Source organism: Artemia sp. Qi Xiang Cuo, chromosome 16, assembly GCF_049724085.1.
Source record: "Artemia sp. Qi Xiang Cuo chromosome 16, ASM4972408v1, whole genome shotgun sequence".
Taxonomy (NCBI): Eukaryota; Metazoa; Arthropoda; class Branchiopoda; order Anostraca; family Artemiidae; genus Artemia; species Artemia sp. Qi Xiang Cuo.
In genome coordinates, this window is record NC_142809.1 from 45587885 (window position 1) to 45714814 (window position 126930).

The 126930-nt window shown below is 34.3% G+C and overlaps 3 protein-coding genes across 4 annotated transcripts in view; 1 reads left to right on the forward strand and 2 right to left on the reverse strand.

Annotated features, from left to right (window-relative positions):
• Nucleotides 1–15963, reverse strand: part of LOC148942952 (uncharacterized) — a 64982-nt gene extending 49019 nt beyond the window's left edge. The window contains exon 1 of one of the 2 annotated variants that reach the window (XM_089102009.1): nt 15903–15963. The gene's annotated coding sequence lies outside the window, so the exon portion shown is untranslated. Of the gene's footprint in view, nt 1–2550; nt 2607–15902 lie in introns of those variants that run through there. The other variant, XM_089102010.1, reaches the window with a different exon arrangement.
• A 14198-nt stretch (nt 15964–30161) lies between these two features.
• Nucleotides 30162–89671, forward strand: LOC148942953 (uncharacterized). The gene is made up of 11 exons (XM_089102243.1): nt 30162–30275; nt 40402–40468; nt 49489–49697; nt 56364–56681; nt 65856–66023; nt 73584–73787; nt 76879–76999; nt 78891–78992; nt 82371–82477; nt 85540–85792; nt 89381–89671. Exons 1-11 carry the CDS (start codon nt 30234–30236, stop codon nt 89605–89607), a joined length of 1818 nt encoding a protein of 605 aa, XP_088958369.1. The 5' UTR covers nt 30162–30233; the 3' UTR covers nt 89608–89671.
• A 2521-nt stretch (nt 89672–92192) lies between these two features.
• Nucleotides 92193–112021, reverse strand: LOC148942954 (small ribosomal subunit protein mS37). The gene is made up of 3 exons (XM_089102501.1): nt 111997–112021; nt 107965–108083; nt 92193–92404 (listed from the first exon to the last, which is right to left on the reverse strand). Exons 1-3 carry the CDS (start codon nt 112004–112006, stop codon nt 92288–92290), a joined length of 246 nt encoding a protein of 81 aa, XP_088958627.1. The 5' UTR covers nt 112007–112021; the 3' UTR covers nt 92193–92287.
• Nucleotides 112022–126930: the final 14909 nt, after the last annotated feature.

Consider the following 126930-nt stretch of genomic DNA (forward strand, 5'->3'; position numbering starts at 1 on the left):
TTACATCGTCTTATATGGCAGCAGCTAATGGAAAAGTTGAACACAAACATAGGGAATTAGTTTACATGCTGGGGATACATGCAAGAGAGGAAAATGAAAATTGGGATGAAAATTTACCATTTGTAGTCTTTGCAGTAAATACGGCTTTTTCACGTTCATTAAAAGAAACGCCATTTTTTACAACATCTAAGAGATCCCAGAATTTGTTTAGATGAAATACAAAATGATAGAATATATTACAACCTAGACCAATATAAGCAAGAAATTGTGATGCGAATGAAAAAAGCTATGGAACAAGTTAAAGACAATTTGGAAGATACGAAAACAGAACAAAAAGAAAAATATGACAGTACAAGCAAAAATAAGACAAATTATTGTTTAAGAGACTTGGTTTATGCATACAAAACTAACCTGGAAGGGACAAAAAAGTTAAAACCGAAATGGGATGGGCCCTACAGGATTGTAAAAATTCTACCAAATAACTTAACATATGTTCTAAAGCATCAGTATAAGGAAAAGGAAGAAGTGATACACCATAATAGATTGAAAAAGGGATATTTTTCAAAACCTTGGAGATCAGAGCCTATTCCTTCAGAAGAAGAAACAGAGGAAACAATTTCACCAGCATATATCAGAAGACCATATGAATTTTATGACCTTTTTAACGACCACAAAGGTTGGGAGGAGTGGAAGGAGTATTTAGCCCTATCTTGGCTACAAACTCTCCACAACAAACAAGAGAAAAAGGGAAATATTTGATGCTCATCGGATACTAGCGATGGTTTAAAACGTAATGGTTTTAAACGTGATAAAACAAAGGTGAAATCCAAAGAAGAAGAAAAATTGGAAGGAACCAATGAATTATCTGATTTTCATACATTAGACTCACCTACAGTCTTAACACAAAAATGGCTTTTGGAACAAACGCCATCTACCAGACGTGAGCAAACAGAATGTGACACCGATAATTCTTCTACAGAACCAGATATAACTAAACCTGGGCCATCGTTAAGAAAACCCTCTTTAAGAGAGAAATTATGGAGAAAAGTAAAGAAACCAGAAGGACAGCCACAAGTTCCTTCGTCAGCAGCACAAGTAGCTAAATCACTTATGAAAAAGGCCAAACATCATGAGAAACAAAGATTAAAGATATTTGACGAAGCAATAAAACCGCGCTCGAATTCAGAACCTTGTGAACCACTCTATAGAGACCACGGAAAAAATTGCAAATAATATAAGGAAGACAAACAAAAATTTTGAATCCAAAATTCAGACAAGGAGACAGAGAAAGGGAGGACTAGCGTGGCCCCCAGCCGATTAATATTTGAATAAAATAATTATAACGGGGAAAAAATAAAAATAAAACGAGTAACGAGCCTCTAAAGAAATATCTATATTTTAATAATGTCAAAATTTCCTTCATAATATATCAAATAAATACGGTCTGATAGTAGAAATCAAATAGAATGAAGTCAATAGTCCCTTATATCCCAATTAGTCGACAAATAGATCGTGCCATTAAAAGCCAACAGAAACCTTATCACGGAAACAATTACACAGGGCATTAATAAGTGACTCGTAACTTTTAATGGGTGTAGTGAAACTAATAGAATTATACATATTTAGAATCAGCATTAAAAGGAGAATCTTTTGATATGTATATTGAAAATAAAATTTTTGGGGTGCTTGAAAAAAAACTCGTTTGTTTTTGACGGGAATTAAAAAAAAAGAAAAAAAATATTAATAAGAAAAACAGCAAGAGTTTACATTAAGAGCCGGCTATGTGTACAAGCTAGCTGTAATCTTATTATAATTAGTTATAGTCTAATATAATAATTTTTTCTAAAAAGAAAAAAAAGAAAAACAATAATTAAGCGCTATAAAGATTTAAGCCAAACTTAGAATAAGCTTAGAAAGCAAAAAAAGTGCGAGGTAAAAGAAACGAAAAGCAATATAAAAATAAATTATTTTTATAACGACAAAATGCATTATAAAAAAATCAAAAATAAACCTCATCGTCACAAGCAAACCACAGTAGTCCAAGGTAATAATCTCAACTCTAGCGATGTATTGGATCTGAGAAAACAAATTGGCACAGAAGATCTTTAATTTAAACAAGTGGCTTTCATCTGTGCCAACCCAAACACCCAATTCTCAATCTGATGAACCGTAACCCAAACTAAACCTATCCGCTATTCCTTTGAAAATAGAACATAATATTACACATCGAAAAAAACTTACAGTAGTGAACAGAAAATTCATTCATACAACTTTCCCAGATTCAAGCTTATCAATAAACCACAGATAATGAAAATTACATTCAAAGCTATGTAGCCTTGCAAAGGGAATTGTTGTCTCTCATTGGCAAAAAAAATAAGATCGTAATTAAAACTAAAATAAAATCTGTAACCAGTATGTCGTAAAAATTGCATTTGAGAACTTTCCCAGCATTCTTTAAATAAAAATCAGAAATTATATATATAAAAAAAACAAGTTTTTTAACTGAAAGTAAGGAGCAACATCAAAACGTAAAACGAAAGAAAACATTACGTATATGATTGGGTTCATCCCCTAGTCAATACCTGGCTCTTTAAGCCAAAGATTATTTAATACTTTCATAAGAGCTATTTATTCTAATTAACGGCATTTGTGATTTGTGCAAAACTTAACTAAAAGTGTTCTAAAAACTGATTAGAGGCTAATCACAGTTATCAGTTAAAGTGTATAAATCTGTTTGTTGGAGTTGATTTGTAAATATTTTAATTGCAGTTAAGACTTACCAGATAAAAGTCGACGGACTTATTTAACGTTGTACAAAGAACAAATATTGCAGTGATTAAATAAATTATTAGGGTACATAATTATTATTTGTTTTTAACATTTAAGTTATGTATCAACACAAATATATATATATATATATATATATATATATATATATATATATATATATATATATATATATATATATATATATATATATATATATATATATATATATATATATATATATATATATAATAATATATATATATATATATATATATATATATATATATATATATATATATATATATATATATATATATATATATATATATATATATATATATATATATATATATATATATATATATATATATATATATATATATATATATATATATATATATATATATATATATATATATATATATATATATATATATATATATATATATATATATATATATATATATCCTAAACTATCCATGTAAGTATAGTGAATTAATATGTTGAGTATTTTTGTGTTTTTTTATTTTGCTTTTTGTAGCATTCAAGAAGTATTCTACATTAATCCTTTATAAGCAATTAACAAAACACTAATTTGAAATAATTCCAATGCTAGTCTATACCGTGTTTTTTTTTTTTTTAAACGCTTTAAGTTTTAACCATTAGTTAAATATCCTATCTAGTTTTGCGAATTAAAAAAATACTTGTGTAAGTTATTACACAATGCTTGTATATATATACACTATATTTTTATTTTCTTTAAGTTCTAACTTATGATTTAATGTTATATATAAAAGTTTGACTTCGAGTCAATGTATATATATTTTTATTGTGAAACAATCTGTTCAGTGTTTAATAATTATATATTAAAAGTAAAAAGAGGAGAAAGTAATTAAAAGTAATTAGCTTTCGTAAAAAAAAGGATGCAGTGATATATACAAATTTTGAGTGTTTCTTTTTTACTATATATAGGTAACAAATTATGCTTTATGGGTATTCTAATGTGAATATTTATTTTAAATACAGCCTTAGCTTTTTTTGGAAATCAAATTTTTTGTAAATCATTTTTTGACGCATTTTTGGAAAGTAACAAATTTTGAAGACAGTTCATATGTATCCTGATACTAACATCTCATATCATCAGAAACCAAACCATACCTGATCAACTGATACTTTGGAAACTGTATGCAGTATTACAGACTTTATTACAAGTTCATCAGAAAGTGAGATAAAATCAGAACTTAATTTAGGCCTAGAGAATGTGCTACATAGCCTCAAGGCTTTTAGTATTGAAATATGTGAAAATGCTTTGTGCTGGAAAAATATATGTGAAAATTTAAAAACCAAAATTGTTATTTGTAGTTTATCCAAAGCATTTCTAAACCTGAAAAATAAACGGTATATCAACCATATCACACAGACAAATTAAATTGTAATGGGAATTAAATTTAAACTCAAATAATTTATAAACATTTTGAATATAACTTTAAATCTAATTTAAGCAGAACCACTAATATAATGCTTAAGCCGCTTGGGGTCAAGCTAAAACAGAAGATGCATATGAAAAGGGTAAAAAGAGTATTTTTCAGTCCTAGAAACAGAGAAAAAGAAACAAGGATGAATTTCAAATCGAAATCCTTCGACAAAAAAGAACATGGCCTATACTGGACCAGAAACATGACCCTAAGGAAAACCATTGAGGGTATATACACATAATAACCCAAAGATGGCAGCATAATAGCTGTAACCAAAATTAAGTTGTTTTTAACAGTAAAGTATTGAGAGTTGTGGGCAACTCTACTTTAAATCGGGAGTATTGGGGTGAAGCCTTCTGATTTATTCAATTTGGAATTTTGTAAAAATATATTAAGACACAAATACAAAGTTTAGAAATACCACTTTTATTAAGATAAGGAACATATCCTGCCAAGTTTCTGCTTAAAGGGAAATTGAGAAATCACAACTTCCTAGCTATTGCGTCGGATGGTTTAAGGAAGAAGTGGTTGATAAAAATGTATAAAAGATACATTTTTTGGGAAGGGGAGACTGATACTAACTTTATGCCGGACTGACCTCTGGTCCGTTGTTTTAGAAATACCTTGGAATTTTGTCGGATCATTGTAAGTGTCTAAGTATCCTATTATATATTATTGTAGTTTTCCGAGACTTGTGGTCTACTTGGGACAGCCAGTCCAGTAGAAAATATATATCTGGTATTATTATATGTTAATTGAATAAAAGTATTGTGTTTTAGCCAACCTCTCTACAATTTACCTTTAGCCCCTCGAACATACCCAGCTGGTACGCCTCATTAGTCCGGTCATAGCCTAAGGAACGCTACCAAAGTTTAATTACCTTAGAGCCATAGTTTTATCTCCCCTATAAAGGGAAAATAAAGGCAATCTACAACCATACCACTTAAATACCATAAAAACAACGTTACCACACAATACCACTATCATTGTTAATAGCAGTCCATCGAGCGCAAAGACAGGTCATTGGCTGTGCATCTTTCAAACAATGAAGACAATTGAATTTTTTTATCCTCTTGGCCTACCCTATACATTCTACACTCCACACATCAACAACTATATTGAAAGCAGTGGGAAAACTATTATTCAAAACCGGAAGAGAGTGCAGGATCTAACGAACTAAAAGTTGCGTTTTTCATGCGCTACTATATTTTGTTTTTAGATGTCGTGGTTATACTTACAAGCAGTTTCTCGACATTTACGTAGACGATCCCCGTCTGAACGACTTTATGGTGGAAAATATGCTCTCAGACCTGTGTAATATTGATTTTAGTGCCCTACAAGTAAAGTGTTTTAAAAATGTATGTAAATTTGCTTATTAATAAAAATGTATAAACACAACAATGTCTTTATTCTCCCCTTTAGGTTTCTTCTTCTTCTTTTTCTGGTCTGTAGAGGCAAGTGCCAAGAACAACTAATGCTGGTAGATCATTTGAATCATTTGAATGCTGGTTTTTCACTGTATATTGATCTTGATTGGCTGCAAAGTCAGGGTCACATTTTCTACAGTACAATGTAACTTCACTCTTATCATGTCTCTTTGTATAGTCAAGGATATTATTTGCATTCATATTGTGAAATTAACGTATTTCAATCTGTCTATTTAAAGCAATATCACATACAGTGTTTTCAAGTGGTAAATCACATTCAGTAACTGCCAAATAAAAATCACTAGGTTTATAGTCATAATAGGCAGTGTCGTCACAACGATGACATACAAACCAAATTGTCTTGTTACCCCAACAGTTGAATCGTAGTCCTGATGTTTCCTCCTAAAATAATTTAAAACTATGACGATACCAATCTCGTAGAAATAAACTAAAATCTCGTTTAGGGTTCTTTCCAATCATACCAGGATAAGTATTCTCTCACTGATGAAATTTGCCATAGTGACAATTGGAGCATAGTTGCCCTCTAGGGTGAGAGTCACAAATCTCTTCAAGACATGAATTAGAGCCTTTAATTTGTACTGCATATCCTCTATGTAATTTACACGGATTGCATAATTTACGAATGGTATCAAGTTTACCATTTCAGGTCAACTAGAGGAGGTATGAAACTAAATTAAACACTACTATTTGAGTCCAGATTTTTAAAAGGGTGTATTTTATTAAAAACTGCTGAAAATTTTTCTCCAGCATACAATTAGCAGGCCAAACTATTAAGTCTTAAAAAAAGAAAAGATTTGAAGTATTATTTTCTTTTTCCCTGAAAAGACTATGTTAATATAAAACGAACAGAAATTAACTTAAAAAACTTTTTCCACAAAATAAGTTTTTTAAAGAAAAGTAAAGTACTCCATCAAACAAAAATGAGCAAAAATAAAATCCAATAATCTACCAAGCATGAAACTACCACAAATCAGCATCGATAAATAAATGAAACCCAAAATGAACAGAAATCAGAGGCAACGCTATAGCGATACCTATAGTAAACGCCATATGGCTCCAATGTTTTATTATTATTTTATTTTCCCAGAGGCACTTCATATGGAAGGGGTCGTCGTATAAACTTCAAAAGGGGCTCATTCAAATGGAAATCGAGAATTCTAGTGCCCTTTCTAAGGGTCAAAAGTGATTTGAGGGCAACTAGCCCCCCCCCCGGTCCATCATTCCCCCAAACATATCCAATCAAAATTTTGAGATAGCCATTTTGTTCAGCGTAGTTGATTTCCAGATAGAAAATATATTTTTGAGGAGGACACTCCCCCTAAAACCTCAGGGCAATGGTTTTAAGTTATGCCCTGGGGGCTTATTAGGAGTTTAGAGAAGCCGTTGTCGTAAAAACTTCAAAAAAGGCTCATTTGATTGGAAATTCAAAGGGCTAGTGCCCTTTGTAATAGCCGAACGTGATTGGAGGGCAACTAGCCCCCTTAACGCCCATCATTTCCCCAAACACATCCAATCAAAATTTTGAGATAGCCATTTTGTTCAGCATAGTTGATTGAACCCTTAGGGCAAGGGTTTTAAGTTACTCCCTGGGGGCATATAAGGTTTTTATAGAAGGCGTTGCCGTAGAAACTTCAAAGGGGGTTCATTGGATTGGAAATCGAGAAATCTAGTGCCCTTTTTAAGGGTCAAAAGTGATTGGAGGGCAACTAGCCCCCCCCGCCCCCGCCCATCATTCCCCCCAACACATCCAATCAACATTTTGAGATAGCAATTTTGTCCAGCGTAGTTGATTTCCAGATAGAAAATATATTTTTGAGGAGGACACTCCCCCACAACCTTCAGGGAAATGGCTTAAGTTATGCCCTGGGGCATTTATAAGGTTTTTATAGAAGGCGTTGTCATAGAAACTTCAAAACAGGCTCATTCGATTGAAAATTCAAAGGGCTAGTGCCCTTTTTAATAGTCGAAAGTGATTGGAGGGCAACTAGCCCCCCCCCCAACGGCCATCATTTCCCAACCACATCCAATCAAAATTTTGAGATAGCCATTTTTTTCAGCGTAGTTGATTGAACCCTTAGGGCAAGGGTTTTAAGTTATGCCCTGGGGGCATATAATGTTTTATAGAAGGCATTGCCGTAGAAACTTCAAAGGGGGTTCATTGGATTGAAAATCGAGAGTTCTAGCGCCCTTTTTAAGGGTCAAAGATGATTGGAGGGCAACTAGCCCCCCTCCCACGCCCATCATTTCCCAAATCACCTCCAATCCACATTTTGAGATAGCAATTTTGTTCAGCGTAGTTGATTTCCAGATAGGAAATATATTTTTGAGGAGGAAACTCCACCACAACCCTCAGGGCAAGGGTTTTAAGTTATGCCCTGGGGCATTTATAAGGTTTTTATAGAAGGCGTTGTCACAGAAACTTCAAAACAGGCTCATTCGATTGGAAATGCAAAGGGCTATTGCCCTTTTTAATAGTCGAAAGTGATTGGAGGGCAACTAGCCCCCCCCCCCACGCCCATCATTTCCCCAAACACGTCCAATCAAAATTTTGAGATAGCCATTTTGTTCAGTGTAGTTGATTTCAAAATAGAAAATATATTTTTGAGGAGGACACTCCCCCACAACCCTCAGGGCAAGGGTTTTAAGTTATGCCCTGTTGGGGCTTATAAGGTTTTTATAGTAGGCATTGTCGTAGAAACTTCAAAAAAGGCTCATTCAATTGGAAATTCAAAGGACTAGTGCACTTTTTAATAGTCGAAAGTGATTTAAGGGCAACTAACCCCCCTCTTACGCCCACCTTTTCCCCAAACATATCCAATCAAAATTTCGAGACAGCCATTTTATTAAACGTAGTTTTAAGTTCAGGACATTAGGTCTTTGAGGATGACAACTCCCCCACAGCCGTCAAGGCAAGGGTTGTAACTTATGCCCTGGGGGAATATAAGATTTTGTATAGACAATGTGGTCATAAAAACTTCATTAAGGGCTCATTCGATCGGAAATTTAAACGACTAGTTCCCTTTTTAATAGTCAAAAGTGATTTTAATGCAACTGACATCTCTTCCACGCCCACAATTTCCCCAAACACATCCAATCAAAATCTTGATATAGCCATTTTGTTCAACGTACTTAAAAGTTCTGGAAATGATATGTTTTAGCAGGACACTCCCCCCACAGTCTTCAGCGGTAAGGGTTATAAGTTATGCCATGGCGGCATATATGGTTCTTATGGAAGGAATGCTTGTATAAACTTCAGAGAGGGCTCATTTGATTGGAAATTGAAAGTTCTAGTTTGCTTTTTAAGCATCAAAAGATATTGGAGGGTAATCAGCTTCCCCTCCCCAAACCCTTTTTCCCAAATGCATCCAATAAAAATTTTAAGATAGCTATTTTGTTAAAAATAATTCAAAAACATGTGACAAAATCTCGGTGTCGACAAAAACCCCCAGGGCCAGTGGGCAGGCGTTGTAAGTTATACCCTGGGGGCATATATGGGTCTTATGGAAGGGATACTCGTATTAACTTCAAAGAGGGATCATTTGATTGGTAATTGAAGGTTCTAGTTCACTTTTTAAGAGTCGAAAGAGATTGGAGGGCCCCTAGCACCCCCCCTCCTCCACGTCCTTTATTCCTCAAACCCATCCGATAAGAACTTTGAGATAGCTTTTTTTTAAATAGTTCAATGACCATATAACGAAAACTCAGGGGTCAACACAGCCCCCCGGGGCCTGGGGGCAGGTGTTGTAAGTTATGCCCTGGGGGAATATATAGTTCTTATTGTAGGGATGCTCGTAAAAAATTCAGAGATGGCTCATTTGATTGGAAATTGTAAGTTCTAGTTAAGTTTTTTAGAGTCAAAAGAGATTGGAGGGCAACTAGCCCCCTCCCCCCACGCCCCTTTTTCCCCAAATGCATCCAATAAAAATTTTGAGAGAGCCACTAAATCAAAAATTTCTCAAAAGTCAGATAACAAAAACTCAGATGTTGTCACAACTCCCCAGGGCCCGGGGGCAGGCGTTGTAAGTTATGCCCTGGGGCATATATTGTTCGTATGAAAGGGATGCTTATATAAACTTCAGAGAGGGCTCATTTATTGGATATTGAAAGTTCGAGCTCACTTTTTAATAATCAAAAGGGATCCGAGCGCAGCTAGCCCCCTCCCCCCATGCCTTCTTTTTCAAAACCCATCTGATGAAAATTTTGAGATAGACATCTTGTTAAAAATAGTTCAAAGGTGAGACAAGAAGAAATCCGGTGTCAATAGAACCCCCCAGGGTACAGAGGAATGCGTTCTAAGTTATGCCCTAAGGGCATGTGTATGAAAGAGACGCTCGTAAAAACTTCATAGAGGGCTCATTTGATTGGAAACTGAAAGTTCTAGTTCACTTTTTAAGAGTAAAGAGAGTTAAACTAGCCCCCCCCCCCCCCACGCTCTTTTTTCCCCAAACACGTCCGCTACCATTTTTGAGATACCCAGTGTTTTGGAAATTGTTCAAAAATTAGATAACAAAAACGCCCCCCAGAGCCCAGAAGTAGGCGTTGTAAGTGTGGTCCTGGGGGCGTACATGGTTCTTATGAAAGGGATGCTCGTACCCCCCAGAGCATAGGCTGAATTTTAGGGGGGGGGGGGGGGCTTACCTGGTCTAATCGGCATTTCGTTTTGAGTTTATAGGTATATCAAACTGACAATCCACAGTCATTTGTTGTTGTTTTTTTCAGTAGAGCCTAAGTTATGTCCTGGTCTTGAGAAAGCATGGGGATTGTCACCACTAGTAATTTTAATTTTTGCTTGTTTTGAGTTTGACTTGGCTATTTATTATAATTTCTGTTTGTTTTGAGTTTCATTTAATTGTTGATAGTGATTTGTGGTAGTTTTATGCTTGGAAGATTATTTGACTTTATTTCTGCCCATTTTTTGCTTAACAGAGCTCTACTTTTCTTTGAAAACTTATTCTGTGGAAAAAGTTTTTTTATAATTAATGCAAATATATGACACCGTCATTCCGCCAGGGGTGGCTGGCGCCCCCCCCCCCACCCCTTATGGGCGCCCATGCTCCAGAGCCCAGGGGGCAAGGGTTGTAAGTTATAAGTCTTATAAGTTATAAGTCTTATAAGTGTTACTTAAATCTAAGACGTGAAAAGATGTTGAAATATTCATTTTATAAACCAATAAAAATCTTTGGTAATAAAAACAAGCAGAAATTAATTCAAAAAACTTTCCATGAAAAGAAGTATTTCAGAGAGAAGTTAATTAAAAATTCTTTTTCCAACAAAGAAGTTTGTCAAAGAAAAATGAAGAGCCTAATTAAGCTTCAGACCAGCAGAAATAAGTTCCTATGATAATACAATTCAACAATTCAACAGGTAGGGTAACTAATAATTATGATCATACATTTTAACTCTTAAGTAGAAGATGTGAAAAACTGTAAAAATATTAATTTTGTAAACCAATAAAAGCTTCAGTAATAAAAACAAACGGAAATTAATTAAAAAAAACTTTGCATAAAAAGAAGTTTTTCAAAGAAAAGTAAAGAGCCATATAAAATTCAAGACCAGCAGACATTAATTCCCATTATAGTTCAAACTTAAAACGCCCAGAAATTACAAATAAAGAATAAATGAAACCCAAACAAACAGAATTAAAATTAACAATCATAGCAAACATAATAAGCTAATAACATGTGCAAATATAGATGAATAAGTAAATAGCTTCCATGTTTTATTATTTATTGATTTTCCCCCAGAGGCACTGCATATGGAACGGGTGGTCGTTCAAACTTCGGAGGGGGCTCACTCAATTGGAAATCAGAACTTATAGTACCCTTCTTAAGAGTAGAAAGTGATTGTAGGAAAACCAGCCCCCCCCCCTCAAGCTCTTTTTCCCCAAATGTATCCAATCAAAGTTTTGAAATACAGTAGCCATTTAGTTCAAAAATAGACCAAAAATCAATAGCTCAGGGGTTGACAAATACCCCACAGCCCCAGGACAAGGGCTGTAACTTATACAAGTGGTCCATTGTCAACATATAAAGATTTTGTGAAAGGGGTGGTTTTATTGACTTTGGAGGGGGCTCATTCAATGAAAATTACTACTAAATTACTATTAAAGACTAAATGAAACCCAAAACCAGCAGAAAATAAAGAATCACAGCAAAGAAACAAACAACAACAACTTACATAAATGAATAAATAAATTTTAAAATGAATAAAACTTTTGAATATGCAAATTAAGTTAATAACAAACAAAAGTCACAACAATGAAGAGTTTGGCTACTTTTCAGTTCCCTAACTGTAAGTCTAAAGCCTACTGCATCATTGGCACTTTACTGAAAACTATATGTGTATTGAATGGTCTTGGAAAGAACTAATAAAATTAAACCAAATATTTGATATTTATAATAATATTAATTGCTGGAAGCTCATCAGTTCAAGATTTTATTTATCTATGATTTTCATTTTTATTTTCAATGTTGTAAGAAGTATGAAAGAAAATATTTGTAATATAATATGTTTTCAGCAAACTGACAATGATGCAGTAGGCTTTACACTTTTACAGTTAGGGAAGGGGACAGTAGCCAAACTCTTGTTTGTAGTGAAACTACACGTGTCTAATACAGTCTTGGAAAGAACAAATAAAATTAAAGTGAATATTTGATATATGATAATATTAATTGCTGAAAGGTTTGTTTTCAGCAAACTGGCAATGATGCAGTAGGCTTTACACTTTTACAGTTAGGGAAGGGGGCAGTAGCCAAACTCTTGTCTGTAGTGAAACTACATGTGTCTAATACAGGCTTGGAAAGAACAAATAAAATTAAAGTGAATATTTGATATATAATAGTATTAATTGCTGAAAGCTCATCAGTTACAGATTTATTTTACTGTATTATTTTTAATGTTGTAAGAAGTACGAAAGAAAATATTTATACTATAGTTTGTTTTAACATATGATTATCCAATTTTGTCCCTATACTTAAGGCATTTTTTTCAGTTTTTTTCTTCCATTATCTGAATAGTATTTTATGCATTTACACATTTAAAACAGTTGAAGAGAAATGAAGAAATAAAGTAAAAAGAATAGGCATGTCAAACCAAGCAGGATCTGCAAACAGGTATTCCCCAAGTATTTCAACACATGTGCAATTGGGTTCTGACTTACATTAAAAACTGGTAACTTTTTTGTTCTGTCAAATTTGTGGGTGAAAACGCTCCAATTTAAGAAAATTGGAGTTTTGTACCCTTTTCTGGTAGAACTTCAAACTACAAATCAAATAGTTAGATTTGTAGATATTTTTTCTACAGACTGAAACCCTTTTCAAACCAAGTCAAGGAGGCACACTTGTGCCTCTATAAAGAGGCGACCCACCACAATGTTAAGCGATTTCAGGTCCTAGAGGTCGCAGAGAGACGGCAGTAATCGCATTTTGTAGCCCAAGCTCAAACTAAGACACGTGCAAAATTTAATCCTCCTCTGACTTTATCTTCCTGTGGTAAACTGGGCCGGACTTTTGGTCCCTACCACCACAGCCCCCCGTGAACGTTGTCCGATTGGGATGAAATTTATAAGTTAATCTTTCCTCTGGCCCGGGAGCTTATCCTCGAAATTTCAGCTCAATCCGATTACTCCTTCCCTGTTTTCAAAAAACCAAATATAGCCACTTAAAATTCATTTCTTTTTTTTTTTTCTTAGCCACGCCTACAGGCCACAGTTGGCCCCGGATCCGATTGAATGAGGACTCTTTCGAAGCAGAATTCGACCTGTTAGGGCCTTTTGATATTTTAATACCGAAAAAATTATCCCCCGAATTTACATTTACAAAAAACCTCCTTTTCCTATATTAGCCCATGTTAATTTTTCCGACCACAACCCCCCTTTAACGTTGTCTGATCGGGCTGAAATTTGAAGCATAATCTTTCCTGGGGCCTGGGAGCTTATCCTCGAAATTTCAGCTCAATCTGATCACTCCTTCCCTGTTTTCCAAAAACCAAATATCAAGTTTTTTGGGAATTTGCTTGCGTCGAAAATAGCTTCCATATACAAAAAACAATTACTTTTCTGTCTGTATAGTCTAGCGGTTAAACTCCAGACTTTCAGGCGGAAAACCCGGGTTCGATTCACCATCAGAGCAATTTTTTTAATACTGAATTCAAACTTTAAAAAGAAACCCAGTTTCTTTTTTAAATTATTTGAAAAAAATTAGATTTTCTAAAGAGTTAAAGAGGCTGAGTTACAAGAAGCAATAATAAGTAATAAACTGTACAAAAACGTGCAGAAATTATTTGAAAAAAACTATGTTTTCTAAAGAGTTAAAGAGGCTGAGTTACAAGGTCGAACCTTAAAACGTACAGGGATTAGGAGGCACAGTTGGGGGGCTGCCGCCCCAAACCCCCGCTTTCGCAGCCTTTAAATAAAAAAAGTTTTTTAAACTGAAAGTAAGGAGCGACATTAAATCTTAAAACAAACAGAAATTATTCCGTATATGAAAGAGGCTGTGCCCTCCTCAACGCCTCGCTCTTTATGCTAAAGTTTGACTTTCTCACAACTCTTTTTTTAAACAATAAAAACTTTAGCGTAAAGAGTTAGGCGTTGAGGAGGGCACAGCCTCTTTCATATACGGAATAATTTCTGTTCGTTTTAAGATTTAATGTCGCTCCTTACTTTCAGTTTAAAAAACTTTTTTTTTATTTAAAGGCTGCGAAAGCGGGGGTTTGGGGCGGCAGCCCCCAACTGTGCCTCCTAATCCCTGTACGTTTTAAGGTTCGACCTTGTAACTCAGCCTCTTTAACTCTTCAGAAAACATAGTTTTTTTCAAATAATCTTTAAATTAAGCCTTCTGGAGTTGAAAAAGTGTTTTTTCTTTTTTTTTACAAAAACTGTTGAATCATCAGTATATAAAAATTTGGGGGGGGGCCCCCCCCAAATTTTTTGGGATTTGTTAAAATTTTTGCGTAAGGAAAAAATTTTGGCAGAAATATAGAAAAATTGGCCAGAATTTAGCAAAATTTTTTATTTCTACAGAAAATTCAGCATAAATCAGGTAGCAATTTGGAAAAATTTACAAATATTGCCCCTCAAATAAAACAAGCCTCAGGATACACCTGGAAACAGATACCCAGATAAAATGGTTTATGAACAAAATAATAAGAATTACAAGTTACAATTATGCACCCAGACTTTTTGGTTACATTGCCATGCACAAGGTAAAAATTTAAAATTGCTACTCTTGATAAGGAGACAAGTTAAGAAAACAATTCTTGCTTTAAAATATGTATAATGATCCTAGTTAACATCTTATCCAAGGGGAGAACTTTTATCCTCAAATATTTCCTTCTTTTTCCAACTTAAAAGAAAAAATTATGATTTTTGCAAGCTCCCAATGCAATGTGTAAATCTTTTGAATTGTTGCTATAAATTTGCTTTCATAGATGACGTTGAATCCCATTATTAAGTTCTGTTTTTTTTAAACAAGATTTTAAAATACACTTCTAAGACATTGAAGAATATCTTAAAGCCTATATACTTACAGAATATATATCCCCACTCCCCTAGTGGGGAAATATACAAATAAAATTAAAATATTATTCTAAATATAATCTTAATTTGCATAAAAGATGAATTTTTACCCTAACCTCATGATGTGAAAATATATACCCTGATTTGGGTATTTTTAGGGGTTAAGATAAAATTTATTTGGTTAAATTGGCTCACATAATGCACCAATAACCACTAAAATTCTTTGTTCAGTTCAATAAAGACCACAAGAATAGCCTACTGACATGTCATCTAGCCTGCAGAGATTTTGAACTTGGTTGGTAAATGCAGCAGTTTTACCAACTCCAGCCATGAAATTATGGATGGTGCAACAATTCTCCATTAGGTTAAATAAACAGCATTAAAATAGTGACATGATATGTTGGTTAATCTAAATCTTGGTTGGTAAATGCAGCAGTTTTACCAACTTATTCAGTGGTTTTTTATATATTGTATTTGAAACAGACATTATACTAATTATTGACAAAAAGACTAGCCAGTTGGTAAAATGTCTAGCCCCCCCCCCCAAACATTTTGGATAGCAATGACATTGGGCTTGTTGTAGATGGACAAAGGCAGGACCTGGCCTTATTTAGGGAGTGAATTTACTCCCAAAAGTTTATTATACAGCTTATTATAGTAAACAGGAAAGAAAAACACAAAGTAGAATTTACTTACATTTCAAAGACAATCACAGAACCTTGCTTTCCTAATTTAAAATCTGTGGGTTAGCAATGCGTTTTAATTGTAAGTTTGTGTTGGGAGACGTTTCTTTGTTAAAATCAAACATTAATGAGCCAATTACATCTCAATGACAATCTCAGGATTACTATGATAGAATTTTAGAATATTTATTTAGAATCTTTGAAGACTTTTCTCTGCGATCCTTCCATGATGTCAAGTAATTTAGTTAAGTTTGTAAACCGTATCATTGAGTTTGCAAATCGTCTTTCATTTTTTTTATGACAGTTTAGTTTTTAATGCCAAAAGCTTTCTGAAAAACAAGTAAGACCTGGACAGGTTAAAACTTTTAACGTGAGGCAGATTTAAGAGAATTAAATAATGCAACATAACTATATAACAGAAAAAGGACTTTTTTACTAATCTGTTTCAGTTGTTCTTTCACTGTTAACCTTCTGGAGTATGGTTTCAGCTTCAGTATGAGTAAACATGAGTGCGGAATGACGCTTTCGGGGGATTCATCAGTCTCGACTGAATGAAAACTTGTTTTGTTGAAAACTGTATATATTTTTATAGCAGTGTATTTTTCTTCAAATATAAACGAAAAACAATGAACAAAATCGTTATAATAACCAAAATGACTTAAAACAACTAAAAAAAATGAACCAAATTTTAATATTTAATGTTGCAAGTATAAAAATTACGATTAAAAAATATCTCGTTTTCAGTAAAGTGCAAATGACATAATGGAGGTTATAGCTTTTTGGATTGGGTTGAGGGCAGTAGCCAAATTCCTGTTTGTAGTAATTTCTGTTAATTTTAAGCTTGAATTGAGGATTCCTTTTTTCGTTTTAAAATTTAATTAGTCATTTGTATCAGTACCTATTACATTTATGTTTGAAGGTATTGTTCATTTTAAATTCTGGTCGTTTTGGGTTTAACTAATCTTTGACAATTTATTATCGCTCTTTAAGATTTGAATTATTATAGGGCTTCATTTTGATCGTCTTGAGTTTCGATATGGCGCTTTACTTTGCTTTGAAAAACGTCTTTTGTGGAAAGTCTTTTTTAATTACCATCTGTTTAGTCTTTCTGGTTTTGGCATAAGAATTAAGCTATTATAGAATAGTTTTGTTTATACAAGCAACCATAGTTTAGAATAAAAATTCCAACTAAATGGCGCTAGTACTCACAACGAAAACAAGAAAAATGAAAAAACAATACACTATAACTTGTTAAACACTGACATCTAAAAAAGAACGAACGAACTGGAAAAACGGCTGGTTTTAGGAGTAGGTAAGTCCAATCTCACTTTGTTAACTGACCTTGTGTTTCTTTTATTTCACATAACTGGTGGTAGAATCTCTTTATGTTTTTTACTGATACGAAGAAATTGGCCAAATTTGCAGATCAAACCCCAACGACGTTCGCGAAGGAACTGTAGCTGTAGGACAGAAAATACCGATTCATAACTTACAGATGCATCCGAAAGAATAACATTAAATGCTCTTTTTGTAGTAACTTAAGTTAATTGTGTAGATAACTTGTTTTGTTGACTTGAGGGCTTTATACACGGCTAGCATACTTGAGAATCTGTGGGATGTATGTATGATAAGCCGTTCTTAAGTTGGGACACAGAAAAACCGAAACTACGTAGTAAGATAAGGGTACGCATCGTACCACATGCCTTTTTAGTGATTGTATGAACATGACTACTAAACTAGCACTCAACGCTAAATATGGCACCGAAAATTACAGCCGAAGATACAATAAAATACGGCGGAGGAGGATTGACAAAGTCCATCTTAACTGGAGAAACGGTTTGTTCTAGGAGTAGGTAATTCCAATCTCACTTTGTTAACTGACCTTGTGTTTCTTTTATTTCACATAACTGGTGGTAGAATCTCTTTATGTTTTTCACTGCTACGAAAAAATTGGCCGAATTTGCAGATCAAACCCCAACGATGTTCGCGAAAAACGGTAGTTGTAGGACAGAAAATACCGATTCATAACTTACAGATGCGTTTGAAAGAATAACTTTAAAGGCTCTTTTTTGTAGTAACTTAAGTTAATTGCGTAGATAACTTGTTTTTTTGACTTGAGGGCTTCATACAAGGCAAGCATACTTAAGAATCTGTGGGGTGTATGTATGTTAAGCCGTTCTTAATTTGGGACACAGAAAAACCGAAACGACGTAGTAAGATAAGGGTACGCATCGCACCACATGCCTTTTTAGTGATTGTAAGAACATGACTACTAAACTAGCACTCAATACTAAATGTGACACCGAAAATTACAGCCGATGATACAGTAAGATACGGCGGAGGAGGATTGACAAAGTCCCTCTTAAGAGGATTAAAGCGAAGGATTTGGTTTTTCTTTCGTTGATTTGAAGGTTGTTGATAGTACATTAGTCTTTAAAGTTGCTCATTATTGCATTACTGAATTGGGGAACTGCCTTGGGGTTTTCAATGAAATATTTCAGAAGAACTGACAAGTCGTCTACATACTTAAAACCTGTCCTTAAACTCAGAAAGAACAAAGTTTATAACTGCTAAAAAGAACAACACTGCAATTTTCGTCCCTTGTGGAGCACTAAACGTGTTCTTAGCCCATTCGGAGTGGGTGTCTCCAGGGAGAAACCTGTAGACGCATTAAAAAAGGTCTTGCAAAAAAACGATCACTAAAAGGAAAATATGCTTCCGTGCACCCACTGGGGGTAAATTTGTCCTAACTATGAAATGGCAAATAAGGTCAAAAGCTTTTTGGTAATCCACTAGGAAAAGATCGACAATCGCACTTCCTCGGCCAAGCCACTCGACAATAAGGTGATACATTTCTACTAAGTAAACAGTTGTGCTGCTTCCTTTCAATCATCTGTACTGATATGGGTCAAGAGAAAGAGAAGCCTGTGATTTCAGCTCCCGGTATATAAACGTTTCTGCACCTTAGACAGGTTTGGGGTTATTGAGATAGGTCGGATTTAGTTGCAAGATTTGGGAACCTTCACTTTGAGTATGACGCAAACGTACGCTCTCTTCCAAGCACTAGGGAACACTTGCTCTTGGAAACACTGGATATTAATTGAGGAGAGTGACTTGGCAAGAAAATAGCGAATTCATGTAACAACTTTAAAGGAAGATTGCCAGGGTAGGACGCACAGTTCCTATTCAGCTTCTGAAGTTCTTTATAAACCGCAAAATTGGAAATTTTTCCTGTATTATCAATCTCTGCTTCAGTAATGAGAGGCTCGATTTCTGAACTGGTGATTGACGGAAAGGTTGTACAGATGCCAACAAAACGAGTTCACTTTCGTAGCCGATAACAAGCAACTATCCTCTTTCAATACCCTTAAGTCACTGGTTGTCGTTTTATCAGCATTTTTTTTATTGATGAATGCCATTTGTGTGAATCTAAGGGCATAATTTTGTCCTTTACATATTGTCTCTTCGCTCGCGTGTTCAGTTTGAGAAAATGGTTCCGTAACTTGGCTGAAACAACTGAATCGCCAATGCTTTGAAGGTGGCAGCGAGTCTCAATTAGGTCCTTGAGGTCGCTTGTGATCCATGGTTTTTCAGTATGTGTAACGGTAAGGACTTTAGTCGGGGAACAAGCATGGAACCTCTCCTGAAATAGGCTATTTAGCTTACTGACTTTGACGTTCATGTCCGGCTCGGAGCAAATGTCATCAAATTCGTAGTTGCCGATCCAGTGACCAAACGTAGAAATAGAATCCCTTATTTGTGGTCATATAGTAGCTTTGACTTGTTTTATTTTGAACATTGCCGAATTTGCTTCCCAGAAATTTATGAAATGATCGGATTTCTGGTGGGGTCCTAGGGACCACGGTACATCATAGAAATCTTTAAGGTTGGTTAAGATCAAGTCAAATATGCTGCCACTCTGATAGGTCGGTATTGCGACAACTTGCCGCAAATCCAAGAAACCAGAAACTCACTGTTTGTTTGTTTGGTTAAAGTCACCAGCAATTACAAAGGCAGGAGAGGCATAGTTTCGGCTTATTTTGTCTACGAAAAACCATATGTGCTCAATAAGTTATTTCCTGTTTCTGGCACTCTCAGGGTAACAGACCGAGGCGACTATCAAACACAGAATCTTCTTGATAAATGTGTTGGTTCTTTCATCCACAATATCTCACGGTCGGAGTCAATAATTAGATCGCTTAACAGCTTTGACGGTAAATCGTCCCGAAAGTAAAATCTTGCACCGCCTCCACGACAATTCAGGCCACGGTCGCGACGAGTATTAAAGTAGCCAGCGTAGCCTTTAATGTTTGCTGACTCAGAATTAATGTCCCAGTATCCACTGATTATTGCGATTGAGGCGTCGTTTGAACTAAGATTTTAATTCAACCGCAATTTAAAGATAATATACTCGTAAGTAGCCATCTGGGAGAATATTAAAAAGATTACATATGAACAAAAATGAAATTAGAGAACAAATATATAAAAGAGGGATCACTCAGCTCTCTTCATTTCTGGTTCTATAAAGTAATGTATTTGTGACTCCGGCGTGAGAGTTTGCTAAGCAAATGGTGAAAAAGATGTTGTTGTGTCAATTTGAATGCACACAATGTCTTTTGATTGAGTTCAACATCCCTCTCAAAATGCCCTAGATCTTTAAATTTAATGCCATACCCATTCTTGATATATTTCATATAAGTCCTTTTGAAAACTTGTACGCAAATAGTGGTTTTAGATTTATTTCAATGTCCCCGTTAGTATTTACTAAAACTTTTAACCTCATACAGAGGCCTTTTTTAGGATGTTGATGACACCATTTTGACAGTCTGGATGCACATTGTATCTTTTGATTTAGTTTAGCTTTCCAGTCAATGATCTTTGAAATTTTAAACTAATGCCAACAGTTGTTCCTGAGACATTGCAGATACAGCCTTTTGACAGCTGTATGGCATTAAATGTCTTTTGATTAAGTACAGCATCACCATCAAATATTATTGTAAGTTTTGCCTCAATACCCTTAAATGATCCTAAGGTATTTCAAACATGCCATGTTGACAACCTGGATGCAAGTAGTGTCTTTTGATTTTGTTCAACATCCCTGATCAATATTTCATGAAAGTTTCAACTTAATAATTTTAGCCTTTTTGAGATGTTACAGATACGACCAATGACAACCGGGAGGCCTATACTGGCTTTAAATTTAACACCCCCCAGAATATTCTCTGAAAGTCTCAAATTAATAACCCTTAACTATTCTTTGAATATTGAAGATTTGCTATTTCCAGAACGAGGAAGTATGTAGTGTCCCTTGCTGTATTTTAACACCCCCCTTAACCGTCACTGAAAATTCCAACTTAATACACATAGACATTTTTGCGAGATTAATATAGATATGCTCAGGAAACCCCTTTTGCAACATGAAAGCACTCAATGTGTTTTGTTTTAGTGCTATACTCCCCTTAATATTCCCTGAAAGTTTTAACTGAGCACCCTTACCAGTTCCTGAGATTTTACACATACACCCTTTTAAGCAACTGGATGCACATAGAGTCTTTTGATTCAGTTCAACATTCCCTAGCATTCTCTTCATCTAGTATTCTACCTGTTAACACCTCGTAACAAACAGGAGCACATTTGTTTGTTAACCTCTTCGTTTATACTCTGGTTCAAAGATTCTGGGACAAAGTATATCTGGGACAAAGATTAATCTGTCATGAATTCAGGATAGGAGCGTTTCCTAATTCAGTCAAATGTGGAGGGTGCAGTTCTTTTTTTCATACAGGAGCTGAAAGAGTGCTTTCGAATTGATGCTACTAACTGGAATGAAAGTTGCTTGTTTCCCGACTGTTCCTCTAAGGATACTTTTAGTATGCAGGTAAAGCCTTTTAAGCTACCTTTTATACCTTCACCTTGCACCCCCACTCTACAAATTAAAGAGTTAAGATGCTCAGTATCCTCAAGGAGATTAATGACGAATATCCACTGACCCTCCTCTCCCAGAGGATGATTCAACTTCTTGTCAGAGTAGGGGCAGGGCTTCAATTTTCGAAGACCACCTCCCCAGTCCCAGCAACACCAGTGTCAGCTTTAACCCCACTTCACGAGAAGTGTCAGCTCAAACGAAATTTCGCCCAATTTTCACTACATAGAATGCAGTATTTTAAAACTGAGATTTTTCCAAAAGGGCTAGCTCCCCTCGTTGAGAATTCTGCATGTCATACCGAGTTACCCATGATGAAATCTGAAATCCTGAAACCTGAGACAGTTTTTTGGCTTTTTGAATTGAAACAAAAGCTAGATGAATTCTTGTCCCATAAATCCGGAATTATTTCTAATAAACTGCCCACAATACTGAATCTTGACATTCTTAACCATTTTAACACCCTAAACGTGTCTGATAATCCCTATGACATTCCTCCTCCCTTCTAACTCAGCAAGAAGGATTCAATGCATCGTGATGTCACTTCAGCAGAAGTTAATAATTTATTGGTAATTAATTCTACCAAGTAAATGACCGTGTCCAGTTCTCCCAAGAGGATCAACAAAATTACATCAGTGTAATGTCAGCTTAGTGACAAGTTTACCGATCAGTTCTGTCAAAATCTTAGGGATGTTGAAATATCGATTATTTATAAATCAAAAGGACTCGCAACAAAAACAATGCTACGAATAACTAGAAGTTGTTTTAAAAAATTCTTAAGTGGTAATTGTAGATCTGTTCGTTGTAGTTTGTTACATTTATGCAAATTTTACCTATCAGGAAAATGTAGTAGGCTCGAGTGCAATTTTAAAATGTAAATATTTGTACCTTTTTTTTTAATTGTTGTTGTTTTGGTTGTGCTAACACTCATGATAAGGAGCCTCCTTCTTTTTATCTTAAAACCTGACCTTTTTTAGGGATACACACAAAGCATCTGCGACCCCCTCTTCCTATTTGTTTTGTCCCATTCAACCTCCAGCCCATTCTCCATCCCACCCAATATTAAGCAGGGTGCCCCAGGAATCTGCCCAACCAAGCATCCCTCCGTCCCAGGAATTCACTTATGTCCAGTCAACACACCCTCCCTGATCACTAATCCACTCAGATCCTCCCCAAACCCCCTTTACTCATATTCTTCCCAATACACGCTCTTGGAGGGCTGGTTGACCTCCAATCATTTTTCAATATTCTCCTGAGTCTGTCCTTAAAGTTTCAAAAACGGCCACTTCTGTTCCTGAGATATTCCAGATACGCTTTCTTAATAATCTGGCCGTACGTAGTTTTGTTGATTTAGTTCTAAACCCCCTAAATACTCCCTGAAGTTTCACCTTAATACACTTAGCGTTTTCAAACTCAACCAGGATCAAAAATTCTTCATTTCCCAATAATAGATCCTAAATGTAAACAGTGGGTAACTTGCATGATCTACATTTCTTGCGTCAAGGGTTGTGGGGGGTCATGGCATCGCTGAAACCATAGTTACTTTTAGAATTTTTTACCATTTTGAAACAATGGCTATCTTTAAAGTTTTAACCAGTATTTAAGGGGCTCGCCCGTTGAACTTCCAAAATTTGTAAAAGTAAAAATTTAAATAACTTTTTACAAAAGGGTTTAAAAGTCTCTTAATACTTTCATCAACCAAAGTACCAATTGCGTCAGTAGATAACGAACTGTTTTACCTGATCCTCAAATAATTTGGCAATATCTTTAGCAAAACATTGAACTACTTTAGCTATCGACAGTATTTCTTTGATTCTCTAAATTATTTGTTTTTTACGAGGTTATGAAACACATGTTAGGTACAATTTATTACTGTTTTTTTTTTAATCATAGTCTTTATAGTTTTCCGTTGGTACTAATGCTAAGAGCTGTTATCATAGACAGCGCAATAGCGCTGCCTATTTAGACCAGGGCACTTCATATCGAAGGAATTATCTTAGAAATATCGAAAAGGGCTTATTCGATTGGAAATTGGAAGGACTTGTGCCCTTTTTAATCGCCGAAAGTGATTGTAAGGCAACTAACACACCTTCCAAGCCCACCATTTCCCCAAACACATCAAGTTAAAATTTTGAGATAGCCATTTTGTTCAACGTCGTTTAAAGATCTGGAAATTATGTCTTTCAGGAGGACACTCCCCCCACAGCCCTCAGGGCAAGGGTTATAATATATACCCTGGGGGCATATAAGGTTTTTATAGATAGCATTTGGAATTTGGAAAATAGGAAAATAGATCTGGAAAATAGGTCTTTGAGGATGACGACCCACCCAAAAAAAACCCTCAGGGTAAGGGTTTTAAGTTATGCCCTGGGGGTGTATAAGGTGTTTATAGAAACTGTTGTCGTAGTAGCTTTAAAAAGGGTTCATCCGATTGGAAATTGAAAGGGCTAGAGCCCTTTTTAATAGTTAAAAGTGATTGGAGGGCAAATAAACTCACTCTCAAGCCCACCATTTCTTCAAACACATCTAATCAAATTTTTGGCATAGCCATTTTTTTCAACGTAGTTGAAACTTCTGGAAGTTATTTCTTTGAGGAAGGGTCGTAAGCTATGCCCTGGGGTATATTTGGTTTTTATAGAAAGTGTTGTCGTAGAAACTTCAAAAAGGGCTCATTCGATTGGAAATTTAAAGGGCTAGTGCACTTTTTTATAGTATAAAATGATTGGAGGGCAATTAATCCCCTCATCACACCCACCATTCCCCAAACACATCCAATGAAAATTTTGATATAGCCATTTTGTTAAACGTTGTTGAAAGTTCTTGAAATTATGTCTTTGAGGATGATTATCCCCCAGAGCTCTTAGGGTAAGGGTTGAAAGTTATGCCCTGGGGGCATATATGGTTTTTATAGAAAGTGTTGTCGTAAAAACTTCAAAAAAGGCTCATTCGATTAGAAATTGAAAGGTCTAGTGTACTTTTTAATAGTAGAAAGTGATTGGAGGGCAACTAAACCCTCTCATGCCCACCATTTCCCCAAACACATCCAATCAAAATTTTGAGATAGCCATTTTTTTCAACGTAGTTTATAGTTTGGAAAATAGGTCTTTGTGGATGAAACCCCCTCCCCCCTCCCCAAACCCTCAGGGAAAGGGTTTTAAGGTATGCCCTGGGGGGTTATAAGGTGTTTATAGAAAGTGTTGTCGTAGAAACTTCAAAAAGGCTCATCTTATCGGAAATTGAAAGGACTAGTCTCCTTTTTAATAGTCAAAAGTGATTGGAGGGCAACTTACCTCCCTCACACGCTCACCATTTTCCCAAACAGATCCAATCAAAATTTTGGGATAGCCATTTTGTTCAACGTAGTTGAAAGTTCTGGGAATTATGTCTTTGAGGATGGTTATCCCCCAGAGCTCTTAGGGTAAGGGTTGAAAGTTATACCCTGGGGACATGTATGGTTTTTATAGAAAGGGTTGTCGTAAAAACTTCAAAAAAGGCTCATTCGATTGGAAATTGAAAGGGCTATTGTACTTTTTAATAGTAGAAAGTGATTGGAGGGCAACTAACCCCTCTCATGCCCACCATTTCCCCAAACACATCCAATCAAAATTTTGAGATAGCCATTTTTTTCAACGTAGTTTATAGTTTGGAAAATAGGTCTTTGTGGATGACACCCCCCCCCCCCAAAACCCTCAGGGAAAGGGTTTTAAGTTATGCCCTGGGGGTTTATAAGGTGTTTATAGAAATTGTTGTCGTAGAAACTTCAAAAAGGCTCATCCGATTGGAAATCTAAAGGACTAGTGTCCTTTTTAATAGTTAAAAGTGATGGGAGGGCAACTAACCTCCCTCTCACGCTCACCATTTCCCCAAAAACATCCAATCAAAATTTTGGGATAGCCATTTTGTTCAACGTAGTTGAAACTTCTGGAAATTATGTCTTTCAGGATGGCAACCCCCCCCACACCCCCCAGTTCAAGGGTTGTAAGTTATTCCCTGGGGCCATATAAGGTTTCTATAGATAGTGTTGTCGTAAAAACATCAAAAAGGGCTCACTCAATTGGAAATTGAAAGGGCTAGCGCCCTTTTTAAAAGTCGAAAGTGATTAGAGGGCAACTAGCCCCCTCGCACGCCCACCATTGTCCCAAAAACATCCAATCAAAATTTTGAGATAACCATTTTTTCAACATAGTTGAAAGTTCTGGAAATTATGTCTTTGAGGATGACAACCCCCCCCCCTCCCTCAGGGCACGGGTTTAAGTTATGGCCTGGGGGCATCTAAGGTTCTTATAGAAAGTGTTGTCGTAGAAACTTCAAAAAGGGTTTATTCGATTGGAAATTGAAAAGGCTAGTCCACTTTTTAATAGTAGAAAGTGATTGGAGGACAACTAATCCCCTCTCACACCCACCATGTCCCCAAACACATCCAATCAAAATTTTTGAATTTTGAAACCAATTTGTTGAAGATAGTTGAAGAGTCTGGAAATCATGTCTTTGAGTATGACAACCCCCCCCCCCCAGAGCCCTCAAGGCTAAGGTTGTAAGTTATACTCTTGGGGCATATAAGGTTTTTATAGAAAGCGTTGTCGTAAAAACTTCAAAAAGGACTCATTCGATTGAGAATTGAGAGGGCTATTGCCCTTTTTAATAGTCGAAAATAATCGGAGGGAGAATACTCCCCCCCCCCGCTCCCCGCGCATGCCCATCAACATTTCCGATCAACATTTTGTTATCGCCATTCTGTTCAACGTAGTTGCAAGATCTGGAAATTATGTCTTTGAGGACGACAACCCTCCCTCCATTTCCCTCAGGACAAGGGTCGTAAGTTATGCCCTTCGGGCATATAAGGCTTTTCTAGAAAGTTTTGTAGTAGAAGCTTCAAAAAGAGCTCATTCGATTGGAAATTAAGAGGATTAATGCCTTTCTTATTAGTCGAAAGTGAACAGAGGGCAAATGCTCCCCCCCACGCCCATCATTTCCCCAAGCACTTCCAATAAAAATTTTGAAATACCATTTTGTTCAATGAATTTGAAAGGTCTGTAAATTGTGTCTGAGTACAATAAATCCCCCCAGCCCTCAGGGCAAGGGTGGTAAGTTATACCCTGGGGGCATATTAGGCTTTCATATAAAGTGTGGTCATATAAACTTCTGAGAGGGATTATTGTATTTGTAGTCAGAAACCCTATTGTTCTTTTTAATAATCAAAGTGATAGGTGGGCAGCTACATACCCCCTCCCCCTCCCCACACACTCATACACACACATCGTATTTTCCCGAAATGCATCAAATAGAAATTCTGAGATAGCCATTCTATTGAAAATAGTCTAAATATCATATAACAAGGCTTTTTGATTGAAACAAACCCCAGAGGTTAGGGGCAAGGGTTGTAAGTTATGCTCAGAGGGTAGTTGTTTGTATGGAAGGGATGGTTGTTTAACTTTAGGAGAAGTTCAGACTTTTTCCCTGAAATAAAAAAAAAACTTTATAGAAATAATTAAAACTTTAATAGAAATTAATTAAAAAAACTTTTTCCACAATATAAGTTTTTTTTAAAAGTAAAGAATTCCATTAAACCAAAAATGAATAAAAAAAGAATCAAATAATCTAACAAGCATACACTTACCACAAATCAGTATCAATAAATTAATGAAAACCAAAACAAACAGAAATCAGAGGCAACACTATAGCGTTGCCTATAGTAAAGGCCATAAGGCTCCAATGTCTTATTTTTTTTCCCCCAGAGGCACTTCATTTGGAAAAGGTCGTCGTAGAAACTTCAAAGGGGGCTCATTCGATTGAAAATTGAGAGTTCTAGTGCCCTTTTTAAGGGTCAAAAGTGATTGTAAGGCAACTAACACCCCTTCCAGGCCCACCTGTTCCCCAAACACATTCAATCAAAATTTTGAGATAGCCACTTTGCTCAGCGTAGTTGATTCCCAGATAGAAATTATGTTTTGAGGAGGACACTCCCCCACAGCCCTCAGGGCAAGGGTTGTAAGTTATGACCTGAGGGCATACAAGGTTTTTATAGAAAGCTTTGTCGTAGGAACTTCAAAAAGGACTCATTCGATTGGAAATTCAAAGGGCTAGTGCCCTTTTTAATAGTCAAAAGTGATTGGAGGGCAACTAACCCCCCTCTCACGCCCACCTTTTCCCCAAACACATCCAATCAAAATTTTGAGATAGCCATATGTTCAACGTAGTTGAAAATTCAGGGAATTAGTTCTTTTATGATGACAATCTCCCCCCACACCCACATCCCTCAGGACAAGGGTTGTAAGTTATGCCCTTGGGGCGTTGTCGTAGAAACTTCAAAAAGGGCTCATTCGATTGGAAATTTAAATGGCTAGTGACTTTTTTAATAGTCTAAAGTGATTGGAAGGCAACTAACACCCCTTCCACGCCCACCATTTCCCCGAACACATCCAATCAAAATTTTGAGACAGCCATTTTATTCAACGTTGTTGAAAGTTCTCGAAAATATATCTCTGAGCAGGACACTTCAGGGCAAGGGATATAAGTTATACCCTGGGGCATAGCCTATATGGTTCTTAAGGAAGGAATACTCTTATAAACTTCTGAGAGCTCATTTGATTGGAAATTGAAAGTTCTAGTTCACTTTTTAATTTCAAAAGATATCGGAGGGTAACCAGCCCCCCCCACGCTCTTTTTTCACCAAATGCATCCAAAAAATTTTTGAGATAGCTATTTTGTTAAAAATAGTTCAATAGGCGTTGTAAGTGTTGTCCTGGGGGCGTATATGGTTCTTATGAAAAGGATGCTCGAATAAACTTCAGAGAGGGCTAATTTAATTCGAAATTGAAAGTTCTAGTTAATTTTATAAGAGTGAAAAGAGATCTGAGGGCAGATAGCCCCCTCCCCCCACACACCCTTTTTTCCCCAACCCTATCCGATAAAATTTTTAAAATAGTCATTTCATTATAAATAATTCAAAGATCAGATTAGAAAAACTCCTGTGTTGATGCAACTCCACAGGGCCCGGAGTCAAGCGTTCTAAGTAATACTGTGGGGGCAGATATAGTTCTTATAAAAGGGTTGTTCGTATAAACTTTGGAAAGGGTTCATTTGAATGGAAATTGAAAGTTCTCGTTCATTTTTATAGAGTCAAAAGAGATCGGAGGGCAACTAGCCCCCTTCCCTTCACACCCTAAATGCATCAGATAAAAATTTTGAGATAGAAATTTTGTTAAAAATAGTTCAAAGTTCAGATATCAAAAACTCCGGTGATGACGCAGGCTCCAAGTTCCCGGGGATAGGCGTTTTAAATCATGCCCTCGGGGCATATATGGCTGTTATGGAAGGGATGTTCGTATAAACTTCATAGAGGGCTCATTAGATTGAAAATTGAAAGTTGTAATTCTCTTTTATGAGTAAAAAGTGATCGGAGGGAAGCTAGCCTCCCCCATACTCCATTTATTTTTTCCCAAAGGCAATATAGAAGGGGTCGTCCTATAAACTTCAAATTAGGTTTATTCGATTGGAAATGAAGAGTTCTAACGCCCTTTTTAAGAGTCGTAGGTGATCGGAGGGCAATGACGCAGTAGGTTTTAGACTTTTACAGTTTGAGAATGAGGTGATACCCAAACTTTAGTTTGTAGTGATTTTTGTTCCTTTCAAGCTTGATTTGCATATTCAATTTAAGTTTCACTCGTTTTAAGATTTATTTATCAATTTACATTAATATCTATTGTATGTTGGTTTGCATTGATTGTTTATTTAATTTCTGTTCGTCTTAAATTTCATTTATAATTCAATAGTACAATATTCTTTTTAGTTTTTAGCTTGATTTTCATATTCAATCTAAGCATTACTCGCTTTAAGACCTATTTATTCATTTATGTTAGTACCTGTTGTATGTTTTTTTGCTATGATTGTTTATTTAATTTCTGTTCGTTTTGGGTTTCATTTATTCTTTAACAGTAATTTCTGGTCGTTTCGAGTTTGAATTTTAACAGGTATTTGTATCTGCTGAGCTTAAGTTTATAATTGTCTTTACTTTTCTTTAAACAAATTATTTTTAGGAAAGCATTGTTTAATTAATTAAATTAAATAGCTGAGTCAAATTTAAAACGAGCAGTAATGAATATGAGTAGGGTTCTAAAACCCTTTGCTTTCTAAAAGCCAGAGTATAATTTTTGCTTTACTTGAAAAAATTCTTTTAAATGTTTTCATTTTTATAACTTTAAGAAATAAGAAAATAATTAAGATTTTAAGGAGTAAATATCAGCACATGTATATTGAACCGACAATGCACATTTTTTTTCAGTAAATTCATTTGAATTTTTTCTACTGACAACTTCTGACGGTTAAGAAGGAGTACTGTTCAAACACTCGAGAGTGAAAACACTGTTAAGATTGTGAGAAGAAATAAACGAAAATATTCTGACTGATTCCTGGCTACTGCTACTTATGGAATGCAATATATCATTTGAAGAGTTCCAGAGGCTTCAAGTTTGTTTATTTGACTTTCATCAACGACTGTTAAAATTCTAAATTTAAACAAAGAGAAGGAAACATGCTAAAAAAACAATTTATAATTCATAATAGGCTAGGGTAAAAGACCATAATAGCCTATGCAGAATAATTGCAGGTAATAGGCCTATATTTTGCATGCAGCCCTGCTGTAATTTACCCCCAAACCCTCTAATATGCAAATATATAGGCCAGCCCAAATTCTGTATTTCCAACACATTCTGCCACCTAGGCTATTAATTGTTTTTCAGTTCTGGTTTTACCTTAATTTGCACTTTAGAGCAACTTAATATTCATTTTGATCTGTGGATTGATCCATACTTGATGATGTGAATGATTGAACATCAACTGCATCCCACTGGTACTTCCACACCATTTGACATCTAATAATTTACTGAAAACTCCACCATTGGGTATTGAGAATATTGTGTTTGAGAGACTATTCTAGTGGTTTATGCTACTACATAACAGGAGAAAAACTGTTATTGATGTCCAGTTTTGAAAGATGATTGGAACTGCTTCTTGGAATGTCCTCTCCTGTCAGTAGCCTACCAATATTTTGGGAAGGGTTCTTTATTAATAGCTTAGAAACAAATTTGGGCTATATATTTGCACATTAGGGGGGTTGGGGGTAAAGCATAGCATTTATAATTACGTAACTTAACCTAACCTAGGTACCTATTAATAAATAAATTAGGAGAAGGGTTCTTGTGAGGTAAGCTTATAGCCTATGTCATAAGTATATCAGCTCTCTGTTATTAGTAAACCAGTACCAGTGTAGGTTATTTCAGCTTCTTCAAATGTTTATCATAAAGCCTGTCTCTCATCTTTGTTAGGCTATTGCCTTTGTGGCACTCCTGGTAAATATTTACCAAATCATATTATTGAGTAACAACTAAACTGAATATACCATTTGATGCCTTTTTTATGCTGATTATGAATATGATAATCATTTCTATTGGAAATGAATTTTAGCCTCCCCCCTAACCTAACCCCCACCCCCAAATGTGCAAATATATATCCTGAATTGATGTATATATGGGGGGGGGCTAAAATTCATTTACAATAGAAATGATTATTATATTTGTAATCAGCATAAAAAAAGGCATCAAATGGTATATTCACTTTATTTGTAGGGTAAAAAACCAGTAGGCTATCCAATTGAGCAAAATTATGTAAAACTAAAACCTCATATTTTGTTACCACAGAGGATTTGAGAAGGATTGGGTATATTAATGAATAGCTAAAAGTCTAAGCTATGCATCAATATGATTATTATTCAGATTATTTAAGATCAACCATTTGAAAATATTGGTTTATTGACTTACCTGCAGGGACCTCTTTTTGGAAATACCAATTATCTCATTTTGATTTATATATCCTTTTAGTGTTTCAGTTTTATTCATATATGAACAGAAAGCTGATTTTCTTCTGATTCTAGAAATATAACTTTTATTGCTTGATATTTATTCTATAAATCACAAATATTTAAATATAATTTTTCTTTTCAATTGCTTTTCAAAACAGAGACCACATTTTCAATTTATTACCTTAAATTACCTTAAATCGCATCTTCTAGCGACTAAGGTTGCAGGAACCTGTAGATGTTGCCAGGTAATATTGACAGGAGTTCGTTGCACAATTCATTAGTGGATCATCACATCCTACACGTATACAGGACAGTTGAATATCACACACTAATAGACCCTAGTGGTGACAAATCATTGGTGAAAATTTGACCAAGAAGGCGGGGTTCTTGTTACTGCCCTCACATTGCTTCATGTTGTAGTAAAAAGGGGTGGTCCAAAAACCCATTGCTATTTTTCTGGAATGCCAAAGAAAAGTGGTCTTTCCCAAAAAGAGGTCTTTTACCCTAAGTCAATAATATGATTTGGTAAATATTTACTGCTCTCCTTTACACCCCTTCCAGGAGCTGTTTGTCACCCCTATATCCTGGTGATGCTATCCACATTCCAAAATTAAGCACTGGCCTGTCATAGACAAGGGCACTAGCAGAAAATTTTCCAGGGGAAGGGGACAAATGCCAAAATATCAGTGGTGGTTAGGTCACAGAGATTTCAGGAAATTTTTTTGTTGGAATAAGTTTATTTTTAAATACTTCTCGGATACAACTTTCAAATAAAAAGAGCAGTTAAATTAAATGCAAAATGAAACAAAATACTGTAAATTTTAAATGACAAGGATTCCTGGCAAAGGGATCAATTTATTTAATTAATAATATACTTAATTAGGTAAAATTCTACTTTAGCTACTTTTGGCTATGTTGGAAAGGGTCCTAGGTTATGAAGGATGGGTCTACAGGCTAAAGTATGTCCAAGCAGGGGTGTGCTCCCCCCACCCCAACGTTTTTGGCATTCAGTAAAATTTTTACTAAAGGCATAAATTTTTCAAAATTGGCTGAAATTTAGCAAGATTCTTGATTTCTGCAGAAAATTTGGCATAAATCAGAAAAAAGTTTATGCCAATTTACAAAAATCACTTTTGTATGGGTAGCACTAGTAGCATTGCTGTGGGGGGGGGGATTTGCCCCCCCCCTCATAATTTGGGGAAAAAACTATAATTTATTAAGTAGCCTTAAAACTATAATTCATTAAGTAGCCTTAAAACTGTTGCTTGTTTTAAGTGTAAAATTTGCTCTTTACTTTGAGCAGATTTTTTTTTTTAAATTCATCCATGCTTGTTCTTAACATAAGGAAAACAAGAAAAATAGTGGTCCATTGCATTTCATAATATGTTCCACATTAATGTTTATCCAAATATACTGCCTGTGAAACATTATCATCAAGTAAAAATGTGAACCTAGTTAATTGCAAAATTGAAAAATGTTCTGTTTCCTGTTTCGCCACATTTGCTCAGGTCAATTTTTCCCCCGATATTTAAGGTGCTTTTACTTCCTAAAATATATCAGTTCAAGATTAAATTCTCTTGTTTTATAACTTTCAAAATTTGAAATGAATACCCCTTCTACATCTGCAAATAGGACAAGGTACCACACATTCAATTGCGCTCCAAATTATCTGCCTCCAGCATCAATTAAGCTGTGATAGACTGGCTCATAAAATTATATAAAGCAATTGTCAAACCCCATCTTGATTTTGGCATGTGCCTTGCAGGTCCTTCTTATTGGCAAGATGTAAGGCTCATTGAAAATGTTCAGAGGCAAGCAACAAAGTGCATGAAAAGCCTAAAATCAACTTCATATGAGGACCACCTCAAGCAACTTAAGCTATCTTCCCTCATCTACAGATGCATGTGTAGCAATATGATGCTAACTTACAAACTTTGAGAAGAAAACTCTACCATCTTTAGCAGCAGTCATAGCACAAGCCATCATTACACAAGAGGACACTCCAAGAAGCTGCCAAAGTTAAGCTCCAAATCAAGAACCCGTCAAATGTACTTCTCAAGAAGAGCCATAAACCACTGGAATCAATTGAAGGACTCAACTGTCAGGGCTCCCTCAATCTAGTCATTCAAATGCCACCTTGACAAGGAGTAGGAGAAGAGGCAGTGGAGGTTCAATTGGGAGTCATTGACTCAAGAGCACTACAGGTCCAGAGGACCTTAAAGCTCTCAAATGGATTAAGGTGATTGAAGAATAGGAAGGTAGATGTACAGTGAATATAATCTCCTGAATGAAAATAAAAAAGAAATAAGACTTCAGGCTTTTTGTATTGATATTTGTACTATAACTAGATAGGTCAAATTGGTTGTAGTTTGGTCATGGAATTTGGTAGAGGGTGCTCCAGGAATCAAATAATTGTTTTAATTTTTATTTCCAGTATTTAACTGAAAATCCAATATAGCTCCAAATTCTTTTATTTGTAATTGAAATGCCTAATAAGCAGTGATAAGTCCTATTTTGTATGTTTCAGATTCATGTAGTAACCCATAAATATAGAACTGCCTCTATGTATAATACCATGCTGACTTTTAACCAGCTCCGAAAAACATAAATGTGCTAAAAATTATGATTAAAATTAGTTGCATTTTGCACAATGCCAGTGTTACTTGTGGGACATTTATCTCTGCATTAGCATACTGTACAAAATGTATGCTGACAAGAGAATAAAGTGACTTTAAACAAACTATGTTTATTTTTCTCACAATTTAGAAGTGTGTGTGCACATACAAACAGTACCAACCCATTTTTTTTTCTATTGTTATCAGTTTTGTCATGCTGCACTAGAAGACCAAGCTATGCTTATGATAGGAATTATAAACATAAATATGATAATCAGTGTAACTCCCCTCTGGAAATGCATGCCCCTTTTACCCTGATTTACACAAGAAAAAAACTTTTGTGTAATTTTTATAAAATTAGTTTTTTTTAAACAACAATACAAAAGGGAAGGTAATTTTCAAACTCTAGGAGCAGGGCTGTATCCAGGATTTTTTTTTTCAGGGGGTGGGAGTACAAAAAAAAACTAAAAAAACACGTAATAAATTTGTTTATATCCATTTTTGTTACATTTTTATCAATCAGACAAACATTTTTGGGGGAGGGGGTTCAAACCTCCTACCCCTCCCCCTGGATACGGACTTGTCTAAGAGTCAATTTCCCATTCCAATTGGCCTCCCTGGCAATTTCTAATTAATTTAAGGTTTCTGTTGCAATAATGCCAAGAATTTATTCAGATTTTCTGGATATTCTTTGTCAAATAATGCCCAATGGATAAGTTAATAATTCTAACTTTATTTTTAAATACTTTTGAATTTGAAATGGGGTCACTATTTAAATGCAGGGAATAAGTCAAAACATAATGTTACACAATCTGTGGTTATACTTTGACTTATCCAGTATCTTCACTTAGACAGTGCAATTGTGCTGCCTGTGATTTTGTTAAAACTTGGTTCAATTATGAGATTGAGCATCCTGTTCCAGGCATGATAGTTCAGGGAAGTGAAAGGGGGGTATATACTGCAGCATCTGTATGCCTCCTTTTGTATGGTGTGTTTGGGGAGGAGTTGGTCCCTCTTCCCCTGTTGATGAGTTGAATAAAGTTAGTAATTTTATTTTGAATTTTTATTTATTTTTTTGGTGGGTTAAGGAGTCTGTAAAGGTGAGTTACCTTTTGTTTTGTATTTTATTGTAAGGGTAGTTTGAAATAGAAAATTAAAGATTTTGGTTTAAATCTCTATAAGTGGAATATTAGTAGAGGTGCAATTAATTTAAATCTATGTGTTAAATGTTTTTTGTTCCCAACTCTGTCAGGAATTTAATATGTTGTGTAAATATGGTATTAATAATAATACCTTGAACCTTGATTAGTGGTGAATCTGGCTGAAAAAAAGCATCTGATATACAACATCACTTTTGCCCAACCATGAGCTTGTTTATGCTATAATACTGCTGTTTGCAGCAGCTCATTGCTGACAATTTTAGTAAAAGCCAAGCCCCAGCACTTATATTTATGATTGCTTAATGTGTTTATTGTTTATAATTTATTGCCTAATCATTTTAGATTAAGCAAGAAGCCTGTTTGTTCAATAGTTACTTTTCTTCCCTAGCACTTGAATAGCACCTACTTCGATAGCACACCCTCAGACAGATTAGACAGATTTTCAATAGCTCACATAAAAGATATTGCTCATATCTATGTCCTTCCTATAAATTCCACCATCAACAAGTTCCAAATGGCACTTTTGGTGCCTTGTCTCAAGTGGAAAAGATGGGGCTAGTGGGATACCAGAACTTTTTAGGGTGTTGTTTAATGACTCATTTGCAAGTTATTGCTCATATCTACCTGATTTTTATCAATTATACCATCCATAAGTGTGATATTGCACTAAAAACAACACTTTGGTTTCACTTCTTAAGTAGAAAAGCTTAGAAGTATAAAAAAAATATCATCATTGTAATATTTATGGCCCAAAAGCGTTAACTGAAGGTTTGCAAGAACACCTCCCATATGTTCCACCTCCAAGCCCCCTTAATAAGCTACACAATTAAGGTACAAACACCACCATATCAAATCAGATTATTAGAGGTGTGGTTCTGTTAGTACAGCGTTGTACTTCAAATTAGAGTGTCTTACATTCAATTCCTGCTTGTTTTTTTTCAATCACAGTTTTGTCCCCTTCTTTGTGATCATTTTCAGATAATTTCACTGTTTTTGTAAATGTGATGCACTCATTTTTTAAAGCATGCTCCAGACAGGTATTTTGTCAATCATTTTAATTCAAAAGAGAATAGGGGCCTTTCAGTTCATCGTTTGCAATGCTATTCTTAGTAGATCACTAGATTCATACCCCCAACAAATGGCATAATTTTGTCAAAATCCTGTGGGAGGGGGGGAGTGGTTAAAGTTGAAGCCAATTTTCCCAATCCAAGTAAAAATGACAGAGAAAATAAAAAAACAAGCCATATAGTAATAAAAAAGGTAAAGATGTACAAAAGAAAACTGACCTGTTTCAGTATATACTTGAACTATGCAGGCTTATTTTTGTTTTGACAAAATTTTTGGAGAAACCAAATTTCAGCTGGGGGGGGGGGCAAACTGGGGTCTTGAGGAAACGTGAGGTCTGGGAGGGGCAGTTGCCCCCTCTAACCCATAGCAAATTACACTTCTGATCCTAACCCCTTGCTACTTAGTGGTTGAAGTGTAGGCATGTGGTTCTGGAACCACTCAAACTTATGTATTAAAAAAAAATCTTATTGTTATATTTACTTATTCAAATTATTTACTTGACAATTCCGCTGTAATATTCTCTCCATATGTAAGATTGTGCATCCAAAGAGGAAGAAAGGCAAATTAAAACAGTTATGTTGGAGTATTCATGTAATTTTTCCCAAAATTTTGAAACAAAAACAAATTTAGTTTATAATTCCATTTATTGTACCTAGAAGTAATGAGTGGATTTTCTATGTAGGTCAAATAACCTCCCTAAGCCTAAAGGCACATTTCTGTTGAGCTAGCAAAATTTTCCACAAGCATGTTGATATGCAAACCTTTCCACTTAGTTAACCTTTTGTTTTGAAGCTACTTGCCTGGAGCTACTTTATTAAGTGCCACTTAATTTGATTTTTCAAAACAAAGAATTAAATATCTATTTCTTCCTTTTTTACAAAAAAAAATAATGCTATGTTCTGATTTTTTTTTTCTATTCTAAACTTATTTTTTCCTTTGTTCAGCTCCTTAATAAAGGGTTGAGGTGTGTTATCTCCCCTAGATTGGAGGTGATTAGAAATTATATTAAAAAATAAGTTTTGAATTGAAACTAAGGAGCAACATAAAAATAATAAGTTTAAGTCATTAAACAGCACACAAAATAATGGATTGATCTATCAGGTAGCATCTTGGTCTCACCTAGTATTGCTCAAAATGGAGAACATATCAACCATAATATGAACTCTGGAAATCCAGTTTTTTTTTTCTATAAAATGGAGAATTTCAAGTTATGATACAAATTCTAAAGTATGTCTGTAGTCTTAAAACTAATAAGAATCCTTCACTTTGAACTTGTCTACAAAATAATCATAAAGTGTGCTTTTCAGATCCAAAACGACAGTCAATCATTGAATTGAGCTCATTGTGCAGAAGTGATGCATAAAAAAAAAAAAAAAAAAAAAAAAAAAAAAAAAAATAAAGCCCCAATCTAAAAATGCTTTACTTTTATAATGTTAAAACTGTCCTTCAATGGTTTACTTTTAACATATCAAAACTCTTATATTGTTTTTTGTTTTCAGTAAAGCACTAGTTATCTGTAATCCTATAAACATAAGGAAATATCACCAGTGGATTTATTTGCACTAGTTTTATTTGATATATGTTAGATAGGCTATGAAGTGATAATTTTTGTTTGTTTTAAGTTTCAACTTTGCTCTTTACTTCTCTTGGAAAAGACTTTGTTTCTTTAAAATTAATATTTTGAAGCATTAATTGTTTTCCTAATATGTTTCCTTCTCTAAAGGTTCTTCTTTAGGCATAAGCCAAGGCTTTTCACTATTGTGTAAAATATAGTGCATTCAAGCAAGCCAAGATAACGTATCTGACAAGCCCAATTGGCTAAGCTAAGCAGTTCATGACGTGTAGATCATGTTAGAGGTTAGGAGGATAGGTACCATTCCAGTAGCCTGTATTTCTGTGCACTTCCATCAAAGGGAAACACTTCCACTGTTGCCACTTATTTTATATTTTCAAAATATTTTCTCTAGCCTTCATCTTACCCTGCTAAGGTAACTCAACCCCCACAAACACAAAAAAAGAAGAAATAATAATAGTAAAAATACAAAAATAGATACTTTAGGATATCTATGCCATATATTCTACATATATTTTGGTATATAAGCAGAATATTCCAAAATCTCTTGTTTTCTTCATTCTTGTTATTTGTCATACTTTCTTTTTGGCTGCTCAATTTTATGTGAAGAGAGAATTTTCCCAGGGTAGCCTAACTGTCTACAGGGGGAGGGGGAGGAATATATTTGGACCTCTGTACCTACAAACAGCTGAATTTAAATTTTTGGTGCCCTAGGCCAAAGCGTTTTTGCTGCTCTAGTTCTGCAAGATTTTCAGGGATGTCCCCAAAAATTCAGAGATAGTGGAAGCACTGAACAGAATGCAACTGACTAACCAAAAGTAATGAAAGAGAGGAGTGATACAGAACTCTCAGCTGCCATTCTTGAGAGACATCTGACAGCTTATGAGTGGCCACAGATTTCCTGTGTTGTTTTAAAATCACTTTTCTGTCAACAGGCAGCACAGCAGCAAAGTGCACCAGGCACTTGGACAATAAATCACATCAGTTCAGTTTTTGTTAAGAAAAAAATCGCTCTTGTGTTTTTTTTTGGCACCCCTAGGCCTGGTTCTATGCATAAATTTTGGCGTGACTACAATAAGAAAAGCCTAACTTCATAAATTCAGAAAATGGCCTCATACCTCTTAACCAATTTGTAATATGAAAATCTTACGTTTTTTAGTTTTCCCTACATAATATAGATAATAAATTACTTGGCCTATGCAATTTGCTTTCTTTAACTACTATTAAGGCTGTTGGTTTAAAATTGTTTAGGGGGAGGCTGAATCAGTTGCTATTTCATGCCCAGAAAGCTCTTGTCAACCATAATCTGCTATTTTGATAATAAATTTGTGTCTTTCTCTTTTATTTTGGAAGTTTAAAGCTACTCTGCTACTGTAAAACTTGGAATAAAATCAAACAATGGAAAAAAATAAAGACAAATTAGGTGGCCAAATCAACAAAGTAAATTTGAAAATAGGGATAGTGCCTAGGGAAATAAATGGCAACAACTAGGAATCAAAGAGGCAATTCAGATGGCATAAACCAAATGATGGCAAAAGATGGCAAAGATGGCATAACCAAACGACTAACTTGTAGCTTTCAGATTAGAAACTTTTCTTTATTTTGTCCCTTTTTTGATGCTGTCCCTGGTTGGAAGAATTTAAGGTTAAAAGTGCCAGAAACAGACTTAGGGGAACTCATGTGATTTCTAATTTGCAAAACATTTACTTCACCTAACCCTATTGAGCCAAAATTAAGCATTGGTCCTTAAATGTAAAACAGTAAACCCAGGAATAGCTTTGTCAAAACTTGTTAATGGATGAAATCCATTATCATCCATGGCACCTTCTTAGACAGCAATTTTTCAAGTAATATGTATGTGTATTTTACTGCTACTCAGTGTTATATTTGTAATATTCATTATTCATTTGATTAACTTCATGTTTCCTATTTTGTACTATGGTATGTCTTTGTTTACTGTTTGTATTGTTTGATGGTTTAGGAGTAAATTAATTACCATTATCTATCTCTAATCAGTATTCAAAAATAAGAATTTGCTTCAGATGAGTAAGCTCCTTTAAGCTTACAATACAAGGAGGCCTATAAACCTAACTAAATTTATGCTTGTTAATTATTTTTGTATTTATTGATTTGTAATGATGTATATGCTTAAGGCTGCAGCAGGGATTCTTAAATTTTCTTAGAGCATCATACTTAAGGTTGGGCATGAATGGCTTTTTCAAAGTATAGCTGTTGTCAGTAAATTGTGTGCTTGTATTTTGAACATTTGTATGATAAATTTTTGTTTCTGGCATTTCTTAGAACATAAATATACTTTCAGGAAGACCTCCTTAGATTAAGAGGTGATAATTATTCACTCCAAGAGGAAAATAGGAAAATATTAAATGGTAAGCTATTTTCTTATTATGAAATAATTAATTAATTAGAAAATTCCTAATTAAAAATTAGAAAAAGGGGTTGTGGAGATAAAAAACAGACATGTTTACATCACTTTTATACCTACACAGAGGTAAACTTTTGGGAGGGCTGATGTTTGATTTTTTTTGAAGATATAAAAACAAACATCATTTTCCGAAATCTAAGAGGGAGGGGAGAGGCAATTTGTCTTTTTTCTTAATTTTGTTTTTCTAAAGAAAATACAGGAAAGGTACTCAAAATCTAGGGGGGTAGCAACCCCCTCCCTGGTACGCCCTACACCACCATCCCAATTGGTGCCAGTGGAAATGAGCTTTCAAATTCCTCAAGAGGACTGCCTGTTAAGGAAAATTTTAAGAACATGGGTATATAGATGCAATCTTTGTTATTGTAAGCTGCTATCTTTGAAGTTTTGCTAAGTTATTTCTTTGTCATCTTTAAAAGTTTTGCCAATCTTCCCCTTTTTTGCGAAGTTCTTTTTGTGCACCATGTTATGATAAAAATTGTAAGTTTTGCAGCTGCTATGGGGCTGTTTAAGATCATATATGTAGTTGAGCTGACCCTTTTGCTTACTTGCTTACTGGATTTATTGGGATTTGTCCATTGGTATGGTGTTAAGACAGCTCTTGAATTAGCCCAATATTATTGTGATTTCTCTTCCAGATCTTTTATTGGAGGCTTTCCTCAAGGGCTGTGGGATGTCCTGCCATCCCCAGAAGCATATTTATTGAATCTTTCTAATACATACATACATGCATGTATTTAATCTTTCTAATATGCTGAATCACTTGAAAAGAGCACTGGACCTTTTAATTGCTGTTTGAATGAGCCTTCTCCTGCTAACAAAAACAAAGAACATGCAGATGAAAGTGAATTTTGTTGCATATATATATATATATATATATATATATATATATATATATATATATATATATATATATATATATATATATATATATATATATATATATATATATATATATATATATATATATATATATATATATATATATATATATATATATATATATATATATATATATATATATATATATATATATATAAATTATGTCAAGTTGGATCACCTTGTCCTAATTTTCTCCTTAGTGCAACATCCTTCCTCCTTGATAGTATTTTTCAAGCTAACAAAATTCACTCTCATCTGCTTGCTTTTTGTTTTGATTTCAGATCCTACAGGTTTTTCATTATAGTTTTATTGAAAATTGCTCAGTGCATACATAGTTGTTTTGATCTGACTTTTGGAAAGCCAGAAGGGTGCTTTATTTAGTTTCATTTTTATTGTACAAATGAGATCAGGATGAATAGAATCATTCATAGATACTCTCAAGTCTGATCAAAATTTTGAAAGTGGTTTTGTTCAAAATATTCAAAAGCTCTAGTAACTACACCTGTAGGACCACAATGCCGCACCCCCACAGCTCCCTGGGCAACGATTACAAATTATGCAATTTGCCCTTTCTCACATGCAGGATTTATCATTAGGAAAAGAGGGAATGTTTGATTGTGGGTGAGCTTAGGGTAAAAGGTGAAAGGCATGTTAAACTAAATCAAAAGATACTATGTGTGTCCAGTTTATCAAAAAGTCATATCTGCAATATCTCAATAGTGGCTGAGGGTATTAAGTTTAAACTTTCAGGGTATGTTTAGAGAGATGTTGAAAAGTGATTGTAGAGCAACCAGTTATATCCATTCCCTTTGTAACTGCCCTCTCCCCAAAACTATTTGATTAAGACTTTGGAATAGCTATCTTGTTCAGTACAGGCGAAGTCAAATAACTATGCATCTCCCAAACAAATTATAACTGCCAAAAAACATAATACTATACACTTTTATTTATATTTGTAATTTTGAAAAATAAAAAAACAAAAATGAAAAAAAAAATCTTGATTTATTGAGTTTCCAGGGGTACATATCATTATATATTAAATGGTCAGCCCATTTTCATTAGTACTGTCTGGTTACCTTGATTTTTATTGTGATTTCTTTATTGTTCATTGATGTTTTGAAAAACAAAGCACTGAAACACAAATGACACAATAGGCTTTAGAACTTTAAGGGGTTTGAGAATGAAGAAGAAGACATTAAATAAACTCCTGCTTGAAGTAATTTTTGTGCATTTTAAGCTTGACTTGAACATTCGATTTTTGTTTGTTTTAAGTTTGACTTCGATTTTCAATTTAATTTTCACTTGTTTTCAGATTATTTTATTCATCTATATCACTATCTGTTGTCTTTATGTTTGATATGATCATGTAGTTTAATTTCTGTTTATTTTGGGTTTCATTTATTCTTTAATTATAATTTCTGATCCTTTTCAGTATGAATCACTTTTTTCTTTACTTTCCTTTAAAAAACTTCTTTTTTGGAATTATTTTTTCTTTTTAATTAACCAAGAAAAGGTGTTTTTCGAAATCTTGGGGAGAGACAATCACCCTCCTTTCAATCGGTGCTCTTTGGCTGAAGCCATTCTCTAGACACACTTGAATGCACATGTATCTCAATTCATCTTTTTATTTAAACAATCTTTTCATGTTCTACTTCATTATAACTGTTTGTCTGTTTAAATAAATCCATGGTCAAGTCGTTTATAAAACAAGGGTTCTGTCTTGTTGCCTTAAAAAAATGCATGATTGATTAAATGAAAGCATGAGCCTTGTCACTCATGAAAAAGAGTTCTATTTGTTGTTAAAGCATCACAAATCAATAAACCCCCAAAAAGTCAAGCAGTTCTAATGAAAGTCACACCATCATATTCAGCATATCAGAGAACCGTACTAAAGAGGTTTCAAGCTCCTAACTACAAAATCGCGTAATTTTGTATTTTTAGCCTGAAGGAAGAGCATGCATGCATGCTTATTTTTTGTTATTGTTTCGTTTTCCTATTATTATTACCAGAAGAGCAGGAAGACATTTATTTGAACAGAAATTAAGAGTTCTAGCATCCTTTTTAAGTGACCAAAAAGATTGGAGGGCGATTATCTCCCCTCTCATCCCCTTTTCCCCCAAAGACATCAAAATTCTGAGACAGTCATTGATTAAGTGTATTTGAAAGGTTCAATAAATATGCTTCTGGGTATGGCATGACTTCCCATAGCCCCTGGGGAAAGTGCTGTTAGTTATGCAATTTGCCTATTGTTTAGATATAGCAGTTGTTTTTGGGAAATATATGGATATTTTTGGAGAGGGGGATTGTCCATGGGGAGAATTTTCAGTGGAGATTAACTATTCCTGGGAGTATTTTTTAGGGGTAATTTTACATGGGGGTGGATTTCCTGGTATGATTTGAAAAATGGTCAGAAAATAAATAAAAATAACATGTTCTTTCAACTGAAAGTAAGGAGCAACACATTAACACTTAAGAACAGCTCCTGAAACACAAGGGCCATTAAATTCAAATGAGAAGGAGTTTGAAAGAACTTCAAGATTTTAGTATACAGAGCAAAGAATAAGGAAGGGATAGCTCCCTCATATACAAAGTAGTTTCTTTTTGTTGTAAGTTTTAATGTTGCTCCTTAATTTCAGTTGTAAAAAAATAAATTTTGTTATTTAATAATATACTGAAGGTGCATACCCCCCCCCCCGCGAAATATTTGTCCGACTTGTATAAACATAAAAAAACGAATACAATTTATAAACAAATGTTTGATGCGTTTTTACAGATTTTTTTGTACCACCCCCCCCCCCCTCCCCCAACAAAAATCCTGGATACGTTCTTGACTATCAGAGTTCATGGTGCTAAGACCTCTTTTTGGATTTAACCGATCGCTAATAATTGGTAAAGGATTATAGTCGCTTCTTGACCTTCAGCCAATATTTTGAAAATCATTAATTCAGTGAACAAAGGATTATAATTTGAATAAGTATTGCAACTTGAGTGAAAATTCCCTTGGGACTGTGGATTTTCTTATTGATATTTTCATAGCAGTGACCTATATGATATAGGTCAAGATCAAGAGTGATAATATTGGAGAAAAGCCATCAAGCTAAGCAGTACGAATATAGATTAGACATACGATACGAAATAAGCTAAAATTCAAAACTAGTATTCGGAACAGAAAAGGCAGTTACGCTGCGATAAAGGTGACAAGAGAGAAGTAAGCAGAAGAGGGGTGAGAGAGTTGTCTGCAAGAGCCGTGGTACCCACTGGGCTTGCCCCTTAAATTACGGGGACAAGGTAGACAGCCTCCAACGCTTCCCTTACTTCTCTCCTAAGTGAATTTCTGCTATTAACATTTTTGGCTCCGCTCACGGACTGATCTTGGACTCTGTGTGATTACGTTCTCTACGAAATATGCCGCCGGATGATACTGGTGCAAAAGAGAACTGATACGGAATGCCGTGTTGAATTTCGCAGTAAGGGCGTATAAAGCGGGAAATCAGAGTGCGGGTATAATGAGCAAAGCTGCAGAGTTCTTCGAGTTGGATGATATACGGAATGCAAAGAAATTACTGTGGTCTGGGGCAGGCCAGTCAACTAGGCCAACTAATCGTGACAAACGTACTGACCACATATTCGATATCATAAAAGCACTGAAATACTGCGATGACAACAAAGTCAATTTGCCGTGTTTTGTTATCTATGAGCCTGACAAGGTTTCTATGATTGCCGGAGAAATCTCAGCGACACTAACCAGGTAAGTGAATGAGCTTAGTGCTATGTTTTACAGTTTTGTGAGATCCGCGAGTCAGTCCCAACCGGCAGCCTCCTCTGTTCCACTGCAAACTGCGACAGTGTCGACTTATGCAGTCGTGCTAAAGAATCCCCCCAAAGGACTGGACGATCCCGTTTCACGAAAGGATTATCTCGATAAAGTATGTGGAAGCAACTGTGGAAATATTGTGGAACTGAAATTTCGCAAAACCGACTGGAAAGTTGTTCTAAACCATCAAGAGGCTGCGAAATCAGTTGCACAGGCTATTGCTAAGTCCAACTCAAGTATTAAAGCAAAAGTGTCCATTCCTGCGTTCTTTGGCATAATCAGGCACGTACCCACCAGCGTTAGTGAGGAGGATATTTGTGGTCTTTTGAATAATTGTGCTGAGGCCTCTCAGATCGGCAAAACGAGATCGTTCAGACTGAAATTTGTGACCAAGCAGCATCTAGCCTCCGCGATGAAATCTCCGCTTATTATAGGCTACGAACGAATTCCAGTCAAGGACTTTCATTTTTTCCCGAAGCGTTGCTATAAGTGTCAGGCCTATGGGCATATTGCAAAGGACTTCTCTAATAAAGCAAGATGCTCAAACTGCGGAGGAGGCCACACTAATTCTAAAGATACCCCGTGCCACAACCAGATGAAGTGCGTCCTCTGTGGCTCCGATAAGCACCCCTGCTACAGTTTCAGTTGTCCAGAAGCCAAAAAGGCCCTATCTAAGCGATGACTAGCTCCAGCACTCTGAGAATAGTGACGTGGAACATAAATGGCGGAGTACTATGTAAATTGCCACTTTTAAGAAAACCTTGCTAACAAATTTGACATTGTGTGCGTGCAGGAATATTTCCTGTCGGCTGAGGGACTCCAGCTCTTACATCTAAACGAAAGCGTAAATGTGTTTGGCATTCCTTCTAGGAGATCGGGAAGAGGTTATCCCTCTGGTAGTGCTGCTATTATTGTCCGTGCCTCGCTTCGTGCCTTAACTTTTAAAGAAGAGGACTTTTATACTGCAGAGAAAATTGAAAATAATGTTGTGCTCTCAGTCTCTAAGCCAACAAACTACAGGAATATCCGACCTGACAAAAGGTTTAATATTGCTTGCGGAAAAGTCGCCGCTGTTGCTACATTATGCGCGGCGGAAAAACTTTCATGTATTATTGCCGGAGATATGAACTCTAACCTCTCTGATGCTAATGATCAGAGAGGTCAAACCTGCACGATACCTGCCCAAGTCGGCGGGTACTGAGAAACAAAGTAGACTTCACGTATGTACATATTTCCGGTTCCACATCCTCGCTCGATTTTCTGCTCTGCTCTCCCGACTTGAGGACTCACGGTGAGTTTGAGGTTGATATCGGCTTCTGTGTTTCTGATCACCTTCCAGTGGCTAATACCTTCATTATTAATGACCTCCTGAATAATTCCCCAAATGATGCTCCAAAGGAGAAAAAGTGGTTCCAGAAGACTGAATGGCAAAAAGCTAATTTAGCCATGTTCAGGTCTGTGTGTGACGGAATCCTGGAAAAGATTAAAGTCCCTTTCCAGCTACTACTCCAAAGCTCGCCGATTGCATGTGATGAGAAACAAATACTTCTAAATATCTACTGTAGTGAAATAACTCACACCTTGCATTGTGCAGAAAAAACTGTGGTTCCTATTCGCAAAGTGAGAATTGGGTCAGAAGTTCCAGGATGGTCGGAAAACCCAGCTTTGGTTAATGCGTGTCAACAAGCTAAAATGTGGTATAGTGTGTGGATTGATTCGGGCCGTCCTAAAAAAGGCGTTGTAAACAGTGTTCGATTGTATACAAAGCGGCGGTTTTTCAAATGTCTCGCCTTGGATCGCTGTTGTGTGATTGATGAAAACAGTGAGTCGCTAAGAGTAGATCCAAATAAAATTTGGAAATTCATCAAGAAGAATCCATCTGCAAAGGTGCCCAGTAACGAATCCGACACTAGTGAAAATGAAAGGAATAGTTATTTCACGAGTGAGTTGGCTGCACCTGATCCTGAATTGGAGTGCAAGTTTGAGAGAGATCTTGATCTCTGTTTAGAATCTTTGGAACCAGACCTCGGCCACGTAGTGAGTGTGTCGAATGTTCGTTCGGCTATCCGTAAACTAAAATAGAAGTACTCTAAAGGAGTAGATAATATCTGTGGTATGCATCTGATTCTCGGTAGTGAACTGTTAACAGTACATCTAGCACGTATGTTCCAAATGATTTTTAGTTGCGGTCTAGTGCCAGATATTTTTTGTGCTGGTGAAATCACCCCTGTCATCAAGAAAGGTAAAGACCCATCTGAATGTTGTTCTTATCCCCCGATAATCGTTGCTTCCGTGTTTTGTAAATTGATGGAGTTATTGTTGATTGAGGAGATAAAGTATGTTTGTAGTACGCCAGATTTGCAGTTCGGTTTCCAGAGAAATATTAGCCGCGAGCACGTGAAAAGACTGTTATCTAATGTTTTGTTGGACGCAGGTGTTAAAGGAGAAACGGTGGTACTTGCAGGCCACGACGTCCGCGGGGCTTTTGATTCGGGTATCCATGCACAACTGCTTGTCTCTGCGTTTAAGAGAGGACTTGACAGATCTATAATTGCTACTTATAGGATTATGTATTTTAAGTTGAAGGTTAGAGTAAGGGTACTAAAAAACCAGAGCCCGACAGTATCCGATTTCCTCATACCAGTACGAAAAGGCATTCACCAAGGGGCTTTATCATCACTGCCTCTTTATAATAACAGTATCATCGAGGCTCAGAAGACGGTGAAAACGTGCTTTATTTTTCATGGAATTGATTTGTCTCTTGTTAATTATGCCGACGACATTTTAAATATGAGTAGATCCGTCAGTGTCGTAGATAATTGTTTAAGAGTTATTTCAAATGAATATACTGACATAGGCCTAGAATTCAGCTTTTGCTGGAGTAGAACTCAACTCAAGCAAAACTGAGGTGGTCGCTTTTGACTGTCGTAAGAAAGAGTTGGCGCCTGTCATATTTGCACTTGGTAGTAATACTGTTACTGTAGCAGCATCAATGACTTACCTTGGTTTGCCAATTGGGTATAATCTTAATGCTACCCAATCCTGTCTAATGAATGATCTCAAACAGAAAGTCCGAAAAGCGTATGGGATGATTTTGTCATGCAAACGGCTTTATAATCGCCGCATTCTAGTACGGATCCTCAATTCCTTTGCCACCCCTCATATCTTAGCTTTGTCACCTTTTTGGTCTTTTTTTAGTTTTCATGATAAAAAAAAACAATCCGCACTGTGTTCTATTAGTTTGCAAAATATCTGCTTAGCCTTCCCCTATAGCCAAAAAACCTCCGGATTTCAGAACGTTAAGGACTCGATCACCCCTTCGTCGTAATTGTGACAAGGAGGGAAAAGTTCCTGAAATCTTTAGACCCAACGCATAGTATGTTTGAAGCTATAGTCAGTAATGTGTAATGGTTGTCTTTTTATGTAAATAGTTCGCCATTGTTTTTTTTTTTTTTTTTTTTTTTAGTTATTTAAGTATTAATTTAAGTTGTTCGTTTTTTAGATGTGTTTTGTTGTTTTGTTTTCATTTTCTATATACTCCATTTTTATTTTTTTGTATTGCTAAAGATGGGTAATAAAAATCATTCATTCATTCATTCACTATAGGCAGTGTTGTAGGTCTGAAACTTTTTTTGTGTTTTGTGTCATGGCTATTAAAAATTGTCTAGGTCAACTAGACCAAACACAGAAAAATTAGCATATGCTCTATATGATCGGATTACTAACAAGGGAAGATACCAGCAATATGCTGAGTTATTGCTTCATAAGACGCTGCATCTGTATTTGGAATGGCTTCCCATGGGAGATTATTCCTGAAAACCTGTCTGTTAATTTCTTTTAAAGGAAGTTCAACAGAAACAGTTCCAAGGAAAAATATAAGTAAAAGGTTGACTAGTGGGACGTAAGGCCGAACCCTCTATAGAAACAATCACAAAAACAATTTGCTACATGAGACCTGGGACATTTTCATAGCTAGTGCTATAGGATTTTCTTGGATTGGTAATGATTGCCAATGTTTTAGTAACATTTTGCATGTGCAACATGCACATGTGCATGTGCATACCGATTTGTTGCCAACAAATCAGACATAAGCACTAGCACTTCTTTAGTTCTTAGGTGCACAAACAAGTAAATTTGGCTACTCTCACAATCACTACTACAATTGAAAGGGACAATAAAAATAGGAAATAAACTAAGTTAAAATATGTGAGTTGACTGACAATTTGATGTGCATCAGAAAATTATTTCAGTTTCAATATACTTCTTTTTAGAATTGAAGACCCTGAAAGCATCTAAAGAAAATGAAAGAATCAATCCTTTGGAGGCTCTGACACCTAAAAAATTCAGTGATTTCCGTCGTCGATTTTTAAAGGGTGACGATGGAGAAACAAGCCCTTCAGATAGCTCTAGTAAAATCATCTCCACTCAAGAAGATGGTATCCAGAAACAGAACGAGAGTTTACAGCAAGAGTTGACATTGGTATGAGACTTTTTTCGTCTGCTATTATGTATTGACAAGTACTTCTCTCTTTAATTTTTTTTTCTCAAATCAAAGTACTGAGCAAAGTTAAGACTTAAAACGAACCGAAATTATCCTAAATATGACTATGAGGATGAGAGGAGCCTAGGCTCCTAGCTCAAATTTTAACTTAATTATTCATTCTAATTACTGTTCAGTATAGGTTTGATTTCTTTATCAAATGTGGTTCAAGTAACACTACTACTTTTTTTTATTTCTTTTTTTTTATTATTGTGTTTTGCAGTCTTGTGCATAATGACGATTTGGAAAAAAAAAAAATAATAAAAACCTTGGAGGCGATACCCAAACTCTTGTTTGTAGTGATTTTTGTTCATTTCAAGCTTGATTTGCATATTCAATTTAAGTTCCACTCGTTTTAAGATTTATTTATTCATTTACATTGTTATCTATTTTATGTTTGATTGCATTGATTGTTTATTTAATTTCTGTTCTTTTTGGGTTTCATTTATAATTCAATAGCATAATATTTGTTTTTCGTTTTCAGCTTGATTGGCATATTCGATTTAAGCATTACTCGCTTTAAGATCTATTTATTAATTTATATTATTATTTGTTGTATGTTCTTTTGCTATGATTGTTTATTTAGTTTTTGTTCGTTTTGGGTTTTATTTATTCTTTAATAGTAATTTCTGGTCGTTTCGAGTTTGTATTTTAGCAGGTATTTGTATATGCTGATTTTAAGCTTAAAATGGCCTTTACTTTTTTGTGAAAAACTTCTTTCTCGGAAAGTTTTTTTTTTTAAAGAGGTTACTATAACTCTTGATTTCCGTTCGAAACAGCCCTCTCCCAGTCTTCTATGGCCATGGTTCAGTACAATCGCTTCTGGGAAAAACAAACAAATAAACACGAATCCGTGATCTTTCTTCCGGATAGTAGCTTTAAACCTCTATAGTACCTCTATAGAAACCTCTATAGGTTTTCTGTTATGCTGAATCTGATATGGAGATTTTCGAAAATCAGGCAAAGCTTGTCAGGCTCGTAGCTTTCGATGGGTTGCATTAAATTTAATGAATATTTTATATTTGGAACCAGTATAAAGTCAATTCTGTTAATGTATCTATTGTAAACAAAATTCCGTTTTTAGTGTTTTGGTTACTATTGGGCCGAGTTGCTCTTTACTTACACTTCATTACCATGAACTGTTTGAAAGCGATAAAAGAGATTCAAAGACAGATGGTGATAATTAAACCTAAACAAAAACCAATATTCTGCTATAATTGTTAGCATTATGTAGTTTGTTAGATTTGAGTCTTTTTTCTATAAGAACAAGGAGGCTACTGTGAGATTACGAAAACCCACTACTGCCACTACCACTAAGCCACTACTGTGGCTTAAATAAAAGCCACTGCCTCTAATGAATTTGACTTTAATACTACTTCATTAAGTGACATACTGCCATATGACGTTTTTTGGCACCATTTCTGGAGGGGAAAGGCTGAGAAGCATAAAGAGGGTACAGTTCTAATGTCCATGGTTGAATACCATTAACCGGTGGTTCTCCATCTCCCCTCTCTCATATTCCCTTACCCCCTCTTAGTAAGTAAAAACTAAAATAAGCACGCATTGGAAAGAAATTACCTAACGAATAAAATGGCATTTATTCCCATTTTTATGAAAATAATTGAACTTCTTTAGGGTATATTTTCAAAGATACCGATAATGACCCCTCAGACTTTTGATTTACGTGACAAGGTTGCACATATCTTGTGTAAAAATTTAAGAGATGTAAGAAGTTAAAATTTTTGTTTACTGCCCTTAAAAAATTCCTGTTGACTTTTTTAGTTTCGTCACCCTAATTAAACAAAAATCTTTTGTAAAATTTGTTTGTGTCTGTTAAAAGAACGAGCAAAAAACTAATTTAAAAAAAACAAAGCTTTACCTTACGGAAGTAAAGAGCGAAGTTGAAACCTAAAACGTGTCTACAAAACCGACACGTGATATTCTCAATATCTATCAAGTTCTAGAAACTAATGCTTTACTGAAAACTGAGGTTGCTTGAGCTTTTTTTAGAGAATTAAAATGGCGTTCTAAAAGTTCATTTTAAACAAAAGTTTTCAATATACAGTAAAAGTTATCGATATCATGGTCCCCGAAACACCATGTGTTGTGCAAGCTAGTCATGGAATTTTCTGGTTCTATTCAAAAAATATCCTATTTTTTGGGCCAGTTTCATATTTTTAGTAAAGCTTTAGTTTTTAGAATTCTTTGATATCGAGGAATATCATGTGTCAGTTTATTTTAGCTAATTTTGTAAATATACCTTGAGTGATTGGTAAAGCAGTAACTTTGTAGCTTATTATAAATAACCTAATATTTTATAATTATATATTTAGTTTTATTTTATATTATTTTATAATTATGTATATTATACTACCAACTTCCTTCTTACTTTCGGAAGAAAAACTTCCTTTTTTAAAATTAATATACTGTATATATGTAAAATGAGTATTTAAATTAAGAAATTTAATATGATTTACTATTTTAAAACTGGGTTTAAAGGCTCTCAATCTTTCACTGGTGCAGCAAACTCACTATTAGGTCACCTTCTAAAAGAGGGTTTTCTTATGGGTAGTGATGGAGCGTGGGTAATCTACTCTAATGATCACCTACACCCTCCTACTTTATGCAGGTTTGCTGTTTCATCTTTGGTGGCCATGATGTAATTTACGAGTTAGAAAAATGGATCATACCACATTATTCTGCATTGATAGAAAAAAAGTAAACAATAAAACTTAGATCTTTTGTCTGACCTGGCTAAAAAAGGAGACACACCAGTACTACCAATGAAAAAAAAAATGCGATTTTCTTTGTTCAAGGTGGGGAGTATAAACCTTCAGTTAAGGGTTTTCGACAAAAACTTCGAAAAGGGTTTCGAAAAAAAACTAGGCTTTAGCAGAAAAGTGTAAAGCCTGTTGTACCTTTGCGTTTTATTGAAAACTATATGTGTTTTGTACATTCATTGGAAATAACTAATAAAGATAAACTCAATATTTGATATATAAAGATATTAATTGCTGAAAACTCAGCAATGAAGATTTATCTCACCGTCAGTTTTATTTCTATTTTTGATGTTGTCGATATAAAATAAAATGTTTGTAATTTAATTCGTTTTCAGTAAAGCAAAGGACTCAATAGGCTTTAGACTTTTATTTCTAATTGATCAGTATTGAAAAAATGCACATGTCCAATATCTCAGGATTGACTGTCTAATGGAAATTATTTGAAACTATATTTAGAACATTGCTGCACCAGGTGTGTATTGACAAAAATATAATTTGACTTCATTTGACTCACCTCTGCTGCTCTCTCCACCATGGTCCGGCTTAGCTGGTGCCTCTGCCTCCCAAGGGCTGGACAAGCAAAAATTACATGAGGAAATCTGGTGCCCTCTTCTGGAAAAGTTTGCACATTTTTTTTTTCCGATATCCGATAATGACCCTGACCCTCATATCGGCTCGATAATGACACTGACCATCATATCGGTCGGCCGGTACATCGGTTGGGCCCTAGTACAGATGGAAATTCTTCTCTACCATGATTTTGTTGATAGTTGACCTTAGAACACCCAACTCCGTGGATGTCCGACGAAGTAATTTCTTTGATAGCAGCAAACCTGGCCATTTCTTTCGCTTCGTTTGAAGTGTTTCGTCTTCTGGAACGGAGTTTGTCCAAGACGGCAGTAAAATAAATAGGTTGCCGATCAGGGTGTCGAAGGTTAACTTTATCGGCGATTTTGGGATAAAGCCATCCTCTCAAGTGGACTAGTCAATAAGACTCATCCACTCATAAGTACCAACTCGATTCTGTCTTCTTTGGACAGATTCATCATTCGATCTGGGATTGAAAGGTAACATAAATAAAGTAAAATTTCCAAATTTTTATGTAAATTTTATTTTTATGTTAGTAATTTTAATAATAAAAATCGTAACAAATTTGTCTTTTTCTTTTTGACATTGTTTTTTTTCTTGTTTTAGACTTGATATGCTCACGAAAAAAACAACGTGTCGTGGTAAATTTGATTTCGTTGGAAGTTCAAGCCATCAATATTTTGATTTTTTAAGATCTACAGTATTGGTCAATAGAAGAGATATGTCCTTGCATTGACTACTAACTTTAGTTTTGCTTTAATGAGCTGATAGTTAACTTAACCGAAGTTAATTGATTACATCTGATAAAGAGGCGAGACAAGATTTCTATTCTTTTGTGCAACGCTGTTCTACTAGTGTATACACTAAAAAATAAGCTAAACTATTTAAACTATAGACGTGAAAATTCTGTAAATTAAAAATGGAACGACGTCATAGTCCGTATGAAATCATATCGAAAAATCCTGAAAATTCGACCCAGAATGACGTTATGGTTACGTTAAGCGAGGAATGAAGCCTCAAAGATAGCCCCAGAAAAATGCTAACACCAGCTGTGATGCCCTATATGGGTGTATGGCTGTATAACTTTTCTAAGAATAACAATGATTTTCCAATGCATTTAATATTTAATACTATTTTTTAAGCTAACACATACACTGATCGGGGATGGACTGGGTTTTCTGTTTTCGGCATGAACTGTTTATATGATGCGAGGATACATAAGAAACGGTTCTTTGGGTTGAACACGAATAACAAAAAAATCTGTCCTGGGTGAGCAGTAGCACCCACCAATAACTTTTTTTTATTTTTGTCCCTGAGGAAAGGGCTTACAATAAGTGAGTTAGAAAACCCATCTCTTTGGCCAAAGTAGTCTCATCAAGTTTTAAAACTCCCAGTTGATCTTAATATTCTCTAAGTAAATTTTGAAAGCGACATCACATGTTATGCACAAGAAAAGGAAATGGAGCTTGTGGCTCTTTTCTGTCGTAAAATTCAAACCAACAAAACTGACAAGGGTGAAAAAAACAAAGAGGTCCCTGAAAGTATGTAAGATCAACTGAAATAATAGTTGCCATTTCTAAATCAGCTTTAAATGACAATTCTTCTTCACTTAAAGGTTTTTTTTAAAGCGTCTATAAATTTTAGGTTACTATGAGCTGCGGATCGTTCTTTACTAGGTTTCCCCTTAGGGGGCAATCTTGATTTCATTTAGGCCATATCCGGATGGGGGGGAGTATATGGGTTGACCCCCCCCCCCCCACGAATCCGAAATTTGTGTTAAAGTATATATATATATATATATATATATATATATATATATATATATATATATATATATATATATATATATATATATATATATATATATATATATATATATATATATATATATATATATATCATATATATATATATATATATATATATATATATATATATATATATATATATATATATATATATATATATATATATATATATATATATATATATATATATATATATATATATATATATATATATATATATATATATATATATCCCATGTTATTTAATCGATATATTTATTCGAAAGAGTCAAAATTTAACGAAACTTCGCGGTAAGTAAGAGCTACAAATAACAGCTCAGTCGGGACATATCCTTTTATTAGACATCATTAATTTCTTTTCTCGAGAATCGAGACATTTTTTAGAAGAGGCTGTTGTATCTCAGTTAAATCCAATGGGAGTAAGAGCTTGTGTCCTAATTGTACCTTCCAAGGTCCTTACCCGTTTTGACCACTGTTGGGACAGTTGATGTGGAATTCCTAAATTCGTTCTATCAGGACATATACCTTAGTAGGACGTTGGATCCCAACCAAACTTAGTAAGGATTAAGAGTTTACATTAGAGAGGATGAAGTTACCGATTTGATTTGTCAACGGCTTATATACTCGTCCCTCTTAATACTTTATTTTACATGTAGAAAAAAAAGTATCCTTACAACGGGACTGAAAGTAGCCATCATATCATCAATTGTTTCTCGTTTAATACTTGTTTGTTGTACTCTTAGTTTCAGTATACATTTTGTCACTGGGGGGACCAGGGGAAGCCCCCAAGATTTTTTTTTCTAGCGCCCTCATTCCGGTTTTTTTTTCTGTTTTCACTCTTTTTTTCAATAAACTTGTCAATTTGGTCAGTTTTTGGCGCCCTTGTCATATTGCCCCCCCCCCCTCCCTGAGATTTTTTTCTAGATCCGCCTTTGCATTTAGTAACATAATATATAAACTTATTGCTTACGAGTTTAAAGATAACTTGTGGGGAGTTTAATACAGCTTAAACGATTCTTGATAGTTTTGTTCTACTAAAAAGAAACAATTTGCTTGACTCAAGGATGACCTTTTTCTCGTTTTTTTTTTTTTTTTGCCTTTAAAAAATTAAAGGACTCGTGAGATATCATGAGACTATCGTGAGATACACTTTTATTTTGTATTTTTTGAGATATCATGAGATATACTTCTATTTTTTTTTTTTAGATATCATGAGATATACTTCTATTTTGTATTTTTTGAGACATCATCAGATATACTTCTATTTTTTATTTTTTGAGATATTATGAGATATACTTCTATTTTGTATTTTCTGAGATATCATGAGATATACTTCTATTTTGTATTTTTTGAGGTGTCATGAGATATATATCAATTTTGTATTTTTTGAGATATCATGAGATATACTTCTATTTTGTGTTTTTTTTCAGCTTACAGAGATCAACCAGAACCTTCAAAAGCAAATTGAAGCTCTCACCAAACAAAATGCTTCATCAGAGGGAGGAATGTCACCAGTTGAAATTCAAATGTTATCCCAAGATAGGATAGACTTTATGGTGAAAATTGAGGACTTAAGAAAGATTATTGACAGCCTTCAGTTGGAAAATTCCAATTTAAAGGGCTCTCTAAAAGCTAACGAAGAGATAAGACAACAGCTGCAATCTGATTTTGAGACGTTACAGAAATCCTGTCAGCAGATGTCAAATGACAAGGATAGAATTATTTTGGAGTTGAACAGTTCACAATCGGTAATAACTTAATCAAACCTATTGTTTATTTGCCTGTCTTGATAAGATTTATTTAAAAAAAATATGTATACCTGCGCACATGGACGGAGTAAATAATGAGAATTTTTTATTTCTTTAAGATCGGGTGATTTAGACTTAAAAATGTCTAATAGGGTATGAAGTTTTCATATCATCATCAATTTATTTGTAACCCGTAACAAAGAAACTGGGCAGGGCCCAGAAAAAGACAAAGTAAAAATCAAGAAAAACAAAAAAGGAACAACAAAATTAAAAACATACTTTTTAATCACGGACTGACAGCTACGATCACGGACTAACAGAAATGACCAAAGATGGATGAATGACATGAATGACCAAGACTTTTGGCATTCAGTAGAAAAATTATGAATACGCTTGTCAATAACCCCAGCTGGGTTTACCAATCGATACTTTCTTTGCAGAAAAGAGTTACTTGTCCATTCTGGCAGTTCCATTAAATACTTTGTAAATTTAAACTAAAGACGATGAACTTGCTTTCTCTTATGTAACTTTTATGTAATTGTCGTATTTTTACCTTTTTCAAGTTTTCTCCTTTTTGATATGTCCAGAACTTTCTCACTATTTTTTCGAAAAGAAAATTGTTCAATGACGATGAGCTTAGAAGAAAAGGATTTTATTTAAACTAATTAAAACGAAAAATGATAATAAATATATATATATACAAGTAAGAAAAGAATTATCCAGAAACTGTTAGTGGTGGCAAATTTCTGGACACACATTTGAAATGAGCATAAGGTATCCAATAGATGAATAAATAGATATGTAGTTTATTAAGCTACAAAATGCCAAACTAAGGGTAGCTAGTAAACCACATCAAAAAGAAAAGCAAAAAAGAAGAGGGAACTGAAATAAACATAAAAACACTAAAGAAAAATGACAAAATATTCCAAAACACACACTGAGTTTATATTATTGTGCACTGCTGTCAGCTTGCAAATATTGGCAATAATACCTCTGTTTGTTGATGTCAAGATACCCAAAAATTCCAGTTCAACGTCCGAAATAACCTCAGTCTTGCATGAGAAAGACACCTGCTTTTGAACAAAATATGTTTCATAGTTGTCCCATCTGTCCTATTCTCGCAATTGAGATAAATTTTGTTTTTGTCTTAAACAGCATTAGCAGCCCACTCGAAGATTTCTTTAACAGAAAATAGTTAAATTTTGATGAGCAGCATTGACTCTTTCAGTTTCGGCCAAAGGAATTTCGGCCAGTTTCAGCCAAAGAAAATTATTCCTCGATATTGATTCCTTCTATCTTCTAAATTGTATGCTCTCTTTTTTTAGATGTTAAAATGGTGCTGGGATTGTTTTCTTGTTTTTAAGAAGTTCTGATTGGTCCAAAACTATCTTGTACTGACACTGAAGGCTCACAAGAAAATAGGGTTTTATACTACAATAACTACAATAAATGAAAATTAATTTGAAAATGTTAGATGGCGCTGGCCTTATTTCTTTTGACACCAGCACCACTGTTATAAGTTTCTCATACTGTTTCGTACGGTATTTCTATTGATTATATTCCAGTTTAGTCCCGCCGTATTCATAAATTCTTCCTTAGTCCTTCTTTTCCCGGGGCGCAATTTGCTATGGGATGGGGGGAGGGATAACTGTCCCTATCCCTATCATGCCTCAGTTTGCCCTACCCAGATTATCTCCACAGCTGGAATTTATTTTCTCTAAAAATCTTGTCGAAACTAAGATAAGCCGTAATTCAAGCATCCACAGAAACGGATCAGTTTTCTTTATTATATCTTTACCTTTACGTTACTATATGGCTCATTTTTCAGTTTTCAATGTCATTTTCACTTGATTTGGGAAAATTACCTCCTACTTTGGAGAATGGACAAGTAACTCTTTTCTGCAAAGAAAGTATCGATTGGTAAACCCAGCTGGGGTTATTGACAAGCGTATTCGTAATTTTTCTACTGAATGCCAAAAGTCTTGGTCATTCATCCATCTTTGGTCATTTCTGTTAGTTCGTGATCGTAACTGTCAGTCCGTCATTAAAAAACAGTAGTTGAAAACATTGAAAACAGTACTTCTATAAGGATAGCTTCTGTAACCGGTTTAAACAGAGTCTGGAGAATAATCAAGAGTTGGAGTAGCGTGCAGACATCAAACTCTGCCGGTTAATATATATATATATATATATATATATATATATATATATATATATATATATATATATATATATATATATATATATATATATATATATATATATATATATATATATATATATATATATATATATATATATATATCAAAATATATGAAGAAGTACTAGAAATAACTTGTACCTAATGCTTGAGATAAAGCGAACTCAACACAAGGATTAAAAAAAGAGTAAGATTTAATTTTTTTTTAAATATGGTTTTTGGTGTTTAAATGTATCGTTTAAAAATAAAAAAAAAATCAAAAGAGATTTATAACTTGTTATATCAGTATAATCTTTGTACTGAAATGAGAACTAAACATATTAAAAACAAACTAATACCTAATATGTGAGTAAAAGAAAATGTTCCAGAGTGTTTAAGTTATTGTAGCGAGACTCAATGTCACGCTGCAGAAACTAAGTTTACGTTCTGAGACTGAAAAGGAACAATTTATTTGTACTCACATCTAAGCCAAGCTACCAACACCAACCAGCTCCCAATACCAACTGCATCTTTCCAAATTCTTTGCGTACCTCGTTTACGCAGTATTTTTTACACCTGGTACTTGTTGTTTAACATGAATCAATTCATACAATCAAAAACAACTGCAAGGCATTTTTCTTGGCCAAGAAAAGGTTTAACCCCTAGTAAATAAATTATAGATCCAATAATAAGATATCCTTACATTTTTTTCCTTTCCTACAGTGTTCTTTAACCCTGTTGAAAGTCTCCGTTTCTTACAACTTTCTACAAATTATTTTCAAAATTTCATCTGCTTCTTCTTAGTAAACGTGGCAAGGTCAAGACGTCATTCTTTGGACTTTCTTTTCCCTTAAAGACCCTCCTCATGTGTCTACTAAAAAGCAGAATGTCAAACAATACACATTATAGGATAAATTTTTGTCTCTGCCTTTTCTTTCTGCTGCATTCCATTAAGGGGGTGGGGTAGAATGAGATAGTAATACTAAAATCTGTACATAAGGCTCCTGAAAAAAACAATTAACCCAAATTGTTTCCGATGCCTACACTTGGGAGTATGGGGAGGAAGATTAACCCAAAATTGTTGGAAAAAAAAATTAACCCAAATTGTTTCCGATGCCTACACTTGGGAGTATGGGGAGGAAGATTTCTCTACCGGGACTATTCCGAAGGACCTAACTCTACCCCCCGCCCCCAAAAAATTAGCTGGCAGATGTAATTTCTGATATTTTACTCCCCCTCCCAATCAAAAAGCCCTCTATCCAATTCAGATGGGAAGAGGCTGGGTTGTGTATACTGGTAGGTGTTTTATGCTCTTACGTGTGTGCGATCATTTTTTTTCTTCAAGTTGCATACAATTAAAACTTGTGTAAAAATGTTTGAATTTTTGAAAGTGTAACACAGCTCCTCTTTACTTTCTCCTTACTTTGCTCCTTACTTTCCTTTGAAAGAACTTGTTTTTCTTATTTAATTTCTGATCGTTTTTCAAATAATGCCGGTAAATCTGTCTCCACTTCCCTACATGAAAAAATCCCTCCCCTCAAGGGAAGCTCCTCCGCGGAAAGCTCCTCCCACGTAAAATACACCACCCGTAAAATTCTTTACGGACGATTATATCATCGCTGAAAGTCTCCCCCTCCCCCTCCGTAAAAATTTCTTACAGAAGATGATTTGAATCTTGAAAAATTCTCCTCAGCACACTTTTATTTTGAAAAAAACTGAGTTTCAATTATTTTTTTCAAATCACTCCGAAAATACCCCCTTCCTTGGGCATGATTCCCCGGAAATTCAAACATGCTGAAAATTTCCCCCGGACAATTCCCCTGGTACATCTCCGATGCAAAACTGAGTAGGCAAAGAGAAAGTAATACAAATAAAAAGAATTTCGTATAGAAATTCTGTCAAATTTTCCCAGTGTAAAATTTCCCTGAAAACTCACCCCGGGAATTTCCCTCCACGTGGAAAGTTTCCTCCTCAAGCTATCGAATCCCCCCCCCCCCCCCAATAACGTCTGTATACTTCCCAATAACAAATACTATATTTTCCTTCGTACTATATTTATATAATACTATATATAAATACTATATATAAATACTTATTTTCATTCGTACAATGTTGAGAATGGGCAAATTTTGTAACTAAAGACCTACCCCCGGGGGCTGGGAGGAAGGGGTCATGTTATCTCAAAAAGCATAGTTTTTTAACTTTTCAACTATGCTGAATAAAATGGCTATCTCAAAATTCGGATCGGACGATTTTTGGGGAAAAAGAGGGCGTGGGAGGGGGGCTAGAAGGCTTACAATCTTTTTGATCACTTTAAAACGGCACTAGAACTTTAATTTCCGCTCGTATGAGTCCTCTACCAATTTTCTGGGACCATTGGTTCGATACAATCACCCCTGGGAAAATATATAAATAAATAAATAAACATACATCCGTGATCTTTTTTCTGATAAAAATACAAGATTCGAAATTTTTGAAGATAGGAGCTTGAAACCTCTACAGTAAGATTCTCTGATACGCTGAATCTGGGGGTGTGATTTTCGCTAAGATTATTTCACTTTTAAGGGGGTGTTTTCTTCCCTTTTTCGAAAATTCGCCAAATTTTCTCAGGCTCGTAGCCTTATGGGTAACACTAAGCTTAATAAATCTTACATATTTGGACTGAGCATAAAAAGCCAATTCTTTTGATGTATTCTCGATGTCAAAATTCCCGTTTTTTAGAGTTTTGGTTAATATTATATATATATATATATATATATATATATATATATATATATATATATATATATATATATATATATATATATATATATATTCTATCTTTTATAAACGATTCTATCTTATATATATATATATATATATATATATATATATATATACACACACACACACACACACACACACATATATATATATATATATATATATATATACCACACATATATATATATATATATATATATATATATATATATATATATATATATATATATATATATATATATATATATATATATATATATATATATATATATATACATATATATATATATATACATATATATATATATATATATATATATATATATATATATATATATATATATATATATATATATATATATATATATATATATATATATATATATATATATATATATATACATATATATATATATATATATATATATATATATATATTCTATCTTTATAAACGAGCAATAGTTAGTGTATGTAGGTATGTATTTTTTCTCGAAAACGGCTCCATATATTGCTTAAACAGCAAAAGATTGGTAATTGCAAAACTATTTGTGTATATTTTAACAAGGGATCACAACAATTCACAAACCTTAAAAAATAAAACCAAGAGCTTGAAGTTTAGCAGACAATCAATGTTAGAAATCGGAAAACTTAAAGGTAAACCTAATCTAGATGTAGACCCAATAAACGAAAATCTACAAGTGTTACAAACGATAGTCCGTTGGAGGAAAAGAAAGTTTTTGTTCCACCACCTGAACAGTTTTACAAATCTACTATGTCGACAATCATTTATGACTAGAACAGTAGGGGCAACTAACGCGTAAGGCATTGGCAAATAGTCTTAAGTTGGGAAAAGCCAAAATGAAGAAGAAAGTAAAATGGGGTTAGAAGATAAGTGACAGTGAGAATAAAAACGTGTCAAAATTGAAAATGATAACAATGAGAATTAAAATTATGATAATTCTTTGGAACAATCTACACTATCAAAGGTTATAAGACCAAGAGAACACCCCGAATAAATTAAAATTCACAACGGTTGAACATCATCAACCTGGACGGTGAAATGAGACAAGACCCCAAAAACGGAAACTGACAAGTGTTAGCGGAGTCAAAACGTGCCAAAATTGAAAATGATACTTATGATAATTGGATTTGGTATTTTGACATGGATAAGGTCATCAATATTTACCATGCCTTTGTTAAAAAAATTAAGTTTATGCGATATGTATTTCATAATGACAAAAGACATGCCGGGGCAAAAGTTGACCTTCAACATTTTCTAAAAGCCCCAAGTGGTGAAATAGCTATAAATAATGACATTAGAGATTATAAGGACGTTAGCCAAGAATCTGATACTGCATCAGACTTATTTAAAAATATCTTTATTTAAAAAAAGAAATAAAGGTTCGGTGTTTTGTTTTTCATAATGACAAAAGACAAGCCAAGGCAAAAGGTTGCAGGTCCAGTAACAAAAAATGTAATTTTTAAATAGACGCTAATTTTGGCTTAAGGTCTTTTAGAAAATGTTTAAGCGGTTTATTGATGAAAATGAAGCATAGATAAATGTGATTAGAAAACTAGTGAAAGTGAGAATCGCAACAGCTAAAGAAAGCGGCATGGAACAAACGACAGCAAGATCCTCACACTTAATAGCGCCTTAGAATCACATTTGACACTTAAGAATCACATTGAATTTTAAACGAAATTTTGTACAGTGTTCTGTTTTTGGAAACTGGAAAAGACGTATTTGTTATCTATAACGCCTTAAGAAATTAAATGAGATGATGTATGAATCTAAACTGCTAAAGCAAAATGCGTGGAAAAAACTTTCTTAGGTAAAGATGAACAAAATTGGACAATGAAATCTGCGGTTGAAAAACAAGGAACAGGGATGACTGGCCACAAAAAAAACGATCTAAATAGGTCATAACTTCAAGAAAGAATTGGTATTTTTGGCAGGGTGGCTGTATTGCACATGTGGTGACATCATGACATCCAGAAAAAGGCTCGAATTGTCTGTGGTTAGAAGACAAGCGACAATGATATAGATTATATATCCATGTATAGAAGCCTCTGAGACTGAGATTAATACATTTTCAATAGTTCTCAGAATATTTGCTCCATAACATTTTGGCTCTGCTGGGTCGCCATTGCTGTTTTACGGACCAAAATGCTATAATGTCTTTTTTTTTCTGCGACGTAAACTCCTCCGCAACCTAAAAAGGGTACTAGATCCTCAGATTTTCATTTGAATGAGCCATCTTTTAATAATCTGTGACTACTGGTTCTACTTGGCTACCTTTGGAAAAAGATGTGCATGCATGACCATCCTTTTCTGAAAAAATAAGAAATTCCAGGTTGTCTATATGGAAGCTTTATGGTTCTCATAGATGTTGAATTTTGTTATATAGTTTTCATGAAGATCAAACCCTTTATTGAGGGAGTTTTACCCATTTTTTAATTTTAAAATTTTCATGTCCTAATAAATTTTGATGAGCAACTTCAAAATCTATGACTTTAACATCTTTTTACTAGCAGTTTGTTGCAACGAACTGTTTGATCCAAGGCTCTTTTAAGTGTGAAAATTTGTATCACGGCCTCCATAGACTTCCGTTGCAATATTCAACTTTTAGTATTTTTATAGCAATACGTAAGGAATGGTAATCATCCATGTCTTCGTATGTTTCACAAGTTGGTCTGAAATGTCAAAAATGAATTTTAGGGCCATAATTTCCATTGTTTTCAAGAGTAGCTCTTCAAAAAAAAATTTTTTTAGGGATGCCCCGTGCCATCTCTCCCTCTTTTGTGTCTATGAATGTAATCTTCTATGTTTTACCAAAAATATTTCTGCAATAAGGATGAAGTTATCACCCCATAATACACAGGTCTATTCTAAAATATTCTCGGAATTAAGTTAAACCAGGTTTGAATTTTACCCCCTTTTCATTTTTATATTAAAAAATGGTACCGGATCGAAACTAAAAATACATCACTAATCGCCATGGTTGACAATCCTATACAGGAAACTTGCAGTTTCCTGGCTTAAGAAGCGAGGGGAATCACTTTTTCCATTGTTGGCATTGTTCTCTTTTTATCCTTCTTCACTGCTAGCAGGGCACTGGAACGTCAGAACGAGCTGCATAAGGGTCATTTGAAAGGAAACTGACATATCCAGCGCCTTTTGTGATTTAAGAAACATGAAGTGTGGATTAAAATGCAATTTTTGACAAAAAACTGCATCTTCGTATCGAAGATGATGTTATGTCTTATGACGTCATATTGAAGTTAAGACGTATGACATATGAGTATGACGCCATTCGGTATCATCTCGAAGCCGTCATTCGATATGACGCCATTCGATGTCATCTTTGCTTGGGTATTACTGATATATTCTCTTTTTTTGCTCCTTTTTTTTCCTTTTCTGCTGCTAGTGGGGCACTGGAACATCATACATATCTGTTTAAGGGTTTATTTTATTTGTCTCAAGATTATAACAAATAATTAACAATTATTAATGGCTAGTTCTGGAACACATCGGAAGACTAAACACCACTGTTTTTGTTATTTCCCGTACCAGTGTTAAGTGTCACCATATTTTGTCCTGTAAACCTGCTATAATCTCTATTTTGTTGGTTTGTTGGTGGCGCCCTTTGTAATAAACAAAGCATAAAGTTAGAAACAAAATAGAATTTTTTGCAAAAAACTGCATCTTCGTATCGAAGATGATGTTATGACATATGACGTTATCTTGAAGTTATGACGTATGAAATATCAGTATGACGCCATTCGATATCGTCTGCTTATCGTGATGCCATTCGATATCATGAAGTTATCGATACCATCTGGAAGCCGATATTCGATATGACGCCATTCGATGTCATTTTTGTATGGATGTTACTGATGTATCCTCTTTTTTTCTTCCTTTTCTTACTTTTCTACTGCTAGCAGGGCACTGGAACATAATAGATAGCTGTTTAAGGGTTTATTTTAATTGTCTCAAGATTATAACAAATAATTAATAATTGTTATTGATTAGTTCTGGAAAACACCAGAAGACAAAACGCTACTAGTTTTGTTATTTCCCGTACCAGTGCTAAGTATCAGCATATTTTGTACTGTAATACTGCTGTAATTTCTAGTTTTGTTGGTTTATGTTTGTGATAAAATGTTTTAAATTGTCTATTCATTTCATTTCTGTTCTATATCCATTCATTTCTTGTCTATTTTATTTCTAGAACTGTGCTGTTTTAGAGAGTCAAATTTCTATGTTAAACGAGAGACTGGAAGAACAACGACAAATGGAACGAGCCATTGTGCAAAAACATAAGAACGAAATCCAGGAAGTTGTTGAAAAGTCGACACAGAAACAGTCTGAACTGGATGAAGCAGTCCAAAATCTTAAAGTAGGTCAGGTGTTTGATTTGTTGTATAATTGTGTTGTTCCGTGGTGTTTGTAGGTTTTATGACTAAAAATCTATCAATTCAAAATGAATTATGGGCGATATAAGAAATTCGTTATGATGAACGCAGAATTCTGCCACTTAATCTAGGGTTAAAAAACCAGTATCCAATTTAGCAAAATTATGAAACTTAAACCCTCACACCTTGTTGCCAAATAGGAATTGAGTCGAATTGTATATATAATGAATAGCTAAAAATCTAAGCTATCCATCAATATGGTTATTATTAAAATTATTTAATATCAAACACTTGAAATTATTAATTTGCTGACTTACCCACAAGGACCTCTTTTTGGAAATACCAATTATCCTATTTTGATGTATATATCTTTTCAGTGTTTCATGTATATTCACGTATTAACAGAAAGCTGATTTTCTTCTGATTCTAGAAATGTCACTTTTATTGCTTTATATTTATTCTATAAATTACAAATATTAAATATAATTTTTACTTTTCAATTGCTTGTCAAAACAGAGACCACATTTTTAATCTATGCTGAAAAATTATTGCTTAAAATTTCACCAAGAAGGCGGGGCTCTTGTTATAACCTTGTTTTTTTTGGATACCAAGGCTTTTATGGCTTTAAGAGTTCCATAATCATTGCAATAGGTGAATTTTATGGTGTATCTACTTTCTTCTTGAAAATCTATGTTGAAATTTTTGATTATTATGGGGAAATAATTATAAAGTCAATGATTTTTGAGGAGATTTGAATTGTCATTCCACTTTTTCCTAATGAAAACCAGACTGAGAGGCTGGTTTAATTAAAAAACTTAACATCATTGCTGATTTGCATTATTATTATTTTTTTCTTCCAACTAATAGTCAACACAACAGATCTCGCAAAAACTTAGTTCTTATATAGAGTTTTACGAAAATGAGACCAAATGAATTACCATATCAGTTTGTTTTAGTTTTGAAAACAAGAGAGGAAAGGAAATAATAAATAAAAAATAAAATTTAAAAAGGGGAGAAAACGAGAATTTTGTCAGTCGGTGGCAAAATATGGAGACGAAAAGAAAGCAAATATTTCGACAAGGACCTCCGTCCTTGCTTTTTTTTTGTTTTTATATTTTGCCACTGGCTGATAAAATTCTCATTTTATCGTCTTTTTGATTTTATTTTTCATTTATTATTTCCTTTCCTCTCTTGTTTTGATACGTCATGCATAGCCAGTGTGGTCTTACAATGTGTTCTAGTTTTAACTGGAACTAACTTGTTTTGCTGTCTAGTTCTTGACAGAGATGTTTGGTTAGGTAGAGTCTCCAGAATTGGTGGGATATAATTTAAGAATGCACACGGGAGGGTGTAAAAAGGGAGGCTTTGAATAGATTGGGATGGAGGAGGAGCGTGCGTAGCTGTTTGGCATCAGGTGGCTTGTGCTGCGGTGAGTTGTTAGTAGGATTAGTAGTAATGCACACCTGTTTTCCTTTGTATCTATGCAGAGTCTATTTGAAATCTCAAAACGTGTTTGCACTTTTTACCACGTTCTCAATATTGACGAAGAAATTGAAATCATTGGAGGAACTCCAAGAATCATGATGCAACTATATCTCATTAAAGAGCCATAGGTTTCATTAAAAGATGATGATTTATGCATAGTTTTGTAGGTATAGCCTGTTTTGTCTCACGGTTTGGGGACCGAGTTGGAACTTCTATTTTGGGAGGGGAGATTAAGGGCATTTAGAACTTTGGGGAAAGTAGGGTAAACTATTATTTCTTCAGTGCTCACAAAAACGGTATATGCTTGAATTTCTTTCTTTAATGACTGCGTCCGACTGGCTCTGTGGTTACCTACAATATAACATGTAATTCATATAATATTGTATTATAATACTGCTACAATATAATATAATTAAATCCCATATGAATGAATGAATGAATTAGTGAGTGAATGAATGCCAAATAGTACAATAGTAAGACTTCTGATTTTCATTAAGAGAGGGATGATTATTATATGATATAATTGTGTAATATAATACAGTCGCAATATAATCAGTACGACGTAATTAAATCTGCGGAATTCGTACATACAGCGGTGGCTCGAATCTCCGCTGTGGTAACCCGAAAAGGCGTTATATTATGCAAAATGAATTTTGTAAATTTTACTAACGGCGCTGATTCACAGAAATGTGGGGGAGGGGACAAAATGTATTATTCAATGCCAGGGGGGAGGCTTGTTTCAATTTGTCCATATGAGTACACTAAAAACACCATATAATATAATATAGTTGCAATATAATCGTTGCAATATAATTAAATTCCAAATGAATGAGTGAATTCTATGAATGCCAAATAGTACAGTAGTGGGAGTTCTGATTTCCATTTGGAACGAGATAATTATTATATGATTTAACTGTATAGTATAATGCAGATGCAATATAATCGCTACAACGTAATTAAATCTGTGGAATTCGTAAAAACAGCGGAGGCGCGAATGTCTGCTGTGGTAACCCAAAGAGGCGTTATATTATGTAAAATAAATTTCACTAATGTCATCGATTTACAGAAAATTTCGGGGGGGGGGGAGCAAAAGGTATTATTCAAAACCAGGGAGGGGGTCAAATTTTTCTCAATGAAAACAGCAAAAAAGACCCCTTTCAATAAAAATTCTAAAACAGATATTGTTCCAAATATAAAAAGGGGACAATAAATCTTGGGTAAGGGGCGAGGGGGTAAGCTCCTCTCCTCCCCTCTCCCCCCAAAGGAAAAATTGACGCCAGTGCATTTACGGGAATGAAACCTATCAAGGACAAGTCATTTGCACGAGGAAGGTTTTAGGCCTTAAAGATACGACGCACGCAATTTTGATTTCAAGTTCTTTTTTTTCTACTGCTTCCGTAGGTTACAAAAGAGGATTTAAGGCGTTTTAAAGAGCTGAAATTTCTAAATATCTTGAGAATCACATTAGATAACTACAAAACAGATTAAGCTTATCTATAAATCTCACTTAAGCTGTGAATTAAATGACTAAGAGATGTGTTTTTATCCTAAGTACTGTGGCTTCTCTAATACTTTAGGTAAAGCACTCATTGTATGTCCCTAGAAATGGGATTGTATAAAGTTATTTCCCTCCTGTCTAAGCTAAGTATTATATTTTGGTTAATCCATTGGAATTTAGTTCTGCGTTAAGTAATTTGCTAACTATTGCTCTAAGTACGGCAAAGTGAAAAATAGTAACATAGAGAAAAACAAGGATAATCACAGCCAGTGAAAAAAAGAAGAATAGTATGCAAATATTTCGGTCGAAGACCTTCGCCCAACTGTCCTTAGTGCAGAATTAGGATTAAAAATCCATAAAAAGTCGAAAAATACACAGGAATATCAAGTCGATCAGATAAAATTTTATGCTTGATGTTTGCTTTTTAGCTTTACATTTTGTATTATCCTTATAGCTTTTATCTTTAATATTATTCATAATTTTACACTTTGGATGGTTGAGCGGCGGTTTTTTTTTTTTAAGCAGCGAGAAAACGGTGCTGCAAAATTGTGGTTTTTGCACGAAAGGGATAAAGAAAATAAATACAAGTGGGAATACAATTTGAAAATGTGGTTAAATTTGACATTCTGCAGGGGAGTGATAAATTTAGGTTCTACCAAAAATATCACATACCGTCTTTAGTATTACCGTAGATGATGTGTAATCCTACCTGTTCGACTCGAAAAGCGAAGTATATTCTTTAGAGTAGAGTAGAATATTTTTATTTATAACACGTACATAAATAAATGTCACAAAACAGCGCACATGCCTGGTGGCATACTTTAGCGCTGAAAATATTGCCAACGAAAATACACAGCCATTTTCTAACTAAATTTTACAACAACGAAAAAGAAAATCCCAATGAAAAAAATGCTTAGCATGTCATAAGATATTTCTTCACCAGTCTTAGAAAATGTCGCTTGTTGCTACATTCTCGAACTGATGCAGGAATTGAGTTCCAGATTTTTGGGCCAATGTGACGGATGCTGAATCCCGCTCTCGATGTCGGGCGAATTTCGCACGAAAAGTCTGAACGATGCGTAGTATGATAATTATGAAATTGAGAATTAGTTGAGAAAATGCCGGAGAAATTTACAGGTAAATTACTATATTGATAATCATGACAAATACTAGAGATAGAAATTAAATGAAGTTGGTCAAAGAGAAAATTCCTGAAGTCCCATATAGGTGTCTAACTGAAGTTCTGCAATCAATATTAAAAAGAATCCTCATTGCTTTATTCTGAAGTATTTGAAGAGATTTGAAAACAGACGGAAAGGTAGATGCCCAAACCGAAATGCACTAGATAAAATATGGGTGGAATAAAGAATAATAAATATTTTTTAGAATAGATTTAGTAAAAAAGTTGCAAACACGAGTGAGCATGCCAATATTTCGGGAAATTTTTAACGACAGTGTTTTTACATAATTATGAAACGACAAATTTTCATCTAAAATAATCCCAAGATATTTGAACTGATCCACCCGTCTTAATTCAAGACCATTCAAAAAAAGAGAGAAGGTATCTGACACTACTGATCCAGTTCGGGAAAATAACATATACTGGCATTTTTTTTTTCATTAAGAGATAGTAAATTCCTTGAATACCAATCAGATACAGTTAGTAACGTACTTCCAAGGTTCTGGAAAAGAACTTATAGGTCCCGGTGAGAAGCAAAAATTACTACATCATCAGCAAACATTATAATTTTACAAAGAGGCAAAACTTCTGGCAAATCATTTATAAAAAGAATAAATAAAATAGGCCAAAGAACAGAGCCCTGAGGCACTCCGTAATTAATTGGAAAAATTTCGGAACAGAGATCACGAGATTTATCAACACACTCTAGTCATCTCCCAGAAAGGTAAGATGAAAAAAAAATTAACAGCTTGTGTTGAAAACCCATAAGACTTTAGTTTAAAAAGAAGCAACGAATGATTTACGGTGTCAAACGCCTTTGCGACATCAAGAAAAATCGCCAACGCGTGTTGACCATCATCTAGTGAATCATTAATATTTAGTAAAAGCTCATGAATTGCCAGTTCAGTTGACTTTCCTTTTATAAAACCATATTGAGACGTGTGTAAAATCGTACTATCAAATAAATATTTTTGTAATTGACTATTTCCAAGTTTTTCCAAAATCTTGCTGAAAATCGAAAGTTGAGAAATGCCTCTATAATCTGAAGGGTGAGATGAATTCCCAGCTTTAGGTAATGCTATAAAATTTGCTTTTTTTAAAAGCTCAGGAAAAACCCCATGCATAAGTGATAAATTAAAAATATATGCCAACAAAGGTGAAATACTTGACGCTATTTGCTTAACGGTTTGAGCCGAAAATCCAAATTCGTCCTTAGAAAAACTCCGTTTAAGCTTCAGAATAACTTTTTCAATCTCACGAGGCTTAATCTCAGAAAAAGAAAACGAATTTTCCGCATGTTGCTCATTAACTGGAACAGAAGGGGAATTCAGTTGCATATTCATAGTCAATGCAAGTCTAGAACCAATATTACTGAAATAATCTACAAAAGCATTTAAAATTTCATTGGGCTCTGTAACATTTTCGCCATTTAAAACAAGGCAATTAACACTAGTATTCTTACGACTATGAGGACTCATATTTTAATTTATCAATTGCTATGTCTTTTACATATCTGATTTATGCTCAAAAATATTATATATATTATTTTTTCTCTTCACATGTCTGATATTTGATTTTAGATTTTTTCTATAAACTCCGATTTATTCAAACGACTCAGGAGTCTGTAGTTTTAAATAATTCTTAAATTTTCTATTTTTATGTTTTAACGATGTCAAAATACCTTCAGTAATCAATGGGTCAAATTTCTGCGCAAACTTTCCATGCGAAACTCGTGTTGAAGAATCCCGATCCCGCAGTCGCATCATTTGATCAATAAAATCTGAAAACGCAGAATTTGCGTCATCTGAGCCATAAACCGAACTCCAATCATGGTCACCAATTAACTGACGTAGAACTTTGCAATCAATCCATGTATATCGCTTTTTTGAATTATCCATTGTTGAATCTCGATGTTGTTTATTACTATTATTTAAACTTAAAAGAACACTCACCGGAAAATGATCTGACATATCAGACAAAATTACTGACGATTTTTCAGCATCAAATAAAACAGGAGAAAAAAAAATATATTATCTAATAATGTAGCTGTGTTAGCTGCAACTCTTGTCGACAGAGAAATACTTGGAAGAAAATTAGAACACAACATCATAGTTAAAAACTCCTTATTATTTCCAACATCGAGATTCAAAAGATCAAAATTAAAATCACCCGAAATAATAACCGGTTTTTTCAACGCTTCCAGATTTTTCAACAGCGGTTCAAAAACTTAAAAAAATATTTTTGGGTTACCCGACGGAGATCGATAAACAGACCCGAAAATAAATGGATCACAGCCCAAAGGTACAACTTCAACAAAAATAGTCTCACATAACCCTTCATCAAATACAGACAAATCACTGAGAATACTAAAAGACCAGTCATCACGAATATGCAGCATCTGACCTCCTCTCGAATTCTGACACCTTGTACGCGAAATACACTTCATCCCGGGCAGATCTAACATTGTAAGGGGTGTATTAGCAGACAGAAAAGTTTTGCAAACTCCAACAATGTCTATAGGATTAGATGCAAGCAAAAGCTTCAGTTCATTGAATGCACTTTGTATCCCCCGGGCATTTACATGTAACGATCTGATCGGAAAATCACAACTTTTTGTTTTATCCGATAGAAACTCGCCTGAAGAATAATCACATTCAGGTAGATTATTTACATAAGGCATATCTTTATCACTTCCGGTAGCTGAATTTAGAATAACATCTAATTTCAAACGAGAATCGAGAAAACACTGAAAACGATCCATAAAACAAAAAAAGAAAAGAAAAATTCACCGCTTCTTAGTTTAGAAGACAGGTTCAAATGACACATTACGAATCTGAACTACGTCAGAAATTGATTTACACGGAATGATTTGCGAACCGCACTTGACATAAACAACACCTCGTAAAGTCCATACATTTTTCAATTCAAACTTATTGCGCGCAAGCTTGTAGATTTCTTGCCTTTTCCTGGTTAGAGCCTCATTTACATAGATTCGGGAACCTTTCAAATTCTTGCGATTGCGCAGGATCTCAACTACAGATGCCTCAGTAAAAAATGCAAGTTCAATCGGAGTTTTTATTTCCGAGGCACCTCCCAAACGCCTTGCACCCTTGACAACGGATTTATCAAGATTAAGTCCCATTTCACTGTTAAGTCGAGTTAATACTTTCTCAACAAGGTGAGGCAAATCACGCGCGGGAGAGTCTATCCCAGATACAATGACCTTAGTCAGAAGAGAAGACTGGTTTATATCATCCAGCTTAGTTTCAAGCTTTTGGAGCTTTGCGCAATTTTGGACGATGCTTATGATGACATCCAGCTTATGATAGGATATAAAATTGAGGTGTTTTTTCAAATTCTGACGTCAATTTTTAATTTCAGGAAAAATCAAATATCATATCCGACTTAGAGAATAAATGTGAAAATTTACAAGTTATGTTTGGAGATGTTCAAAGACAGTTGGAAGAGAGCCAGAGGCGTGAAGCTGAATTTAACGGAACCTGTGATAAAATTAGATCTGAATTAATTAAAGAGCACATAAGTGAAGTTGCAATATTGGAACAAGAGGCCGCTGTGAAGTTGAAGGTGAGTACATTATTCAGCTTAAAGCACTAGGTCAGTGACAACCAGCATGTCAGTAAAATCACTAGAATTGTGTTCTAAAACCCACGTAAGCCCTTACGTTTTATCGCCTAAAACGGTCTATAATTTAGAATCATGTTATTTTCTTTGTTTGGATCTTATCATGTGGATATTATTAACTGTGAAGTTGAAGGTGAGTCTCAATTATTCGACTTAAAGCATCAGATCAGTGACAACCGGGATTTTATTAAGATAACGTATGTTATGTTGTTTTCATTAGGTTCCGCTGATACCATTATTGGTCTTTATATAGAGTGAAACTAGAAGCAGAGGAATTTTTTCCCAATACAAGTATTTTCGGGTCAATGATTGCTTAGAAGTTCCCACTAGAAAATTTTGTACCAGCGGCTTATTAACGCATACAATGGTATTTTGCTCTGTTTACTACTATTGGGGAGTAGAATATATATCATAATTTAGAATTATGACGGTCTATAGAATATATATCATAATTTAGAATTATGTTATTTTCGTTGCTTGGATATTATCACATTATATAATTGAACTTGGCCCCTTTTAAAATGGTGCTGCTTATAAAACAGTGATCTGCAACTGATTTTAGGTCATGCCTTATCTAGGCATTTCTAAAACCCCGATACCCCCTTGTGATATTTAAAGTTTGCTATTCAAAATTTTACGTGTATGCACCTGATGGAAGCTTAAAAGCCCATTATCTTGGTACCTTTTAACGGATCGTCTACTGGGCATATTTTACACCAGTGAAAAATATAGTCTGAATTCAACACCGTTTATACAATGTATGGCTTGATTGTGGCACTATCATGTATCTCTTTTGCTCTTTAAGTGCGTATGATGTCACTCACATAAACAGTGTTCTTCTTTTTTTCAAAATCAAGGCTGTAAAGTATAGTCAGTCGAAGGGTGTACGTCTCGCCCATGGCCCATGAAAATGTTGTCATAAGCCGACAATGGGGCCTGTCGCCCACGGAGGGAGTCACGGTTATAGAGGAATATTTTCGCTCAAAATTTTAATATCATCATTGATTTTTAATGCCAGCAAATGCCAGCAAGATGAGGGATATATATACGATATCGAATGGCATCGTGCATTGATAAAACCGAAAATGTTTCAGATGAACCAAAATACCATCAAATTTTAGACAACCAAGTCAAATGGAATAAAATGTTTAAAAAAACTCAAAATTCTTTAGATGAACCAAAATATTATCAGATCTTGGACAACCAAGTCATCTGCAGGAAAATGCTTAAAAAAATGCTTCAGATGAACAAAAATACCATCAGATTTTAGACAACCAAGTCATCTGCAGGAAAATCAAGGATTACTGATGCTATGTTGCAAGGCCGTATCCAGGGGGGGGGGGTTACCCGGTTTGAACCCCCCCCCCCCAAAAAAAAAAATTTTTTTCACCGACTCGAAAATAAGTCGAAAATTAGTAAAATCTAGGTAAAAATCAGTAAAATTAGTCGAAAACTGAGTCAAAAATTAGTAAACTCCCCCCCCCCAAAAAAAAGTCAAAAATTAGTAAAACCCCCCCTGAACAAAAATCCTGGATACGCCCCTGCTATGTTGTTTTCAACTTGTTATTCAGGTTTGTATGTAGGAAGGGCTTTTAGACATATTACCATTCCCGAAATTTTGAATTCTTTGACATTTGTTTAATCTTTATATGTTTCTGGTTAATAGTTGAAAGGTTTAAAGTTGAAATGCTTTAATCAATTAAAATTACTATTTAAGTCTGAAAATCATTCAAAGAAATGCAGCATGATCACTGTCAGAGAAGAGATCACTGAATGGATATAGTATAAACATTGGTAATTTTCCATCTTAATCTTTTATGTTGGTTAAAATATAAATTGTTATAAATGTTTAACACCAATCCATTTAAATTTCCCTAAGCTATACACACATTCAAGTTTTCTTAACGTAGTCAAATATCATAGTTTTTCGCTTATGAACGACATTTGCTTTTGCCAATTTTAGTGGTTACCATCTTCGAAATTCCAACAGAATTTTCTGCCTTCGTAAAAGGAAAAGAGAAGTTGGCTGGCTTCTAATTGAAACTAGGATCAAGTCACTACTTTCTTCTTCTTCTTCTATTTAGGGAGGTATATTAAACAATAATGAAGATCCTTTCACCTCTTTGAGCCTATCAGTAGAACAGATATTGTGGTTGGTGCGAATTATCCAACATTTAGTATATCTTATTCTTCCTGAGGATGTATATTATTTTTTTTATTTGATTCAGATTGAGGGTTTAATTGGTGATCAATAACAGCTAAAAAAATTTCTTTGATTTTTGCTCCCCAACAACAGCGATTCAAAGTACTGGAATCTCCCGGAGCTGATGGGCATGCAAATGAAATAGGCTGACAACTACCACCAGATGACGCCAGATTTTGGAATGTGTTTAATCTTGATGCCAGTAAATTGGGACGTCATGATCTGGGGCGTCACATATGAGATGGGGATTGGGACGCCCCCTCCCCAAATAGTTTCAGCCAGTCGGTAAAAAAATTTGAGCCGCTCATTTTTTTTATTAGGGTAAACAAGCTGATGGTAATATATGACCTAAGATCAATGAAAGAAGATTAGTCTTAGTCGGTAAAAAAACAAACAAAGAATTAGGTAATTTTAATAGCATTATCAACAAAATCAGCTGTTAAAAATGACCGACCAGTCGGTCAAATTCATTGCTCCCCTCCCAAACATTTTGGCTAGTGACGCCTGTGGGTAAGATTATTGTTTCTCGAGGTAGTAAAACTTGCTGCTCTGCAGCAAGTACCCCAAAAAATTGATTTTAGTTCCAATTTTTCTGGAGAGGTCACTTATCTCTCTTATCTCCTCCACAGTATGCTTCTAAGTACTCCGAAACACAATGTGTACCACAGGGACTTATAACAACTTAATTTCTTTATCTCCACTTTATTTTTTAACTATTATTTTACTAGTGATGCTATTATTGTACTTAAATTATTTTTTCTCTATGTGTTCTAAATGAAATGTTGCTGCCAATTTTTGCGAATGTATTAACTCAGCTTATCCGTATTGTAGGAAAAGGAAACTGAAATCGAATTAGTCACTGCTCAACTCAATGAAATGGAAAGCCTAGTCCAAAACTTGAGACAAGAACTGATCGATGCCGCTGAAGATAAGAAACTTGAAGAGAAAAAAGGTTCGCTTTCCAGTTTGTTCTTGCTGAATTATTCAAATTTAAAATTGTTTCAGCTGAGCAGTTTGAGTCTACCTCCAAAGGAATAAAGCAAACGGTGCTAAACTTCGAATTCCGTTGCTTAGGGATCGTAAAATTGCAATGGTAGAATAGATAGATAGATAGATAAACTTTTATTTTCACCAAAATCTTCATGGCACTGCCAAATTTCTTTGGTATAGTCACATTAAAACACATTAGTCACATTATACAAACATAGTCACATTATAGTCATATTACAAATTGAATATTTAACAAAAACACAAAACAAAAAAAAAAAAAAAAAAAAAAACCACTAATCAATCCTCCTGATTTTTGTTGTACATATTTACAAAACTAGGTATAAAACTTTTCGCTAACCGCTGATGGGCACAGCATTTCAGCTGAAGTTTCTCAACAGGCACTGCAACCCTGCGTGGGAGAATAGATAGATAGATAAATTTATTCAGCAATTAACACAACAATACTTTAAAACAACAAAAGATAAATATGTCATCATATTCTCCCCGTAAGGTTCCATGGTCACAAATACAGGAAAATGAATTGACATACGAAAATATAAAGGGACCAACTGCCGCCCGTCACTGACTACCTACCAAAAACCAAGCTAGAGTGAAGTGTCATGTGCAGTAAGTAATAATTCTATAAATGTTTATTCTAAAATGTGTTTATTCTAAACACAAACTTTCGTATCACAAACGTATCACAAAATGTATTATATGTTCTTTCCAAAAATATAATAACAACCTCTAAAATATAGGCAAATTTAATGAGTGTCTTTAATTTTTAATTATTTTTTTTAATTCAAATTTAATTTTTTGCAAATTTAATGCAATTTTTTTGCAAATTTTTAATTCAAATTTAATTTTTTGCAAATTCAATGCAAATTTTTTGCAAATTTTTAATTCAAATTTAATTTTTTGCAAATTTAATGCAAATTTTTAATTCAATTTAATTTTTTGCAAATTTAATGAGTGTGTTCAAGGAAATTCACCTCTTTGTATTTAGTCTTTGAGAATGAACCAAACACCCTTTTGTATTTGGTTTTCTCTCTTCGGACCATGGTTGTTGAGCATACATTTGGACATACTGTGATAAGGATCGCGAGATCTAGTTGGTTAAGCACTTGAACAAACAGCTTCGTATTGTGCTTCACACCGATTTGAAGCATCTCGCTTGATAAGATATCCTATAAAAGCCATCATTTGATTTCATTCAACCATGGTTCGCTGTCTGTAGAAACCGTGTAGCCGGAACTAAGTAAGATAAATTTTAGTTTTGGAAGATACAGAATAAAAAGATAAAAAATTAATTAAATCTGCCTGGTTTATTAAAGTGCGTGCGCACTTTATCTTGTATGAAACACTTGAGTTCGCTTAAGTGTACACGCCGCTTAAAATTGCACTGAGGCGTCGCTGACTAACCAGATTTTTAAGAATTTGGTTTCCAATTTGACAGATTTCGTTTCTTCTTGTTACCAATTCCTAAAATGTGTTTATTTCATTTTGTACGTTTGGATAGCTATGTAAAAGAATACCAATTACAAATTATCTGTACAAACTACAAATTCTTATCAGTACACAAACAGACAGTTTTTGTTTATTCTTAAACGCAATTTTTCCGGCTGGAGAAACAAATTTTTGGCTTTGCTAAGAAACGGAAGTAAACCAAATATTAGTCCAAATAAAGGCCCTTTTTTCAACGGGCAGAAATTTGAATACCAGCGGGAAATTTCAATCCTGCCTTAAATGCTTAAATAATACAAGCTATATCAGTTGATAAAAAGAATCCCCATTTCTCTCGATAATTTTAGTATTTTATGTGAGCAACCATTTTGTTTGTTATCTCTTGATAGGTATTGCTGCTCTTCGTGATCTAAAGCGACAGCTTCAGGCCGAGAAAAAGCGAGCAGAAAAGTTACAAGAGCGTATTAAGGATCTACATGACAGCAGCCGGGGTAAGTATGAAGCTCCTTTTGCTTATTCTTGGCAGCAGATTCAAAAAAAGAAAGGTAAGTTCCGCTGTCCTTGGGTAAACTTGACACATGATTGACTCTGTGATTGCAAAAACTTTGGTAGTCATTAAATCAGTGGCAAAGCTCTTTCGTTCATTAATTTGGTGGCAAAAGTCATTAAATTTGTGGCAAAGCTCTTTCGTTCATTAAGTTGGTGGCAAAAGTCATTAAATTGGCGGCAAAGCTCTTTCGTTCATTAAATTGGTGGCAAAAGTCATTAAATTTGTGGCAAAGCTCTTTCGTTCATTAAATTGGTGGCAAAAGTCATTAAATTTGTCGCAAAGCTCTTTCGTTCATTAAATTGGTGGCAAAAGTCATTAAATTGGTGGCAAAGCTCTTTCGTTCATTAAATTGGTGGCAAAAGTAATTTAAATTGGTGGCAAATCTCTTTCGTTCCTTAAATTGGTGGCAAAAGTCATCAAATTTGTGGCAAGGCTCTTTCGTTCATTAAATTGGTGGCAAAAGTCATTAAATTTGTGGCAAAGCTCTTTCGTTCATTAAGTCGGTGGCGAAGCTCTTTCGTTGATTAAATTGGTAGCAAAGCTCTTTCGTCCATTAAATTGGTGGCAAAGCTCTTTCGTTCATTAAATTGGTGGCAAAGCTCTTTCGTTCATTAAATTGGTGGCAAAAGTCATTAAGTTTGTGGCAAAGCTCTTTCGTTCATTAAATTGGTGGCAAAAGTCATTAAATTGGTGGCAAAGCTCTTTCGTTCACTAAATTGGTGGCAAAAGTCATTAAATTGGTGGCAAAGCTCTTCAATGAAATCGTTCTAAATAAATTGTAATTGAGTACTGATTTTTATAAACCCGTGCCTTTGTTAGGTGCTTTTGTATAGTAAACATCAACCCTTATAGTTTTATTCAAAGGATTATAAAAAAATTGTGCTCGATAATGAAACTTAATTCAATCCTGGCAGTCCTGTCATTACAAATCTACACTGGGGGAATCTTGCCGCAGGAACATTTTTGTCAGAATTCGTATGTGTATAAATCAGAAAAATTGAATTTTATGCCACTATATTTCAGTTTTTGCTGGAGGGAGGTTGTGCCGCGGGCCCTTCAGACTAACCTCAAGAGAGAGGATCCCATTACATCCTCCTTTTTTGCAGGAATGTCTTCTGAAAATTTCGCTACTTAAGACTAGTCTTTTCTGTTGTTCTCACTGTTGCTGTTTTTTACCAACGTAATTGTCGATGCCAGGAACAATAGGATTCCCTGAAACACCCTGAAAATCTTTTTATCATTCAGCTGTATCTTCTTTGTTGGAGTTAGATCTTCTTTGTTGGAGGCGTTTTTTCTGCCGTTTTATTCTTAACTAACAATATTTGTAAGCAGAGTCGTTAATTTACGAAAATTGTTTGTTAACTATTCGTGGGAACGTAGTGATTAAGCGGAAAATTTGAAAACCACAAGCTTGGAAATAAATTTGAAAGTTTATCCTATGGTGGCGCTGTGGGTTTGATCTCGGCTTGGTAATACTGGACCCAGAGTTCATGCTCAGATGTAGCAACATACTGCAGGGCCGAGGCAAGAACTTACTTACTTACTTACTTACTTATGCCCATTGGGGACTGATACTTTTCAGTCTTTTGGGAAAGCCTTTGTCATCCAGACATGTACAAACCGGTCGGTTAGGTGGCATAGTAGGGTTGGCGATGCCTTGTACATTCCAGAGGAAATTCCATTCTCTTCTAGTGTATTGTTACTCTTTGTGCATTTGAGCGCTTTTAGCACTTCTGCAATACTCGGTGGGTCCAGATTTATCTTGTAAGGTTCCCTAGCAGTACCCGAGAAAGGAAGCAGATCACATGAGGCTTTGATGGGGTTTAGTAGCTCAGAGAAACGTTCTCGCCAGCGTTCCAATTGTCCTTCTTTGAATCGTATGATTTCCCCGCACTTGTCTTTCAGCGTTTTGGTATAGATAAAGAAACCTTAGAAAGAAAAGAGTGGACACACTAGGAAAAAGCCGTCATTGACACGACGTTGAACCTCTTTTTTAAAGATAGCGATTGGTATTTGGTGCTGGTATAACTTGTTCTGCTGGTTCTGCTAGGGTTCTATATCTTCTGGAGTAATACCAGGGATGTGATTTTCCCACCGAAAATCTTAGTGGTTAAAGTAGCCGGATAAAATCTGGATAACGCCACTATTGGAGATTCTAGGAACTGTAGTCCAAAGCTGTGTGTCACAAGGTATAACGTAGCTGTCCATATTCATCAATAGACCCTATACCGTTTGATTATCTTTATGAAATGTCCTTGAAAGCTGAAAACTTGTTGGTTGGCCAGAGTGAAGTTAAGCTTGTTTTAAATTTAATTTTAGGCCAGGTGCCACACAGAGTGGCATTTTGTTATTGCATTTTTCACATCTCATGACCAATTTGAATCTTGTGATGTTGGATTTTCATTGGCTGAAATAACCTTTTTTAAGTTAAACATCACCTTGTCTCTAGCAGAACCTGAAAATCCAATACATCCTTGAAAACTTCTCAACATAGTTAGAAAGAGAAAAAAGAAGCATTCAACCTACTAGAACAAGCAGAACTAACTTTAGAAATACTGAGCACAAAAAGCAAAAATAAAATATCTGTAGTCTAGACATCCTAAAAATATTTTCTCAGAATCTTGTGGGCACCTTTTGAATAACATCCCACAACAAAAATTGAGATTAAAAGAGATTTAAATTCGAGTATAAGTTAATAAGTGCTCGAAACTCCTTAAAATAAAGGTAAATAAGGCACGTAGGCGTTGTATGTTTCCCTTATCTTATGATAAGGGAAACATTATGATAAGGGAAGGGCACAACTTAGCTTATGAGCGTATTCCGCATGGTGATTGGGTACCGATTGCATCTTTTCTAGGTCAAAATATTTACCTTCGATTTCTCTTGGTGGTTATAAAATTCGCAAATTCATTTTTTTTTCTTTTTAGCTCGTTTTTAAGTATGAGTGAGTGTTAATAATAAACCTATTTTCCTATTTTTTCCATTTATTTTTATTAATTCAAAGAAAACTAGCTTTTATTACCATTTTTCATTTATTTACTTTTAAACGATTTTTATTATATTAGCGATTTGTCACTGATTGCATTTTTCGTCTAGGCCATATTATTTACCTTCGAGAGTGCACTGGAGATGTTAAATTCCCTCCGCCTTTTTTTTGCTCGTTTTCAAAGTGTGAATGGGTATTGATAATGAATCTATATTCTTATTAATTTTTTTCTTTTTCATTTATTTTTGACGTTGTGAAATTTATTATATACTGTCTATTAAAAAGGATTTTATCCCTATTTTGAACTTTTATTTTATCGTAATTTATTTTTAGGCGATGAAAGTATGTCAAATGATATTGATCGGTATTCCATGTTTTCTTGGAGTGGAATGAGTGAAAATGGTCAAAGAACGACAAGTCGCCCTAAATCTTCTATATCGGTAAACGTTATTTTATTTTTTGTTACAAGATATCCACCATTAAGAAACTCTTAATTGCTACTAGTCTTGGTAATTATCTTTCATGCATTATATTTCTTTCTTTATATGCAATATCATTTTTCTTTCATTGTCTTCAACTATCTTTCATTTCAACATATTAAACTGTTGGTCGCATTAAATAATTTGGGGAGAGCTTTCTAGGATTTATTTCCACCTAGAGGTGATTCAGCTTAGTAAAAGATAGTCAGATGAATATTCATCTTTCTGATGAATAATTCGTCAAAAAATCCCCTATAAAAAATAATACAAGATATTTTTAACATAAATTTTGTATTGTAGTGCATTGGGTCCATGTTTCGATACCAACTTCAGTTACCAACTTCAAAGTGTTCAGATACCAACTTCAATGAAGTTGATATCAACTTCAATGATTAACCAATTAGGTTGCTTAAGTGATTGTATTATTGGTATTCATTTCGCTGTTTGTGTTTTTGGACTGCTCGTCTCAATCAGATCCGATGTTACTGCAGTAGAAAGTTCAGAATTATCATTTTTTTTCTAATATTAACTAAAAAAAACTTTCTGAAAATGACGTTTTTTAAAGAAAAGTAAAGAGCCATATTAAACTAAAGCCCAGCAGGAATAAATTCTTGCAATAACTCAAGTTCAAAACGACCAAAAATCACTACTAAAGAATAAATGAAACCCAAAACGCACAGAAATTAAAATAAACGATAATAGAAAACATATAGATAGCAGGTATAGATGAATAAATAAATCTTAAAATGATCAAAGATTACTTGAATGTTCAAGTTGAACTTAAAACGAACAAAAATTAGTGCGAACAGGAGTTTGGCTACTCCCTTTTTCGCCCTTTTGTTGTGACCCTTTTATTAGAAAAACGCCCTTTTCGTAAATTTAACTTATTTTATCTTCAATTGCAATATTTAAACTCTAGGCCTAGCTCTTACTGTGAGACGTCCTAGTTAATCTAAGCTTGAAAACACAAACGAGAGATGATTCATACAGGTTGAATCTAGATTTCAAAATCTTCAAGGGATATTGGGAAGTTTCAATTTGATTCGGCCATTCCTAGCCAGAGGGTCAGAGCTAGGCATTTACCTCCGCCGAGAATTTACCCGAGATGTTTTGTGGATTGATGAATTAATCTTATATCTGACTTGAGAGTGTAAAGTTGGGTTCGAAGATAATAATCTTTTTCACACTTTTGTCTTTCTTGATTAGCCTTGGTAAAGAGACTAGGGTTTACAGAGAGTTAGATTTAAAGGGAGAATTCTGTGGTATAAAATATCTTTCTGGGAGGGAAAGAAGGAGAATTATTGGATGCTTAATGCTTTTGACCTTTGGCGTGGCGTCTTGGTCAAATTAGTGTGGCACTTTGGAACCGCGGGGGAAGTGTGTTGGAAGTATACTTTTGTTTTTTAAAAGATGGGCGAATAATAAATATAAAATTACTATAATAATCAAGACGACTAGAAAGAACTAATGAAAACAAACTGAATATTTGATATAGGATCAGAACCATTGACACCTTATGGCTCTTTACTGTTGGCAGTAATGTAGCCTTGTTTCTGATTTCACTTGTCTATATATATATCTTTTTTGTTTTTTAATGAATAATTGTTTCTGTCCAAAGCTGTTAAACGAAACTTTAGAATCGCCAGCTTCCATAAATTTAAAAAAGTTTAAATAGAAGTGTATTCCTTCCACTTTATAGTTAAACTATAATCAAGGTGATTATAGTTTATAATCTACACATAGTTATAATATAATCTACAATAGAATCACACATAGTTTATAATCAAGGTGATTAATAGTTTAAAATATAGTTTATGATTATAGTTAGGTGATTATATATTATAGGTCAAGGTTATAATGAAGTTGATGCTGGACTAAATCTAGGAAAATCGAAGGGGAAGTGGGGCATACAATAGCGAAAATTGCAGTATTTTGACCTAACAAATTTATACTTGAAAAATTTATGCAACTTTTATTTGATAATTTATTTCCTTTTTTTAAAGTAGTTTGGGACTTTAAATGGATTTTGCCAATAGTAATGTAGTATTAGCAATGTAGTAATGTAGTATTGGCCTACTTAGTAATGTAGTATTGGTAAAGTAGTATTGGCCTATATAGGCCCAAATCCAAGTGAGGATTTGGCACCCTCCTTGGGGTTGATAAATGCCACAGACAATAAGCTTAAAATCAGAAGATAATGCAGATATAAAACGAAAAAGCTTACAGGGTATTCTGAAGGCCCAAGCAAAGGTATTCTAAATTTGTGAGAGCTTCAACCCCAAACTGCTGAGCCGTGAAGGCCGAGCGAGTGGAGGGTGGCGACAAGAATCCTGTGACGCGAGCTTTTTGCTACCAAAGAGGCCCACGGAGCAGACCTTTTGGCTAGTGTTCATATATTTTCTGGGAAAGTATCAAGGGAAAAGTTTTTCTTTAGCTATTAAGTTTCCGAAATATGTGAACTTTAATGGAATCCATCACACTTTGGAGAAAAGCTTTAAACCGGGGTACTTGGCAAAACTGTACGCCGAATCGTAATCAAATTTAGTTTTCATTTCAGGATATTTAAAAAAAAAGGGTTATAAGAAAGAAAATATTTCCGCAAAGAGATTAGAGAAAAGGACAGATGTCGGACCAAAACAGAATGCTGATCAACAATGTTGATCATTGACGTTGCTAGAAAAGGCCGTATGACTCCTTGCCCCTTGAAAAGTTGAAAAAATTTCACTAGAACATTATCTTCTTAGATCGCAGACCTTGAAATTTATTGATTGTAGGATGAAAAGGTGATGCGATCCACTGTGATTGAATCGGAGCTATTTTTGTGTTTTCATTCAGATATATAGTTCGAATATTTTATAAAATTTCAAAAAATTTCCTTGTTTCCGCAAAACAAATTGGTTTACAAGTTTTAGTAGCTCAATGGGCTGTTAAAGCCTACACTGTAGGCCACTGGACATACGGCTTGGTCTGAGTCAAAAGCTATTTGAGATGTGCGAATTGTTTTAGTTTTGACCTTATTCCAGGATACACAGGAGCCCCTTCCTTTAAATTCCTCCCCTGTGCCAGGTGAAAGAGGAGAAGGAACAATCGAATCAATTTGTTATAGGACAGAACTGTCACAACATGTCGCTATATTGGAACAAGAAAACGCTATTTTAGAGGAAAAAATAAGACATTTAGAAACAAACGCTGCAGCAACAGCCGATGAACTCCTCCGGAGAGGGAAACTCATCCAACAGTATTGCATGGATGGCGGAAGACCCGCCAGTAAGACAGGTGGGTAACAGCTTTCTTCTCTTTTTTCTAGTTTTATTGTATGTTATTTGCCGACTCTTCAAGAAGCCAAACAATCTCCCATTTTTGTCCTGCCTTGTGAATGCCTGGTGAAAATACGGGCAACCTTTTTCCTTATTTAGAGAACCGTATTTTTTTTTGTTAAATGCTGTTTCTTGATTATTCTAAAATAAAAGAGACATCTTCGTTTTTTGCCTGTTTGGTCACCAGCATGGTAAAAATATAGCTAGCCTTTTTCTTTATTTTAAGAAACTGGGTTTTTGTTTTTAGTAGTAGCAGTACAAGGGAACCAAGCTTCGCTCGGTCCCTAGTACTGCTACGCATGTCCCTGATGCGCATGGTGTCAAGACATCATACCAAATTCCTATTAAAAATTGGGATTCATTCTTTACAGGATTTTAGAGTTATAAAATCGTGCCATCGAAGTTTACTTGATAATAAAAGTTTCCTGGGTAGCGTTCAATGCTTCTTTCTACACAACATTATATCTCTGATGTTCATTTTCAGTTGGAAGCAGAACTCTCAAGCTATTTTGTCATTTAACATCGAAAATATGCTATGGTCCAGGTTGTATAATTATGCAAATTAGCCAATTTTATAACTCCAAAACCCTGTGAACAATGAACTAATATTTTTAATGGAAATTTCGCACGATGTCATGACGTCATCCGTAAGTTCGATACGATCATCCCTGGAAAAAAAAAATTCCGACGAGAGTCGTTACCGGTCTAGTCGTTTTTAGGCCAAAAAATATTAGTGTGTCAATTTTAAGAAAAATATATAAATGTAAACAACATATATACATACAAAGTTGCATCTACAAACAAAGTGCGTTTCGTCTGAATATTCTTCGTCAAATGTTAATCAACATAACAAGCTCTTAAATGCCGAATCATCGTTGCAGCTTCTGTGCATGCAAATCGACTTCATCCAATTTTTTTTATCCTACTATTGTTGCCATTAACAGCCCTGCATTTAGAAATTTCACTTATTAACTTGTGGCAAACCAAAAGTGCTTAAACTGTAAATAAAAAATTTTTTTTTAAGATTTTGTAGTAATTCGTGGGATTTGGCTGCTTAATTCGTACCAGAAAAAAAGTTTAACAACAGCAGATCTATTGAAACTTATATCATATAAGATAAAATAACGGTTGTTATTCAAAGAGTTTTGTTTCCTGCTACAGATTTTTCGGACCCAGAATTAAAAGTTGTAAATAATAAAGCTAAGGTTTGGCTACGAATATGGATGTCTTGCGGTCGGTCAAATCGAGGAGTTGTCTTCGATCTGAAGCAAAGTACCAAGCGTGCATATAAAAAACGTTTACGGCAGTCTAGGGTATCTGGTTTTGATTTTCCTGCGTCGAGAAAGGAGTGGTCTCATGTTTGTGACATTTTCGGCAAGGTGAACCGGGAAGTTAAAAAGCTTTTTAGTAATCTTCTTGAGTCGTCAGCTATTAAGAACAATTAAGAGCTATTAAGGTCAAGCTATTAAGAACATGCAATCTAGCTCTGTTGATCAAGACGGAATTTCTTCTTATCACCTGAAAGTAATTTTCCCGACTTTGATAGATCACCTTCAGCTACTGTTTCAGATGTGTTTATCTACTTCTATGGTTCTCGAGAGTTTTCTCTGTGGCACAGTCACATCGGTTTTGAAGCGTGGAAGAACTTCGTCAGTGTAGTTTATGTTGACCAATTACTGTTTCGTGTAACCTTAGCAAAATTTTTGAATATATTCTTCTCCCTTTCATTTCAGAAACTGTGAATTTTGGTGAAAACCAATTTGGCTTTCAAAGAAGGCTGGGATGTCTGCACGCCTATCGTGTTCTAGCTTTCCTTCTGTTGCAATCTGCTAATAATAAATCTCCTCTTCATATCTGTGCTCTTGATCTTTCGAAAGCTTTCGATAGTATAGTCCACTCACATGCACTCTATTCACTTTTTTCTCATAATATTAACCTTTCTATTGTTGTTTTGATGCGGTACTGGTATTCTAACTCTTTGATTTGGGTATAATGTAATGGAGTAGTTTCTGATTCAAAGGTGTTTCTTCGCCGTGGGGTCCGTCATGGTGGTGCGCTTTCTCCGACTATTTTTAAGTTATGTATTGCTCCTATCCTTTCCTCTTTGCCTTCGACTTTCATTTCTGATGGAGTTGATGTCTCGTATCTCGCTTATGCGGACGGTGTTCTCCTTGTCAATCGTTCTAGGGCTGGGCTCTCACATTCTGTCAGCTGGATCTCAGACCAGTTCAGACGGATTGGGCTTATGCTAAACGTTGATAATTGCGAATATATTTCCTTTAATTCGACTGCGAGTCTCCCTCTTAAATGTGTTTTGTCCTCTATTCCCTGTGTCTCTTCTTTTCAGTGGTTTAGTCTTCACATTACTAATAATCTCAAAACACTTCGGGCTCTGACAGTTTCTAATGCTAAAAAAAAAAAAAAAAAAAAAAAAAAAAAAAAAAAAAAATTCAGATTGGATATTCAAAAATTGTTGCAAATAGAGGGAGGTACAATAGAAAAGCGCTTGGGAAATTATATTCTTCATTTTGTGATCATTCTATTCTCTTTTTATGTGGTTTTCTTCCAATTCTGAGCCTAAAGATCTCAAATCTCTGCGGGCTTATTATTTTAAATTTTTTCGGTACCTTCTGTGGCTCCCTCCGTGGTTCCGGAACCGGCACCTAATATCACGATTCGGCCTCCCTGATTTACCGGAAAACGTGACTGTGCTTGCGGGAAAGCTGTCGGAATCTGCAGGTGTTACTATGCACCATAATTTACGTCTTTTTATGTAAATAATTGTTAAGTTTGCAACTTTGCTTTTTTATTTTTTGTTCTTGATGTACTCCACTTCTTTGTGTTCATAGTGGGCATTAAATGAATTATTATTATTATTATAATTAAATGCGCAGCTCAAATTGCATTTTTCTAAAAATCATAACGTGCAGAAATTAACTACTAGATAAATTTCAAGACTCGACTATGGAGCCAAGCACAGAAGTCTAGCACACAAATTTCCATTTTAAGTTTGGTTCATTCCGGTTCAAGAAATGCCACTGTTTTATAACACCTATGGGAAATAATGTAATAACAATGACAATACAAAAGACAGTATAGAACTAGTAAAATACAGAATAGTACAACACCAACAGGTAACAAAATGCTACAACCAAAACAAAATGAAAGTTAGCCCAGCTTCACCATACCCTAGCATGGCGAGCCTGAGCAGGAAATTTGTGGCGAATGTGGCATAAGGTCATGTATAAGTAGTTTTGATCTAATCTTTATTTCTTGATAGATGGTGCCAAATGCTTTTCAAGTGAGTGGCAGTATAAATTGAGAGACATGCATAGTAAAAGACAATTACAAAATCTTTAAAAACACCTCTTTTTCTAAGATATAAAATATAGCATTAGGTTTGTGTTATATATATATATATATATATATATATATATATATATATATATATATATATATATATATATATGTATATATGTATGTTTGTCAATGCTAATTAATAATTTCGATGCATCCACTAGTTAATAATTGTCATATGTTCTTTTAGTGGCTGTATCTCATAAAGAAAATCCGGTGTTGGATAAATTGACAGAAAAGATGAGTGGTATGTTTATGAGGTCGAATTCAACAAAAAATGATGATCGCGTCCAACAAATGCTTCGATTACTAGAAGAAACGTTGATGAAAAATGTTCAGCTTCAAGAAGGTATCGAAAAATTGGTGGAAGAAACGGAAAAACTGAAAAGTCTTTCAAAAGAAAATGTTTCGGGTTGACGGTTTTAATCTTTATTTTGTTAGTTATGTTTTTTTTTATTTTGTTCATATTATATAACGTCGTGACCTTTCTGTCTTCTTAAGGCTATTGGTTGTACGGATTGTTCATCATTCTTCCTTTTCCTCCTTAAAATTATCGAAATGATACTGCTGCCTTCCACAAGAGCTGCGTTTTGTTTTCCACAAAAACGGATACTTTTGTGTCAGATCTGATCAGCATTATAACGAAAGCTCATGGACATTTATGGACTGCGTTGAAATATTTAACCTGAATCCCCGTGAAAATTTTTGTCATAAATTACGAAATTTTTTGATTTTTCAGGGGCATAGTCTTTATTTGTGTGAAAATATCCTGTTAGATTTACCTCAGAATCTTCGCTTGAAGATCAATAAGTCTGTTTCCACCTCCTCAACTAATATTATTAAATATTACTGACTATTTCTGTTAGCTCACAGGAGTGACAGAAATTCTTCCTTTTCAGAAACAAAATTGTTACAAGATAATATTTAAATACTTGAAATAGTTCTTTAGAAAGAGTAATTCAAGAAAGTATTTAAATAATTTCAGTTCACTGAATAGAGGCTGTTCATGGGCATGTTTCTCTGCAATATACGTGAGTAAAAATCATTATAAGTAAAAATGTGTTTCTAAATGCTATAATTAAGTGTTTACAAAAACCTTCAAAAGTAGTAGGTTTTCTTTTTAATCCCGATCGGAAAGAACTAAAAAATAGCAGTTATTTTAGAATTGTAAATGATAAAAACATTAGACTCAGTGAAGAAGACGAAGGTTTTTTTTTAGCAGTAAAATTGTCCCAAATATTTGTTGATGTGTCCAAAATAAAAGAGAAGGTAGCAAGTGGTGCCTTCCCTCCTCACCTGAAAATTGCAATAGGTGAGAGATTGTATAATAATGTATTTATAATGTCTGCTGACTTAAATGCTATAATCATGGCATTGGAACACCTTATGGAAAACCAACCTTTGATTGCTAATTCAAATAATACGAGTATTATAATTTTTTCCGACTCTTTATCAAGCCTTGAGTTGCTGGCCTCAGCTCCTCAGTATAAGTTGGACATTGACACTTATCATTGTCTTAGTATTATAGATAATCTTGCTTCAAGTGGCATAAGAACTTATCTTCAGTATATTCCTAGCCACTCTGGTATAAGTGGTAATCATCAGGTAGAGGAAATAGCAAAAAATGCTATAAATAATGACCAGCCAAGTGGGAGACCAGTCTCCATTAGAGATATTTACCGATGGAGACTATCAGATATTACGTTTAATAAGAATAACCCTATCCTTTTCCCCTTTCCCAATAAGTATTTTTCTAAAATTTATCATAGAATTCGTTCTGGAACAAATGGATTGAATTTTCTTGCATTCTCGTACCAGTTTCCTAATTCAAGTGGTTCAGTTCCCCTGTCCCCTCTTTGCAGGTTTTGTAATGTGAAAAATTAAGCAATAGATAACTGCCTATTCGAATGGAACACCTTGACCCCTGTACAGCACACCTTGCATTGTAAACTTTGAATGTGCTTTAAACCCCACACAGACTCACTATCAGCCACGAGCCAAGCAAACTATACCTCCACAGAGAGCACAGAAATCGATATCTATCATCTTATATTTGAACTCCTTGAGTCGAAAGATCTACTGAAAGATATCTGAGAATATCTAATAAATAAGAGACAACCAAACCAGTAGCTTTGTAGCCCACAGAGTGAAGCAAAAAGAAAAGGGCTAAATAGTATCAACTGAAAAGCCCGCCTGCTGTGTAATAGAAGAAGAAAGAAGATTGTCCTATCCAAGAGTGTCAATAAGTAATTTTGTACTTTAATGACAATTGTCAAGTAAAAAAAAAAAAACTCTGTATTACGTAAATAACGTATACAGCATATTACGCAACGCAAAATACATGGCCTTAACAATAAGAAGTCCCAACATTTCCACTGAAAATAGACTACATAAACACGAGGTTTGAAACATTTTATTATTTTATATTTATAAAATGTTTATATTTATAATATTTGTTTATTATTTATGTTTATTTATAAAAAAACATTTTATTATGATATACTTGTGAAATTTGTTTCTTTGTTCAGCCCTGCTATCCAACTAGAAAAATTCCAGAAGGCTCCTTGTGTTTTTAAACAACAGTCAAAATCTATAAACATAGTGGTTTTGTAGTAGCTATTGTATACAGTGCGTCCACTATCCCCGAATTTCATGGTGTTTTCGTAAATTTCCTTAAAGAAAACTGGATGCTCCGAAATCTTCACGAAAATTAACGTCCAAAAATACACGAATATTAGCCCAGAATATAGATCGTTACTTTTCATTGACGTTAACTTCCGGAGAGATTCCACAAAATCAATTTTATTTTGGGTAAACCCTCTAAAATTCTAGAAAAATGTAGTTTAAAAAAAAGTAAAACAGAAATTACATCATTTGTGAATAAAATCTGAATAAAACCAGTTTTACCATGCAAATTTTATTCATAAATACTAAAATTCAGACTACTAAAAACACTTCAGTATACTTCATCCAAGAATACTTCCAACAAGATACAAAACTAATACAAATAACTTATATATTTACAAAAGGAATCTCACAAAAACTTAACTACAGAATTGAGACTTAGTTTTAAAATATAATTTGCTAATACTTCAAACTATTTTGGCTGTGGATGCTTCTCTAGATACCTATTCAATTGCTGAACAGGCAATTTCTTCTCTCCTGCAGCAACAAAACCTTCGGTATTCTGTTTTATTCTTAATTGCCGTTGCTCCTATAAAAGTCGAAAATAAAATAATAATGAAAAACCTATGATTAACTTCAAACCAAATACCATAGATACAATTCGAATACTATAAACACCAAATAACAATCAAGCGATCTTTAAGTGTCTTTTCTTTGTAGGCAGAATAAAGCTTATACTAATAATAATAATTTATTTGTACCCTCTTCACAAACACAAAATGTTGATAGAGGAGTAAAAAAAAGGGGAAAGGAAAAAATACACACAGAGACTAAGAAAATACAACATAGGATATAAAAAGATACGGTACAATGAAAACACCTCTAATGAATAACAATACAATACTATTGGATGCAATTAAGAGGAAAATTAATGACACATTCTCTACGCTTTTCAAACCTTAACCCAAGTTCTTCCATTTGAACGTAATATCAAAAACTTTGTATTTCTGAACTATGTAAGTATTCCTCATCTATAAGGGAAGGCCAAGAAAAAACTTGTGAAACAATTCTCAACAACACGAGCTAATGCTCAACAATATTGAAACGTTTGTCGATAATTCTGCTCACGGGATATCAAAACGATCTCGGGTTTCTCAATATAATTTCTAGTGATGTGACAATGCCAGAATTTTTTCAATTTTGCTCCCAATTTCGTCTCGATGTATCGATTCCGACATGATTCTGTTTCGAACCTTGTCGAAATTGTAAATAGAAATTGTTTTTTAAAGTTGCATTCCCCTCTTGTGTTCCTCATCTGAGATAACATCCTGCAGTTGTAGATAACATCCTGGTTGTAGTTGTAAAAGTTGTGGTTAAGTTGTAAAATTGTAGTTTTAGTTGCAATTGTAGGTTGTAGTTGTAAAAGTTGTGGATAACATCGTGGTTATAGTGGACAAGATAAGAAAAATGAAAGTTCCATTCAGAAAAAATATATTGCAGCAAAAATGAATAAAGGAATTCCTCTTAAGTTGTAGAAAATTGTATAATAAATGGAAAATATTCCATTCCCTTTAAAGGGACAATTTCCTAAGCATTAACTAGTTACAACTTAAAATAACTAAGTAGAATTAATTAAATTCAAAATTTTTATTTCCTCCGAATACGAAGAGTAAAAAAAAAAAAAAAAAAAAAAAAAAAAACCGCTAATCAACAGGCCAAAAAATTCTTTTAAACTATATAACATCAAACTACGCAAAGGCCTTCAATCAAACTTACCACACAAATTAACACTTCATTCAATAATTAATATATAAAAAAAAAATAATTAAGCTTCATGCGCAGCTTTATATGAATTGTAAGACAAAAAGCTAACTTGAATAAAAAATTTCTTTTGCTTTGTCTCGAAAGTATCAACAGGGTTTTTTATTTTACATGTATTCATTAAAAAAGTATTTGATTCAGATTTAGAAAAGTGGCAAAGGAACTTAGCAAAATAAAAAAATGTGTTTTTTACATGCGCAATATTACTAATTCTAAAAAACGGGAGAAGCGATGAAAAAACTAAAATCTGAGGCAAAGCGACAGTATTATATACCCAAGCCAGTGATTTCCGAGAAAGAAGATCCGAAGACAAATTACTGCCCCGAAACTAGACGCTATTCTACTTTTAACTGCTTTAGAAATAGAAGCACGGCATAGAGCTAAAGTTGGTCCATAAGGCACACCAAGATATAAAAAAGATTTCAAAGGTTTTAAAATACTATCATAAATACGAACAGGAATTTCTGAATTAACAAGATCATTATCCTTAGGACCAAGAATTAAAAACTGACACTTTTCTGGGCAAAAACAAAGTCCTAAAAAATTCTTCATTTAGAGGTAATTTAGGAATGATTATTATTAGACAGGTATATCTTTATAGTAGAATTTAATTATAAACATCGTGTCGGGAATTTCAAAAGAGCTTAAAAAGTTGACGTTTCTTTTTCTTTCTTTTTTATTTCCCCAGCATTAGTTGGGCACAAAAAATTCACAGAGAGCTATTTAAGACCTTATTTTAAAGCAAATGCTTAAATATGATTGTTTAGTATTAATTGTCAACCATGACAAATTAACAACACAAATTTGATATCATCGTAAAGCGACATATGGAACCAAAATAGAACTTATTGTGTTGTTTCGGTTGTGGACAGGTTTAGAAGCATAAGTAGTATACTATTGAAATCTTCATGGTCGAAAGCTTTAAACGGATGCTTAAAATCCCTGTCTTTAATATAACGCCCCCACAGTTCCTTTAGTAAGTGAAAATTAAGAAACGTGTTTTGAAAAGAAAAGGCTAGTGGAAAAATATTTTAATCAATTTTAACGCTGATTTACAAATAATGATAAATCCTATTCATTATTATCCTAACAATAAAAGTTGATTACTAAAATATATTGTCAAAAATTATGAAAAAGACCTTGAAATCCTCGATGAATTTATTTCTTTTTTTCGGCAGTGCTAGCAGAGTACTGCCGAATATCGTATAGAGCCCTGCAGTATCGTAGGGACCTCAAAATGGGTTATGAAGCGAAGTTTTCGCGATTCGGACTCTACTTCCCCACCCCGGAAAGGGGTGCATTAAAAGATCGCTGGTTTTGAAGTCACATAGACCTGTCATTTAGTTTAGGGGGAGGGCACTGACCCCCTTGAATCTGGAGGATATTCTTGTTTTAACTTTTCTTCTCCTAAGTAAAATAATTTTAATTATCTATTCTCCTAAATGTTAAAGTTCAATAAGGAAAGTTAAGAACATATACTTCTTTTTGAGAAGCTCAAATTTTCGTGATGTTCCTCCGTATTTGTAAAATTCTTAGAAGCTAGCGCTTCACTGAAAACCAAGCTTGCTTGAGCTTTTTTTAAAGAATTCGGGCTGCGTGTTAAAAGTTATCGATATCATGGCTCACTTAAAACCTTTGCTAAAAAATCTACATTTTGTTGAAGTGACTGAAGTGATCGAATCAAAAGGAGTAAATCATCTGCGTAAGCAATACACGACAGAACATAACCTTTACCATAAATAAAAGTCAACTGAATTTGATGAAATAGCCCCGAAACAGTCATATTGAAAACCCAAGGAGAAATAATGCTTCCTTGCCTCAGCCTCCTACATAACTTAACATTATAATCACTAAACTGATTTTTCCACTTAATACGAATACGACAGGAGCCATACCACTTTTTTAAAACCAAAACTACTGGCAGTGGGACATTATTCTTCAGAAGCGCAGTCATAGCACAAGAATGGATAATTGAATCATACGCCGCCGCAAAATCTAATACAAGTGTATAAACTCTATCTCATTGCTTACAAAAGGATGTTATTCTTGAAAGGAGGGTACGAGCAACATCCATGCTTAGCCCCTTACGGAAGCCAATTTGATTCAGGCCTTGGTTACAAGACTCTAGATACTTTAATAAAACTAGCTCAAAAACTTTGCTAATGTGGCACGAAACAGTAATCGGCCTGTAATCAGAACATCGATTCGTATTCCCTCCTTTTTTTTGAAAGGGGTGAAGTGGTAGCACGAGAAAAGCTAGTTGGAAGAACTCCAGAAGAGAGAATAGTAGTAAAAAGAGTACCGTACCGAGAAGGATTGCTTTGGGGGATGCCCATTTTATATGGTTTGAATGTATACCATCATGATCAAAAGAATGCTTACTTTTTAAAGCTTTAATTGCTGCCGTTACATCTTCAACAGAAACCGATATTTTACTATTTGGGCGGGGCTTTGAAATTTCTTCCGATAATAAAGAGTCCAACGTGATTCAACTGCCGCATCACCGGATGAAAAAACATGATTATAATGAGTTATCCAATCACCTAGTTTCAGATAACTATTAGAATCTGGTGAACAATTGTTATTACGACGTCTAGAATTAACCAAACTCCAAAGCTCATTCTTATCACTAGTAATCCTTGAACCAATTTCATCTTTTATAATTTCATTATGCAAACGCAACTCGGCCCGAAAATCACGTTTAGTTAATTTCATACCATCATAAAATGGTCCAGATCGCGGTTTTCCCGCGAAATTCCAAAGGTAACAAGCTTGAGATGCATTCTTTTGGCTCTGCTTTAAAATCGGGTTAAGGTTCCAACCTAAAACACGAGATCCACGACGGAAAGAATCAGTCGTAAATGTTTTATTAGCCCCAACTTTTAAACTATGAATAATTTCAAGGTAAAATAGATCAATATCAATTTGATCAAAATCCTTAGAATAATTTACAATTATTTTAGCTAAAAGAGCATCTGATTCTTCATGATATTTGCATACTTTTTCCCGATCCCATATCATTTTATTTACAATTTGACTAGAACAATGGATAATTTTAAAAGATGTAATTTGCATATTTAAATGAAAAGGAAGGTAAAAATGGTCACTAATAGGCATATCCAATCCAACATGAACAGGCTGTGGCAATAAGCTGCATTTGAAACAAGCACATGGTCTAGATTAGAGCAAGAACCAGAGTTATGGACATATGTAAAATCCGCATCTATGAAACTAGTAAAAACCGAAAACAAAGATAAAAGAGCGGAGGAGCGGACATCAGAAATAGCAAGGTTGCAGCTAAAATCCCCGTAAATAAGCCACTGGAAATCTGTTGGAACTTTCGCCACAAATTGCGATAATTCTAAACATGCAAAATTTAAATCAAAATTCGAATCAATAGTATGATAATTTGTTGTTAAATAGCACGAGAAAACGATAATCCCTGGGATTCGAACAGCAACGAAATAACGATTAACGGCAAACACTGAAACTGGAATATTCTCTCGAATAAAAATGCAAACACCTCCAGATGGGCGTCCGGCTGTAGGCGTCGCTGGAGATACAAAACACTGAAGCTGCTGCGACTGGCTCGAAAGAAGACTAGTAGATTGGTCCAGAAGATGATGCTCTTGCAGACACAAAATATCCAGATCGCACAGCATAGACTGCAATACATGTTGTTTATCACAAAATCCATTCAGATTCAGAGATATAATCTTTGCACTATAATTTTTTATTCTTTGCAACCTTTTTTTAGCATAGAAGTTAGCATAAAAGAAAGTGACAAAAGGCAAGCATTGTCAAAAGATGGAGATATAGGTTGTACTCAGGGTCGCATTCAGGATTGTTTTCGAAGGGGGGATTCACATTGGGGAATTTTTCGGGGGGGGGGGGGTTCAATATTAAAATGAATTTAATTGGCAGATCTTTCTGACTTTTTGCATATTTAACCAAAATACACTAATTAGGCAATCTATATAAATGTAGGGTGAAAGACAATTTTATTCCGCCTAGGATTAACTCGATTGTGGAAAGCATGACGTTTGAACAAAACTCGATGTTCGTGTTTATCGAAACAGTGCATTATCGTGTTTTTAATTTATCTACAGGATTCCCCAATGAAGGGGATTTTTTGTAGGGGGGGGGGAGGAATCTTCTGGGAGGAAAATGGTCCATGGGAGGAATTTTTCCAAATACTTTCAAATTCAAAAATGCAATCATTATTAAAACGTGGTGGGAATTTGTCGCGGAGAATTTTCTGGTTGGAATTTTCTTTCTTTTATGATTGCAGTAGCGTGGGACAGGTAAGCTAGTACTTAATAATGATCATCTTACCAAGATAAATAGATTTATATAATATCCAGCCTTTGTAGTTTCATAAAAAAAGGCCATAAACACACTTCAATTTTATAGGTACTCCATGCTTATCCTGGGAAGGATTAGGTTACTAATAGTATTATAGTAATATTAAGAGTGTTATTAAAAGGGTTAAAATAATAACAAGAGGGAACAACTAATAGTATTATGTGACAGCTATTTTACTCTTCTTTGTTTATTATTATCACAAGCTTTACAACTCGTGAACCTTGTATTATATGCTGCTAGTCCTGGTAATTATCCAACTTTTTATTTTTGAGACATTTATTGCCCCTTCTCTTGGACGCCTCAAGAGAAGAATCTTCCTGGACTACCTCTGTTAAGAGCCACAAGGCAAAAGATAATCAGGCGAGAGTAATTTTTCAGTATTCCTGGTGGGATTTTCCCTGCACAAAAGTAGTCCTGACGAGCAGTAATTTAACGAGGAAAACTTGGTAAGTATCAGTTGTAGGATGGTTACCCCAAGCAACAAACAGAAAAACTCGTTTGACCAAATTTGCTTCATAGGATAAGGAGCAGCTGCAGACTTCCTACTTAGCCTCAGTAAGGGTGGTAAAATGTAAAGGATGCAGCACTGGATTTCACAGTCCCTACCGGCGGTGCTGATATCTGTTTCTTGACCCTTCAGCCAGGAAGGTTGGGACAAGCCATCCTACCCTTTCACACACCCTTCCTATTTAACTTCCCTGTATTTCACCAGGTACTCACTTGGAAGTTGGTCGAATCTGGCTAAGCTTACAGAGTCACACCACTGAACCTCGTTTTAAACTAAATAATTGGCGACACATGGACTTGAGCCCCCACCCTGAAGGATATAGGGTTACGAGTCTAGCGTGTTAACCACTCAGCTAGAATCGCTTGAGAAACGATGGCGTGACTCCAAAAAGAGGTAGGAGTTAGCTCCTTGTGACACCTAACGCTCTCAAACTCTGACGGACAGGGATGCCAGTCCCCGGGTATTTGCCTAGGCTGAGTCACTATATACCCTAAAATGAACGGAATAAGATTGGCCAAAGCAGGGGCAATACGAGCCAGGTTGTCTACCATCATCTGCCCTTCACAGTAAATCTATTTCTGCGATAATGAGCCAGTCTTCCCTTAGCACCCACATTGAAAATTCAGCCCAAATACATTATTACAAATGAGGACTTGCTAGAGGTTAAATAACCTCTCCACATTGATTAGAAAGGCCTCTTGCAAAAAGTGGAAAAAATAGGCCCTAAGAATTAACTTAATAAGATTTTGAGCACCCATTTCCAGACGAAAAAAATTCACCGATTCTCCTCTTCCCATACTTCAATGACTGGTGTGCAGAAAATACAATAATCTATAATGATTAGTAATAGCCTACTGTATATACATCCTTAATAATAGCCCTTCATTTTAAACAGACTGTGTATATGTTTAGGGACGAATATGGTATTGTAACCTATGAAACTGGTAGAATGTTTATATAGCTTTTCTGTGGTTCTAAGCCAATTGAATATCATAATTTACATTTTGCAGTACTAAAATGGCAGAAAATAATAGCTTTGCTAATTCTTGTTTCAATTTCTGATAATTAACCCAATTCTTGTAAGGTATATATGCACCTTGTCAATAAGTCTAAACTGACTGATAAAATTTTAATTCAATAGTATTTTGCCATGTTTGGGCCACATGCTTTAATTTACAGCAAAAATGGCAAAAAGAAACATTTTATTACAGCAATCTCTTTTTTCTAAAGGGCACTAGTACTTTTAATTTCCGTTCGAATGAAATAATGTTGATATCTTAGAGCCACTACTTTGAAATGATCACCCCTAGGAAATAAAACATGCACCTGCTATACCTGGGAAAAATGCCAAATTTTATGTTTCAACGCGTAGGAATTTGAAACCGCCGCATAAGGGTTCATGGAAATTCTTCCAATATCTTCCTAGTCTTTATCAAGATCGCACCCTTTTAGAAAGTGCTTTCCCTCCTTATTCTTGAATTTTGCAAATTTTTTCAGGCTCATAATCTTTTCGAATATAGTTTATTCGGAATTTCCCTGAGAAGAAGGTTCTTTTGATATATTTATTGGTATCGAAAATTCTGTTTTTAGAGTTTTGGTTACTATTGAAAAATGTTGTGCTTTAGGCTACTTACAGTGCGTTACCCCAAATCGGTTGAAAAAACCTATTTGTTATAACTTCAATTATCATTTCTGTTGTGTGATGATAGATATGGTGATATATAGATATGTGAGATAGAGATGGATGAGATAAAGATATATGTAATATAGAGATGTGATGATATATAGATATGTGATGATAGATTACATAATTTGTAATTCAAGTGACTCAATCGATTTATATACTTTATTTTTATATTTAATAAATTTTTAAAATTTATTATTAAATTCATTTATTATTATTAATTTATTTAATATTTATTATTAAATAACTTATTTTTAATACATTTTTATATTTTAGTCTTCGTTTTACTATTATTGTCCAGTCAGTCACAAAACCTTCTCCCTTAAGAGTTGGGACCCAAAGGTATATAAAGCCAAGAACATGACACTACTTGAAATAAACTGGAAGATTAATTAAAATCAAATCTATTCTCCCAAAACTAAAGGAAATCAAGTTTTTTTTATGATTCAATTATGTAAAATTTTTTATTTATAAAGTAAATGTCATCCTAGAGTCCAAATTTTTTCATTATACAATATAAGTTCTTTTTTTAACTTTACTTTGTTTAGAAACCTTTGAATTGAATTGAATTTATTTATAACCCGTTGAAATACAATGATGAACAAAGTATAAAAAAAAGAAAAAAAAAGAAGAAAAGAAAAAAACAAAAGCAAAAGAAAAGACAGATAATGATAAATAAAACGAAATTAAAACTCATAGAACAATCACAGAAGCATAGTAATAAACCAGAAAATCACAGCACAAGCCAATGTAACAAGCACATAGACAAGCACGAATAAAACAAAGATAAAACTTATGGAACAAGCACACAAGCATAATAATAAACCAAATAAACCATAATAAATAAACCTTTATAACTGAGATTTTAAGCTTGAACCATAATCAGAACTTTTCTAAAGCATTTAGTGTTCCTTTAAGGAATTTTGTTGTTTGCTATTTAATACAAATCTTGGAATATAAAATTTAGAAAGATCCATATTCAGAACCTCTGAAAGAATCACTAATAGAATCTAACTATATTTTAATGTGCAAATTTACATACATAAATTTTCTAATAATAAAGTTTCTTTTATACAGCCCAAAGTTTGCAAAAAAAAAAAAACATAACTCTGGAGTCCCTAGTTTTTTATCTATATGAGGTTTTCCTTATTTATTTATTTTTTATTCTGATGAGAATAATCAAAAAGTCTTGAGTCCTGTGTCCAATTAGAAACAAAGTAGGAAAGAAATCGAAGAAAAAGAGAAGAAGGAAAGAAATAACATTCATCAGATATCTTAATATGCAAAAACCAAACAGTTTATGCTAACTTTTCTAGTGCTTATTGCCCACGGAGATAGTTTAGTAACATGATTATTAGGGGTTCAGGTGTAGGTTTTTGTAAATATTTAATTAATTTCTCAGATAGAATGCAAATATACAATGTTTTGCTGGGGGTTCCATTTGAAGTTTAGAAGATACTCCCAAAACTCCCTTGTCAAGGATGACAGGACCCCTTGTGGATCATGTTCTCTTCAAGCATGCAAAGCCTAGTTACAATTTGTAGCAGAAGTTCTTACTAATTGTCTTATTGTTCCAAATATTCACCAGTATCCTATGTAGGTAAGTGCAGTCCTATAAGACCTAGACTTATTTTTACTGAATTTAAAATGCCATAATCTTTACAAATGAAAAAAAAAAAAAAAAAAATCTGATAAAACCTCCTTTTCTCTTCACTCAGAATCTGAATATGCTAAGATAAATTAAGATAGCCATTACAAATTTTAAAATTTTGGCCTCTGTTCTTATGAAAGGGCCCCTTGAGTTCCCTAAGGTCCATGTCATTAAGCTTCCCCCAGAAAAAATGAAACATATTCAGATCTTAAAGATAAACATCCACATTGGGGGACATCATATGGAAGCCCACTAAGGGAGGGGTTGGAGATTAGATATCCCCCTCACCTTTCTGGAATTAAAGGATAGTTTTCCAACTTTAAATAAAAAAGTTTTAATTGTTAATTAATCCTATAGTTTTATTCAACAGAAGTAAAAACTTGGGGCAAACTTTATATAGTATTTGCAATAAAAAGCACATCAGCTTGAATAGTCCCTTAACTGATAGATTACAACAGACAGGCAAAGAGGAATTTAAATATATCCATTGTTTATAAATTTTAAAATAAAATCAAAGCACAATACTTTTTGTCCCTAAAATCAACTAGTTTGAATTAAGGTTTAAATATTCAGACAAGATACAAATGGCCTAACATACGAAAGAAGGGTTTCAGACAATTCATAAATATTGCAAAGAACAATGGTAAATTTCAAAAATTTACTGCCCCTTGGGATACCAAGATGCACAATAAGTACATTATCAGTAAAGTTTTCAGTCGTATCAAAGGGCGATTCACCTTCTAGATTATGATAAATAAATTTTTTTTTTTGGATTTCCGTTTTAAAAAGCGAACTTTAAAGCCTCCCCCCCCCTGGATAAAAAAAATTAAAAAGACAAAGAAATTCTTATCCCACTTCTTGTATTTTTGCAAACTGACACCACTGCTTTAGCTGTCATAAAATGCTTTTAGACAACAATTATTTCGTAGGATTTTCCCAAAGACTGATATTAAGGGTTACTTTTTCTGGGGGGGGGGGGGGGAGGGTAGAATCCAATTCCTCAAAACAAACCAAAGGAATTAGATTTCACTTTATGGGCTGCTACACATACAATAAGAAATGTACCTGTACAATAAAAGATTAGATTATATCAGTAAAATTTTCAGTCGTATCAAAGGGCGATTTACCTTCTAGATTATGATAAATACATTTTTTTTTGGATTACCGTTTTAAAAAGCAAACTTTAAAGCCTCTCCCATCCCCCTGGATAAAAAAAAAAACATTTAAAAAGACAAAGAAATTCTTATCCCACTTCTTGTATTTTTGCAAACTGACACCACTGCTTTAGCTGTCATAAAATGCTTTTAGACAACCATAATTTCGTAGGATTTTCCAGAAGACTGATATTAAGGGTTACTTTTCTGGGGGGGGGGGGGGGGGGCAGAAGACAATTCCTCAAAACAAACCAAAGGAATTAGGTTTCACTTTATGGGCTGCTACACATACAATAAAAATGTACCTGTCAGAGATAACGCTGTAGCGTTGACTATAGCAAAGGCCATACGGCTCCAATGTTTTATTATTTATTTTCCAGGGGCACTTCATATGGAAGGGGTCTTCGTAGAAGCTTCAAAGGGGGCTCATTCGATTGGAAATCGAGAGTTCTAGTGCCCTTTTCAATAGTCGAAAAATGATTGGAGGGCAACTAGCCCCCCCCCCCCACGCCCATAATTCTCCCAAACACATCCAATCAAAGTTCTGAGATATCTATTTTGTTCAGTTTAGTTTATTTCCAGATATAAAATATATTTTTTTGTAGGATATAATCCCAAAACCCATAGGGTAAGGGTTTATAGTTATGCCCAGAGGTCATATAAGTCTTTTGTAGAAGCCGTTGTCGTAGAAACTTCAAAACAGGCTCATTCGATTGGAAATTAATTGCTAGTGCCGTTTTTAATAGTCTACAATGTTTGGTGTTCAACTAGCCCCCTCCCCCCCCCCCATGCCCATCATTTCCCCAAAACACATCGAATCAAACTTTTGAGATATCCATTATGTTCAGTGTTGTTAACTTCCAGAAAGAAAATATATTTTTGAGGAGGACACTCCCCCCAACCCTCAGGACAAAGGTTTTAAGTTATGCCCTGGGGGCATATAATGTTTTTATAGAAGGTGTTGTCATAGAAACTTCAAAACTGGCTCATTCGATTGGAAATTAAAGGGCTAGTGCCCTTTTTAATAGCCGAAACTGATTGGAGGGCAACTAGCCCCCCCCCCATGCCCATCATTCCCCCAAACACATCTAATCAAAATTTTGAGATAGCCATTTTGTTTAGCGTAGTTGATTTCCAGATAGGAAATATGTTTTTGAGGAGGAAACTCCCCCACAACCCTCAGGGCAAGGGTTTTAAGTTACTCCCTGGGGGCATATAAGGTTTTTATAGAAGGCGTTGTCGTAGAGACTTCAAAACAGGCTCATTCAATTGAAAATTGAAGGGCTAGTGCCCTTTTTAATAGTCGAAAGTGGTTGGAGGGCAACTAGCCCCCTCCACGCCCATCATTTCCCCAAACACATCTAATCAAACTTTTGAGATAGCCATTTTGTTCAGTGTAATTGATTTCGAGATAGAAAATTTGTTTTTGAGAAGGACACTCCCCCACAACCCTCAGGGCAAGAGTTTTAAGTTATGCCCTGGGGGCATATAAGGTTTTTATAGAAGGCGTTGTCGTAGAAACTTCAAAACAGGCACATTCAATTGGAAATTCAAAGGGCTAGTGCCCTTTATGATAGTCGAGAATGATTGGAGGGCAACTAGCATCCCCCCACGCCCATCAGTCCCCCAAATGCAACCAGTGAACATTTTGAGATATTGAATTTGTCCATCGTATTTGATTTTCAGATAGGAATTATTTTTTTGAGGAGGAAACTCCCCACAAAACCTCGGGACATGGGTTTTAAGTTATGCCCTCGGGGCATCTAAGGTTTTTGTAGAAGGCGTTGTCGTAAAAACTTCAAAAAGGCTCATTTGATTGGAAATTCCGAGGGCTAGTGCCCTTTGTAATAGTCGAAAGTGATTTGAGGGCAACTACCCCCCTCTCACGCCCACCTTTTCCCCAAACACATCCAATCAAAATTTAAAGACAGCCATTTTATTAAATGTAGTTTTAAGTTCTGGAAATTAGGTCTTTTGAGGATTACAACTCCCCCAAAGCCCTCAGGGCAAGGGTTGTAATTTAAGGATTCTCCGAATCCTTTACATTATTTCTTATGGAAGGGATGCTCGTATAAACTTTAGACTGGGTTCATTTGATGGAAAATTGAAAGTTCTAGTTCACGTTTTCAGAGTTAAAATAGATTGAAGAGCAGCTAGCCCCTCTCCCTCCACCACACCCAAAATACATCTCATAAAATTTTTGAGATAGACATTTTGTTAAAATAGTTTATAGCTCTGATAACAAAATACTCCAGGGTCAACACAGCCCACCAGGGCCCAGGGGTGGGCGTTGTAAGTTATACCCTGGGGCACAACTTGTTAAGGGGGGTTTATAACTTATGGGAAGGGGTTTTGTTTGGGAAAAAAACATAGAAAATCTATTATATTTATCCAATTATAAGGTTAAGATACATACTCTGTTATAGATGCAAAATTGCTTTGGCACACAAATTCATATTAAGGTCAATTCAAAACGGCCGTGATCCCTTTGTGTCAGCAAGTGAAATGGTCTAAACCCCCTTATTGGAGCTATTTTTTCAATCCGTTCATTGTTGTCAATCGCTGTCCACAAGTTATGCAAGCTGTCTATTATTCATATATAAGGTTTTTATCAAAGAGGTAATCGTATAGACTTTGAAAAAAGCCTCATTCGATTAAAATTGAAAGTTCTAGATTGGTCAGGAATAATCAGACAGTAAGCCCCCCCCCCCCCAGGCCATAAAAACTTGAAACTTTTTGCAATAAAAAACCAACAAAAATTAATTAAAAAAAAACTTTCCGAAAAATAATTTTTTAAAAGAAAATTAAAGGCATTTTTGAACTTAAGCTCAGCAAATAAAAATACCTGTTATAATAAAAAATCAAAATGACCAGAAATTATTATTAAAGAATAAATGAAACCCGAAATGAAAAGAAATTAAATAAACTATCATAGCAAAAAACATACAACAGATATTGATATAAATTGATAAATAGATTCTAAAGTAAGTAATACTTAGATTAAATATGAACATCAAACTTAAAACGAAAAAAAGTATTTTGCTATTAAATTATAAACGAAAATTCAAACGAACAGAAGTTAAACAAACAATCAATGCGAACAAACATACAATATATATTAATTTAAATGAATAAATAAATCTTAAAACGAGTGAAACTTAAATTGAATGTGCAAATCAAGTTTGAATCGAATAAAAATAACTACAAACAAGAGTTTGGGTATCGTCTCACTGCAGAAGCATAAAACCTACTGCTTCATTGGCGCTTTACTGAAAACGAATTATATTACAAATGTTTTCTTTTGTACTTAATATTGAAAATAAATATAAAAATTACAGTAAAATTTTGAACTGATGAGCTCTTAGCAATTAATATCATTATGCATCAAATATTCAGTTTAATTTATTAGTTCTTTTCAAGATTGGTCAAGACAAATAGTTTCACTACAAGCAAAATTTGGATACTGCCCCCTTCTTTAACTGTAAAAACCTAAAGCTTTCTGCGTCATTGGTGCTTCACTGAAAACGAATTACTCATATATTACAAATTTATTATTTTCCAGTTCTTACAGCATTGAAAATGAAAATAAAAATTACAGTGACAAAAAAAAATTGAACTAATGGATCTTTCAACAATTAATATCATTATATATCTAATATTCAATTTGATTTTGTTTATACTTTCCAAGACTGTTCAAGACTCACATAGTTTTGCCATTTTTTTCAACTCTGCCATTTTTTGTAACTAATCGTGTTAGTTTGTTATGAAAACATTCTATGGCTTCTAGACATTTCTATTTGAGCGGAAAACTGCACCTCAAACTTTGTGGAACATGCATTTTCTTGCATGAAACACCAAAATATAATAAAATGTCAAGTTTCGGAGTGTTCCCCCAGTCGCAAGCAATCTACCAAGCATACAACTACCCCAAATCAGTATCAATAAATAAATGAAACCCAAAACGAACAAAAATTAAAATAAAGATTAGAGTCAAACTCAAAACGAGCATAAATTAATGTGAGTAGGGTTCAAAACCCCTATGCTTTCTAAAAGCCAGAATATAAATTGTACTTTACTGAAAAAAATTCAAATGAGTTTACTGAAAAAAATGTGCATTGTCAATTTAATATACATATGCTGATATTTATTCCCTAAAATTTTAATTAATTTTTGAATTTCTTAAAGTTACAAAAGTGAAAATATTTCAAAGAATTGTTTTCAGTAAAGCGCCAATGACGCAGTAGGTTTTAGGCTTCTGAAGTGAGACGATACCCAAACTCTTGTTTGTAGTTATTTTTATTCGATTCAAACTTGATTTGCATATTCAATTTAAGTTTCACTCGTTTTAAGATTTATTTATTCATTTACATTAATATATATATTGTATGCTTTGTTTGCATTGATTGTTTATTTAATTTCTGTTCGTTTTAAGTTTCATTTATACTTTAATAGCAAAATATTTCTTTTTGTTTTAAGATTGATTTTCATATTCAATCTCAGCATTACTCGCTTTGTTATTCATTTATATTATTACTTGTTGTATGTTTTTTGCTATGATTGTTTATTTAATTTCTGTTCGTTTTGGGTTTGCTTTATTCTTTAATAGTAATTTCTGGTCGTTTTGAGTTTTAATTTTAACAGGTATTTGTATCTCCTGAGCTTAAGTTTAAAATTGCCTTTACTTTTCTTTGAAAAACTTATTTTTCAGAAAGTTTTTTTAGTTAATACAATAGAAGATTATATTTTACGTGTTTATACTCTACCTGTATTATAAAAAAAAAAAACTATAATACAGGCACAATACAATTTTTTTGTTAAAAAAATATAAAGCCTTCTGATCATAATAAACATTATTTAACGCTAGGATAATCACAAAAGATTGTATCATTTATGACAATTAGGGCAGATAAACATTTATGCATTTAAATTACCTTTTCTTTACTTTTTCAAAGATAAAAGAACTTACCATTTGAGCTGCAGTGCACTTTGAAAACTCTTGAATTTCTTTAGAACAAACTGATTGATCAAATTCATTTCTTTTCAGGCATGCAAGCATCAAAGACATTTCTTGCAGGCACATAGAATCTAAAAATAAATATAAAGTAGATTTGAATTTTACTAGATTTTTGGTAAAAATCTATTTGAACTTTTATTTGCTGGATTTGTATAGAGCTAAATAAAAGAGCTAAAAATAAAAGCATTTCCAAATAAACTCAAAATAATAAAAAAAAGAAATGAAAAAAGAATAATACAAAAAAAGTAGATGATTTTGTCTTAATACTTCTTACTCCTTAATATATTAATACTTATAGCCTACACACAACTTATCAAGTTTCTTGTTTTAAATTCCACCAGCATTCCAAATTTACTTCTTCATCCATAAATTATTGGATTGTTTGGTTTATTGTTTTGATGGTTTCTGATTTGAGGTTAGGAAAATCCTTTTTGCGGGTGATTGATAGTATTTTTACTTCACTTCAATTCATTAAAAACACATCACAGAAATAAAATCATACTAAATTGTTGGATTAAGTCTTTTTACAAAAGGAAGTTACAAAAAGAAAACTCATAACATGCCATAACAGGCTCTATAAGCTTACACTTGCACAAGGAGCCCATTACCACACAAACACATTGAATATTGCTTAATAGATTATTATTTTCTAAGAATTCTTACATCTTAACACAAGAACAATTCTCTGATTATCTTAACATTTGCCACCAATACTATCAATGGTATATAATTATCATACCATGTTTCTATGTACCATCATGATCTTTGATGCTGATCTTACTCTTTGAAAGTTTTCAGTTTAAACTCAGGCTACTGCAAAATTTTCAGGAAAGCCTTTTCAACAGAAACAATCATTAACTAGGGAGCTCAACTGAACAGAAAGTATCGAGATAATTTACTTTAGATATTTTACATTTCTTCAACCACATTGGCCTGACATAACATAAAGAAAGAAAAAGGAGCAAAAATGGAGTTTTTAAAGGCCAAATGAAAATACTGACAAAACACAACAAAGCAAATATTTGAGGGGACAAACAACTCTCTCCTTCAGTGCAAAACGAAAAATATAATTAATGAGAGTGCCGAAGAAAAACCAACAAATAAAACGCGGAAAGTCAATGTGAATGTGAGAAAACCAATGAAAAAACCTAGAAATTAAAAGATAAATAAAATTCAATAAAAGCCAAAAATTGTAACAATTAACACCAGATACCTAACCAATAAAAGTGAGTCATTCACCAATATCCGTGATTTGCAAAGAAATTCAAAATTGAACCGCCATCGACGGATACTAGCGAATAACTGAGAAATAAAGAAAAACATTCATTCACTCAAACCTAAACAAAACAGCATTGAATGAGTTGGAGAGCTATGTCATCTGATTCCTGATTTTAATAATTGCATTCCTTGCAGACACTCTTTGAGATTTAAGGGGCTGTTGACATGTCTGATTAAGTGATTAGGAAAGTGGTACAAGGTTTATATCTGGGACTAGTAAAGTATCGGCTTCTTTTTTGAGAAGACCAAAATATAACTCATTTATTCTTAAATCACCTGAATCCCTGTTCATAGCTAGAACTAAATGTTGGTATTTATAAATCTCAACAGCTTCTCTGTAGTGCTGGACAATACCTTTGTCATACGAAATTAGGCTAGCTTGATTAAACAAAATAGTATGGTCTGGGTTTTCAAAAATGTGCTCTGCAACGGCAGAGTCAAAATTTTCTGTTTTTTTTTAATCTGCATCAAAACTGCCAATTTTGTTTTTTGCAGTTTTCATGCACTTTCAATGTATACCAATTGTGATCCTCAAACTGATTTTGGAGCATAAACTTACTTCCAACCCATCTATATTAAAAAAATCTACTCTTTCGAATCAGACACTTCTTTCACTTACAGCCCTTTGTAACAGAACGTGTTTTTACTTCCATTATAGAGGCATTTCTATAGACAGAAATATGGGGTTCCTATGGTTCCTATGGTTCCTATGGGGTCCCTTTCACCAATATAGACTGATATCTTCATGGAAGACCTTGAAGAAAGGGCTATTTTGCAAAGTTTTGTAAACCTGAATTTTGGATTTGTTTTAAAGATGATATTTTTTATTTGTGGGAGCATGGTGACGAGTCTCTGGGGTCTTTTCTTCACTTGCTCAACTCCTTGGATCCAAAACTTAAATTTACTCAGGAATCAGAGGTAGAGAGGCATCTTCCTTTCTTAGATGTTCTGGTGCACTGAAATGATACATGTTTCGAGTTTGGTGTCTATAGAAAACCCACACATAATGACCGTTACTTAAATTATTCCTCTAATCATTCTCCTGCTGTGAAAAGAGGAGTTGTCACTTCTCTAGTTGATAGAGCATGGCAAGTTTGTTCAACATGCTTCTTAGATTCAGAGCTCAACCACCTTAGAGATATTTTATTTGGGAACAGTTATCCAATTAGTTTAATAAATTCTGTAATTGCAAAATAATACATTAAAAGATTATCAGATAGTTATACAGGAAACGCAAATCAAAGGGAAAATTCATTGGTCTCCTGTACGTTAAAGGGGTTTCAGACCACATTTCAAAAAATCTAAGAAAAAATAACATATACACTTACTATAGACCCCGAAAAACTATAAGTTCCCAAATTTATCAAGGTAAAGACCCTATCCTGATTGGTGAAAACTCCAGTATCTACAGAATTCCTTGTTCGTATGGTCTTTGGTATATCAGAAGAACTGATCAGAAGCTTATGGATAGATTAACTCAGCACTCTACCACAATTAATAACACACTTAAAAAGCGGAAAAAAAACAAAACATTTTGACTCTGCTGTTGCAGAGCACATTTTTGAAAACCCAGAGCATACTATTTTGTTTAATCAAGCTAGCCTAGTTTTGCATGACAAAGGTATTGTCCAGCACTACAGAGAAGCTGTTGAAATTTATAAATACCAACATTTAGGTCTAGTTCTGAACAGAGATTCAGGTGATTTAAGAATAAATAAGTCATATTTTGGTTTTCTCAAAAGAGAAGCCAATACTTTAGTAGTCTCAGATAAACCTTGTACCACTTTCCCAATCACTTAATCAGACACGTCAACAACCCCTTAAGTCTCAAAGAGTGTCTGCAAGGAATGCAATTATTAAAATCAGGAATCAGATGACATAGCTCTCCAACTCATTCAATGCGGTTTTGTTTTGGTTTGAGTGAATGAATATTTTTCTTTTATTTCTCAGTTATTTGCTGGTATCCGTCGATGGCGGTTCAATTTTGAATTTCTTTGCAAATCACGGATATTGGTGAATGACTCACTTTCATTATTGTTAGGTCTTTGGTTTTAATTCTTAAAATTTTTGGCTTTTATTGAATTGTATTCATCTTTTAATTTTTTTTTTCACATTCACATTGCCTTTCTGCATTTTATTTGTTTTTTTTTTTCTTTGGCACTCTCATTGACTATATTTTTTCGTTTCGCGCTGAAGAAGAGAGGCGTCTGTAGCCTCAAAATATTTACTTTGTTGTGTTTTGTCAGTATTTTCATTTGGGCCATTAGGTTTAAAATGAAAGACACATTAAGAGGCATAGTCAAATGAATTTGAAGATTGAGCAGTGGCATCAACTTACCAAAATTTAAGCAGAGGGGCAAATTTTTCCTTTTTTTCAACAAAAATAACAAAACCAGAATTTTTCAATGAAAATACCCCCCCCCCCCCACCTGAAGATACTTTTCCTAATCTTGGGGTTTCAAAGGGCACTTGCCCCTCCTCCTAGTTGACACCATTAAGATTGAGGTCTTCTTGATTTATTCTGTCACAACTGGTCTTATAGGACAGAAATGATAATTAAAGTTAATTTGCCATATTTTATAACCAGTAAATTCTTGACCATACTTTGGGTAAAACTTGATGAGCTACTTTTGCTATCTTAGAAAGAGGTTAGGTTATGAAAACAAAACTGTCAGGGATGGTGGGAAGGTATTTTGAAGTACCTACCTTTAGTCATTCTCTCTTTAGAGGGCACTGACCTTTGATGTCATGTCTTTGTGTTATAAAAGTGCAACCTTGCAAAATAGATCTTCCGCTTAAACAAAGTACAAGAAAAGCATTTTCAGCTCCACAATTTTGCCCAATTTATGAAATTTCAAAGATCTACAAACAGATTTCCATATGGCTGAAAATTTGGGTTTATATTAATGAACTATTCATGTAGCTTAGAAATAAACTTATCTCTATAGTCAGAATTACATCCAGGGCTGCCACCTCTATTGATTTATTGCTATTTCTAGTGATTTTTTATGTTGCCTAGAGAATTTTGTCTAGCTAGTGATTTATAGTGATTTTTGTTCTAAAACTAGTGATTTTTTCCTAAACCTAGTGATTTTTCATGATATAGCATGCAGATTCATAATTCGATCAAATAAATCATACAAAAAGCTAACTAAAAAAAAAAAAAAAAAAATAGTGATTCACTACAGTTCCTAATATGTTCCATATTAGTATTTATGCAAATATACTGCCATTGAAACTTCCAATTTCCCACCATATGTCCATATTGAATATGAACCTAGAGCGTTATCATCAAGATAATAGGCAAACTAGTTAGTTAATCACAAAATTGCAAAAATTTTCTATACTTCCAATTTCACAACATTTGCTCAGGTCAAATTTTTGCCTTCATATTTGTGTTGTTTTTTTTTCTCTGTAATCTATTACTTCTAAATTAGATTTTCTTCTGTTAAAACCTTTGAAAGTGGAGTGAATGGTGGATATGAATACACCCTCTATATCTGCAAATAGAACAGAAACAGAGTAATTGAAAAATAAGAAGTTAGGTATACATTAAATATAATTTTCTAAATGAAAAAAAAGAAATTATTGAAAAAATATATAAGACTTAGTGCTTTTTATAATAGGATGTGTAATATAACTAGATATATTGAATCGATTGTAGTTTGATGATTGAAGCTGGCTGGGAGTAAGGGGGGGGGAATCTACTCTGGGAATGGTTTAATGATTTTAATTTCTACTTCTAATTTCTAATCAAAACTCATTCTCTGAATTCTCTTGTTTGCAATTGAAACACCTAATAAGTACAGATGACATCCTATTCTTTAAGTTTTTAGATTTATGTGCTAATATATCAAACAGTTTGGAAACAAACTGTAAGAATGGAGCTACAAGGCTTAATCATAACCAAAATTCTAGAAACGGAATTTTGATATCTATCAATACATCATTGGCTTTTAAAAGAGGCATCATTGGCTTTTTGAATTTGTATTATTTGCCAGAAGAAAAATCATGGATGTATGTTAATTTCTTTCTTTTCCCAGGGGTGATTGTATTGAACCAATGGCTCTAGAACATCAGGAGAGGGCTCGTTTGAATGAAAATTAAAATTTCTAGTGTCCCTTTTATTTGGACAAAAAGATTGGATGGCTACTAGCCCCCCTGTCATTTCCCTTTTTCCCAAAAAATTATTTGATCAAAAGTTTGAGATTTTGTTTAGCATAGTTGAAAGGTTCCAAAACTAAACTTTTAGATCTAACATGGATAGGTCTTGGGATGAAAGTATCCTAAGGATAATAAGGATAATGTACAATCTATGAAAGCCAGTTTCATAGCCACAAAGACAAATAACGGGTGACAGAATGCATTGGACTTGTATAACTTGGGGTATGTATTTGAACATTAAGAGAGTGGGTGTAAGGTTAGGTTACTTTACCCCCACACCCCCTTAATGTGCAACTGTATAGCCCAAATTATATTATTATATAAACTAAAGTATTATATTTTTATCATATTTTGGCATATTTCATTAGGATTAACATAACTTTACTTCTTGGGTGTGTTCCATATAATTAACAAGTGCCTCTTTATTCTTAAGAGGCAATAAGACCAATAATTATCAAAATTTGAGAGTGGGACACATTTTTTCCATTGAGTTATAAAAAGGCCAATTTCAAAATTGTTGCTGGTGTAAATTCGGAACAAGGGACGAAGCAAGGATTTTGTTCCATTCTCTGCATAAAGATGCAAAAGGGCATTTCTCAAAATTTCAAGGGTAATTTTCGCTTGAGAAAAAAACAAAATATAAATCTTAAGGTATTTATTCTTAAGGTATTTTGGGACACAGAACTCTTTTTACCAAATATAATTTATTAACAACCTATAATCTACTTTGATCACAATAAACATATAAAACAGAAGCATGCAACATTATTTGCTCAAAAGCATAGCATGAAAGGTTAACATCAAAGGTCAGTGATTTAGCTGCAAGTTCTGTGCCACCACTCATATTAGGTTTTGGCAGGCATAAGGCAATTTTGCTTGTCATCATGTAGGCATCATCCTTTGTCTCTGGAAATATAAACTTCCAAGAAGGGGGGATCTGGTTTTCATAAAATAGCTTCTGTACATGTTTGTTTTATGATAATGAGTATGTTTTTGTCAAAAGCTGTGTTCTTTTGGCTCCAGATAACTGTCCAGTGATTGATTTATGTTGCCATCTAGTGATATAAAATTGTACCTTTGCAAAAAGTTTCCTATTTGGGTACTCTGGGGTCAAACAATGAGATGGAATTAAGTGATATACATCAGATTATAATTCAAGCAGTATCTGTAGTTGCCCTGTTGCTTTCATTTTCCAAACATTCTCAATTTTCACTGTATAATGTTAAGAAGCCAACACTTTGTTGGTACTGTAAGTCATTTGCTGTATCATTGGAGGAAGAAAAAATGTTGTTTTGCTTCTCACCTGGCTATGATATAAATAAAGTATTCACTTCTGAAATGGAAGATTCCTTAAAGTTTTATCTTCTTCTATCATTGCAAATGAACTATATAATTGCAAAAAAAAGAAATTAGGAAATTTGCCAAAGCAAACCAAGTGAAATCCCCCAAATCATGGCATCATAATGAAGCAGCAGGAGAAGACTGATGTATAAGGGGTTCAGGAACAGACACACTAGAATGTCCCTGCATAGACCAGAAAGTAGTAGCCTTCATTGCAATCTTGGTTTCAGCCATGACACAGCTGCCCCATTCTATGAACAGCTATAGTCAAAGTATCATTTCCCAGCTGACTGCATTTAGAACATGGATGAAACAGGCTTATTGAATATTCAACAGAAATGCCCAAAGGTTCCAAGCCCTAGCAGGGCCAAGCAGCTAGGAGCAACTACATCACAGAAGAAAGGGAAACTAGTCACAATGTTTGGAACTCTCAATTCCCCTGTACCTTATCTTTGGAAGGACTTGCTTCATGGAAAGGCTCTTGGATGGTGCTCCACCAGGAACAAAGGCTGTTACTAGTGAAAAGCAAGAGATACATTGATGATGATATAATTATTTCTTGGTTACTTTAGCCTCTTCAAAAAGTATATGCCATGCTCTCCTGAGCAACCAGTTCTTCTGCTCATGGATTACTATGATAGTCACATGAGCTATGACTTAATTTTTGCTGCAAAGGAGATGGGTTTGAAAATTCTTACATTCCCTCCACACACATAAAATAAGCTACAGCCTCTTGATGTAACCATCTATTCACCATTAAAGTTATTTTACCAAGCTATTGAAAACTTGCTTAGAAATCATCCTGGGAGATTAGTCACATAATAAAAGATCTCTGAATTTCTTCATGTTACTTTTTCAAAAGCTTTCATGCCATTGAACATTATGAGTGGCTTTTCTAAACTGGGAATTCATCCCTTCAATCCAGATGTCTGGCAAAAATTTTAAGCTGCTTCTTTTGATCTCTGTGCTGACACTAATGATTCATTACACCTGGATAACATTGAAGAGGGTGCAAGAGGACCTACCAAGGAGATAAAGCATGCTGATTTTGTACTTTTTTTTAAATGATACTAAGAAAAGTTCAAAGAATTATGCCAGCAAGGTTTTGGAGGCTCAAATGGAAGGATATAATGTGAACTTCCTGAAACAAATGCTCCCTGCTTGAAAGTTCATATTGTAATTTTTACCAAATCATATTATTGACTTACAAATAAAGTGAATATACCACTTGATGCCTTTTTTCATGCTCTTTCCAAATATAATAATAATATTTGTTGGAAATGAATTTTACCCCCACCCCTATATATACCAATTCAGGATATATATTTGCACATTGGGGGATGGGGGGGGGATTAAAGTTTAAACTTACCTTCCATTTACATCAGAAATAAAATTTGCCCCTCCCCCTAATGTACAAATATATACCTTGAATTGGTATATATAGGGGTGGGGGTAAAATTCATTTCCAACAAAAATTATTATTATATCTGGAAAGAATAAAAAAAGGTAGTGGTATATTCACTTTATTTGTAAGTCAATAATATGATTTGGTAAAAATTTACCATTTATATTTCCAGAGACAAAGGATGAGGCCTTCATGATGACAAGCAAAATTGCCTTATACCTGCCAAAACCTAATCTGAATGGTGACAAAGAACTTGCAGCAAAAGCACTGACCTATGATGTTAACCTTTTATATTATGCTTTTGAGTGAATAATGTTACATGCTTCTGTTTTATATGTTTGTTGTAATCAAAGTAGATTATATTTTTTAATAAAATGATATTTGGTAAGGAGTTCTGTGTCCTGGAGTACCCATCAGGTTGTCCTAAAGTACCAAGGGGGTCTGGGTACTCTGGGACAAAAGAAGGGGGTTAAGAAAATTGTTGATACTAAAATAGTTTATCAAGGGAATAATATACAAAATCTGGGAGAAAGGCTAATTAGGTCAATTCAAGCAAGTGGCAAAATCAAGTAACTTCACCAAAGGAATCTCTAGGTATCTGCCATAAACTTGAACATGTCCTAAATATATTAACTAGGATTATTCTGCATATTATGAAGTATAAATTGTTTTCTTAACATGCTTCCATATGTACTGCTGGAACCCTAGGCTTATACCTTTGTTTCTTAGCTACCTGAATAGCCTCTTAATATAAACATTACCCACATATTTTACTCAAATATAAGGAAGTCCATTTTCAGAACTAAAACCAGAGAAAAAGAGACTAAGAACTGAAAATTAAGGTAAAATGTTGTTTTGTTGAAATTCTAATATATATAGACCTGTCAAGAAGACAAATTTCTACAAGTTAGAAATCAGAAGATAGTTAGCATAGCCTAGTGGCTTAGCAATAGGCTACCTTCCTAGAGATTTTTTTTGGCCCTGTATTCATTACTGAAAGCTTTATTTTCCTAATCTAACCAATTTCCAAGATAGGAAAAAGTAGCTTGTCTAGAATTTTTCCGTTGGATTTTTTGCAGATCTTCCAATGTAATAATTTGGGCTCTGTATTTATTCCCAAGTTTCATTCTCTAGACTCAACGGTAAAATTCTACTTTAGCTACTTTCAGCTATCTTGGAAAGGGGTTAGGTTAGGAAAATGAAACTTTCAGAGATGGGTCAACAGGCTAAAGTATTTCCTGGGAATGTATTTTGAAGTACCCACCTCCACTCCTTCTCCTTTTGGAGGGTCCTGAAATTTGCTTACATGAAAGGTCTATACCTATTGAATTTTTGACAGACTAATATTTACCTTAATTTTTAGTTGTCAGTTTCTTTTTCTCTGGCTTTAATTCTGAAAATGCAATTTCTGTTATTTCAGTATAATTTTAAGGTTTTAGGTAATGTACTTTCAATGTTTTATGTAATGTAGTGGCATATTTTTAAAACCTTAAAAATTGGGATTGACCAAGGTTGTGAAGCTACAAATAATTTTGTTGTACTTCATTTAACCAGAAGATCTATTTTGAAAGGTTCAATTTTATAACGCACAGATTTTTAAAGGTCAACAAAGGTCAGGATTCTCTAGAGGGAGAGGAGTGGAGGTAGGTACTTCAAGATATCTTCCTGGGACATACATTAGCCTGTAGACCCATCCTTGTAAGTTTCATTTTTCTAACCTAACCCCTTTCCAAGATAGCCAAAAGTAGAATTTGGCGGTTCCTAAACCTACTAGAGGAACCTGTAAGACACGCAGTAGTCGGACACCTGCATATTCTCGGACAGAATATTTGGTAGGAATGAATCATCATCCTATTCATGGACAGAAGTATCCAATTCCTGTCACCTGTAATGCATTAATCATTTTAAAAACTTTTTGACATTTAAACTACTCTAATTCATGTATTATACCACCTAAAAACTTAATTTTTTACAGTTAAAATCCTGTTTCTTTTGTTAACAAGTAGGTTACTAATTCAAATAGTTTCGATTGTACGTTGCTTCCTATTTTTAAATTTACTAAGAAGTGTCAAATCTTCCTATAGACGGACATATAGGAATCGCTCATGTATATAGTTATTACACAATATTGCTTTGTTCCGTTCATTGATTTCCTGTTATCGCTTTTGTCAAACTTCATGAAACGGGTTTTCGTCCCCTTGTTGCTAGGCCTATAGGCAGAACCTGCTAATTCATGTTTTGGCAAATTCATGATTCATGATGGCAAACAAAACATTAAATTGTAAAAGGTTTATCAATATAATAAATTTTTTATTTAAATTTGATTTTCAGAGAAGATAATTATCCAGATTGGATTATTGAGGAAAGTGATTTTCCTTTTTATTCAATGAGGGCAGGTGCGGATCAAGGATTTTTTTTTTGGGGGGGGGGGGGCAAAATATTGGGTTTCTATAAAAAAAAATAATGGGTGCAACGTATGGTTATATTATAAAATTGCATAAGGAGTAATTTTAATTAAAGAAAAATTTAGTTAATTAAGTAAATTATGCTATTTAATGCTCTTTTTTATGCTTTTTTATGCTTTTTATGCCTTTTTTTTTATGCTGATTAAAAATATAATAATCATTTCTATCGGAAATGAATTTCAGCCCCCCCCCCTATATATGCCAATTCAGGGTATACATTTCTACATAAGGGGGGGGGGCAAATTTTGTTTCTGATGTAAATCGGAGGTAAGTTTAAACGTAAGTTTAAGATAAATATTCAGATTGAAATTATTGAAAAAAGTGATTTTCCTTGTTATTCAATGAGGACAGGTGCGGATCAAGGATTTTGTTGTTTTTTTTTTGGGGGGGGGGGCAGAATAGGTGGATCCAATAAAAAATTAAGGGGGGCGCAAAATCGGTTGATCCGATAAACTTGCGTCAGGAGTAAGTTTAATTAAAGCAAACTTGAGTAAATTAAGTAAATTACACTACTTTAGGCTACACTAGGGGGGCGTGCGCCCCTTCGCCCCCCTCCCCACTGGATCTGCCACTGAATGAGGGGAACTGATATTCCCCTGTAAAATGTTTTCAGCTATACAAGATTCCAATGGTGCACTTTTCATATTGATCTGACACTATTTTTGATATTCTTTAGTCTTTTTATAGAAATTACCATAAACTTCTTTTTGGAATAAACTTTTACTTTTAAAACGAACAAAAATAATATTTACAATTCCTGAATCAATGTCCCATGGCAACTTTTTCTTAATAGTAATTTTTTCAAAATTTTATCCTTTGAAACAAGGTGGGATTTCTTAATTGCTTTTGACAGCTGTTTTTGTTTGAGAAGTCGCATATTGATTTCTTTTTTTCTTTATTTGTGCCGTGTATCAAAAATGGAAGGTTGTATCAAACAGAAATCAAGTTTGGTTCATGCTAATGAAATAAAATAAAATAGGATGAATATGCAATAGTTTGTAAACAAATTTGGGCTATATATTTCGTCTCAACGGAATTGTTGTTGTCATTTTAATGACAAAAAATACCATTTTAATAGCAGGGAACTTGATTTTAATGACGAAGTAATGGAAAATTTTCTGCGGGAGCATATTTGTACTAGGGGGCCGGTTATTTATGGGGAAACTTTCATAAGGGATGGACTTTCTGTTTTTTCTGGGGGGAGGTGGGTTAAACAAAAAACACATAATTGGGTACTTACGCATTATGCGGGCACCGCATAATTTACAAGTCTGACCATTATTTTATTTTTTTGGGGGGGGGGGGTCAAACCCCTAACCCCCCCCCCTGGGTACTACCTTGGCCAAGGGACCAAATTTGCTATTGTACAAGGAAACCAGTCACGAAACCTGTCAAATTGGCTATTTGCAAGAGCTCGCTATAGATAAATGACTGCAAAGCCATGATTTCTCAATTAGTGTCGATATTTACATGATTGATTTTTGGGGTTTAAGGGGGGAAAAGGTACCTAGGTTAGGTTTGGTTACATATTCAACATATGGTATGATTCCCTCCCCCCCCTAATGTGCAAATATATAGCCCAAATTTTTTTCTAAATTATTATAAATTCATCCTATTTTATTTTACATTCGTCCTATATAATTTGGGCGGGGGCTTTCCCCCTAGATGTGTCACTCCGTTTTGCAAAACCCATAAGCTAACGGATAACAGCTAATGGTGCCGGATCCGGGGAGTGGTGAGGGGGGCGCGTGCCCCCTAGCGAAGTCTAAGCATATCATATTCTTGATGCGCTACTTGAACGTCAAGTAGTGTATTCTTAAGAAAATTAATTTAAAAAAAACAAAGTTTTTCCGAAGGAAGTAAAGAGCAAAGTTGAAAATTAAAACGAACAAAAATTATTACTTCACAGCCTATCTAACATATATCAATAAAACTAGTCCAAATAAACCAACTACTTATTTTTCTCTATTATTTTAGGATTATACAAAACAATCGCTTTACTGAAAACACAAAAGTCAAGTATAAAAAACATGATTATTGATTTAAGAATCAAAAGTGAGCATGTAGCCTAACAACACTAAACGAATCTATAAGGCATTTCATAGTCTTACACCAGTCCTAATACTATCAAGATGGCTTTACTTCAACTTGTTTACAGACTAATTGTATGTCCTTTTCAGAATCAAAACTAGAGCCAGTCATTGAACTGAGCCATTGTGCAGAAGTAATACCAAATTAAATGTAAAACAAATAAAGCAAAATCCTAATTTGGATTGTTACTTTATCTTAAAAGGGATTGACCCTAAAAGGGATTGATAATATTTGTATTGTGTAAAACGCGTCCTTAATTGGTTTGCTTTTACTGTACCAAAACTCCTATATTGTCGTGTACAAGGAAGAAAAGAGATAAGGTTGTTTTATTTGATGTTTTCCAGATTTTTTTTATTTGTGAATATTTCATTTGTGTATTTCACTAGTTCAAAATTTCAATTTGAATTAGTTCATTAAGAAATACAGAGAACAAGCTATGCCAAAAGATGAACAAGATACGTCATTTCATTACAGACTGATTAGTTGTTATTTCCAGGTTATCTATTTTTGTTCATTTCATGCCTTGAGCTTGATAAAAATTAAATAAAAACAAGTTATTTTTCAAGATGAAAGTAAAGTGACATTAAAAATTTAAACGAAAAGAAACTATTGCATATATGAGGGGGGAGGGGTATTCCGTGGGGAGTATTTTCGGCAGGGGAGCATTTTCTGCGGGGTAAATTTTTGTGTGGGTGGGGGGGGGGGGAGATTTCCCGTTTTTTTCTGTGGGAGGATTTTTTTATGGGGGGGGGGGGTAAACAACTAAGTCCTTAGAAGCAGCATGAAAAATCAATAATTTTTCAAAATTCCAAATTCCAATTTTCAATTTTTCAAAATTGAAAAAGTTGTCAAAATTCCCTTTTTAATTTAAGTTTAAATTTATTTGTTTAGTTTAGTTCTTATTTGTTTTAAGTTTTAATATTACCCCGTACTTATAGGTTGAATTTGTCTATTTAATTTACTTATATAGAAACCGCAAACAATATTTGTTTTTGTTTTTAAATATTTTAATGAATATCTGAGATTAATGACTTAATAAAAATTGCTACTGGTATTTACAGTTCACATGTGTTTACTATTTTTCTTTTTTCTTTTTTTTTTGAAAAAAATTTTGAAGTTTTTGCCACAATATCAGCATTAAGTGTTTTCAGCTATGGGATCCAATCCCAGGCTGTGGCTCTGGATCTAAAACCTATTTTGTAAAAGGCTTGATTTACTACGCAGATACAAGCCCTACTTGAGCCTGAAAACGAAGCTAAAACCAATTTTGGCGCCCAAATTTTCGCAACGAAATTCCATTTTGTTTTTTCCCTAAAAACCCACGAATCTTGAAGACTTTTCCCCTAAAACTCCCCGAATTTTTAAGACTTGTCCCCGAATTTAAATTTTCGAGAGTGGAAGCCCTGTATAGTATACCTGCATGATGCGTAAACACCAAAATTTGTTTACCTACATTTTTTTTTACATTTTCACAAGTCAGACAAACATTTCGTTTTTGGGAGGGGGGGTGTTCAAATCCCCCCCCCCTGGGTACAGCCTTGTCCAGGGAAAAAAATTTTGCTATTGTACAAGGAAACCAGTAACGAAAAACCTGTCAAATAGGCTATTTGCAAGAGACCGCTATAAGACCTGTTTTTTCACTCATCAATGTGCTAAGTTCTTACATCTTTTGTCAGAAAACGCTTAAAAGTGAAATCTTTGAACGAAGATCCTACATCTTTGATCGTTTTTGTGCAAACGTCTTTCATCATTCTGCTCTGATCAGCGGTCTGAGAACAATGATGAGTAGATCATCAAAGTTCTCTCATCATTGTTCTATATGGCAAAATAGTGGCGGTCTTCACACTTTTTGCTAACATCAGTGAGCTGTAAGATCTTATTTTGGCTCACCGTACATGAATAATTAAAACGAAATTTGCATATTAATTTTACTTTTTTTGCTAAATGGCTTTCTCGAAATTTTGTTCTAACGTAACTTACGAATTAACTTGCGTAACGAACATCTATATTTGTATGTTTTATTACGTATATTAGGGAGTTTGCCCCTAGTCGATACCTTGCTCTTTACGCTACAATTCGAGTTTTGTTCGAATCACAAACCCCTGAATCACAAAAGCCGGTTAATTAGAATAGATAGCTCTTTTGAAACTACTAAAAAAAAGACTAGCGAAAAGGGTGAGGTATTAACTAGGGGGCGAACCCCCCAATATACATAATCATTTATGTCCGTTTAATGTTTTAACGTTGCTCCTTACTTCCAGTTGAAAAAACTATTTTTTTTATTTAATTTCTGATAGTTTTTTAAATATTAACGGGAAATCATGTACCCCATTCATTGAACTGTCCCTTCCCCAAGGAAACATCCTCCTTGGAAGAATCCTCCCCCGTATCCTTTCCTCCCCCTTCCATCAGAAAAGAATCCCTCCTAAAACGTCTTTATACTTCCTATTAACCAATATTATATCTAAACAATGGGCAAGGTTCATAACTTCCAGCCCTTCCCTCGAAAACTGTGGGGGATTGAGTCATCCTCAAATATATATTTATTAGATTTTCTACTATGCTGAACCTCAAAATTTTGATTGAGTTAATTTTCGAAAAAAATCAGCGTGTGAGAAGGCAAAGTTGCCCCCCAATTTTTTTGGTCACTTAAAAAGGACACTAGAACTTTTAATTTTCTGTCAATTGAGCCCTCTTACGGTATTCTAGGACTACCGGATTGGTACGATCACCCCTGGGGAAATAAAAAAAATAAAATAAATAAACACATCTGTGATCATTCTTCTGATTAAATAAAAAAAAAACAAGTTTTTTAAACTGAAAGTAAGGAGCCACATTAAAACTTAAAACGAACAGAAATTATTCCGTATATGAAAGGGGCTGTTCCCTCCTCAACGCCTCGCTCTTTACGCTCTCGCTCTTTACGAACTGGAACAAAATTCGAACTTTAGCTTAAAGAGCGAGGTATTGACTAGTAGGCGAGCCCCCTAATATACATATTAAAAATATATGAATGTAGAAGTTCGTTAAGTAAGTTAATTCTTAAGTTATGTATATTTATTACTAATTAAAACGTTCGTAAATAAAATTAAATAAGTTTCGAGAAAGCCATTTAACCAAATAAAAGTAAAATTAATATGCAAATTTTGTTTTAATTATTCAAGTACGGTGACCCAAAATCAAAACCTGCATTAATTCAAAAACGTTCAAAAATTAAATAAAAAAACAAGTTTTTTAACTGAAAGTAAGGAACAACGTTAAAACTTAAACAGAAATTATTCCGCATATGAAAGGGGCTGTTCCCTCCTCAACGCCTCGTTCTTTACGCTAAAGTTTGACTTTCTCACAACTTTTATTTGTGTTAAACAATAAAAAATTCGTTAATCCCCCTCCTTGTCAGCAGCTACACCCAAATATGCTTGTTTTGCTTTGTTTTTTTTTGCTTTGGCATTCTTCAAGACGAATATTGAACTTTCTATCGTGAAAAGGCGCCTTTTATTATTTCTTTGCTTTCAATCTTGTATATACGTGACTGAAATATAGCCCTTAAAGAAAAGAATACTCCGTAATCCTTCGTCCTGATGTCTTAATTTAGCTTAAATTCATTTTTATTATCAGAATTCAATCAAAATTGAGTGCACATGCACCATCAATATTGGTCCAACATGTCACTTCAATACCTGACAAGTCTCACATCAATTTTTCTAAACGGCAAAAATAAAGAAAAAAAGGAATCGATATGCGACTTCTCAAACGAAAACAGCTGTCAAAAGCAATTAAGAAATCCTTTCTGGTTTCAAATGATTTGCATAACCCACTTTCCGAATTTTGTACCACAACAAATGGCCATCTTTGAAAGTATTATTAAAGATTTTGAGGATTCTATGGAGAGGGGCATAGTCTTGTCAACTTGTAGAAACATTGGTACTGGTTAATTATGTGGGCACTGCTAAAGAAATCAAGTTTGGTTCATGCTAATGAAATGAAATAAAATAGGATGAATATGCAATAATTTGTAAACAAATTTGGGCTATATATTTCGGCTCAACGGAATTGTTGTTGTCATTTTAATGACAAAAAATATCATTTTAATAGCGGGGAACTCGATTTTAATAACCGAGTAATGGAAAATTTTCGGCGGGAGCACCTGTGTACGCGGGGGCCAGTTATGTGTGGCGAACCGGCCAAATAGGATGGAATTTCTGATTTTTTCTGGGGGGAGATGGGTTAAACAAAAAAAACTAAAACTCTTTTTTTGAAAACAATTTTGAAGTTTTTGACGCAATATCAGCAATAAGTGTTTTCAGCTATGGGTTCCAATCCCGGGCTGTGGCTCTGGATCTAAAACCTATTTTTTAAAAGGCTTGATTTACTACGCAGATACAAGCCCTACTTGAGCCTTAAAACGAAGCTAAAACCAATTTTGGCTCCCAAATTTTCGCAACAAAATTCCATTTTGTTTTTCCCCTAAGAATCCCCGAATCTTGAAGACTTGTCTCCTAAAACTCCCCGAATTTTTAAGACTTGTCCCCGAATTTGAATTTTCGAGAGTGGAAGCCCTGTATAGTATACCTGCATGATGCGTAAACACCAAATTTTGTTTACCTACATTTTTGCTACATTTTTACAAGTCAGACAAAGATTTCGTTTTTGGGAGGGGGGGCTCAACCCCCCCCCCCCCTGGGGGCAGCCGTGCCCAAGGAAACAAATTTGCTATTGTAAAAGGAAACCAGTAACGAAAAACCTGTCAAATAGGCTATTTGCAAGAGACCGCTATAGATAAAACATTGCAAAGCTGTGGTTTCTCATGGAGTTACAATATTTAAACGATTGGTTTTTGGTGTTTAAGGGGGGGGGAGGTACCTAGGTTAGGTTATGTATTTAACCTAAGTTTTTTATTGTTTTAAAAAATAAAGTTGTGTAACAGATTCAAACTTTAGCGTAAAGAGCGAGGCATTGAAGAGGAGACAGTCCGTTTCATATACAGAATAATTTCTGTTCGTTTTAAGTTTTAATGTTGGTCCTTACTTTCAGTTAATTTTTTTTTGTTTAATTTCCTGAACATTTTTGAATTAAGGTAGCTTTGATTTTGACTCACCGTAAATGAATAATTAAAACCAAATTTGGATATTAATTTGGCTTTTTTGGCTAAATGGCTTTCTCGAAATTTTGTTCTGATGTAACTTACGAATTTACTGACGTAACGAACTTCTATATTCATATGGTTTTATTACGTATATTAGGGAGTTTGCCCCCTAGTCGATACCTTGCTCTTTACGCTACAATTCGAGTTTTGTTCGAATCACAAACCCCTGAATCACAAAAGCCGGTTAATTAGAATAGATAGCTCTTTTGAAACTACTAAAAAAAGATTCTAGTGAAAAGGGTGAGGTATTGACTCGGGGGTAAAACCCCTCAAATACATGATCATTTCTGTTCGTTTTGAGTTTCAATGTTGCTACCTACTTTAAGTTTAAAAAAACTATTTTTTTTAATTTAATTTCTGATCGTTTTATAAATAATGCCGGGAAATCTGGCGCTCGCTTCATAGAAATGTCCCTTCCCCCAAGGAAACATCCTCCATGGAAGAATCCTCCCCCGTAACCCTTTCCTCCCACCCACCCCCCCACCCCCATCAGAAAAGAATCCCTCCTGAAAGCACAAAAATTCATCTTAAAACTTCCATAATGCATACTCTACTGTGACATCTTCGCCGAAAATAAATTTTTAAAACCTCTCTCTTAAATAAAGCTTTTATATGCGCCTAATTTGAAAAAATTCTATTCTGTCTTCAAACTTCAAATAGAGTATCATCACCCTTTCTTTATCAGACGTTTAAAATTATCAAAACATCAATGATACCACTACCTAAAACGAACACCTGGGATAGCTACGCGAAAATTTATCTTTCTTTGGCCGTTACTTCGAAACTACATAGTTACACAAGGATTTTTGGTGTTAAACATAAGTAATATAAGGGGATACAAGCTTGTCATTACCTTTGTTTAAGGAAAGAGTGACCATTTAGATTTTTCTGTGACCATTCATGATTTTACTGGACAATATTTGGGGGGAAAGCAGGAGGCATGAAAGGCAAACAATTAGACTCTTTATGCTTTAGTATAAAATGGTACATAAAAATACTACGGTTCCAGTCTTGAGTCTAAAAATAAA

Bases quoted from the DNA above. Each gene is read 5' to 3' on its own strand.
- LOC148942953 (XM_089102243.1), top strand. From the start codon at position 30,234: ATGGAATGCAATATATCATTTGAAGAGTTCCAGAGGCTTCAA. The intron at 40,469-49,488 runs GTAAGCTATTTT...ACTTCTTTTTAG, and splicing joins AAATAGGAAAATATTAAATG to AATTGAAGACCCTGAAAGCA. The intron at 66,024-73,583 runs GTAGGTCAGGTG...TTTTAATTTCAG, and splicing joins AAGCAGTCCAAAATCTTAAA to GAAAAATCAAATATCATATC.
- LOC148942954 (XM_089102501.1), bottom strand. The intron at 92,405-107,964 runs GTAAGTTCTTTT...CGACTTTTATAG, and splicing joins AGTGCACTGCAGCTCAAATG to GAGCAACGGCAATTAAGAAT.